Source organism: Thamnophis elegans, chromosome 9, assembly GCF_009769535.1.
Source record: "Thamnophis elegans isolate rThaEle1 chromosome 9, rThaEle1.pri, whole genome shotgun sequence".
Lineage (NCBI taxonomy): Eukaryota > Metazoa > Chordata > Lepidosauria > Squamata > Colubridae > Thamnophis > Thamnophis elegans.
The window spans coordinates 68,428,500-68,535,676 of NC_045549.1; the positions used below are offsets into that span (position 1 = coordinate 68,428,500).

The 107,177-nt window shown below is 43.3% G+C and overlaps 1 protein-coding gene across 2 annotated transcripts; it reads left to right on the forward strand.

Annotated features, from left to right (window-relative positions):
- Nucleotides 1-29,162: 29,162 nt before the first annotated feature.
- Nucleotides 29,163-100,960, forward strand: TBC1D19 (TBC1 domain family member 19). Of its 2 annotated transcripts, none has more exons than XM_032224398.1 (21): nucleotides 29,163-29,347; nucleotides 33,910-33,982; nucleotides 35,247-35,292; nucleotides 37,677-37,752; nucleotides 39,233-39,307; nucleotides 39,422-39,485; nucleotides 41,486-41,532; nucleotides 48,008-48,118; nucleotides 49,493-49,565; nucleotides 50,426-50,464; nucleotides 53,442-53,554; nucleotides 62,555-62,629; nucleotides 64,464-64,526; nucleotides 79,818-79,902; nucleotides 82,524-82,568; nucleotides 84,452-84,484; nucleotides 86,926-87,035; nucleotides 88,072-88,163; nucleotides 90,705-90,820; nucleotides 94,002-94,072; nucleotides 100,482-100,960. In XM_032224398.1, exons 1-21 carry the CDS (start codon nucleotides 29,246-29,248, stop codon nucleotides 100,557-100,559), a joined length of 1,587 nt encoding a protein of 528 aa, XP_032080289.1. In that variant the 5' UTR covers nucleotides 29,163-29,245; the 3' UTR covers nucleotides 100,560-100,960. The 2 variants fall into 2 exon arrangements, with proteins under 2 accessions (XP_032080289.1, XP_032080291.1); XM_032224400.1 differs by having other exon boundaries at nucleotides 29,261-29,347; nucleotides 33,915-33,982; nucleotides 35,247-35,288.
- Nucleotides 100,961-107,177: the final 6,217 nt, after the last annotated feature.

Here is a 107,177-nt window from a genome sequence, read left to right on the forward strand (position 1 = left end):
GCTGTTAAGAAGAACAGTTCCAGAAATTATAACCATTTTGAAGCATTAGTTGTAAGGGCCCCCCAATTACACTTTGGATTTTGACAGAAAATGAACTTTGAGCAATTTTAAGGCAAGGATCTTTCTAATGCGACTGAAATCATTGGATCTGTGATCTAAGTAGAAATTGACAAGGTGAGGGAGGTTCTCAGTGGAAGCAAGGAAATGAGATGTGTGATGCATCTTTTTAACTTCCTGCCATTTTCTTCTCAAGTTCCTTGTATCTTCTTGGTGGTGGTGAGTGGGAGCATTCTTTCCTCACTATCAGTCTACCCTCTCTTCTGCACTTCAGGAGTGAAATCACACAAAGGAAGTGCTTCTTCTTCTTTTTTTTCTTGTTGTTGTTCTTCTTTTTCCTCCTCCTCCTCCTCCTCCTCCTCCTCCTCCTCCTCAACTAATTCCCATAACACTGTCAACTAATTTACTAAGACTGTATTATTATTATTATTCTCTTCCTTCCTAGTATCTATCTCTTCCCACTTATGACTATAACCACGCTGCTTGTATCTCTCAATTTATATTGTTTTATGTGTTTACTGGTATGATTTGATAGCTTATTAGTAATCTTGACTATCACTAAGTGTTGTATCTTATGATTCTTGATGAATGTATTTTATCCTCTTGAGAGCATATGCACCAAAGACAAATTCCTTGTGTGTCCAATCACACCTGGCCAATAATGAATTATCTCCTCCTCCTCCTCCTCCTCCTCCTCCTCCTCCTCCTCCTCCTCCTCCTCCTCCTCCTCCTCCTCCTCCTCCTCCTATAAGAGCCAAGGTGGCGCAGTGGTTAGAGTGCAGTACTGCAGCCATTTCAGCTGACTGCTAGTTGCAGTTCGGCGGTTCAAATCTCACTGGCTCAAAGGTTGACTCAGCCTTCCATCCTTCCGAGGTGGGTGAAATGAGGACCCAGACTGTGGGGGCGATATGCTGACTCTGTAAACCGCTTAGAGAGGGCTGAAAGCCCTATGAAGCGGTATGTAAGTCTAACTGCTTTTGCTATTGCTAATTTATTCCTTGGAGATGCTCTTCACAGTTCATACAGACCATGAAGCTAGGCAAGGAGGAAAATTAAATTTTTATAGACATCTTTTTTTCTGTAGAAAGTTCTTTGCCTGTGAAAAACTGAGCCAGGTGCTTATTTTCTCACAAACTGACTACGTTTCATTTCTTGAATAGGGTTCTTCTTGGGAACCCTTGAAGATATGATCTTCACTTTCCATCGGATTCTGGGATTCTGGAAGCTCCATTGATCTGATTTAGAGCCAGCCTTTCCTTCGGGAATCCAAAGAAGTGGTTAGATAGCGTTCCATCCATTTCTCCCCATGACCATTCTCTGAGGTAATTTGGACTGAGAAAGAGCAACTGGCCTTCTCACAAACGTCTCTAGCTGAGAGGTGGGGGAACCTAGAATTTGGTTGCTCTTGTCTGACTCTTAGAATCATTAAATAGTCTAGTAGTAGTAACAGTTTTTTATTATGGTCTCAGGCGAGAATTCAGCAAGTCAACAAAACAATTGAACAATTTCTGTTTCAGGTAATATAAAATACAAATAGATCACTGAGGTAATCAAAGTGGACTGAATTTTATGAATAATACAACGAAACTTTGCCACATTGAAGTAACAAATCACACCGGCTTGGCAAGAATAGCCAAGTGTACAATAAGTGAGAATGTATTATATATGAATAAACTCCTTTATCTTGTTCTGTTTTACATCCATCTAAATTTACAAGAGCTTGCATCGAATGCAGATCCCTCCCACAGTTACTAGTGGGTAAAGGGAAATCTTTTCCTTCAAATTTTTCTTGATTCCTGGTGATTTTACAGATACATCATTGGAAACTGTATGGAATTGATTTGGTGCTGTTGCGTTCGGAAATTTGTTGTTAGTTGCGAAGTTGTATATGACCCATCACGACCCCATGGACAACGTTCCTCCAGGCCTTCCTGTCCTCTACCATCCACCGGAGTCCATTTAAGCTCATGCTGACTGCTTTAGTGACTCCATCCAGACACCTCATTCTCTGTTATCCCCTTCTTCTTTTGCCCTCAATATTTTCCTGCATTAGGCTCTTCTCCAGGGAGTCCTTCCTTCTCATTAGGTGGCCAAAGTCTTTGAGTTTCATCTTCAGGATCTGCCCTTCTAAAGAGCAGTCAAGGTTGATCTCTAGGACTGACCGGTTTGATTTCCTTGCAGTCCAAGGGACTCGCAGGAGTCTTCTCCAGCACCAGAGTTCAAAGGCCTCCATTCTTTAGCACTCAGCCTTCCTTATGGTCCAACAAATACATTGCAACTGGGAAAACCATAAATTTTCCTACAGCCATGGAATTTCTTAGGTGTCTCAGTTCCTTTCAAGCAAATCTGGCTCTGCTTAACTTCTGACCCCCAATAGGAACAAGCAGCAAATTGTTGATTTAGTCTTCTTGGAGAACTAGGGATAGGTTTACCCCATCATTCAGGGCCACAAACCAGCTATAGTCTTCTCCCAACTCCCCTTTCTCATTGTTGGATAAGAGAAAGAAGAAGGAAAACAAACAAGGCAATTTGCAATCAGCAGCCTACCTTCACTTGAGTGGTTGAGGAATCTATGGTGAGTGATGGTGCGAGGAGAACTTCTTGAGAAGGTACAGGTAGTCCATGGTTTATACATCTACAGTTGAGCCCAACTTTTCTGTGGTTGTGAGACATGTTGTGATCTTTCTCGCCACCATTGTTAAGTGAATCACTGTGGTTGATAAGTTAGTACAGGTACAGTATAGGTGGTACTTTGCTCAATAGCAAAGAGAAGAGCCGAGGTGGCACAGTGGTTAAATGCAGCACTGCAGGCTACTTCAGCTGACTGCAGTTCTGCAGTTCAGCTGTTCAAATCTCACCGGCTCAGGGTTGACTCAGCCTTCCATCCTTCCGAGGTGGGTAAAATGAGGACCCGGATTGTTGTTGGGGGCAATATGCTGACTCTGTAAACCGCTTAGAGAGGGCTGAAAGCCTTATGAAGCGGTATATAAGTCTAACTGCTATTGCTATTGCTATTGCTAATAGTAGTAACTGTGAGAGGAATCTTGGAATCCTAGTGGACAACCATTTAAATAGGAGCCAGCAGTCTGCAGCAGCTGCCAAAAAAGCCAACACAGTTCTAAGCTGCATAAACAGAGGGATAGAATGAAGATCACGTGAAGTGTTAGCACCACTTTATAAGGCCTTGGTAAGGCCACACTTGGAATTCTGCATTCAGTTTTGGTTGCCACAATGTAGAAAAGATGTGGAGACTCTAGAAAGAGTGCAGAGAAGAGCAACAAAGAGGATTAGGGGACTGGAGGCTAAGACATATGAAGAACGGTTGCAGGAACTGGGTATGTCTAGTTGAATGAAAAGAAGGACTAGGGGAGACATGATAGCAGTCTTCCAATATCTCAGGGGCTGCCACAAAGAAGAGGGAGTCAAGCTATTCTCCAAAGCACCTGAGGGCAGAACAAGAAGCAATGGGTGGAAACTAATCAAGGAGAGAAGCAACTTAGAACTGAAGAGAAATTTCCTGACAGTTAGAACAATTAATCAGTGAGACAGCTTCCCTCCAGAACTTGTGAATGCCCCAACACTGGAAGTCTTTAAGAAGATGTTGGATAACCATTTGTCTGAAGTGGTATAGGGTTTCCTGCCTGGGCAGGAGGTTGGACTAGAAGACCTCCAAGGTACCTTCCAACTCTGCTATTGTATTGTATTGTATTGTATTGTATTGTATTGTATTGTATCGTATCGTATCGTATCGTATTGTATTGTATTGTATTGACCTGCGTTGTTAAACGAATCTAGCTTCCCCATTGACATTGCTTGTCAGAAAGTCACAAAAGGGGATGACATGACCTTGGGGCATGGCAACCCGTCATAAATATGAGTCAGTTGTGCCAAGCAACTGGGGATGCTGGTTGTAATGGTCGTAGCATCACATTTTTTCAGTGCCATTGTAACTGTCAGCATTCCAAATAGCATCCAGAAGTAAATCAGAGTCCGAGGCAAAGCATTCCTCAAAGTTCCAATTTATTAAGAGAGCCATGTTGGCACATCTGGGAAAACCTGAATCTGAAAGCTTCCCGTGTTTCCCCCACCTAGTTGAAAATTCAAGATCTTGCCCCCACACCCACCAGTCCATCCCATGGTCCAATCTCCCACTGCCATGCTGGCAGTTCCACCCATCCAGTTCCGGTCAGGTGCAGAGGTACAGAGACAAAGGATGACCTTGGCTTTCTAGAAAGAATGTTGTTATGGCTACAGAGTGTGTAACTCCTTGCAATCCCCCCTCCCTTTTTCCCACAATAGAAAATGCATAGTAGAATAATAGATCTACTACAGGCTGCAGGCCTGACAGTAACTTTGAACGGTCACTAAGTAAACAAACTGTTGTAAGTTGAGGACTACCTTTAATTTGTTCCAGGCCCATAAGTGACAGCAAATTTTTCATTTATATAGCAATGTTACGGTTCATTCTCATAACGCCCTAACCAGGCACAAATATGGCCTGGAAATCACGATGTGTGATAGGCTCTCGTAATGTCTTCCTCTGATGTCCCAAGGGTGCTTTTAATTTCAAGAGGCAACTGGGCTTTCTGGTTTTTCTCTGAAGGCATTTCGCTTCTCATCCAAGAAGCTTCTTCTGCTCTAACTGGCTGGTGGGGAAGAGCCTTCAGCAGAGCTGAAGAAGCTTCTTGGATGAGAAGCGAAACATCTTCAAAGGAAAACCAGAAAGTCCAGTTGCCTCTTGAAAAATGCACCTTTGGGACAACCGTGAACCTGGATGGCTGAGAATCTTCATAGATGTCTTCCTCTAATCCCAACTCAAGCGCTAAGGTAGTTTAAAGATGTCTTTACCTGTTCACGTTTTTTGTTTTTTTTTAGAAAAACCTTTTTTCTCTTTTCTGCTTCCTTTGTGCTGTGGTCATAATCTAATATGCTTCATTGCCAGAATAGAATAGAATAGAATAGGATGGGAATAGAATAGGATGGGAATAGAATAGAATGAAGGAGAATAGAATAGAATAGAATAGAATGGAGGAAAATAGAATAGAATAGAATAGAGAAAAATAGAATGGAGGAAAATAGAATAGAATAGAATAGAATAGAACAGAATGGAGGAAAATAGAATAGAGGAAAATAGAATAGAATAGAATAAAATAGAATAGAGTAGAGTAGAATAGAATGGAGGAAAATAGAATGGAGGAAAATAGAATAGAATAGAACAGAATAGAATGGAGGAAAATAGAATAGAATAAAATAGAATAGGATAGAACAGAATGGAGGAAAATAGAATAGAGGAAAATAGAATAGAATAAAATAGAATAGAGTAGAGTAGAGTAGAATAGAATGGAGGAAAATAGAATAGAATGGAGGAAAATAGAATAGAATAGAACAGAATAGAATGGAGGAAAATAGAATAGAATAGAACAGAATGGAGGAAAATAGAATAGAGGAAAATAGAATAGAATAGAATAAAATAGAATAGAATAGAGTAGAGTAGAATAGAATGGAGGAAAATAGAATAGAATGGAGGAAAATAGAATAGAATAGAACAGAATAGAATGGAGGAAAATAGAATAGAATAAAATAGAATAGAATAGAACAGAATGGAGGAAAATAGAATAGAATAGAATGGAATGGGATGGAATAGAATTCTTTATTGGTCAAATGTGATTGGACACACAAGGAATTTGCCTTTGGTGCCGATGCTCTCAGTGTACATAAAGGAAAAGATACATTCGTCATGAATCATAAAGTACAACACTTAAAGCAATCAAATCATACCAGGAAACAATCAATATAAATTGTAAGGATACAAGCAACGTTACATCCATGCAGTCATTAAGTGGGAGGGGACGGGTGAGAGGAACGATGAGAAGATTAATAGTAGGAGTAATGCAGACTTTGTAAATAGTTTGACAGTGTTGTGGGGATTAGTTGTTTAGCAAAGTGATGGCATTCAGGAAAAAGCTGTCCTTGTGTCTAGTTGTTCTGGTGTGCAGTACTCTGTAGCGTCATTTTGAGGGTAGGAGTTGAAACAATTTACGTCCAAGATGTGAGGAGTTTGTAGATATTTTCACAGCCCTCTTTTTGACTCGTGCAGTATACAGGTCCTCTTAAATGTAAGTGCCATCTTATTGGCACTCAAAGAATCCTGAGGTAAATCTTTGTATTTTCGGTTGCTGGATGTTTTGCCTTGGCTACAGAAAAGTAGGGATTTCTAGCTTCCTCCGTGGCTCACCATGTGCCTATTTCAGTGATCCAGGGCCGTCAAATTAGCAGTTTCTTAAACATGGATTTAGCACCCTTGTGAAAAAAGTTATCTTGCAATGCAAAAACAAACCGACAAATCATAAACTGAGAAAAAAGTGAGATTTGCCGACTCTGCTGCGGATTTGGTTTCTAAAGACCGCAGTACTGTTTTTCCAATACTGAAGTGGTTTGATGGTGTAATTGGTTGTAATTTGTACCCATTATTAGAGAAGTTAGGCACCATTTCATTTGTTTGCTTTCCACTTTTTATTTTAATTATCAGATTTAGATATTTGGCAGAGTCTGGTGCCTTCAACAAGGAAAATACAGGACAATTTTTTTTTCTTTTTAAAAAAGAGGAGATATATAATATTCCCAGCTGTAATTCTAAATTAAACCAATGGTCATTCACAGTCTTGCTATTGACCAGAGGTTAATTGAATTTAAAATTGGTTTCTGGGCCTGCTGGAACTGCAGGAAAGCTGTACATCTGAAGAAGAGTTTCTTCCTTCCACTTTACTTGGTGCAAGGGGAATGATGGCTCAGTGGTTAGGACGCTGAGCTTGTCAGCTGGAAAGCCGACAGCCCAGGTTTAACCTGAGCACCGTGCGATGGAGTGAGTTCCCATCACTTGCCTCAGCTCCTGCCCACTTAGCAGTTTGAGAGCTTGCAAATGCGAGTAGATCAATAGATACCATTTCCGTGGGACTTTGTGTTTTGCCACACACTCTGCAGTGCAGCATGATGTCTTGCTGGCCACATGTCTGTGGAAATGTCTTTGGACAACATTGGCTTAGCGGCTTAAAGCAGGTGTGCCAAACTCAAGGCCCAGGGCCACATTCAGCCCTTGGGGTGCTTAGATCTGGCCTGTGAGGCCATCTTGGAAACAGTGAAGGGCCAGTTCGCGGTGCCTTTGCCAATGAAAACGGAGCTCGGAAGGGCCGCCCGCAGCCCTCCCGAGCTTAGTGTTGGTTTTGGTGGGAGTGTTCTCGGTAGTGACGAAGAGAAAGATTATTGGTGACAAGATAGCAGTCTTCCAATATTTCAGGAGCTGTCACAGAGACAAGAAGGGTCAATCTATTCTCCATAGCACTAGAGGGCAGGATAAAAAGTAGTGAATGGAAACTTATAAAGGAGTGATCCAAGCTGGAACTAAGGAGAAATTTTGTAACAATCAGAACAGTTAATTAATCAGCGGCCCAACTTGCTTCCACTGGAGATTTTCAAAGAAGAGCAGCCATTTGTCTGGAGTGGTGTAAGATCTCCTGTTTGAGCAGGGGGTTGGACTAGAAGACCACCAAGGTCCTTTCCAACCTGTTTATTCTAAATTTGGCTATTTCCCCCATTTTTATCCATTTCCTGGACATCTTGTTAGTTCTAAGCTTGCATGTTTCTATGATTAGGAATAAAACAAAAATGAAATTAGTCTAAATTATTTCCACATAACTTCATCAAGGAGGCTTATCCGCCAGCTGTCGAAAATAAAAGTTTCCAGTCTCACTAAGGATGAATATTGTAGATTAGGCTATCAGATTTCTCCGCAACGCTTTGTCTACATTATCCTTAAGAAAATGCATTTTGGAGGGGAATGGCGCAAAGTAATCTGGACAATCTCCTCTGTTTATAGAGCACTATATCCTGCAGATAATAAACGGGACTGGAAAGATACACATGTTATATTCCTTCTCGTTTGTCATATTTCCTTTATATTTAGACAGTTTTCCTCAAACTACGACCCCTGGATCGGATACGTGCAATGAACGTTTGTGTTGCTGCAGAGATTCTCCCCCTTGGGGTCTTTTTTTGTATGGGTCAGAGGGGTGGGGGAGAAATTCCAACTTGGGGTCTGCTTCAGACTCCTGGTGGGGGGCTTTGGGCGAAGGTTGGAGGGAAGTGCCGCTGGTGGCAAAAAGCTGGAGGGCCTCGTTCCAGTGGGACTGCATCATGGCCTGGAACTGGCTGACCATCTCAGCCCACTGAGCCTCCAGGCACCAGTACCTGGCCTTACACTCCCACAGGTCTCCCTTCTGCTTGGACTCCTCAGTGAGGTGCTTTTGCTGAGCCTCCTTCTCGGTCAGATCCAATTTGAGTTGTTTTGCCAACTCTTTCTCATGGTGGCTGCTTAGCTCCAGCAACTGCTTCCTGTTGGGGCCCTAAGGAGCCCGGGTGGGGAGGCGAGTGGCTGGGAGGGGAGGGGTGAGTAGAGGCTGGCGAGGCACCCCTCAATGTGAGTGACATCGAGTTGGCCACACCCACCCAGTCACATGACCACCTAGCCACACACCCCTACTCGGTCGTTAGGCAGATCATATTAGTGGTCCGCGGGATTTAAAATTATGAATTTAGTGGTCCCTGAGGTCCAAAAAGATTGGTGACCCCTGCTTTACAAAATGGTTATTAGCACTAGTAGTAGCCCTTAGACTTATATACCACTTCACAGTGCTTTACAACCCTCTCTAAGCAGTTTACAGAGTCAGCTTATTGCCCTCAACAATCTGGGTCCTCATTTTATCCAACTCGGAAGGATGGAAGGCTGAGTCAACCTTGAACTGGTGAGGATCGAACTCCTGGCAGTGGGCAGGGTCAGCCTGAAACACTGCATTCTAACCACTGCGACACCATGGCTCCTATAAGATGCAAAGGTTTTGTTCTTCGCCTGTTCATCAAAGATGTCTTGGCTTTAGAGAATCCGGATCAAATCCTAATAAGAGAGTTTCCAGTAATATTAGCAAAATAGAGTAGAGTGCCTACCACAAGATTAAAAAGTCAAGCAAAAAGTCAAATAACAATGGAGGAAGGCAATACAGTCCTGAGCTGCATTAAGAGAGGGACAGAATCAAGATCACATGAAATTTAGTACCGCCAAAAACTGCCTTGGTAAGACCAAACTTGGAATACTGGATCCAGTTTTGGTCACCAAGATATTGAGATTTTAGAAAGAATCCAGAGAAGAGCAATGAAGACGATTAGAGGGCTGGGGGCTAAAACATACGAAGAAGGATTTCAGGAATTGGATATGTCTAGTTGAGTGAAAAGAAGGACTAGAGGTGACATAAAAACAGTGTTCTAATAGTTGAGAGGCTGCCACAGAGAAGAGGAGATCAACCTATTCTCCAAAGCACCAGAAGGCCACACAAGAAGCAGTGGAGAAAAAGTAATCAAGAGGTTGTGGGAGCTTCATCACTGGAACCTTTCAAGAAGAGACTGGACTGCCATCTGTCAAAAATGGTGTAGGGCCTGCTTGAGCTGGACTAGATGACCTAGAAGGTCCCTTCCAATTCTGTTAATCTGTAAGGAGAGAAGCAACCTTGAACCAAGGAGAAATTTCCTAATGGTGAGAACAATCAACCAGCGAATGGCTTGCCTCCAGAAGTTGTGAATGCTCCAACAATGGAGATTTTCAAGAAGAAATCAGATAGCCATCTGTCTGAAATTATATAGGGTCTCCTGCTTGAGCAGGGGAGGGGGATGGACTAGAAGACCTCAAAGATCCCCTTCCAACTCTGTTATTCTGCATTCTGAATGTGCTATGTCATGCTGATTGGAGCAAGGATGGAGGCTGAAGACTCTCCAGAGAGTTAGAGAGATAATATTTATTGCAAGTCTGAAAAGGAAGATTTTTATAACTCACGGACAGCCTCTGAGTAGGCATGAGAGATGGGACTGAACTGACCTGTAATGCTGATTGAAAACTTCCATAAATGTTTCTACAACTTTCCCCTGTGTCAAAACGCCCGTTTTCCCAGGTTCTTGCCAAACATCTGATGGAGCCAATGGAGTATTTACATTCTCGTCTCTGCTGTTCACCTAACCCTGATAAATATGGGGAGAAAGGGCAAGAAGAGAGGGCCCAGTTTGTAAGCAGAAATGTACAGGGGGCAGAAGATCTATTCAATGTCATCCCTTACAATTGGAATTCGTAATTTTCTTTAAAAGAAAAACTAGCAATATGGAAAACATTCCCCCCCCCCACCGCTTCTTTCATTGGGAATATAATTATCAATTCCATTGATAATGGGATTTGATAAAAGGTGGAAATACACCACGTAAAAGAGAAAATGGAAGGGAGATAAAGAAAGGGAAAGAGGAAGAAAGAAGACAGGAGAGAGAGAAGTAGAAGGGAGGGAAAGAGCAGGAGAGTGGGAAGGTGTGGAAAGAGAGAGGAGAGGGAGAGAGCAAGGGAAAGTAGAGAAGAGAGAGAGGGTAGAGGGAAGAAGGTAGGGAGAAGAAGAAGGTGAGGAGGAGAGCTGAAGGCAAAATACACTACAATATGGTGTATGGAAAGCAGAAGAGCAAATAAAAATTGAAGAGGCTTAAGGGCAAAAAGAATTGATGCACTATTGAATACTCAAAAATGTTTGTTAAGATGTATAGGTATGTTTTTTTTATTTTATATATATGTTAAAAAATAAACTTTTCTCTGGAAAAAAAGTCATCCCTGATTCACTTAGGGTACGGATGTCAAACTCAAGGTCAGATCTGGCTCTCGGGGCGCTTAGATCTGGCCCGGGAGCCACCCTGGAAAGAGTGAAGAACCAGTCCGTGGTGCCCCTGCCAGTGAAAATGGAGCTTGGGAAGGCCGCACACAGCCCTCCTGAGCTCTGTTTTCGCTGGCCGAGGGTTGCAGGAGGCTGGTGCAGCCGAAAATGGAGCTTGGGAGCGCATTTTTGCTTGGCAGATCACCAACATGAGTGACATCAAGCTGGCTATGGCCACCCAAGCCTCCCCCACCCAGGTCAAACACAATTAAGGATGCAGCCCTCAATGAAATCGAGTTTGACACTCCTGACTTAGGGAATGCCCTGCTGCCTCTGGGAAAGATAATAGCAATAACAATAGTACTTCGACTTAGGTACCGCTTCACAGTGCTTTTACAGCCCTCTCTAAGAGGTTCACAGAATCAGCATATTTGCCCCTAACAATCTGGCTCCTCATTTTACCCACCTTGGAAGGATGGAAGGCTGAGTCAACCTTGAGCCTGGTGAGATTTGATGTGCCGAACTGCAGCTAGCAGTCAGGTGAAGTAGCCTGCTGTTTCCATATTCTAACCGCATCCATATCTCTCAGACATTTGCAGGAGAATCAAAGTCTCGAAAGCAGGGATGAATACAATTATTGTTGGTATTGAAATTTATTCTTGAGAAGTCTCGGAGAGTCATGAGCCAATTAAGTGAACAAATTGTCTCCTGCAAACTCCACGCCCCTTTCACTCCTCTTTTATTTCCTCTGGGAGGGGCCATTCATCGTCCACCTGTGACCTTACTCCAGGGGTGGGTTTCTCACCCCGTTCCAACCGGTTCGGTTGGAACGAGGCCGGCGGCGTCCTCGCGCACGTGTGCAGCGCACGCATGCGTACTAGCTTCTGTGTGATGCTCCAGCTGCTCCTGGAGGATCGCGCAGGTGCTGTATGCGTCCTGCGCATGCGTGGAAGCACAGAATTCGTCAAAACCGGGTAAGGAGCGGGCGTGCGGGTGCGCGGGCGCGCGCGGGCCCTTCACCTTTCCCGGAAGTTACTTACTTCCGGGTTCGGCTACCAACCAGTTCGCAGGGACCGCCGCGAACCGGTTGAAACCCACCCCTGCCTTACTCCCAAGTTGACCCCTATTCTTTAGCTGTTCCCTTCGTCTGGGAACACTGCGCATGCGCACACTGGGAACAGGCTCCAGCTGTTCGTCTGCCTCACTGATGTTTGACTCTGAAGGCAGCTGATAACTGGCATACGGCTCTGGCCCCCTCTCTGCCTCCGACACAGAGCCCTCATCAGAGCCTTCCCCAGACTCCAGGACTGGCCCATCTTCCTCCCCAACTTCCTCACTGCCCAAATCTGCTGCCAGCTCTGCTGGCTACTGGTGGACCACAACACCTTTCTTCCTCTCTCCCTCCCTTCTCTCCCACTGCAGTCTGTAAGTCTTCCTTGACCGGAGGGAAAAGCAGAAATCCAAATTAGAAAGTTCCTCAGAAGCCTTTCGATCAGTCTGACTGGCTTCTACTTTGTGCCACATTCAATTCTTCCCATATTTCATACGGTAAGCCACCTCGGGGGGCCTTGGCAGAACATGGATCTTAAAATAAATGTTAAATAAACAAAACAGAGACGGCTGAACCAATGGATCCAGAAGCATTTCCAAGAGATGCGTGCATTGCAGGAAAATGTCACCAGGCTACAGTAAATGCTTATTAGAAGGTACGGCTTGAATGGGCAGTAAAAAAAAAAAAGAAGAAGAAGTAGGATTCCAATTTGGGAATTAAACTTTTAAGGTTCTTTGAGCAGCAAAGCTTCTCTTTTTTTTCCCTGACTAATTATAGCTCAGCCATGAAGAGGACAGAATGCAATCAAGTTTGTCCCGTACTAAAGAGAACAGAATAGAGAATAACAGAGTTGGAAGGAATCTTAGAGGTCTTTAGGTCTAACTCACTCCTATATCTATACCCTATACCAGTGATGGTACTACTATACCAGTGATGGTACTACTATACCAGTGATGGTGAACCTTTTCAGCACAGAGGTGCACACACATGCGCCTTGGCCAGCTGGTATTCGTGCACGCTGGAGCACCGGAAAACCAAAGATCAGCTGGCCGGTGCACACTGTCAGGCCTACAGTGGTTCCTTTAAGAATCTTTGGCCTGCCACACCCTCATTAAGGGGAGGGGGGGATAGCAAGGGGTAGAATGTGTTGTTTTCAAAATAAACAATTCCTTTCTAGAAGCTCAAGGTCATCTTTTGTCTCCCAAACCTTTGCACCTGACCGGAAGCAGTTGGGCGTAAGTGCTAGCGTGGAAGAAGAAGAAGATTGGACCATGTGATGGATTGTGGGTGTGGGCACAAGATCATGAACTTTTAACCGGTTGGAATTCTGATGTGTTTTCCAGAATTGGGATTCCATAGCAATGTGCTAAGATGTCTGCTTTATTAAATTGGAACTTTAAGGAAAGTTTGGCCTTGGACTCTGATTTAATTCTACATGAAACTTGGAACGCTGACACCTGCATGTGCACGTCAGAAACCCAAAGGCCATTTGGCACATGCTGGTCTTCAGATTTCTGGTGCTCCGGCGCAAATGCACATGCTGGAAACAAGAAGAGCAATGGTGCATGTGTCCACAGAGAGGGCTCTGCATGCCACCTTTGGCACACATGCCATAGATTTGCCATTGCAGCCCTAGACCGTTCCAGACAAAAGGTGGTTCAATCTCTTCTTGAAGACCTTCAGGGATGGAGCACCCACAGCTTCTAGATGCAAGCTGTTCCAAGGGTTATGTCAGGCGTGCCTCCTTCTGTATCCAAGAAAGAAAAACCTCAACTCCATTTGAATAGAGATAAAGTACTTTTACTAACTATGAATTGAAAGCAGCGAAAAGGAAAGCAAGATCTGAGCCAAAAAGGCACAAACAAGTACATATTAAATGATTGTCCAACCCACTCCCTCCAATTACCTCAGCCCAGTGTCCAATCTGCAACTCCCTAAGGTGTCATGTGGGGTGCATCTTCAAAAGGCTCATCAGGTTGTTATGCGAGAGGGTTGGCCTTGACCAAGACCAACCATCGGCCCTCAGCATGCGCAGAAGATGGTGAGAACAATACATACATACTCCTCCAGTACCATATAATTCCCTTCCCAAATACCATGCTCCCACCCTCCCCGTTTCTATGGCAGCCGATAGCAAGCAAGCGAAGCAGAGGCTGACAGGTTAATTCTTCTCGCTGACAGGAAAGTTCTCCTCAGTTCTAGGCTGGATCTCTCCTTGATTAAGTTCCATCCATTACTTTTTGTGCTGCTCTCAGGTCTTTGGAGAATAAATCAACTCCCTCTTCTCTGTAACATCCCTTCAAATATTGGAAGATCATTATCATGACACCCCGAGTCCTTCTCTTTGTTAGACTAGACCAGGGGTGTCAAACTCAAGGCCCGTGGGTCAGACCTGGCCCACAGAGTGCTTAGATCTGGCCCACAGGGCCGCCTTGGGAACAGCAAAAGACCAACCCGTGGTCCATCTGCCATCAAAAAAGGAGTTCAGGAGGGCCGCACGCAGCCCTACCAACCTCAGTTTTCACTAGCAGAGGGCGGCAGGAAACTGTCGCGGCCAAAAAGCTTGGGAGACTGTTTTCGCTGGCAGAGCACTCAGGCCGCCACAGGTGCCCCCGACACAAGTGACGTTGAGCTGGCCACACCCACCCTGGCCACATCCATCCCATCCTCCTGAGGTCAAGCACAACCCTGATGTGGCCGTCAACGAAATCAAGTTTGATACCCGTGGACCAGAGGTGGTATTCAGCCAGTTCTGACAGGTTCTGGAGAACCGGTAGCGGAAATTTTGAGTAGTTTGGAGAACTGGCAAATAGGCTGGCCCCGCCCCTGCTGCCTCCTAGCCTCCCAGCTGATCTTCTTTTGTTGCCCTGAACAGGAGAATGGAGGTGGAAAGCAGATTAGTGGGGTGGGGAGGGAATGGGGATTTTGCAGTATGCTTCCCCTGCCATGCCCACAAAGCCATGCCCATAAAGCCACACCATGTCCATAAAGCCACGCCCACAGAACCAGTAGTAAAAATTTTTGAATCCCACCACTGGGTCAAACACAATCTTGATACGTCCGTCCAAGGGCGGGTTCTGGCTGCTGCTACTGCCGGTTTGCTCAGGGACGCGCTGCACATGCACATTTGATGCATGCTACATGCACATGCACAGTGCTAAAATGCTTCTGCACATGTGCAGAAGCAAAAAACAAGAGAACTGGTTTGGGGGCGTGGCAGGCCAAACCGGTCCCAACTGGTAGGAACCCACCTCTGCGCCCATCAATGAAATTGAGTTTGACATACCTGGACTAGACATTCGCAGTGGCGCAAAACAGAACAGAGCAGGGTTGGTTAGTTTCTTACCCCATTTTGGGCTCCAAGCTATGAAGAGTTTTAAAACAAAAGTGTGCAAGGACCAAATTTGCACAGCGATAGTCAAACAAAGACTCAGATGTCTGTGGGAGCTCAATCAGAGTCCCACCGCTACACTGCGGAAATTGAGAAAAGCTCATTATGACGCCACGATGCTCTGGATAGCAATCTTCCCAAGAAGGGAACTTCTCCAGCTCTGTTTAGTTCAATCTTGTGCTTCAAGTGTTTCTATTTCTGAATTTACCTTTCAGCTGCTTCTAATTCCCCCTTAAATGTCAGGTTGAGTGTTAGATTTATGGCAGGGGGGATGTCTGGCAAATCTTGGTTACAGGAATAAATATTTTTCTTGATTATGGTGTTTGACTTCTATGACATTTGTGGAAGACCAAGTGTTCTTACATAGCAAGCAGTTTGCAGCAGCTGCCAACAGAGTTCAAGGCTACATAAACAGAGGGATAGAATCAAGACCCCGTGAAGTCTTAATACCACTTTATAATGCCTTGGTAAGGCCACACTTGGAATACTGCATCCAGTTTTGGTCACTGCGATGTAGAAAAGATGCGGAGACTCTAGAAAGAGTGCAGAGAAGAGCAACAAAGATGATTAGGGGACTGGAGACTAAAACATATGAAGAACGGTTGCAGGAACTGGGTAAGTCTAGTTTGATGAAGGACTAGGGGAGACATGATAGCAGTCTTCCAATATCTCAGGGGTTGCCGCAAAGAAGAGGGAGTCAAACTATTCTCCAAGGCACCTGAGTGTAGCACAAGAAGCAATGGGTGGAAACTAATCAAGGAGAGAAGCAATCTAGAACTAAGGAGAAAATTCCTGACAGTTAGAACAATTAATCAGTAGAACAACTTGCCTCCAGAGGTTGTGAATGCCCCAACATTGGAAGTCTTTAAGAAGATGTTGGCTAGCCATTTTTCTGAAACGGTATAGGGTTTCCTGCCTAGGCAGGGTGTTGGACTAGAAGACCTCCAAGGTCCCTTCCAATTCTGCAATCGGGGGGAGGGGAGAGGGAGGAACCTGATTATGATGTCATGGTGCCATAAAACAAACGGTAACATACACAGTCTATAGGCAGAATGACAATTTATTTGTCTGTAAAGAAAGAAACATAAAAAAGAATTGAGTAGCTGAAAGGTCCTGCAGCTGTAAACCTCCATTAATGGCAATTAAGGATTCTGAAATCGTGACTTGGCTACTCAGAAACGTGGCACCTTGCTTTTGAAAAGGGCTGAGGGATCTTTAAACAAAACTCTTCACCGTTGTCTAGCGTTTAATAAACCATGGAATTAGGTGTTAGGCCTTAGTGTTTTCGAAGAAAGGGAGGTTTTCACAGTGGTTTCACAGTGAAAGTTTTGTGGTGGGCAAAAACACCCCCTAGTTATGAAGACCCCTTCAGTTAATCATGAAGACCTTTCAATGAGCCACACCACCTTGTGAAAAGTGAACCTAGACCATAGAATATAGAATTGTGGGGTTGGGAGGACCTGGGAGGTCTTCTACTCCAACCTCACGTGCCAGGGGTGGCACACAGCGCCCTCTCTGATGGCACGCGAGCCGACACCTCAGCTCAGCTCCACTACGCAAGTGCGCGTGCCTCCTGCTGGCCAGCTGATTGTCAGGCCTCAGATGGGGAGTCAACAGCCCCCAGGTCTGATGAGGAAGAGCAGGAAGAGCTGGGTCCAGTGCCTGATGTGCAGATGCACAGAAGGCAGAGGAGAGGAGAGCAGTGGAAATCTATGGGCCGGTCCTTGGGACAGAAGAGCCACCACTGCTAGTGAAGCTCTGCCCTATATCTGGGGATAAAAAGCAGGGGGCAGAGATAAATAGGTGTGACAGACAACAATTCATCTCCCTGCTGGACAGACGTGCTAGACTGCTGAGAGGGAGGGAGGGAGGGAGAAAGAGAGAGAGAGAGAGAGAGAGAGACTTTTTGCTGGGGCTGCTGGCGTTCCTAATAAAGGAATCATTGATTTAACTACAGAGGTTTTGTCATGTTTGGGAGCCGGGTCAGAACAGAATTGCTGGCAGTCGGCAGAGCCAGCCTGCAATACCGCATTCTAACCACTGCGCCACTATGGCTCAGTGCTGTAATCACGCATGTCCATAAGAGAGTCAGAGGAAGCAGGGGAGAAAGAAGAGACTCTGTGTGCAACATGACGTCAGTGCAAATGCACACGCAGGTGTAAGGACGCCATAAAAGCAGGGTCATTTAGCTATTATTACAGCTTCTGTCAGACATCTATGGTAACAACATTCCAAGCTACCTTAAAAAATATATATAACAGTTTTCTGAACAAAAACCTTTCTGGCTTCATCTACAAATTCTATAGACAAATTGAAATGGATTTTTAAACATAAGACGAAAGTAAACAAATGGAGGGGCGTGGTGACTCAGTGGCTAAGAGCCAAGGTGGCGCAGTGGTTAAATGCAGCACTGCAGGCTACTGCTAGATCAGCAGGTCAGCGGTTCAAATCTCACCGGCTCACAGTTGACTCAGCCTTCCATCCTTCCGAGGTGGGTAAAATGAGGACCCAGATTGTTGGGGGCAATATGCTGACTCTCTGTAAACCGCTTAGAGAGGCCTGGAAGGCCTATGAAGCGGTATATAATCTACTGCTATTGCTATTGCTAAGGCGCTGAGCTTGTCAATCAGAAAGGTCGGCTGTTTGGCGGTTCGAATCCCTAGCGTTGCGTAATGGAGTGAGCTCCCGTTACTTGTCCCAGCTTCTGCCAACCTAGTTCAAAAGCACGTAAAAATGCAAGTAGAAAAATAGGAACCACCTTTGGTGGGAAGGTAACAGCTTTCCGTGCGCCTTCGGCGTTTAGTCATGCCAGCCACATGACTAAAGAGACGTCTTCGGGCAGTGCTGGCTTTTTGGCTTTGAAACGGAGATGAGCACCGCCCCCTAGAGTCAGGAACAACTAGCACATATGTGCAAGGGGAACCTTTACCTTTACCTTAAACAAATGGCACATGCCTTCTATTTCAGTTTTGAATGAAATAATCCCAAAATCCTCATTGGCATTTATTGTAATAACCATATAGATGTTTCCATCCTATGTATTTGATGAAGTTGTTTTTTTCCCCTGAATGTTCCAAAGTAAAAACTGATAGACAGGGTTTAGAACTATGACTTTAGGATCTGCTTCTAGTTTTTGGTTCTTCACTGGCTCGAGGCTGTTGTGTTTGTATTAATGCCTAGAGACAGATGGGACTGAAGTGGTTTATAATGGTCATAAACAAAACATTAAATAAAGAAGATAAATGCTCAAAACATAAATACTGGCTTCAAGTCAATGGAACCGTAAAATTATGCAACACTTTTATTTGTGTGACATTGCTTAAAGTCTAAACTTGCAGAAATTAATAGGAGGCTTGAAGCCATCCATGTGCAGTATATTAATAAATGGGCCTTACTTAACTTGAAACTCAACATTAAGAGAGCTAAGATCATAGCATCCGGCCCTCTCAATTCCTGGCAAATAGATGGGGAAGAAATGGATGTAGTGATAGATTTTATTTGTCCTGGGTTCCAAGATCACCGCAGATGGGGACTGCAGCCAAGAAATTAAAAGACGCTTCTGGGGAGGAAAGCTATGATAAATCTAGACAACAGACTAAAAAGCAGAGACATCACCCTACCAACAAAAGTGCGTATAGTCAAGGGTATGCTTTCCCCAGTTGCAATGGATGGCTGTGAAAGTTGGACTAAAGAATGGAGGCCTTTGAACTCTGGTGCTGGAGAAGACTCCTGTGAGTCCCTTGGACTGCAAGGTGATCAAATTGGTCAGTCCTAGAGGAGATCAACCCTGGCTGCTCTTTAGAAGGCCAGATCCTGAAGAGGAAACTCAAATACTTTGGCCACCTAATGAGAAGGAGGAAGGACTCACTGGAGAAGAGCCTAATGCAGGGAAAGATGGAGGGCAAAAGAAGAAGGGGATGACAGAGAATGAGGTGGCTGGATGGAGTCACTGAAGCAGTCGGTGTGAGCTTCAATGGACTCCAGAGGATGGTAGAGGACAGGAAGGCCTGGAGGAACGTTGTCCATGGGGTCGCAATGGGTCGGACACGACTTCGCAATTAATGACAACAGCTTAGCAAAAACTCATCTTACCCACACTGACAAAATGCAAGGATTTAATGTCAATTTGGCAAAGTAATTTTTTTAAATAAAAAAGTCATATATATATTTTCATATATGGGTCTACTAAAATAAATTTTGCTGTGTTACACTTGGGCTATCTCAGCCAGTGTGAGATAATTTACGTTCCTATGGTTTCCTTTGAAAACTATTGCTGGCCATCTGTATTTTGGGTTTCTTTTTATTAGTTTCAGAGTTGTTATTAAGTGGTTGGATATGTTTATTTTGTGGCTAAAACCAATGAAAGTAACAATAGCCCTGTCTTTGATCCATGACCAATTGGGTCACCAGACATATTTAACTGTGAGAAAAGCTGAGGAACTGCTTCCCAAAGACTTTAATTCCTGCTATTCTAAACAGATTCCTTCAGTAATATTCCTTTGGTGACATTGTTTGTGGTCTTATAGACCTCCCTTGAAATGTAAGCATTCCTTAATTGGCTTAGCTTGCAAATTAAAACTATGGAAAAAAAGCAAAAAAGCAACAACCCACCATTCAGGACATGGTATCATGAAGCTTATTTTTTTTTTCTCTGTAAATGTGTTTTTATTTTCCATTTTCATTTTCGTACAGTCACGTATATACTGTGCATAACCGGGGCCATATAACATTAAACAATAAACACAGCCATTCCTCTTATCAGCAATACCCCCAAAAGTAAAAACCCAATGTACCTCTTCGACCCTCCATACGCCCTTTCTTTCGCCCCCCCTCCAACTTTCCATCTTCCCTCCATCATTCCCCTCTACCCTACTTCACCTCCCCCTCTAACCACTCCTCTCTCCCGATACACTCCCTCCCTTCCTTCTCCCCCTCCTCCAGTCCTCTCTCCCACCCTCTCTCCCCCTCTTTCTTCTGTCCCTCTACTCCTCCCTTCGGTGTATTTCTACAATCTATTAATATATTCAGCTTGTCCTATTTTTACAGTGGAATTAAAGAGCAACAGTATACAAGTGCAGTCGCGTTACCTTAAAATCTAACACATACTATGTATCCCCCCTCCCCCCTCCCCCCTAACACCCCACCTCCCTTCCCCCCGACTTCCCAGAGCCCGTAAACGGTATAGATTTTTAACAAACACAGTCTACAATATATTAAGACAAAGGAAATAAAAAAAAGAAGTTAATAACATCTCTGCATTGAACTCAGCTTCTTCCTGTTGCACTAGCTATGAACAGTTTAGATTATTCCTAATCTTAAGCATAAGCTATCTGTAATTTCTTAGTCCCATATTTGTTTTGTATATAGTCAATCCATTTTTTCCAGTCTCGTTTATATCTCTCATTTGAATGGTCTTTAAGATATGCCGATATTTTCGCCATCTCGGCTAGGTTTGTGACTTTCAATGTCCATTCTTGAGTTGTAGGCAAGTCTTCCTTCTTCCAGTATGAAGCTTATATTTTTTGAGGAAGATGCCTACAAAGAACATAGAACATAGAAGGACAGAGTTGGAAGGGACTTTGGAGGTCTTCTAGTCCAACCCCCTGCTCAAGAAGGAGACTCAATACCAGGGGTGTCAAATGCGATTTCATGGAGGGCTGCATCAGGGTTGTGTTTGACCTTAGGGGGGGCAATGTGTGCTTGGCCAGAATGGGCGTGGCCAGCTTGACATGACTCATATCAGGGGCGCATGTGGTGGCCCAAGGGCCCTGCCAGTGAAATCAGGCTACCGAACTCCGTTTTCAGCTGCGGCAGCTTCTTGCAACTGTTCTATCCTCCAGGCCCTGACACCCCTGCTCTATACCATTCCAGACAAATGGCTGTGTAATCTCTTCTTAAAAACCTCCAGTGATGGAGCACCCCACAAATTCTGCAGCCTATTGTTCCCCCGATTAATTGTTTTCACCAACTGAAAATTTATCCTTAAATCTAGTGCTGGGGAATTTAGGAGAGCTAGGCAGTTTAAATAAAGATTCGCTGCAAGTTTAAAGTCTCTACAAGAATCTGAGCTACTAGCAGTCAAGGAAATGAGTAGGAATTAAGAAAGAATTCAAGATGGGCTGGACTTATATCTCTTGTGAGCATGCAGGCACTCATGACTGATGATGTGTTTGACACAGGGGTGAAATCCAGCAGGTTCTGGCAGGTTCTGGAGAAATGGTAGCGGAAATTTTGAGTAGTTTGGAGAACCGGTAGCGGAAATTTTGAGTCGTTCGGAGAACTGGCAAATGCCACCTCTGGCTGGCCCCAGAGTAGGGTGGGAATGGAGATTTTGCCATATCCTTCCTCAAAGTTCACCGACAAATGTGTGCTCGACAAAAGCGTGCCGACAAAACCGCGAGTTCGAAATCGCGGCGATGAATGAGCGCAGAAGCACACCGACAACAGCGTGCCGACAGAAGCGCGCTCTAACCCTAACCCTAAAGCTAACCCTAACCCTAACCCTAACCTTAACCCTAAACCTAACCCTTACCTTAACCGTAATCGTGCTTCTGTCAGCGGTCTTTTGTCGATGCGCCTTTGTGGGCGCGCTGTCGACCTCATGGTTTTATCTGCACAGTTTTGTCGGGCAGCTGTTGTCGGGTGCTCATTTGTCGGGTCACGCTTCCCCAAGCCATGCCCGCAGAACTGGTAGTAAAAAAAAAAATGAATTTCACTACTGGTTTGACTCCTCCCTCAGCTTGGTCATCTCCTATAGGTTCTTTTTTATTTCCAATTCTAGGGAAAATTAAGTTATGTGAGTACTATATCCAACCAAATCTGTATTAGTCATAGACTAGCATACATATGAATATGTACTTACTACTGACCCAACCTTCTTGACCTTCCTAAGGCTAATTTGGTTCAAAAATTGTATTTATATTTGAAGTATCCAGAAGAGGAAGCTGAAAACAGATGAAATATCTGAAATCCATTTAAAAAAACCTTTTTGATAGCGGTTCTGATTTGTTAAGTTTTTTGAGTAACTAGAATGGATTCTATTTTTTTTACTGCATATAAACTGCAGCGTCAACTTGATTCGCTGATCTAGCTTATTATATTTAAATAGATTTGCATAATGCCAAAAGGACTTGATGGAATTGCTGTGAGTAACACCAAAAAATTACCGTATTTTTTGGAGTATAGGATGCACTCCTCCCCGCCCCCAAAAAGAGGCTAAAAATTTGGGTGTGTCTTATACTCCGAATGTAGTTTTTTTGAAGCTTTTTTCAGTCCTAATGAGTGAAGCAATCTTACATGCTTCCCTTGCTTTTCTCATTGCTTCTCTCTCCGATGATCAGCTGTGCTTTAGAAGCTATTTTTTCAGTCCTAACGAGGCGCTAGCGAGTGAAGCGATCTTCCATGCTTCCCTTGGTTTTCTTATTGCTTCTCTCTCCAACGATCAGCTGTGCTTTGGAAACTGTTTTTTTATCCCCAACCAGGGGATAAAAAGTGTGCGCGCACACACACACACTCAAAACCAGCAAACCTATGTGCTGAAGCTGACCAAACTAAGGGTGCTAGTAGCTAGATGAATACCTGGTAGGCAGAATTTATCCCCCACCCCTATTTTCCTCTCCCAAAACTAAGGTGCATCTTATACTCCAGTGCATCTTATGCTCTGAAAAATACGGTAAAAGATAATGCAGGAAAGGCACTATATAATTAGGAGAAAATGACTTAATTTTTAATTATGCTTTTCTATAGCTTAACAGTAATCAATGTTTTTTTTTTTAAAATGTAAATAGGAACACGTGTTTATGGAGATTCTCCATCATCCAGCTCATGGTTGTCCTAAAGGTGCTTTATCAAAAGGCAACTGGACTTTGTTTTTCCTTGAAGATGTTTCGCTTCTTATGCAAGGGGATTCTTTAGTTCTCAGAAGCTTCTTCAGAACGGAAGAAGCTTCTTGGATGAGAAACGAAACGTCTTCAAGGAAAAACAAAATCCAGTTGCCTTTTGATAAAGCGTCTCTGGGTGACTACAAGCATTTAACTGAAATACCAGCGGTGAACAAAAACTATTGTTATTTTTATCAGATTAAAAACTGCAGGGCTACTTTCTCATCCCCCCCCCCACCCTTGTTATTAAGCAGGCCAAAAGAGGGATGATATGATGTAACCAAGCAGTTATTAGTGACCTAATGCAAAATGCCGAAGAAAAATAAATAAGTACGCTGTATGATCAGACAAAGCCACAGCAACTCAGGGCAAAATTTAAGATGTCTGCTTCCAACCACACAACTTCTCTGCGTCTTGCCCATGATTTACAAAGAAAGATCCATAAATCTATCCAGTCTTTAGAGGGCAGTTCTTGAAAAATATGTTTCTAGAGGAAATGTTCCAAGCCCTTGGCTCTTTTGACATCACTCAGCTTGTTCTCAGCCTGACATCTACTGCTCTTTTGCTAAGGACCACAAGGAATGTGACATGGGGACTGTGTTGATTTCCCAGAGGGTTCTATTTTTTGTGTTCTTCACTCAAAAACCAAGGTTGGGGGGTGGCTTTTTTCCCCTCCCCAAAGAATTATTTATTTATTTTTATTCTCTTACATACCATTTTAAGTATACATTCACCTAATCGTTATTCTTCTTTACATTTATCATTCTTATACATTTATTATTTCATTTAATAGGTTATAATGTACATTTTGGGTTGCTTTATTTACCATCCCTTCCTCCTTTTGTAGCACTCCTTTCTTTTCCCCCTCCCTCCTTCTCTATTTTGCTCCTTCCTCCTCTCCTTCCCCTTCCTTCTTCCCTTCCCTTTTTCCTACTCCTGCTCTTCCTCTTCCCCTTCCTCCCCGCTCTCCTTCCCTTTCTCTCCCTTCCATCCTCCCCTCCTTACCTCTTTCTTCTTTCCGTTGGGAGGTTGCATTAACACACTACTAGTGTGAATCAGGGGTGGGTTCCGGCTGCCGCCACTGCCGGTTCACTCAGGGACATCACACACATGCTTGATTTGTGCTGTGCGCGCATGCACAGTGCAACACAAATTGTCCTGCGCTTGCGCAGGAGGCAAAAACAAGATGACGCCACCTATGGTGCCGCCAAGAGAACTGGTTTGGAAACATCAGTAAGGCAGAAGAACAGCTGGAGCCTGTTCCCGGTGTGCGCATGCACAGAATTTCCAGATGAAGGGAACAGGGGTTGACTTGGGAGTAAGACCACAGGTGGAGGATGAATGGCCCCTCCCAGAGGAGATAAAAGAGGAGCGAAAGGGGAGTGGAGTTTGCAGGAGACCATTAGTTCGCTTAATTGGTTCGTGACTCTCCGGGACTCCTTGCCAAGTTCTGCAGATATTGGCCTGGCAGCTCTCCAAGCCAGATAAGGTCTGTGACCGTAAATCCTCCTTTGAAAGACTTTGCTGGATGTGAATGAGCAGAATTCACAGTCAATTAATAAAAGGTTCCCCCTCCCCCCAAAACAAGGAGTTTGCTTCAGGGTCTTGGGAAGCCTTGGTCACAACAACAACCGGACTAATGTTTAATTCAAAAAGATCATAGCAAAAATTGATATTTCAAAGTTTTTTGAGGCTGTGGTAGCTGAGATTTAACATCAGATGACATCATCAACAGATGATTCACTGTGATAAATAAGGCTGAGAAATCAATTTAAAAAGTGAAGGAAACGTCTTAAATTGATTTTATAATTTTTGAGGGCAATGTCAAATGTAATATGACTTTTCTTATAACAAAATCACAGTTAATTTCTTTAGAAATGCAAAGAACAAAGGAAAGGACATGTGGATAAGTTACATAAATGATGTCAAGATGGAAATACTTGGATTTCATAATATTAGAACTGGAGGCAGTTTAGGACATTAAAAGGAAATGCATCTTCAGAAAATGTATGAAATGAACACCAAAGAACAATTGTGGATGACATCGATCTATTTAACTTTTAATGGAAATTATGAAAACAATTCACAGTGGATTTAATGACTGTTAGTCATTTTTTTAAAAAAATCATTTTTAAAATAGACTTAATTCTGTTTTAGAGCTTGATATTGGAAAAACAGTTGCAAGGAAAGTAGTTCAATTTCCTTTATTGAAAACTCATATAAAATTTGGTGAATAAACCACATTTGAATGATACAGTCCAATAAAAAACAATAACATAAATAAATAATATATATTTTTTTTATAAAAAAAATTAAGCCACTGTCAACTCTCCTGGAGACTTGTCTAATCTTTTCCAGGCAAAAATAAACAAATACAAATTAATTAATAGAATTTGGTCTGACACACAAAAACTAAACCTGATCTCTGGAGATTTTCTGGGCAGAGTGCAGGGTTGGTTTGAAAACGGCTTTATAATACTGAATTGTTCAAGAGAAAAAGACAATCATTTAAAAATAAATGGCACTTATTGCCAACTGTTTTGATCTGTTGCCTACCTTGATTTAAGAAGAAAGCTTTTGGAGAGCGGAATGATTTAGCCTTTGACATAGAACTGATGAAAACAAGGAATACTCTTGGTATTCTTCAATATACCGTATTCTACTAAGAGGGACCATTCCTTCACATTGCCAGCGCTAGTGATTAATCTAGAACTCCAGGTTTTATTCTCTCCGCTATAATGTGAATTATTTTTCTATGCAGTTTGTTTTTCTACACGGAGTGAAAATACAGATAGTCTTCAAGTTATGACCACAATTAGGATAGGATAAGATAAGATAGAATAACAGAGTTGGAAGGGACCTTGGAGGTCTTCTAGTCCAACCCTCTACTCAGGCAGGAAACCCTATACCAGTGATGGCTAACTTTTTCTGGACCGAATGCCCAAAGCATGAACCCCCAAAATGCAGGTTGCTTCTCTCCTTGATAAGTTTCCACCCATTGCTTCTTGTCCTGCCCTCAGGTGCTTTGGAGAGTAGCTTGACTCCCTCTTCTTTGTGGCAACCCCTGAGATATTGGAAGACTGCTATCATGTCACCCCTAGTCTTTCTTTTCATTAAACTAGACATAGTTAATTCCTGCAACTCTTCTTTGTATGTTTTAGCCTCTTGTCCCCTAATCATCTTTGTTGCTCTTCTCTGCACTCTTTCTAGAGTCTCCACATCTTTTTTACACCATGGTGCCTAAAACTGGACGCAGTATTCCAAGTGTGGCCTTACCAAGGCAATACAAAGTAAGTATTAACACTTCATGTGATCCCGATTCTATTCCTCTGTTAATGCTGTTGAGCTCAAGTTTTATGTTGCTAAGCGAGGCAGTTGTTAAATGATTTTTGCCTCACTTTATGACCTTTCTTACCATTGTTGTTAATTTAGTAACATGTTTGTTAGGTGAATCTGGCTTCTGCATTGACTTTGCTTGCCAGAAGGCTGCAGAAGTTGATCACATGATCCGGGACACTGAACCATTGTGGGGAGTTATCATCCAGCCCTCTCCCAGAAAAATGAAATAGCCTAGGAAATATTGAAAAGGCAGAATGTTTCTCTGGATGTGAAAAGAAGCATGCTTTAAAAGACAGAATAGTTGCCTGTAGCTTCCTGCCTACCCCTACCTTGTCAATAGGCCCATTAAGACTAGGCAGGCTAGCCCACTTTACATAATAAAGACTTCAGCAGCAGCTACAGAAAGACATGATAATATTGGCCTTTTACTCAGGTCTCCACATGGCATCTGAGAACTCATACCTGGATTCAAAACAGCCTAGAGAGTAGCCCCCTGCATGGCACCATGGGAGTCTGACAACCAATCAGAATACATTTCTTACACAGGAACAGGAAACAGAGAGGTGGGAGTAAACAGGGTATAAAAAGCCTAGCAAGCCCCTCCTTCAGCCCTTCTCTTCTTCTCCACCAACATTGAAGCATGTGATCACCTTTTCTGTTCAGGGCTCAAGCCATGTGGTCCTGTCCACCAATAAACCATCTTTCCAAGCAGCCTCCATGTCTCCAGTGTCTTCTTCCCCACTTGGAGCTGAACCCAGAAGGACATTTCTTTCAACACCATGATGTATTATATACTATGAGGCATTTGCCAAGCATCTGAATTTTAATCACAAAAACGGTCATAAATCATTTTTTTCAGTCCTGTTGTAACTTTGCAGGATCACTAATGAACTGTTGTATGTCCTCAAAGACCACTTGAGAAAAGATTTGAGGAATACTAAAATACTAAAGGCAAAAAGCATTTTAGTCTATTTCCTGAACAACAGGGGTCTTAGAGGGTACTACAACAATAGGAAATGTATATTATTATTAGGTTTATGTATCAAATGTAATGCCATTTCTTTCAAGGAAGAGTTATGGCAACAGATTGCATCTGCATGATTGTATTTAATCATGAAATTCCACCTTAGAACACAGGAGCCCGGAGTTCAGAGGTAATATGCACAGAAATTCATTTTCTTCTTTAAGGAAAACAGATTAACCTTTAAAATACTCCATTTAAAGTGTCTGACTAATGCATTTTTCCAGTTACTTGACTTTTATGTCGAAGATAAACCAAAGTAGCAAAAGCTATTTATCTAACATGAAAACTCTAATGTTATCAGCTGCTTCATCCATACATAGCTAAAAGATCTTAGTAAGGTTTTAGGTTTTTCAGGTTCAAAACAATCAAAGTAGTTATTTCTGAAAATATTATTAGGAATCTAATAATATCCTATCCTATCCTATCCTATCCTATCCTATCCTATCCTATCTTATCCTATCCTATCCTATCCTATCCTATCCCCTTTTCTCCCTCAGGCTTGCCCCACAGAAGCATCTCCTATCCCCTCAATAGTTTAAGTAATTAAACTCAGTTCAACAGGAAAAATTACTGTAACTGAGTGTGCCTGACATCAAGTTGGCCGTGCCTATTCAATCACATGTTCCCATCTAGCCTCGGCCACCAAACCAGTAGTAAAAAATTTTGAAACCTACCCCTGGCATGGGATCTTAGCTAACTTCTAGGCTGTCCTGAAACTCAAGCTTGTTTGCCTTGCTGGCTGATGTAATTTTCCCAGGTGACTTGTGTTGAGTTTCTGTTTGCTAAATGGGTTTGCCTGAAGGGGATAGATCTTTGTTATGTAGAACAGACTGGCCCAGGCCTTAATGACCCATTGACAAAGGTGGGGGAGCTGAGTTTTTGTGTCCCTTTTAGAGGAAATATTCTGCCCTTTTAATGTTTCCAAAATATTTCAATTTCTAGTAGAGGGGTGGGGTTTTAACTTCCCACAAGTTCCTGCAAGATATGGAGTATATAAGTACAATCTTTATTGTCATTGTACTTAGCAGGGGGGTTGAAGTAGAAGACCTCCAGGGTCCTCTCCAACTTTGTTATTCTGAAAATATAGAATTCTTTATTTATTGCCCAAGTGTGCTTGGACGCACAAGGAATTTCTCTTTGGTGCATAGGCTCTCACTGTACATAAATTTTAAAAGACATGAAAATATACATTCGTGAAGAATCGTAAGGTGCAACACTTAATGATAGCCATAGGGTACAAATAAGCAATCAGGAAAATCAGTACCAATATAGATCGTAAGGATACAAGCAACCAAGTTACAGTCCTACATGTATGCATGCATACAGACATACATATTCCAAAAACGCTGGCACGAACCTATTTTGCATGCATGCATACAGACATACATATTCCAAAAAGGCTGGCACGAACTTATTTACAAAGCCCTTTATTTGGGATTGATTTTTACATGCACTCTTTTAACAGAGACGAGAACGCGCTTGTGAGCCTGCGTGAAATGATTTTTAACAGTCTGTCCCCTCTACAAAGGGATTCCACGCTCGGTCGCTTTGCTGGCTAGGGCGCTGCAAGCGGCCGGAACGTGGCTTTCCCGGGCGGCGTTTCCTGGGGAAACCTCCTCTCCGCGGCACCCGCCTCGCGCCGTTGCCCGGCAACGCCAGTCAACTCGCTGGGGTTTTGAGCTCTGGGCTGGCCTGGGCGGGAGCGTTGCTGAAATCGGTCCCCCGTGCCGCAAAGGCCGAAAAGAAAGAGCCCTTTTTTCGTACGCCGCCGCCGCCGCCATGCTAGCCGGCACGGAGGACGGCCTCTCCCTGACCATCGCCCAGATCGTGGAGAGGCTGAAGGGCTCCGGACTTCACGCCCAGCTGGAGCGACAGGCTCGGGTGAGGCGGCTTGAGCCGCGCTTTGGGTTCCTCCTCCCCGCCGCAGCCTTTTTCCTGCCTTGCCCCGCCTCCCCTCCTTGCTTCTTGCTCAGCTCTGCGCTCGGGAGGCTCTTTCTCAGCTCCCTTCTTAAGAATTACAAACGGAGATTTTTTTTTGTTACTGGTTGCCGGTGCATGCATGCAATTGCAGCATCTTTCTAAAGTCTCGGAAAACCTTGCAAAAATAATAGCGACCACAGTGTCATTTCCTCCCAAGCCATTGCAATAATAATCAGAATACTAAATACGTTTTTTCGTCCTAAAGCATTCATAATCTGTTCCCTGTAAATTCACTGCAGTAGCAAAATAATAATAATAATAATAATAATAATAATAAATTGATTATAAATTGCGGCACAATTCAGTAGCGCAAATGATCCTTTGGAATTTGTGCAAAAAATTTAATATTAAAACAGCAACAAACTGGTGGGAACATCAGCCTGAAAAAGTCACCGAAAATCAGATGGTCAAGATCTTGTGGGATTTCCGTATACAAACGGACAAAATACTGGCGCATAATACACCAGACATCACACTGGTTGAGAAAAACAAGGTTACAATCATAGATATTGCAATACCAGGTGATAGCAGGGTCGCCGAGAAGGAACATGAAAAAATCGCAAAATACCCTTAAAAATCGAAATTCAACGACTATGGCACAAACCAGCAGTGGTAATTCCAGTGGTAATTGGCACACTGGGTGCTATTCCAAAAGCACTGGAATTACATTTAAAACAGTTAAAAATTGACAAAATCACCATCAGTCAAATGCAAAAAGCCGCACTGCTTGGATCTGCACGCATATTACGAAAATACGTTACGACGTCCTAGGCCCCTGGGTGGGGCCCGACTAGTAACCAATGCCAAATCCGGCGAAACAACTGACCGCTGTGATACAATTGTAGTATAATAATAATAATAATAATAATAATAATAATAATAATAATAATAATAATGAAGCAAACAGTTGAAGAAGAAAAACATGCACTGGCTGATTATTTAAAAGAAAGTCAAGAACATCTATTAATCGAAGTAAAGAACAAAAATCTACTGAAGGCCCAACAGACGAAACAAGAATACAGAAAAGATGTGATAAAATCAAGAATGGAGAGTTGGCAGAACAAAGCACTGCATGGCCAATTTCTGGAAAAAATAAAAGATAAAGTGGACAGTGAACAAACTTGGTTATGGTTAACAACAGGTACATTAAAGAAAGAAACAGAGTCACTAATCCTGGCTGCGCAAGAACAAGCTACCCGCACAAATGCCATTAAGGCCAAAATCGAAAAATCCTCTGATGATGCCAAATGCAGACTTTGCAAAGAAGCTGATGAAACTGTTGATCACATACTCAGCTGCTGTAAAAAAATTGCGCAGACTGATTATAAATTGCGGCACAATTCAGTAGCACAAATGATCCATTGGAATTTGTGCAAAAATTATAATATTAAAACAGCAACAAACTGGTGGGAACATCAGCCTGAAAAAGTCACCGAAAATCAGATGGTCAAGATCTTGTGGGATTTCCGTATACAAACCGACAAAATACTGGCGCATAATACACCAGACATCACACTGGTTGAGAAAAATAAGGTCACAATCATAGACATCGCAATACCAGGTGATAGCAGGGTCGCCGAGAAGGAACATGAAAAAATCGCAAGATACCAGGACTTAAAAATCGAAATTCAACGACTATGGCACAAACCAGCAGTGGTAATTCCAGTGGTAATTGGCACACTGGGTGCTATTCCAAAAGCACTGGAATTACATTTAAAACAGTTAAAAATTGACAAAATCACCATCAGTCAAATGCAAAAAGCCGCACTGCTTGGATCTGCACGCATATTAAGAAAATACGTTACGACGTCCTAGGCCCCTGGGTGGGGCCCGACTAGTAACCAATGCCAAATCCGGTGAAACAACTGGCCGCTGTGATACAATTGTATAGTAATAATGATAATAATAATAATAATAATAATAATAATAATACGTTACGACGTCCTAGGCCCCTGGGTGGGGCCCGACTAGTAACCAATGCCAAATCCGGCGAAACAACTGGCCACTGTGATACAATTGTATAATAATAATAATAATAATAATGATGATGATGATGATGATGATGATGATGATGATGTACTTGGTTGATGCCTAGGACTCTGGCAGCAAACCGTATCAACCATTAGCACCAGTCAGTGGTATTTGTGATGCATTTTTGAATGTTCAATTGGCTGAGTTTTGAATAAAGTATATAATAATAATGATAATGATAGTAATAATTGTAACAGTGATACCCATTGTCATCGCATGGCACTTGGTACCATGTCCAACAATTTAATAAAACACATCGAGAAATTGCAGCTTCCTGCAATAACACCAGCGGAACTGCAAAAATCTGCACTACTTGGAACATCTTATATTTTAAGAAGGTACTTGGTTGATACCTAGGATGCTGGCAGCAAACCATATCAACCATTAGCACCAGGCACTGGTATTTGTAATGCATTTTTGAATGTTCAGTTGGCTGAGTTTCATGTTTGATGAATAAAGTAAACAACAACAACAACAACAACTGGACCCCTTGGAGCAATACCTAAAGGGTTACCTCGCTATTTGGAAATTCTAAATTTACTTGAACATTCTGATTCTACAAAAAAACCTTGGAACGGTTTATTTCCTCTGACGTTGGTTAGGACTTGAGCTGTTGAGTTGCTAACCAGCCATTCATTTATTAATGAATAAAGTATATAATAATAATAATGATAATGATTGTTACACCCATTGTCATCGGGGCACTTGGAACCATGTCCAAGAATTTAATAAAACGCATCAAGAAATAAAAGATAACAATAAAATTTTATCATGTTCCATTTTTAAGATGTGTAAAATACACCAGTCTATTTGAAGTTGATAATAATACTTTTAATATATTGAGTTAATTAGATTTTTAAAGACCAGCATAAGAAGAGTGGGGTACAATCATTAAAAAAGCATAAAAGATCTAAAAACATACAAACTCTATTTATATACATACAAATACACACACACACACACACACACACAGAGAGAGAGAGAGAGAGAGAGAGAGAGAGAGAGAGAGAGGAAGTACCTGGCAAGGAAGTATTTTCTTACTGTTATGACATAAATTGTATTTCTGCAATTTCTATTTTAAATTATAGAGAATATTTACAAATAGAGAACATTCAGGCACATTTATTCAGACTGGTGCCTCTAATAAAAAGTATATCTTTTTATGCTATTTGTTTTTTGAGGAGGGATAAATTGTGGAATTATACTGCATGTTTATTATAGGATACTTAATTTTAATTATTAACAATTTTTGAACTATTAGAAATTAGAATCTGGTAATATTTAAAATAATCTACATATCTGTTAAACAATTGAGGATTTTCTTTAAAAAGCTAGATTTTTTTTTTCATTTGAACCATGAGTTATTTCCCCCCCCCCCAAAAAAAAAAAAGGACTTGGTGCATTTCTATCTTCTAATCTGGAATTGTTAGGTGAAATAAGATACATGATTTCATCAGAAAAATCAAAGTTGATCCGTTAATGTTTTATAACTTCTCATGTAGATATACTTACAATTTACTCAGTCATAATTTAGCACTAGCCAACCTTTAGAAGCAAGGAAATTAACTTTGAGAAATTGTATCCCTGAAAGATGAAACTCCAAAGCCATTTTTTTGTAATGTCTGTATTGTTTTATGAGCTTTCCATTGCTGTTTTTCTTTTACAAATCTCCTCTGATAAAAGTCAGAATATTCTTTTTGGCTTCCTAATACTGACAAGTGGTATGCGATGGCTCAGTGGCTAAGACGCCGAATTGGTCGATCAGAAAGGTCGGCAGTTTGGTGGTTCGAATCCCTAGCGCCACGTAACAGAGTGAGCTCCTGTTACTTGTCCCAGCTTCTGCCATCCTAGCAGTTCGAAAGCATGTAAAAATGCAAGTAGAAAAATGGGGACCACCTTTGGTGGGAAGGTAACAGATGAGCACCACCCCCTAGAGTTGGAGAACAATTAGGACATATGTGCAAAGGGAACCTTCACCTTTAACTGACATGCACACATACCTAGTACAGGTAATCCTTCACTTGCAATTCATTCATTTATTTAGTGACTGCTAGGAGTTACACCCTGAAAAGAGAGACTTATGACTGTTTTCACATCGTTGCAGTATCCCCGTGGTCATGATCAAAATTCAGACGCTTGGCAATTGACTCATATTTACGATGGTTTCAGTGTCCCAGGGTCATGTGATGCCCTTTAACGATCTTCTGACAAGCAATTTGGCATTTGTCAAACCAAGCTAATTTTAAAGGGGGTAACGGTAATCCCTAAAACATCATGTTTGTTAGTTTGTGCACCTGATTGATATACCCCAAGAACATTTAAAACAGTATCTTGGTTTTCAATTTAGTTTTTGCACTTTTTCTAACTAAATGTTGACTCTCGTGATTTTTGAAGAATTTTGACACTTCTGTCATATTTATCTTTCTTGTTAGCTCAGTTTACACAATCCAGAGATTAAGCTACAATCCCTAAAGGAAGATATTAAAGAATATCTGAAGACATCAGGTTGGTGTTTTTTTATTCGTTGCATTTTAAGATTTTTGGTTTGAGTAAGTGCTGAATATTAGATATGGTCCATTACTTCAGGTTAATTTTCAACCGACTAATAAATGCATTAATTGTAGCAGCTTATAAAGATGTATCTTTACTCTCTGCTAACAACCATGGGGACCAAGCTGTTATTGCGCCCACTTCTGTGCAACCTTTTTGAAATCTTGCTTTAATGCCAGAGGTCACCAACTGCTGGTCCGAGAGAAAAATTATTTGCATTTTTAAAATTGCACTAAATTAGGGGTCCTTAAACTACGGCCGCTGGACCAGATATGTGCAATGAATGTTTGGGTTGCTGCAGAGAGTCTCCCCCTTCAGAGTCCTTTTGTGCCAGTCGGAGGGTGGCAGAGATTCCAATTTGGAATTCAGCCTCCTAGTGAAGGGCTTTGCGAAGGCTGGAGGGAAGTGACGAAGAGCTGGAGGGCCTTGTTCCAGAGGGACTGCATCATGGCCTGGAACTGGCTGACCATCTCAGCCTGTTGAGCCTCCAGGCACCTGCGGTGGCCTTGCACTCCCACAGGTCTTGCCTCTGTTTGGAAAGCCTATGCTCGTAGTCCTCAGTGAGGTGCTTCTTTTCAGCCTCCTCCTCGGTCAGATCCAACTTGAACTGAGCCAGCTGTTTTGCCAGCTCTTTCTCATGGTGGCTGTTTAGCTCCAGCAACTGCTTCCTGTTGGGGCCCTAAAGAGCCCAGACAGTCAGGCGAGGAATGGCTGGGAAGGGAGGGAAGAGGTCTGTTTGGCGCCCCTCGACGTGAGTGACATCAAGTTGGCCATGCCCACCCAGTCACATGACCATCTAGCCACACCAACCCAACCCACCAACCCACGTAAAAATGCAAGTAGAAAAAATAGGTACCACCTTTGGTGGGAAGGTAACAGCGTTCCATGCACCTTAGGCATTTAGTCATGCCAGCCACATGACCACGGAGACGTCTTCGGGCAGCGCTGGCTCTTCGGCTTTGAAATGGAGATGAGCACAGCCCCCTAGAGTCGGGAACGACTAGCACACATGTGCAAGGGGAACCTTTACCTTACATAAGATTCATAAATGTTGTAAACAAAATTAGGAAGGTATGAATTATGTTCTGTGCTTTTGTGTGCTTTTAAGACTAAAAAATCTCTTTCCTATCCCATCCTGTTATTCTCAAATGTTTAAACATCGGAAGAATGAGTTTTTCTAATCTTCAGGGTTTTTTTTTTTTAACTCTTATTTTGCCAGGTTGGGAAAAGAAGCTGCACAATGCTGTTTACAGAGAAATCAGTATGTGAGTTTTGTTTTTGTCTCGGTGTTGGTATAACTTTTGCTTCGTGTTTGCATGCCATGTGGCTTAACTCAGAGGCCCCTAAAATGTTGCCATCACACTTTCCTGTAGCGTAATCTTACTGTTGCAACCTTCCCTACAAACCCAAACACCAAAATGAAGACAATAGAAAAAAAATGCAGTAAAGTCGTGGGAATGATGGATTTCTTGTAACAAAGTGTAACTATAATGTTCTTCATTTCTCCCCTGGATTCTGTCTGCACATCTTCAAGCGACATATAGCAATAGCTGTTCGACTTATATACCGCTTCATAGGGCTTCCAGCCCTCTCTAAGCGGTTTACAGAGTCAGCATATTGCCCCCCAACAATCCGGGTCCTCATTTTACCCACCTTGGAAGGATGGAAGGCTGAGTCAACCCTGAGCCGGTGAGATTTGAACAGCCGAACTGCAGAACTGCAGTCAGCTGAAGTAGCCTCCAGTGCTGCATTTAACCACTGCGCCACCTCGGCTCTCTAAATATACTGTTTCACAGCTTGGGAAAGCCTTGACTTAATGTGTACAGGTAGTCCTCAACAACCACAATTGACCCACAAATTCCCATTGTTAAGGGAATTGTTTGTTTGAATTTATATTGCCGCCTATTTGCCCATGGAGACTCAAGACGGCTTACATAATATAAAACCACATTTAAAACAATAAAAACTAACAAAAAGAATCAAATAAATTAATATAGTACAATGTAACAAAATCACCTCCCGCCCCAGTGACAAAAGATCACACGAGCCATTTAATGGGCTCCATCCCGCTTTGCGTTCCCCAGGCCCGCTGGCAGAGCCAAGTCTTCAGCGCCTTCCGGAAGAGTGCTAGAACGGGGGCCATTCGAATCTCTGGGGGAATGATGTTCCAGAGAGAGGGAGCCACCACAGAGAAGGCCCTTCTTCTGGGTCCCACTAGGTGTATCTCCCTCGGGGAAGGGACCCACAACATTCCCTGCCTCCCCACTCTGATGGTCAGGTAGATGTGACCGGCAAGAGACGGTCCCTCAGATAACCTTTTTAATGACCTTTTATGCCACGGTTGTTAAGCAAACCACTGCAGTTGCTAAGTGAATCTGGCTTCCCCATTTATTTTGCTTGTCGGAAGCCAGCCAGGAATATTGCAGGTGGTGCTCACATGACCCCTGGAACAGTGCAACTGTCATAAAGTACATGCCAGTTGCCAAGAGCCCAAATTTTGATCATGAGACTAAAGGGATATTGCAATGGCCGTAAGCCTGAAAACTAGCCATAAGTTACTTTAATCAGTGCCGTCATTAAGTGAATTGTTGTATACGAAGGGACTACCTGTATGACATTTGTTTCCAATTTAACTCATTCTGGGTTGAACCCATTAGTGCCTCCTCTAACCGGATCATTTGGGTCATTAAGCGAGGAGGGCTGTTAATATGGCTATTGTCATGTTGTTGCAGAAACCCCATCCAGAAAGCCCACATAGATAACCGATTCCGCAGGATTCATTAACTTCTCTTTATATACATAATAACACATGAAGTAATATATACAATACCAACAGTGGTTCTTTCAATGTGGCAAAAAGTTACAGACGAAAACAGCCAGAGCAGAAAACAGCAGAGAACAGTTTCAGGTTTGATTCAGAGTTGCAGACTGCACAGACTCAGAGCTACATAGGTAAGCCACACCCAGGCTCTGAGCCCTCTGGCATAGCTCTCAGTTGCCAAATAATTCCCATTGGTGGGCCTTGTTTCCTTGTCCTATTCCAGCCAGTCCCCCAATGGCTGACCTGTGGCTATGTCCTATTCCAGTTCATGAATATTCTGACAGTTGTGATTTCTGACTTCTTGCAGGCTTCCCCTTTGGCCTTGCTTGTGGGAAGTTAGCAGGGAACAAAAATGAATTATCTGATGTTAACTTTTTGAAGTGATTATCGGCTCTCAATATTTCTCTTCAATTTTATCGTGCCTTATTGCCACCAGGATAAACAGTGAAACATAAGCGCCTCTAGCAATATTTCACAAAGCCATAGATTAACACCATGTATTAAGAGGCATGGTGGCGCAGTGGTTAGAATGCAGTATTGCAAGCTAATTCTGCTGACTGCCAGCAGTTCGATTCTTAATGGCTCCAGGTTGACTCAGCCCTACATCCTTCTGAGGTCAGTAAGAGAAAGAACCAAATTGTTGGGGGCAATATGCTGACGCTATAAACTGCTTAGGGAGGGCTATAAAGCATTGTGAAGCGGCATATAAGTGCTAGTGCCTGAAAATTTACATATCTCTAAAAAAAGTATGATCTATAAAGATTTATTTAGTAATGTGGGTCTAAATAATACTGGCACTAAAATAATACTTATTTTTTTTCCTTTTAGGTTTCCTTTACCTTGTTCTCCATCAGTGCCTCCCGAACACATCAAGGAACCTTTGGCTTACATGAGAAAAGCTCAGGTTTGACGTGATTAAATTTTACTGCACATGCTCAAATATGGAGATATGTTAAGTATTTGACCTGACTCTGCCAATTGGCTTGGGTCCCCAATGGGGGACTATCACACTGGAGGTGGTTGATGAATTTAAGAGAAAATTCTACATCTTGCTACCTCCCTCTCTCCACATCTGTTAATTGCAACTTCGCCTGGATTGTAATTCTGTTTGTATTGTTTTTAGAAATTTATTGTTCCGACCTAGGCTTCCCCAGCAGCACGAAGCCGAGTCCTGGTCCTGATAAACCCCTTTTATTTAATTGCCAGTGAATTCCTCTCCAGCAAAGTCTTTCCTCTCCCACTGTTTTTCAAGATAGTTCGCAATTACCGGCCTTTATCAGGCTTGGAGAGCGGCCAGGCCGATATCTTTCAGACGCCGCAATGCTTGGCAAGAATGCAGGAATGAACTAATTGTCTCCTGCAAACTCCCCTCCCCTTTCGCTTCTGTTTTATTTTCTATGGGAGGGGTCATTCACTGTCCACCTGTGGCCTTATTCCTAAGTCGACCCTTGTACTTTAGCTGTTCCCTTTGTCTGGCAACTCTGTGCATGCGTACACTGGGAACAGGCTCCAGATGTTCTTCTCTGTGTGTGTGTGTGTGTGTGTGTGTGAGTGTGTGTGTGTGTGTGTATGTGTGTGTGTTGCTCAGTGCTTGCTGGCTGTGGATATTGAAACAATAATGTGCCACCAATTGTCCTGCTCTGTTACTGAACAAGAGAACATTGGTAGGGCTTCTCTGCAAGTACTTAAAAACTACTTCTGCAGCTGGGCATAGTAAATACAACTGGGAATTGAGGACTTGTCATTGCCCTGCTTGGAAAAGGTAGGTTAGATGGAAATGTACGTGGCACGACAAAACTGCGCTCGACTAAAGTGCGCCCGATTAAAGCGCGTCGCTGACGTCATCAACAGGGCGACAACAGCGAGCGCGGAGAAAGAAGGGCGCTTTAAATAGCGCTTTGAAAGCAAGCCGATTCAAGTTAAGGTAAGGGTTAGGTTTAGGGTTAGGTTTAGGGTTAGGTTAAGGGTTAGGGTTAGGTTTAGGGTTAGGTTAAGGGTTAGGATTAGATTTAGCGTTAGGTTAAGGGTTAGGTATAGGGTTAGGTTTAGGGTTAGGTTAAGGGTTAGCCTTAGGGTTAGGTTTAGGGTTAGGTTTGGGGGGGTTAGGTTTAGATTTACGCATTAATTTTAAGTTTACCGATCACAGCGTGCTGTTTTCGTCGCGCTGTGATGACGTCAGCTACGCGGTTTCGTCGAGCGCCCTTTAGTCGAACGCAGTTTTGTGGTGGAACCGGAAATGTATGTATATACATATAATGTATACCAGTATGTTAAATTTAAATGGAAAGAGAAAATGAGAAAAAAATACCTTCCTGTTGATAATTATAATTAGGAGGATGATAAACTACATAAATCAAACTATTCATTTATGTTTTTTTCTCCAGGCAAACTGGGAAAAACGTATTTTGAAGAGCCTAAACAGCATGTGTATAGAACTTGGAATCCCGTTATCGCAGAAGGTACATTTAACTAGCCGCTTTTCCTGTAAATGTAAAGTTTATCTATAATCTCATGTATATTTAGGTGTCTGTCAATATTAGAGTTGGTTGCATCCTGTTTCTTTTGTTCTATAGAGACCGCTGAGTGAGCAAAAGGAACTTTTGAATAAATGGAATGAAATGGGGACCGATGAACCAGGTATTGCATGCCTTCATTATGAAAATTAAAATCATACTCCGTGTGTGCACATTCACAAACTTCCTATAAAAAGCGAATATGAAGATAGCATAGGGACGCAGTGGCTGAGTGGCTAAGACGCTGAGCTTGTCGATTAGAATGGTCGACAATTCAGCGGTTCGAATCCCTAGCGCTGCGTAACAGAGGGAGCTCCCGTTACTTGTCCCAGCTTCTGCCAACCTAGCAGTTCAAAAACACGTAAAAAATGCAAGTAGAAAAATGGGAACCACCCTTGGTGGGAAGGTAACAACATTCCAGGCGCCTTCGGTGTTTAGTCATGCCAGCCACATGACCACAGAGACGTCTTCAGACAGCGCTGGATCTTCGGCTTTGAAAGGGAGATGAGCACCGCCCGCTAGAGTCGGGACCGACTAGCACACATGTGTGAGGGGAACCTTTACCTTTATGAAGATAGCAAAAGCTGCCCAGAAATCTAAGCTGCTTTTCTTGTCAATCTCCTGTTAATAAGCTGTAGGAGCTGATAAACGTGGAATTGAAAGCAAAATAAAAAATAAAATAATGAATAATAAGCTGTAGGAGAAAATTCTCATCCATTTTCCTTACAAATCAACCGTCCCTTAAATTACAAATTGCTCATTAGGGTACTGCAGGCAACAAAAAAACCCTGAAAAGAATGAGGTTATAACCCCTCTATACAAAGTTAACAACTTAGGTTCTATGTATGATTGAATATTTAGCTTTCTACAGTGCTTTATGGCTGAATTGACAGGACTAGAGGTGGTATTCTGCCAGTTCACACCAGTTTGGGCAAACCAGTAGTGGCGGTGGCAGGAGGCTCCGCCCACCCACCCAGACATCATCGTAGACCTTCGAATGCTGTCGTGTACGCTACTGCTACCGAAGAAAAGAGGATACCATTACTGGACAGGACTTAGATTGTGTCTCAAGTCCCTGAGGGTGTATTTAGGGAGGAAGGTTTTGTACTGGTCTTCACGGATGACATATGTGCATTAAATATTTCACTGGGTTTATTCATTTAAAAGAGTGGTATGGCCACTCATCTTAAAACAACTCTGGGTGACTCGCAACAGCTATAAAACTATAACAACCCTAAGAACTATATAATTGTAGGGCAGAGGTGTCTACCTCAAGGTCTGCAGGTGAGATCCGACCCACGGGGTGCTTAAATCTGGCTCATGGGGCCGGCCTGGAAATGTCAAAAGAACTAGAATTTGATGGCCCTCCTGTAGAAGGCGTGACAGAACCTGAGAGTGGAGTTTAAAAGAAGGATCAGCCTAGAGTCCCTCTATAGGCGCAAGTGGAATAAACCCAACTCTTCTTGAATTCCCTTGTCCCTTATCGAACTCCCAATAGAGACTAACCATTCATTGAGAAGATTGTGTATGTAGCAATAAGTCAATTTGAATTGGATTTTCATATGTGAATCTGGTCTTTCATGTCTGACAATGATAAAAACTTAAAATCAACCTCTCAGGGCGCTTCAATCATTCTTTGCGGGATCTACCACTGTATTTCAGGGCCGAATAAGGATTTAATGGCCTTCTGGAAGATTTAATGATCTGCAGATGCCATTTCTATCTTGTTCCATAGTCCACATATCAATAACTTTTTTCTGGTTCTGGACAAGTATTCTGAAATATTGTGGGTGTTAACTCATCTCTCAAAAGAGTGCACAGATATTTTGATTATTATCCTTTAATTTTAAATGAGTTAAAATAGACCAGCTCAATTATTTATTGATAATTTTGTTTATTCTTAGTTTTTCCCACGAAAGAAAATTTTCTAAGAGTTCTCAATTATCAACCTTAGTATTTTCAGTTATTCTGCATGAGATTTACTCCTCTGGAAATAATCCTGGATGTTGTTTTGAACAGATATTAGAATGAGGCTGAAATAATAAAATTTGATAATTATTATTGCTGGAATGTATTGTCCAAACAGCTACAAAATATTTAAGGTTGAATAACTTTATATTTCAGATCTAAGTCTCTTCAGGCCAGTTTATGCACCTAAAGATTTTCTTGAGGTAAGTTTTTGCCAAAAAAATGGATCAGGTTTTAGTTTTGGATATATGCATTTTTATAATCCAGCAATCTTATTGTTCCTGAGAATGGATCTTTTGAGTCATTTGATTCACAAATGAGCTTTATTTTATTTTATTTTAAATTTTAAATTTTATTTATAAACATGTAAAACACACACATACAAAACTTAGACGTACACCACATTTACACAATATAATACGAACAGGAGCTTCCTGTTCTTTCTAATAGCAATTGGCAATCGATATCGCTCACCTTATATTGTTTCCCTTTCTATTGTATTTCATTTGTATTTCACCATTCTTAACCCTCTTATCTTACTCCTCTGTCTGCTATATTGGCTGATTACCTCTAGTAACTTTAAACCACTTGGATACATATCCTTAACTACTATTTTCGGGTTTTGTTGTCTTCCTTCATTGATCCTTGTTTCTTTCCTCCATCCACCTGTACCATTTATCCCATATCTGGTAGTATTCTGATTTTTCTTTTCCCTGGATTTCTTTTGTTAATTTGTCCATTTCAGCACAACACATTTCTTATTATTTCATCTTCGCTTGGAATTAATTTGTTTTTCCATTTCTGGGCAAAGGCAATCCTTGCCTCCTTAATTATAAGTAATATTAAATACTGAATCACAAATGAGCTTTAACGCGATCTTTGGTATACTGTGATTTACTATATGCGGCAAAGTTCGGAATTCTCTATAGATAGTTCTTGACTTAACGTCCACATTTGAGCCGAAGATTTTTGTTGCTAAGCAAGACAGTTAAGTGAGTTTTGCCCCATTTTACGACCTTTTTTAGTAAATTGTTAAGTGAAACACTGCCGTTATTAAATTAGTAACACGGTTGTTAAGTGAATCTGGCCTTCCCATTGACTTAGTTTGTCAGAAGGTCACAAGAGGGGATCACATGACCCCGGGAAGCTGTGACCGTCATAAATATGAACCAGTGGCCAAGCGTCTGAATTTTGATCCCGTGACCATGGGGATGCTGCCACGGTCGTAAGTGCGAATAATGCTCACAAGACGCTATCTTTTTCAATGCTGTCGTAACTTTGATTAGTCGCTAAATGAAAGCTTGTAAGTCGAGGACTAACTTTAAAAGGCAAAAATATTTATGATCTGAGAGAAGGGCAAAACAGCATATTTTACATTTGTAAAGATGTGTCCTGCCTAGCTAGCTTAATATCTGATTTTGTTCACCGTGTTTTGAAATAAGATTTCTCCGTAATAATAGTTCCTGTTGCTGGTAATGTAGACTACAGCTACCAGGTTTAAGCTGCAAAAATTTGGAGAACTTTGACTCTTGTTATTGCCATTAATAGCTATCTGTTGTTCTGACTGAGGCTTCCCAAGAATATGAAGCAAACTCCTTTTCCCATCAAAAATCCCTTGTATTAATTGACTGTGAATTCCTCTCATTCACATCCAGCAAAGTCTTTCAAAGGAGGATTTATGGTCACAGACCTTATCTGGCTTGGAGAGCTGCCTGGCCGATATTTGCAAAACTTGGCAAGGAATCTCAGAGAGTCACGAACCAATTAAGTGAACTAATTGTCTCCTGCAAGCTCCCCTCCCCTTTCGCTCCTCTTCTATATCCTCTGGGAGGGGCCATTCATCGTCCTCCTGTGGCCTTACTCCCAAGTTGATCCCTGTTCTTTAGCTGTTCCCTTTGGAAACACTGTGCATGCGCGCACTGGGAACAGGCTCCAGCTGTTTGTCTGCCTCACTGACGTCTGACTCTAGCAACAGCTGATAAATTTCAGATGGCTCTGGCCCCCTCTCTGCCTCCAACACAGAGCCCTCATTAGAACCTTCCCCAGCCTCCAGGACTGGCCCATCTTCCTCCCCAACCTCCTCACTGTCCGAATCTATTGCCAATTCTATCTATTACAGGCGGTCCCTCATCTCCCAGGAGACCCTGTGTGCATCACATTAGTCCCTGGAGAGGATGGGCTTGCTAAAAATACCCCCAGAAACTGTGGCATGAGAAGATAAAATGGTTCGGTTTAGGGAAAAATAACAATGTTAGGTGCCCTTCCTTCTTTTTTTTTTTTTTTTTTTTTTTTTTTTTTTTTTTTTCTTTGGGAAATATATTTTATTCAATTTTCACATTCCATTTGCAATCATTTATATACAGGGTATTTACTATAAGAAAAGAAAAAAAAAAAAAAGAAAAAGGGAATAAAACGAACAAGTAAAAAAGAAACACAACTCATCATTCACAACCCCACCTAACCCTTGCGTCCTCCATACACCCCATCTACCCCCTCCAACTTTCCTTTCTCCCTCTAACACTCCCCTCCTACTTCCCTTTCCCCTCAAGCCTTCCTTCTCCCCTTACTCCCCAGACACCCTCCTTACATTCCCCTTACTCCTTACATTCCCCTTACTCCTTCCTTACTCCTCCCTCTTCCTTCCCTCTACCTCCCTCCTTGGTGTATGCCTTTATTCGAGTGTTGTTTGATCTAATAAAAGTAAAGTAAACCAAGGAAAATAATAATAATAATAATAATAAGAAAAAAAAAAGAACCACCGTATATAAATACATTCTTGTTCTTATTAAAACTATATTAACACCCCCCACCCCACCCCCCACAATCCCCATCCCTAATCCTCCCGACTTCCCAGGGTCCACACCTGGCACTACCTTCTATCTAAGATATCTTGTATACATATGGATTAAAAAATAAAAGTAATATATCAAAAAAAAAAAAAAAAAGAAAAGCAGAGAAAGAAAAAAAAAAAGGAAAAAAAGAAACCACTCTTTGTGTTGATCTCAGCCCCCCATCTTTATCTATACTTAAATAGTATAAATCATTCTATCTATATTTTATTCTCATCTCTTACTTCTTTGCTATTTACCCCAACCTTCTGTAGACTCTCCCGTTCCCTTCCTAAACCTCATGATCCCTTCCAGTAAGATTTAAGCAGCGTAGTTTATGCCATATATTCAAATATAACTTTACAGACAAGTAATCAAACTTTCCCATCTAGTAAAATTTAAACAACGTAAATGATCTTTCTTTACCCCTTTTTCAAACAGTAATTCAAAATAATCTAACCCGATTTCCCCTTCTTAGTAAAGTTAAGCAGCGTAGATCAGATATTACTTTACACAGGAATCAATTTCTGAAATTCCAACCGACTTCCCCTTCTAATAGAATTTAAATAACTTAGTTCATTCCACATGTATTTTACCCTCATCCCCCACTTGTCTGATATTTACCACTATCAAATTTATACTACCATTTGTTTAAAATATAACTCAGAGCGATTTGTAGCATGAATCCTTCCACATATTCCAATAATACTTTCAGCAAAATTCAGTTAACCTTCTATTTTAAGGTAGTCGCTTCTAACAAAATTTAAACAACATAAATCATTCCACATTCTTTTTACAGTTATCTTAAGATAATCCCAAGCGGCTTCCTGTTCTAATAAGCTTTAAACAACGTAAATTTTGCCCTCATCCCTTGCTTGTCTAATATTTATCACAAATAACGTAGTACTACCATTTGTTTAAAATATAACTCAGAGCGATTTGTAGCATGAATCATTCCACATATTCCAATAATACTTTCAGCAAGATTCAGTTAACCTTCTATTTTAAGGTAGTCGCTTCTAACAAAGTTTAAACAACATAAATCATTCCACATTCTTTTTACAGTTATCTTAAGATAATCCCAAGCGGCTTCCTGTTCTAATAAGCTTTAAACAACGTAAATTTTGCCCTCATCCCTTGCTTGTCTGATATTTACCACAAATAACGTAGTTCATTCCACATGCATTTTACCCTCATCTCTTGCTTGTCTAATATTTACCACTATCAAATTTATACTAGCGTTTATTTGAAAAATAACTCAGAACTATTACAACCAACTTTCCCTTCAAATAAAAGTTAAATAGCATGGATCATATTCAAATAATGCTTTCAGCAAGAGTCAGTTAACCTTCTATTTTAAAATAGTCCCATCTAACAAAGTTTAAACAACATAAATCATTCCGCATTCTTTTAACCACTATCAGATTTATGCTAACGTTACTTTAGAATCTAGCTCAAAGTAGTTTCACCCAGCTTTCCCTTCTGATAAAAATTAGTCCACTTTTTCTACCGGAGAGAGGTCTCAAACCCCCATTCAGTCCTCAACTTTAGGAAGTCTTTTGAAGTATCTAAATTCTCAATCTGCGTTCTTCTGCTTCTCCGAGGGAGGAGGGGCTACCCCCTCCATCTTGCAGCCGCATGGCCAGCCGTTTGCTTTCTCCTTCCGCTTGTCTCTCCTCTCTTCCAAGCGCGTCAGGAAGTCCCGCCTTCAGAATCCTACAATAGAAATCTTGAGCCTCCGAAACAGAGTTAAGACGAAATCTTTGATTCTCAAATGTAACCGTGATGCCGGCAGGGGCCTCCCATCTGTATCGAATCTGTTGACTCCTAAGCTCTTTAGTTAAAAAGGCGTAATCCCTTCTTGCTCTCAACATTTGGAAAGGTATATCTTTGAAGACAATCACGTCCTGGTCATCAACTCGGAGACTGTTATTATGAAACTTTTGCACAATCGCGTTTCTAGATTCTTTTGTAAAGAAATGTATAATTATGTCCCTCGGGAGCTGTCGCTGTTCCGCTATCAATGAGTTCTGGCGATAGATTTTCCGAATCTGCCAATCAAGGTTAAGTCCCGGGCTTCCCAGCGCATGGCTGAAGGCTTCAGCAAATGTCTGTTTCAAATTCTCTTGCTCCTTTTCACGGAATCCTCTGACTCTTATTGAAAATGCCTTCCTATCAAAATTTAGCGTCATAAGCTGTTCTTCGTTATTTCTAATTTTTTCTTGTAAAATTTGAATATTGGTAGTCAAATCAAAATTAGCCTTCTCCAGACTTTCCAATCTGTTCTCTATTTCAGCAGAGTAATCTGACAGGGCAGACACGGCTGCAAACGTATTCGCCTTCATTTGATTAACTTTAGATTTTAGATCCTCATAAAGTTGCAATACAAATTCCTTAAGTTCTTGCTTAAGGGCATTAAATATTTTAAAGAGATATTCCTGTGTTAAAACTTCTCCAGTAGAGGGCGTAGGAGACAAAGGCTGTGTTTCCAAAAAAGATTGTTTAAATTCTTTAGACACATTTGTAGCAAGACGTTTCTTTGATCTGGGTGCCATAATAGATAAACAAGTAAGCAGTGCTTCGCTCCCCTCTATTTCCAAAGAAAAAGAGTTTATTTTGTTAAGGAGCGGTCTGCAGGAAGATAAGCCCGGCTAAGTACATCCAGTAATCATCCACGGAGAGAAATCGCCATTTTAAAGTCTATTTAAACAAAGAAGTCTTTAAGGCAAATGGTGCTGGTATTTAAGATAGTAATAAAAGCATAAATCTCACAGGGGTGGTACCCTCCCGTATCAACTCTAGCTTGAAAAAAACTTTGTTTTGTCCTGGGGGGGGCTAGCCTGTCTGGGGCTGCCAAAAAAAAAAAAGGCAGCTGAGAAGGAACTGGCCGGAGATAAAGGCTCCGCTTCGGCTGGATCTAATCTCTTCCACAGCCAAAAAAAAAAAAGGCTGTGGCTTACGAATAGACCCTAACCTACGGAGCTACCCTCCCTGCCCCTTTCTTAGCCAAAAAGGGGTGCTATCTATGATCTTATTTAGATATACAGACCAGATCTCTGAGGAGCTCGGTGGAGCCCTCCTCGGCAACAGGCCACGCCCACAGGAAGTCCAGGTGCCCTTCCTTCTTAAATGTGCAAGGAAACCTGGATTCAGGGGACAGTGGATTTTACAATTCTCAGTTGGGGGGAAAATATATGACATGGACCAAATCTGAGGAGAGCATCCCCTCCCTGGTGTAGGGTTTAAGCACCAAGGGCACTTAACAATTTTATTTTTCCCAAACAGAACCATTTTAGCTTCTCCCACCACACAGTCTTTGTTTTTATTTTTATTTTAGCAAGCCCTTCCTCTCCAGGAACTAATGAGACGCATGTGGGGTCTCCGGGAAAGGGGGGGCGGCCTGCGTGCATTCTTCCCGCGAGGCTGGCAAGGCTGTGTTGCAGCATCTCCTGAGCAGGATTCAGGGCATTGAATATCGGTAAAGTGGAGCCCCCCCCCCCCTCGATTGGGATTTGGCTGCAAATGTGGCCGCGGCGGGAGTGATCACTGGCTAGGGTCCCACCACTGCTGGTAGAGGGGGGATGTGCCAGGCTTCCACCCCACCCGGCCACCGGGAGGTGAGTTTAAGTATCTGGTACAGTGAAACACTCAGGGATAAGCGTTCCAGCGGACTATTGCCTTGGAAGAAGTGCGGTGAAGGTCCCGCCTAGCGTAAACGCCGGTGATAGGTTAGACGAGGGGGCCCCGTGGAGAAGTGGGGACGATTGTGCCGTTCCGTTAAGGTAGCTATTTTAAAATAATTTATTTAGTTCTTACGCACACATAGTCACTTCTAGTCTTCTTGTTAAAGGTGCTGATGAACCTGCGCAACCCAAATTACGACACCAGCGAGGTGCCTAATTTCAGAAACCACTTGGGACTAATTCAGGTCCCACTGAATGTGAAAGATATACCTGAACTGGTAAGCATCCATTGTAGCTTCTTTAAAAATAGAGAATAACCATTTAATTTAACAGTACAGCCCAAACTCAGTGGACCTAAGTCCTGAATCGATATGTATAAAAAAAATAAATAGTGGTGTCTAAGACACCACTGGGATACTCAGGGTTGCAGATCCATTCAGGTCTGTGTTGTGACCTGTCGGCCACCGGCCCTTACAGAAGCCAAAACAGAGGAGGAGGAGCATAGGAATCAGGGCTAACTTCAGGGGAACCTGGGAGCTCCGAGGGGGAAGAGGGAATGATGATCCTTGACTATCTATATTGAGGCTTTAACTAAGCTGCTGGGATTTTGGTCTTACATAATGTGGGTCCCATGAGCCTTAAGCTTCGTGTTTACACAGCGGTGAAATCCACTTACCTTTGCTACTGGTTTGGTAGCAATATGAGCATGCTCTTCGCTCACATGTTACACCCCTTTTAGGCGGCTTGCACTGGTTGCCGGTTGTCTTCCGGGTGCGATTCAAGGTATTAATTATGACCTTTAAAGCACTCCATGGCTTAGGCCCAGGATACCTGCGAGACCACCTACTGCCATCAGTAGCATCCCACTGTCCAGTGCGATCCCACAGAGTTCGCCTCCTCAGGATGCCGTCGGCCAGACAGTGTCGGCTAGCGACCCCCAGGGGGAGAGCCTTCTCTGTGGGAGCGCCTTCCCTCTGGAATGAGCTGCCCCCGGAACTTTGCATAATCCCCAACCTCCGGTCCTTCTGACGCGCCCTAAAAAGTTGGCTTTTCCAGCAAGCCGGCCTGGCCTGAATAGAATAAAATATAGGATTAATTTGGTTGTTAATTTTAATTCAATTTTTAAATTTTTATTGTAAATATCAATTGAGATTTTTTTTGATACTTTATTTAATGTCCCTTTTAATTTTTGTAATATGTGTTTTCTTTTATGTTGTACGCCGCCCTAGTCCTTGGGAGAAGGGCGGCATATAAATCCAATAAACCTAAACCTAAACCACACGCGCCACCTCTGTGCATGCGCAGTAACTTCCGTGCATGCGCAGAGCATCAAAAGGGTACGGTAAGCAAACAGCGAAGGGGAGGGGGAATCCGCTGTGCCACATGACTTATTTTAACTAGAAAGCAGGAAATCCTGCTTTCTAGCTAATATAAATTACGCATTACAGCTGATTGTCGGTTTCATTTATTTTACTACTGGTTCGGGCAAACTGGTAGCATTTCACCCCTGTGTTTACAGCTTGCCAATTAAAGCAACGTATTGATATTTAATATCGATTTCATATATGGCGTACAGTGGCACATCTTGTTCTAATAAATGAATGAATGAATGAATAAATGAATGAATGTCTTTATTTTTTTTTCCTCTCAAGAAGGATTATTTTAGCGAATTGGACCTAAACACTGGTCAGATGGATATTGATGATTCTGCACATGTGCCTTCAGGTGGGTTTTTAATTTTCAGTAAATATAGTTTTTGCTTCGGAAAAAGATTCTTGTAAGATATATTTATAAAAGAATGGATCCAACTAAGATTCCTTTTTTTTGGTCATTATTTATAATGGTGGGAGTGACCAAGTTTAAATAAATTAAGTGGATTCTGCTGGGCTTTTTTTTGCTAGAAATTTAGCACATTTTAAACATCGTTTAAATTCTTTTTTTTCAAAGTTTGTATATATTTATTTATTTACTTAGCAGGCCATTATAGAACAGTTTTCAAACATAGTATACTTTCTTCTTTTCCATGGTGCTGGATTTTTCCAATAAATCCTTCAGGACTGCTGCCTGGTTACCAGGCCATCATTCCTGAATTCTGCGGCCCACTTGTCCCAAAAATGCTTTTCAAAAGGCAACTGGTCTTTCTTTGTTTTTTTTCTTTCTTTAAAAACATTTCACTTCATCCAAGAGATCCCAAATGGTGCTTTTTTTTGAGATACAACTGGACTTTCTGTATAGGTTTATACATCTTTCTTTCCCCTGTTTTGTGCATTTTATAGGAAGAGCTCGTTGCTGGCAATACAATTAGAATACAATACAAAGGTTGCTTTTCAGACCAACTTTGGTAACATAATCAACAAAATTAAAATATCATAACTTTTGGCCTGCAGGGACTTCTTAACTATTGCTGTAAAATGGCACACTTTTAATCTCTTAAATAGAAATTACACCTTTTTCCTCATGAATGTGATTATGCATGTTCATTTGAATCTTCGCACATGTCTGTAACATGTTAAAATAAGCAATGCTGATATATAAAATATTCTTCTAGAACTAATAGTTTTATTTTGTTCTTATTTACATTTTAGAGCTTTATGAAAATGAACACGTACGGTTGGGTCAAAAAGGTAAGAGATGGATACTGTAATCGCTTTTAATATACTTTAAAAAAAAAACATACGATTGCCGTTTGTTTTTATTTTAAGTTATATAAGGAGCAGTCATGTTGTAATCACGCTGCCCTAGAGATAAGCCTGTTAAAGATTTCCAAATAAGCAAGTTTAGGATTATGCTGCAGTTATAGGCAATGTGAAGTGCCCTGGGCCTTTAAAAAAAGGCAAAATTAGCCAGGCCATTGCAATCGCCTTTAGCTACAGAAAGAACTTAACAGGCAGCTAATTTAAAGCAATGTGTCCCTACCTATAGCTCTTTGTCTGAGCTGAATCCCTATTTAAAATTTCACTTGAAAATCATCAGAGACTCTCTTCTGTTCCATGCCCAAAATATCCTTACTGGTAATTAAGACAGCTATGCCCAATGCATCGGAAAAGAAAAATAATCTTAATTCTGATGGAAGGTTAGTCACTACTGCAGACTGTTTTGACCCAGTTTCCCAAACACAATAAACCCTCTGATGTGAACTCAAAAGCTTCCTTTATTAAGAGTGCCGGCAGCCCTGGCAAAAATTTCTCTCGCAGGCTAACAAGTCCGTCTGGCTGGAAGATGAATAGTTGTCTGCCACATCTCCACCCCCTGCTTTTTATCCCCAGAGCGGATTGGGTGGGGCTTCACTAGCAGTGGTGGCTCTTCTGTCCCAAGGATCAGCCCATGGATTTCCATTGCTCTCCTCTCCTCTGCCTTCTGCACATGCGTGCGCCAGGCACTGGACCCAGCTGTTCTTCCTCTTCCTCATCAGCCACCTCCAGATCTGTTGACTCTCCACCTGAGGGCTGACGGATGGCTCAGGCTTTGCCTCTGTCTCTCTCTGTCTCTGTCTCCCTCTCTCTGTCTGTCTGTCTCTCTCTGTCTCTGTCTGTCTCTCTGTCTCTCTGTCTCTCTCTCTCTCTCTCTCTCTCTCTCTGCCTCTCTGTCTCTCCCTCTCTGTCTCCCTCTCTCTGTCTCCCTCTCTGTCTCTCTGTCTCTCTGTCTCTGTCTCTCTCTCTGTCTGTTTCTCTCTCTGTCTCTCTCTCTCTCTCTCTCTGACTGCCAGCTCCATTCCTTCTTCCTTCTTGGAGCTTTTCCTTTCTCCTTTCCTTTCCTTTTCCTTTCCTTCTTTTCCATTTGCTTTCCTTTCCTTATTTCCCTTTCCCTTCTTTTTTTCTTTTCCCTTCCCTTCTCTTTCCCTCCCTTCTTCATCCTTTCCTTTCTACTTTCCTATTTCCTTTCCTTTTTCCTTTTCTTCTTTTCCATTTCCTTTTTCCTTTCCTTCTTTTCCATTTCCTTTTTTCCTTTCTTCTTTCCCATTTCCTTTCCTTTTTCCTTTCCTTCTTTTCCATTTCCTTTCCTTTTTCCTTTCCTTTCTCTTTTCCTTTTTTTCCTTTCCTTCTTTTCCATTTCCTTTCCTTTTTCCTTTCCTTCTTTTCCATTTCCTTTCCTTTTTCCTTTCCTTTCTCTTTTCTTTTCCTTTTCCTTTTTCCTTTCCTTTTTCCTTTCCTTTCTCTTTTCCTTTCCTTCTTTCCCATTTCCTTTCCCCCCCCCTTCCTTCCCTTCTTTCCTTCCTGGGGGTCTGGGGGAGAGGGAGGGGGCCCTTTTCCTCCTTGCCCCCCTCCCCAACATCTGCTCTGATGGCAATTATGGCTAAAAAAAATTCTGGTGCTCAGGCATGAAAATGTGCTGCTCAAATACTTTTCCGCACACACTGAAAAAAAATTAGAGGGAATATTGGTGAGCATCCCCCCCCCTAAAAAAAAAGGAAATAGATCATCTATACATCATCTTCTAACCAAATGGACATCTACGCAACTTCGTTAAGTGGGCCTGATCATTCAACCCAATATAGCACAACCAACATAAATGATAAAAAAGATAACATACATCAAAAAAGTAAATCTCACAAACCACCAGTTACAACCACATGGCCTCACTATATAACACACCAATCAACTAAATCCCCCCCAAACATCCTAAGTAACCCAAAAGACCCAGCAGCCCCATAAGAAGACAAAGAGGAGCCATCTGCAACATACAGCATAAGCCTTGCAACAGTCAGTATGTAGGAAATACAGGCCGAAAACCTAACAGATCCATGAACACCAACTAGCAATCAGAAGACATGATGAAAACTCCTATACTATTATGTATTTTTACACAGTAGTATAACTAGCCATTTCTACAACAACAGATCTATTTAATCAATAAAACCCAAAATCAAAAGTTTGGTTTTCCCCCCACCTCAAGCACAAAGTTCCACAAGCGGTTTCCAGATAGAAATAAAAGCATTTGTATTTTTTCCCCCTTGATCAAAGCAGTCGATTTGGCCATCTCTGCTAACTCCCATCAGTTTTCACAGCCATCCCTCCATCGTGCGGATCAAGGTGATTTTCCGTTTCGTTGCGTAAAGTAATCTTGCTGCCTTCCATTAAACCCGAAAGAAAAGTCTTAGACTTAGCCATGGTTTCAACTGGGAAACTCTGAGTATCTTACACCAAGCCAAGTTCAAAAACGCTTCCTGGGATTTCTGGAAGCCTTGCACTCTTGATAGATCAGCCATCAACACAATTGTTGTTTTCGTATTTGTATTTGAATTACATGTTTGTCCCACTGTAAATGCCTGGGGGTTACAAGTAGCAGTAGCAGTCGCACATAAACACATTAAAATAAGAAGAAATACCCCAGCTGGGAGACAAGAGGAATTTTTATTTTTATTTTTGCTTTCTCTCAACTACCTTGTTACTAACTTAACAATGGTAGTGATTCACTTAACAACGCTGGCAAGAAATGTCATAAAAAGTGGCAAAATTCACTTAGTAACTGTTTTGCTTAGCCACAGAAGTTTGGGTCTCAATTAAGGTCCAGTTACAGTCCTGTAATTGATATTAGCTATCTCGCTTTAATACTGTGAAGCTTAGGTATTTCGCTAATTATCTTTTATATAATGTCTTGCAGTTCTTATGGAGCAGGACAGCGCAGCCGCTCAACAGTACGTGCGGCAAGGCTCCCCCAATTCGTTAAGAGCAGAGCTGTGGGCACTGATTCTCAATATTTCAACTCAACCAGAGGTAAGTCAGAAAAGTAGATTGGAAGGACAGGGGTCTGCTTGCTATTCATGTGACAGCTAAGTGTATGTTTTGGTTCTAGAATTGAGCATTCTAGGAGTCTTCCTTTGCGAGATCCTACGGGGGCATCTACATTTATTTAACACTTTTCAAACTTCTGACTTTCTAGCATAATGTGTTTTTTTTTAATTAGTGGGCTCTCCTTTTATCAATAAACTACTGATGACCCGGCATTGCCTGGGTATTTATAGATGTCGAAGTGTTTGTCTGACAGGGAGCCATTGAGCGGGGCCTTTCTTCCCCCTACTCCCATGCCCATTATCCCTGCCCTTTCCCTTCCCCTTCCCATGCGCTCCTCTTTCACGCCCTGCCTACGATCCTGGCACTTTGCCCCCAAACCATCAGACCCATTGGCCCACTGGAAGGTGAACATCACAGCTGTCTTTCCAGAGGAAGTTGCAAAGGAACTGATATCACAAACAATTGTTGTGCTAGAACACTGCACTCACTCTCCTTAACGGGTCAGGTGTTATTCTGGAATGCATACGCACATACACACACACACACACACACCAGGGGTATTCCCCTCCCCCCCCGTATGCTGGAACATACATATATACCTACATACAGCCTTTTTTAAATAAATAAAATTATTTAAAATCTACATACATATATACGTACATACATATGTACATACATACATATGTTGCATTTGTGCTGATAAATAAACAAAGGGAGACTAGTATTGCTCTATTTCAAGCTATTTAGCTCTCATCAGCTAGCCATACCCTTAGTGGGATTAGAACCTGGGCTGTTTTTACATGTTAGGCAGTTGTATTAGCCTCTAAGCCACAAGCTCTCCTACCTTATCAGCTGAGCCAAGGAAATAATTAAGTGTTATCAAAGCACCTGGTATGCCCAAATATGGGAGGGAGCATACTGCTTCCCTTTTGCCTTTCAGCTCCACCCTTTCAGCAGTATGTTCCCTCCCATCTTTCGACACACCAGCTGTTTGATGTAACACTTAATTATTTCTTTGGCTCAGCTGATAAGGGAGGAGGATGAGAGCTAAATAGCTTGAAATAGAGCAATACTAGTCTCCCTTTTTTTAATTTATCAGCACAAATGCAAGGTTTGTATGAGGTAGGTAGGTAGGTAGGTAGATGATAGATAGATAGATAGATAGATTGATTGATTCTGCTGAAGTTGCAGCATATTCCCAGTTCTCAGAACTGTCTGATCTTGTTCCCCTCACTGAGTGCTTTCCTTTTTGCAGGAATGCCTATGGCAACATCACCAACCCTTCTTCCCAATGCAAGATGAACTGAATGACCTAGAGAAAAGCAATTGTCTCATAGGTATAGTGTAGGTTAAGGTGGCTCCTCCCTTGAAAGGCATTCAGTTTAATCCTGTCCAAAAGAATAGTTGAATAGGTTTATCAAAAACCTGTAACTAAAACTTGGTTTTTGCCTGGCTTGGGGCCACAAAGGGAGTGCCCCCCACTCGGAGGTGGTTGGCGGGAGTAGGAAGACCCCATCCCCCTGCCATCCATCTCTTAGTTCTGTTTTTTTCCTCCTATAGGTTTAAATTGTTGTTGTTGTGAAGTTGTGTCTAACCCATCGTGACCCCATGGACAATGTTCCTCCAGGCCTTCCTGTTCTCTACCATCCTCTGGAGTCTATTTAAGCTCACGCCTGCTGCTTCTGTGACTCCATCCAGCCACCTCATTCTCTGCCGTCCCCTTCTTCTTCTTTTGCCCTCCATCTTTCCCAGCATGAGGCTCTTCTCCAGGGAGTCCTTCCTTCTCATTAGGTGGCCAAAGCATTTGAGTTTCCTTTTCAGGATCTGGCCTTCTAAAGAGCAGTCAGGGTTGATCTCCTCTAGGACTCACCGGTTTGATCACCTTGCCGTCCAAGGGACTCGCAGGGGTCTTCTCCAGCACCATAGTTCAAAGGCCTCCATTCTTTGGCCCTCGGCCTTCCTTATGATCCAACTTTCACAACCATCCATTGCAACTGGGAAAACAATTTAAAATATTAAATTGCATAATTTTAATTAGTTCTCTTATCTTTTTGTAATCTGTGAGTTACCTTACAGGGGAGATGGGCCTCATGGCAATTTAATAACTGAAAAAATACTTTTCTTCCCTGCAGAATTTTATCTCTTTTGCTAATAATATGCCTCAGTGGGTCCTAGTCAATAATTCACAAGGGTGGTTTTTTTTTTATGTATCTTATACTCCTCAATAGTCCTCGATTTATTCAGCCCAAAATTTCCATTGTCAAGCAGGACAGTTATGAAGTGAGGTTTACCCCTTTTTATGACCTTTCTTGCCACAGTTGTTAAGTGAATCACTGCAGCTAAGTTAATGACATAATTAAGTGAATCTGGTTTCCCCATTGATTTTGCTTGTCAGAAGATCGCAAGAGGTGATTGCATGATCCCTGGATACTGCAACTGTGATAAATACATGCCAGTTGCCAAGCGTTTACATTTTGATCACGCAACCCTGGAGATGCTGCAGTGGTCATAAGTGTGAAAAACTGTCATAAGTTACTTTTTTCAGTGCTATTGTGGTTTGGAACGGTCACTAAATGAATGATTGTCTGAGTGGTGCGGTGGCCTAGAGGTGGAGCGGGTCTCACCTCACTGTGAGTTCTATCCTAGCTCAGATATTTCTCTTTCTGGACACAATGAGAATGTATCTACTGAACAAAACTCCTCATTGGTGACAGGAAGGGCATCGGGCCAGTAAACACTCAGCTCCATTCAGTTGTCCAGACTCCACCCTGCTAGGGATTATGGGGTGGTTAAAAGAAGAAGATGATGATGATGATGATGATGATGATTTAAACGAATGATTGTCATTCAAGGACTGCATGTACATTGTGAGCATTTTCTTTTCTTTTTTATTTTAAGAATTTTTATTTATTTATTCTCTTATATACCCATTTAAGTATACATTCACATAATTGTTATTCTTCTTTACATTTATCATTCTAATACATTAATTATTTCATTTAATAGGTTATAATATACAGTTTGGGTTGCTATATTTACCATCCCTTCCTCCTTTTGTAACACCACCTTGTTTTCCCTTTCTTTTTTCCCTCCTTTCTCTCCTTCCTTCCTTCCTCCTCTCCTTCCCCTTCCTTCTTCCCTTCCCTTTCTCCTACTCCTACTCTTCTTCTTCCTATCCTCTCTCCTTCTCTTCCTCTCCCTTCCATCCTCCTCTCCTTACCTCTTTCTTCTTTCCCCCGTCTTCCTTTCATTCTCTCCTCCTCTCCCTTTCTTTTTCTATTATTGTTGGTGTATATTTCAAAACTCATTATGAGCATTTTCCACTGCAAAATGCGAACACCCGCATTATATGGTTATAAAGTCAGGGTGAACATTATAAAAGCCATAATTTTTCTAGGCTCTCTGACTATATTCATAGTGCTAGTCTATTTTTCCTCCTTATTTAATCCTACAGTTATTCTGACAGTGCTTCTAAAGTAATGGGAGAACTCGAACAAGCTAATCTACAGATTTATTACTGCGATGCCTTTAGCCTATAAATCAGTTGTGCATAGATATCTGTAAACGATACGGATTCATGGGATATTTAATTATAGTACATGTCCACATGTGCTTAACTTGATGATTTGCAGTATGCTGAGTCTTAAACTTGGGAAAAAAATAACTGATTAGTGATCAAATCTGTTCTCAAATCTCAACTCTATCACCCATCTCCTCCCACTTATGACTGTAACTTTGTTGCTTGTATTCTTACAGTTTATATTGTTTCCTAGTATGATTTGATTGTTGAATTGTACCTTATGACTATCATTAAGTGTTGTACTTTATGATTCGTGACGAATGTATCTTGTCCTTTATGTACACAGAGAGCATTTGTACCAAAGGCAAATTCCTTGTGTGTCCAATCACACTTGGCCAATAAAGAATTCTATTCTATTCCATTCTATTCTATTCTCCTCCATTCTATTGTTCTATCCTATTTTCCTCTATTCTATTCTATTTTCCTCCATTCTGTTCTATGCGATTCTATTTTCCTCCATTCTATTCTATTCTATTCTATTCTATTCTATTCTATTTTCCTCTATTCTATTTTCCTCCATTCTATTCTGTTCTGTTCTATTCTATTCTATTCTATTCTATTTTCCTCTATTCTATTTTCCTCCATTCTGTTCTGTTCTATTCTATTCTGTTCTATTCTGTTCTATTCTATTCTATTCTATTTTCCTCTATTCTATTCTATTTTCCTCCATTCTGTTTTGTTCTATTCTATTCTATTCTGTTTTCCTCCATTCTATTCTATTCTATTCTATTCTATTTTCCTCCATTCTATTCTGTTCTATTCTATTCTATTTTCCTCCATTCTATTCTATTTTCCTCCATTCTATTCTACTCTACTCTATTCTATTCTATTCTATTTTTCTCTATTCTATTTTCCTCCATTCTATTGTTCTATCCTATTTTCCTCTATTCTATTTTCCTCCATTCTGTTCTATTCTATTCTATTTTCCTCCATTCTATTCTATTCTACTCTACTCTACTCTATTCTATTCTATTTTCCTCTATTCTATTCTATTTTCCTCCATTCTGTTTTGTTCTATTCTATTTTCCTCCATTCTATTCTATTCTATTCTATTCTATTCTATTCTATTCTCCATTCTATTCTGTTCTATTCTATTCTATTTTCCTCCATTCTATTCTATTTTCCTCCATTCTATTCTACTCTATTCTATTCTATTCTATTTTTCTCTATTCTATTTTCCTCCATTCTGTTCTATTCTATTCTATTTTCCTCCATTCTATTTTTCTCTATTCTATTCTATTTTCCTCCATTCTATTTTCCTCTATTCTATTCTATTCTATTATATTATATTTTCCTCCATTCTATTCTATTCTATTCTATTCTATATGGTCTCTAAATCCTGATTGAGAGACTAAAGAAAATTTAAATAAATAACTGTATATGTGATGGTATTCAGGTCTGTTTGAAAAACAGGGAACGACTAGCACGCATGTGCGGGGAAACCTTTACCGTTACATAAGGAATGAAAATCTCTCTGGTTCTGCTATGATCACCATAATATATCTTTTAAATGGGGTATTTATGTAGAAGTACTAACAGGAATCGAACTCAGTGTGACTCTCGCTATAGGAATTCCCATTTCTTCAACTCTTTAGAATCCTTTGGAATGTGGCATATCTCAGCCTGGCCATACACAATTGCGGGCTTTCAAAAACGTGATCAGAAGCCATTTCATTTCTTGACTAAATGGGGGGTGGGGAAGCCCTCTTAAGTTTGGGCTGCTAACTAGTTAAATAATAATCAGCAGGAATAAATGGAGATTTGAGAAATAACAATTGTTGGATCCTCGGGTTAGTAACAGTTCAAAGTCACAGAAAAAGGCCCCGCCTGCAGGCCCGTGCATGGGCACCGCCCCCCCCCCCCACAGTGCATGTGCCCCCCATTTTGGTGCCTCTGATCTTGGAACCAAAAACGGGGTGCAGGGGTGCCCTGCATGACACCCCCCCCGCCTTCCACAGTGCCGCATGACCCATCCCCACCCCCGCGCATGCACACAGGTCTCCCAGCAGAGACCTGAGAATCAGATGGCCGGCGGGAGGCGTGCACACGCATGCGCAATGGAGCTGACCTGGGCGACAGCTCGTGTGCCCGCAAAGATGCCATAGGTTCTCCATCATGGATATAGGGTTTCCTGCCTGAGCATGGGGTTGGACTAGAAGACCTCCAAGGTCCTTTCCAACTCTGTTATTCTATTCAATTCTAAACTGTCAATTGACCAAGATGAGCTAGTGGATTTGCTTCTTTTCCATCTATTCTCTGATGTAAGTCACCCACCTGTTTCCTATCCTCAATGAGCCAGACGCCCCAAGGAAACGGCTCTCGATGTCCTGTCTAGCCTAAGAATGTCTGGGATGTAACGCAATCAAGCAAATAATTAACTTATCTTCTGAAATTGTTGACTCCTGATGCAATGTTTTCAGAAGACAGAGAAATTCAATTTGTAAACCTCGGAGGAACTTCATTATTCATTATTGTTCTGATACGAAGAAATGGATTTGGTCCATTCTGCATAAAAGCTGTGAAAATAAATTGAAGTAATATGTGCTTTAGGTTCGAGACAAAAATTGAATGAATTATGCCCATGGGTTTTTTAAAAAGTTCTTTGCCCCCCCCTCTTCTGCTGCATTTAGTGTTTTAATCACTATAATATAAATACTTTTTAAAAAATTTATAATTCCTATTGTATTTCTTTGTCATTGTATTCGTTTTTAAAAAATGAAATTCTACCCTACAAATGTCCCTTAATCATCTGTCAAGTCCACTTTTGATAACAGTTTCTGTTTGAATAATAGAATATAAAAGCTTATGGAAATGAATCTGATAGTTCCTTGTTTTAAAATATTTATTATTCCTTGTTTGGATATAAAACATGTTTCATTTGTTTTGATGATGAATATGTTTCTGAGATTATATTCGGATATCCTGAATGAATTTTTTCCCTGTTCCATTTTTTTATTTTTTATTTTTGGAACTCATTTATTTACGTAAGAAATTCACTTCTGCCTTTCCACTATAATCAGAGCTGGTTATATAAGAACTTTAGAACAATAATATTTTAAAACACTGAGGTCATTATTACTGCCGAAAACCCTAATATATACCCTATCAAACAGGCAATAAATTAAATTTGTTCACAGCAAAGGTAAATATAAAACATTTTTATTAAGGCAGTTTCACAACTAAGTAAAACTAGCAGATTTTTAAATTGTGTGGTTTCCAGTCACATTTGCTGATTTTAGTATTGTCTATTCACAGTTGTGTGAAATCCAAGGTGGCAGTTCTTTAGCTGGTACAGATCTTCATACGCATCAAATTCTTGATGTTTTTATGTATTTGATGTATACGTGTGGATCCAAATAGCGTAGTCTTTTGCAATTAACAAGTAGAAATTAGATAGTTAGGGTTAGATAGGATAGATCTATCTTATATTATCTATCTATCTATCTATCTATCTATCTACCTACCTACCTACCTACCTACCTATAACATCTATATCTATCTACCTACCTACCTACCTACCCACCCACCTATAACATCTATCTGTCTGTCTGTCTGCCTGTCTGTCTGTCTGCCTACCTACCTACCTAACCCACCCACCCACCCACCCACCTACCTACCTATAACGTCTGTCTGCCTGCCTGCCTGCCTGCCTGCCTGCCTGCCTGCCTGCCTGCCTGCCTGCCTGCCTGCCTGCCTCCCTCCCTCCCTACCTACCTACCTACCTACCTACCTACCTATCTATCAAATACCATCCAATATTTTTTGGTGTGGCACTACTATGGCTGGTTTATAACATAATCTTTCTATTTCAATGTTCAGATCTTGGTAGTTTGTCATCTTTGTCAATTTTTCGTCCTCTACTATCCTCTGATATTGCCGCATCAATTATCTATACTTTTCCCCCTTTTCAACCATCGTTAAATCTTATTTATTGTAAACCAAGACTTTTATTGGATTTATTGCTCTGATATCCCACAATTTTTTAAGCTGCTCGTTTTCCACTACTTTTTCAATTCTGTGTTCCCATCAGTTTCTCATTACCGGCACCCAATCGTTTCTACAGGGGCTCCAATGAATCGTTTTGGTGACTGTGTTGTGTTCTTGTGTTTGTGCAGTTTGTGCAGTTTTCTTGCATGAGCAGAGTAGGCAGGTCGTCTTTGACTTATGACCACAATTGAACCCCAAATTTATGTTGTTAAGTGAGACATTTGTTGTGAGTTTTGGCCCATTTTATGAGCTTTCTTGCCCCAGTTATTAAGTAAATCACTGCGGTTGATAAGTTGGTAGCAAGGTTGTTAAGTGAATCCAGGTTCCCCATTGACTTTGTTTGTCGGAAGGTGGCAAAAGAAATCACATCAGTGGTGGGATTCAGGCAGTTCGCACCTATTCGGGAGAACCGGTTGTTAACTTTCTTAGCAGTTCTGCGAACCGGTTGTTGGAAGAAATCTCATTTTTGGTTTTTTTTTCCACGTTACAGGGCTAATCCTGTAAGGAAGGCAGGAAGGAAACATTCTGGTGGTGTTTTTAGCCTCATCTTTATTGCCCTGCTTACAGAAACTGCCTCTCCGGTTAACCCTCATTACATTGTAACAGCTAAGGCGAAGCACCCATCAAAGTGAGTGATGTTGAGTTGGCCACACCCACCCAGTCACATGACTACTGGTCCATGCCTACCCAGCTGGTCATTAGGGCAGAGAACCGGTTGCTAAATTATTTGACTCCCACCACTGAATCACATGACCTGCATTCGCCAGTTGCCAAGCGTCTGAATTTTGATCACATGATCACAGGGATCCTGCAAAGGTTGTAACCGTGAAAAATGGTCATAAGTCACATTTATCAATAGCCGTAACTTTGAACAGTCACTAAACGAACTGTTGTAAATAGGGGACTGCCTTTATAATCTTCTGTTTCTTCCGTCTCTTTGTACAATCTGCACTTCGAAACATTTGATTTTTATTTTCAATCCTGGCTTTGATTGCAATAGTTCAATTGTAATTATTATTACTATTATTATTATCTCTTTTATTCATTAAACATGAAACTCAGTCAACTGAGCATTTAAAAATGTATCACAAATATCATTGACTGGTGCTGATGGTTGATACGGGTTGCTGCCAGCATCCTAGGTATCAGCCAAGTATCTTCTTAAAATGTATGATGTTCCGAGTAGCACAGGTTTTTTGCAGTTCTGCTGGTGTTAATTTCTTGATGTGTTTTGTAAAAATTCTTGGACATAGTGCCAATTGCCCTGATGACAATGGGTATCACTGTCACATGTTTAATCCATAATAGCGTAGTTTCCATTGGACAGGTCGCGATATTTTGTGATTTTCCCCCCCCCCAGTTCTTCTTCTTCGACTCTTTAATATTAATATTATATTATTATTACTTCATTTTAGGATATCTTGTACTATGAACAACTGAAGTCTAACGTGATCCAGTACAATCTTTTGGTGGACAGTCTGATTTATAAAGTGAGTAATTTTTGAATTGCGTATTTCTATGGTCAGTAATTAATGTGTTACTCAGCCGCTACGCTTTATGTAGTGAAAAAGAATGTTTGCTTTGACTGTGGTTCATGTCTTTTATCATGGCTAACCTTATTAATTGTGTTCTGCTTGCAAGATAGCTGGCAGCAAACTAATCTAAGGGCCTTGAATTTCTGGCTAGTAAGGAGTGAAAATAGGTACGCGGTGGCTCAATGGCTAAGACGCTGAGCTTGTCGACCAGACGTTCGGCAGTTCAGCGGTTCAAATCCCTAGCGCCGCGTAACAGAGTGAGCTCCCGTTACTTGTCCCAGCTTCTGCCAATCTAGCAGTTCGAAAGCATGTAAAAATGCAAGTAGAAAAATAGGGACCACTTTGGTGGGAAGGTAACAGCACTCAATGTTGAGTCATGCTGGTCACATGACCACGGAGACGTCTTCGGGCAATGCTGGCTCTTCAGCTTAGAAACTGAGATGAGCACTGCCCCCTAGAGATGGGAATGACTAGCACGCATGTGTGGGGGAACCTTTACCGTTACCTAAGGAATGAAAATCTCTATGGTTCTGCTATGATCACCATAATATATCTTTTGAATGGGGGTTTATGTAGAAATACTAACAGGAATCGAACTCAGTGTGACTCTCGCTATAGGAATTCCCATTTCTTCAACTCTTTAGAATCCTTTGGAATGTGGCATATCTCAACCTGGCCATACACGATTGCGGATTTTCAAAAACGTGATCAGAAGCCATTTCATTTCCTGACTAAATGGATAAAAAAGCCCTCTTAAGTTTGGGCTGCTAACTAGTTAAATAATAATCAGCAGGAATAAATGGAGATTTGAGAAATAACAATTGTTGGATCCCACAATGTTTTGTTAGCCCCAGTATCTCAGGGGCTGCCACAAAGAAGAGGGAATCAATCCATTCTCCAAAGCACCTGAGGGCAGGACAAAGAGCAATGGGTGGAAACTAATCAAGGAGAGAAGCAACTTAGAACTAAGGAGAAATTTCCTGACAGTTAGAACAATTAACCAGTGGAACAACTTGCCTCCAGAAGTTGTGAAAGCCCCAACACTGGAAGTTTTAAAGAAGAGATTGGACAACCACTTGTCTGAAATTGTATAGGGCAGTTATGGCTAACTTTTTTCTTGTTGTGTGCCAAAAGCGTGTCTGCACCCATAACACAATGCGCACGTGAACCCCCCCACTTGGCGCTCCCCTCCATGCCTACGCCCGTCCCCCCCCTGCCTATTTTTGGCTTCCAGGTTGGTGCAGGAGGCTTTCCAATGCCAAAACGGGGCTCAGGGGCGCTGTGCAAGGCCCCAAAATGCAATGCGAGCACCGCCTCCATGCACTCCACCCACTTTGCATGCGTACACTTCCCCCATGCACCCCTACCCTTGCGCATACGCGGCAGAGATCTAAGACCAGCTGGCGGGCGGGAGGTGCACCACATGTGCAGTGGAGCTGGGTTGGGGGGACAGTTGACGTGCCCGCAGAGAGGGCGTGCCAGAAGTTTGCCATCGCGGGTATAGGGTTTCTTGCTTGAGCAGGGGGTTGGAATAGAACAGCTCCAAGCTCTCTTCCAACTCTGTTATTCTGCCTCTTTCATTACAGACCAAAGATTCTAATGGAACTTTTCATTTGAAAATTAGAAGTTGACGAAAGGCTGAGCTTGATATATGATTAGCGCCGTAACTGTTGTTAACGCCATCAGATTACGATAGTGCCTGCGTCTTGTTATATTGTGTACAGGGTGAGAAAAGACGTGGCTCAGCTTCAGAAAGTTATGTTTGTTTGTTTGTTTTTTATAATTTCAGGATGTGAAATTGACAGCCAGCAATGATGACTACTACTTCGTGTTTGAGGATTATTTATATCAGGTAAGTATTTACGTGGAGCAAATGGCAAATCATACGTCACTGGAAGAAGGACATTTGGGCCAGAGTAAAGTTTGTTCTGTTTGCTTTGTAGATCAAATAAAACTTGTAATGCAACAGCTGCTCTGAAGTAGAGCTGCAGTGCGTTGCTATGTGTCTGTACACAAGAGTAAATTCCATTTATGTTTTGTGGGGCACGTGCGCTCGCCTACCACTTCCAACGGCCCCGTTCCGAACGGGCTACGGGCCAATAGTGGGACTGGGATTGGGGACCCTTGTTGTAGAACATAAGATTGGCCCCTACTTGCTCATGTCCCCGAAGACCAGTGGTGGGATACTACCGGTACACCCCGGTACAGGTGTACCGGTGCCTGCTGGGAGCACCAGGTACTGTTACCGTAAAGTGCTCTGGAGGGCCCACCTGCCGCCCTTAACCTATATTTGAGCCGATCGGTGCTTTCGCACATGGGCATGGAGTGTACGGCGCCTGTGCAATGCTCCTCGGAGCAGCTGGAGGGTTGCGGGTGGTAAGTACGCATGTGCACGCTGTGCGCGTGCTGCGCGCATGCATGTGGTGGACTCCTGGCCCCGTTGCACCGTCCTGTTGAAGACCTAGTTTTGCCAATGGTACCCCAGTTTGGAATGGACCCAGGAATGGGCTACTACAGGTTCGGGAGCTAACATAATGGCCAGTTCGGAGAACCTCCAAATCCTCCCCCTGGTTGGCCCTGGCCCTCCCACTCCTCCTACTCCTCACCTCCCAGGAGTCTCCACGTGGCCCGTTTTGAATGTGAGGTAAGTGCAGGGCCCATGCGGAGGCTCGGGAAGGGGGAAAAACAGGCCTCCTGGAAGTTCAGGAAGTCTGGAAACGGGCCCATTTCTGGCCTCTGGAGCTCGGGGGAGGCAGCTTTCACCCTCCCAGAGTCTCAAGGAAAGCCGCTGGAGCCTGGGAAAGGCAAAAACACCCCCCCCCCCATGGTGCCCACCTTGGCCACGCCCACCCAGCCACCGGGCAGAGAGCCCGTTGCTGAAATTTTTGAAGCCCACCCCTGGGAGTGTCCTGTTTTTTTTCTGCGTAGCTGCATCAAACAAGCATTCTTTAACTTAGCTGACAAGAGAATTCTGTACATTCGGAGAGTAAAGTATAGGCAAAAATCTAATGCTCTCTAAAAAAATTATTAAGATGTTTCTCCAATTGCCTTGCTACTAATAAAGCTTGCAGAATAGAAGCTTGTGATATTGAAGATGCCATCTAACTAAAACTACAGCCTTGAGAGCAATAAACTAAGACATCTATTTATTTAAATGGAAGAAAGCTGCATTACCCAAGCTGTAAAAAAAACAACCCAGGATCACATACTGAACGCATGCCAAACTAGGCATGCTACAGAGATGAAGTCAGTTTTCTCTTCGGCTGAGTTTCTAGCCAGCATTTTATGTCTGTAGGTAGGGGACCAATTTGTTTTCCAAAGCACCCGAGGGCAGAACAAGAAGCAATGGGTGGAAACTAATCAAGGAGAGAAGCAACTTGGAATTAAGGAGAAATTTCCTAAGGAGATTCAAGATCACGTGAAGTGTTAATACCAATTTATAAAGCCTTGGTAAGGCCACACTTGGAATACCGCATCCAGTTTTGGTCACCATGATGAAAAAAAGGATGTGGAGACTCTAGAAAGAGTGCAGAGAAGAGCAACAAAGATGATTAGGGGACTGGAGGCTAAAACATACAAAGAACAGTTGCAGGAACTGGGTATGTCTAGTTTAATGAAAAGAAGGACTAGGGGAGACATGATAGCAGTGTTCCAATATCTCAGAGGTTGCCATAAAGAAGAGGGAGCCAAGCTATTCTCCAAAGCACCTGAGGGCAGAACAAGAAGCAATGGGTGGAAACCAATCAAGGAGAGAAGCCACATAGGAGAAATTTCCTGGCAGAACAATGCTGTAAAGCAGTGGACCGGTTTGCCTCATTAAGTTGTGGGTGCCTCATCACTTGAGGTTTTTAAGAAGACATTGGGCAGTCCACTTGAATGGTACAGGATCTCCTACTCGCGCAAGAGGGCTGGACTAGAAGACCTCCAAAGCTCCCTTTTTGTGAATTCGCCGTAATTTTCTACCGCCAGGAGGCTTGGAGGTTGGATTTAATACAGTTCTCATTATCACAGAGTTAATAGCCGTGCAGTTCAGGCAGGATTGAAGGCGGAACATTGTTTTCCTGTGTTCTACTTTATTATTATTATTTTTTCCCCAATCTCCGACAAAAAGCTATTTCATCCATTTCTGAAAAGACTTGTCTGGTCAAACAGAGTTACTTCGAGGAGACACAAATCCTCAGGTTACCTGCCTAATTGCCAAATTCTGCTTCCGAGTGATAAGGATATGCCGTCAGATGTTGATTTCTTTGGGACTCTTTATAATGACTAATTTGGATATATCAATAACTGTTGGATAAGCACGAAGAGGACAGAATGTTTCCATTTGTGTATAATTTCATGAAGTCTGTTCTGTGTCTGCGTGTCAGGCTCAAGGCCAAAGACACACTAAAAAGCAATGGACTCCAGTCATTTATTTGCTTACGCTTAGTGGATAGGATCTTATCCAAACCAAGGCTAATCCAGGTGGTCCTCGACTTATGGCCAGAATTTGTGTTTCTAAGTGAGAAATTTATTAAGTGGGTTTTGTCGGATTTTACAACTTTTCTTGCCACATTTGTTACGTGGATCACTGCAGTTGTTAAAGTGGACTTAACACGGGAAGGAAGGAAGGAAAAGGAAGGAGGATAGGGAAGGAGAAAAGGAAGGAAGAGGGAGGAAGGGGGAAAGGAAGGAAGATAGGGAGGAAAGGAAGCAAGAGGGGGAGGGAAGGAAGGAAAAGAAAGGGAGAAGGAGAAAAGGAAGCAAGAGGGTGGGAGGAAGGAAAGGAAGATAGGAAGGAAAGGAAGCAAAGGGGAAGGAAGGAAGGAAAAGAAAGGAAGATGGGGAAGGAGAAAAGGAAGGAAGAGTGGGAGGAAGGAAAGGAGGGAGGAAAGAAAGCAAGAGGGGGAAGGAAGGAAGGAAAAGAGAGGAAGAAGAAAAGGAAGCAAGAAGGTGGGAGGAAGGATAGGAAGGAAAGGAAGAAAGGAAGATAGGAAGGAAAGGAAGCAACGGGGAAGGAAAAGAAAGATGGGGAAGGAGAAAAGGAAGGAAGAGGGAGGAAGAGGGGAAGGAAGGAAGATAGGGAGGGAGGAAAGGAAGCAAGACGGGGAGGGAAGGAAGGAAAAGAGAGGAAGAAAGAGAAAAGGAAGCAGGAGGGTGGGAGGAAGGAGAGGAAGGAAGGAAGATAGGAAGGAGAGGAAGGAAGGAAAAGAAAGAAAGATGGGGAAGGAGAAAAGGAAGGAAGAGTGGGAGGAAGGAAAGGAGGCAGGAAAGAAAGCAAGAGGGGGAAGGAAAGGAAGGAAGCTAGGGAGGAAAGGAAGGAAGGAAAAGAAAGAAAGATAGGGAAGGAGAAAAGGAAGGAAGAGAGTGGGAGGAAGGAAAATAGGGAGGAAGGAAAGGAAGCAAGATGGGGAGGGAAGGAAGGAAAAGAAAGGAAGAAGGAGAAAAGGAAGCAAGAGGGTGGGAGGAAGGATAGGAAGGAAAGGAAGCAAGGGGGAAGGAAGGAAAAGAAAGAAAGAAAGATGGGGAAGGAGAAAAGGAAGGAAGAGTGTGGGAGGAAGGAAAGGGAGGGAGGAAAGGAAGCAAGAGGGGGAAGGAAAGGAAGGAAGCTATTGAGGAAAGGAAGGAAGGAAAAGAAAGGAAGATGGGGAAGGAGAAAGGGAAGGAAGAGGGTGGGAGGAAGGAAAACAGGGAGGAAGGAAAGGAAGCAAGAAGGGGAAGGAAGCAAAATTGGGAGAGGGGGAGAGAAGGAAGATCTGTCTTTTAAAAAAAACATAGCTAGAATTTTGAATAGAAAATTTTTACACTGCCAATTTGTCGACAGTCTTCATTATTACTTTGCATAACCGTTAAATTATTGTTCCTGTGTGAGACATCAGAATGAAAATGGAAACATAAAAAGATGGGAGAGGGCATGGAGGCATGGCAAGCTTCTCTGGGTTGGAGGAAATAATCGAATACAGTTCAGAATTCTGAAGGTGGAGAGGTTATGATAGAGAAAACAACCTGTCAACCTGGAATTTAGAAGGCTATCGCAATCATTCCCTGTGCATTTCTGGAAGATTATACCTCTGGAAACTTGAAAGAAAATTATAAAGAAGAATATTCAAAACCACGCAGAGTAGTTCTCAGGATTTAGGAAGGTGAATTTGCCTGTGTTAATTTTTTTCAAGTGTGTAAGGTAAAGGCAAAGGTCCTCCTTGCACATATGTGCTAGGCGTTTCCAACTCTAGGGGGCGGTGCTCATCTCCATTTCAAAGCAAAAGAGCCAGCACTGAGATATCTCCATGGTCATGTGGCTGGCATGACTCAACGCCGAAGGCGCACGGAACGCTGTTACCTTCCCACCAAAGGTGGTTCCTATTTTTCTACTTGCATTTTTTTTACATGCATTCGAACTGACCAGCATGGCTGGCTGAGGAATTCTGGGACTTGAAGTCCACAAGTCTTAAAGTTGAGAAGGTTGGAGACTCCTGACCAGCATGGCTGGCTGAGGAATTCTGGGACTTGAAGTCCACAAGTCTTAAAGTTGCCAAGGTTGGAGACTCCTGACCAGCATGGCTGGCTGAGGAATTCTGGGACTTGAAGTCCACAAGTCTTAAAGTTGCCAAGATTGGAGACTCCTGACCAGCATGGCTGGCTGAGGAATTCTGGGACTTGAAGTCCACAAGTCTTAAAGTTGCCAAGATTGGAGACTCCTGACCAGCATGGCTGGCTGAGGAATTCTGGGACTTGAAGTCCACAAGTCTTAAAGTTGCCAAGATTGGAGACTCCTGACCAGCATGGCTGGCTGAGGAATTCTGGGACTTGAAGTCCACAAGTCTTAAAGTTGCCAAGATTGGAGACTCCTGACCAGCATGGCTGGCTGAGGAATTCTGGGACTTGAAGTCCACAAGTCTTAAAGTTGCCAAGGTTGGAGACTCCTGACCTGCATGGCTGGCTGAGGAATTCTGGGACTTGAAGTCCACAAGTCTTAAAGTTGCCAAGATTGGAGACTCCTGACCAGCATGGCTGGCTGAGGAATTCTGGGACTTGAAGTCCACAAGTGTCACGCCCCACTCCATTCCATAATTAGGAAAGAAGACCAAGAGACTCCATGGGTTGGAAATCCAAAGTACTTTTACTAATTATAAATGGTAAGCGAGCAGTAGTGAAGCAAGATCTGAATAATATGGCGTGAAAGCAATTGATATATGGCAAAGCCCGTTCCCCCCCCTTAGGATCAAAGCTCCAGTCCAATCATAAGTCCTTCAAATGTCAGGTGTGAGATAACTTCAAAAAGACAGGCCAAGATGGAATGTGAAGGCCGTTGATGCAGGCGGGAAACACGTACGCATGCGTAAACCCCAACGACTGGAACATCCTAGAACATTCCTTCAGCAGACCTCCAGCACATCAATTAAAACCCTCCCACATACACGCCCCCCCCTTCCCGTTTCATGGCAGCTGAAGCAGCAGCAAAGCAGAAGCTGACATCCGGCCGTCCCCCGGAAAAAGGCTGTCAGGCCTGGAAGAAAAAACAAACAAAACAGACAAAACAGAACAAAACAGACAAACAACAAACAAACAAGAGAGGGAAAGGAGAAAAGTCAAGGCTTGTCGGGATAAGCAGCATAAAATTTTCGGAGTAAGCGGGGAGCACGAACGTGGGACTTATCAACCCATTCCGTGTGGGAGGGGGGAAAATGTTTCCAAGCCACAAGGTATTGGATGCGATTGCGGTGCCTGCGGGAATCCAGAATGTCCCGGACCTCAAAATGACGTTCCCCATCAATAAGCAACGGAGCAGGTGGAGGGTCATCTGCGGGCCGTAGGTCAGACATCCGAACGGGCTTGATGAGGTTGATATGGAATACCGGATGGATCCGGTTAAGATGTTTGGGCAATTGCAAACGAACAGAAACAGGATTGATAACTTTCAAAATCGGGAAAGGGCCAACATACTTGGGACCCAATTTCTTAGACTTTTGTGTGGTATGCAAGAATTTCGTGGACAAATACACTAAATCACCAACGTGGTACTCATCAGGCTGAGAGCGTTTCTTATCAGCCTGCTTCTTATGAGCCTTGTGGGCGGCGTCCAAGGTGGAACGAGTGAGGGGCCAAAGGCGACTGAGACGTTCACTCCAGTCCGCCACGGAAGGAACCTGAGGCTGGGCCGTAGGCAGTTCGGGGATAGGAACAAAATCCTGGCCGGAAACGACCCGGAAAGGGGTGAACCCAGTGCTGGAGTGAATCGAATTGTTATAGGCCACTTCAGCGTGTGGTAACAAGTCCACCCAATCGTCCTGTTGATAATTGATGAAACAACGTAAATATTGTTCAAGGACGGAATTAGTACGTTCACAGCCGCCATTAGTCTGAGGATGGTAGGCGGAGCTAAGGCCCTGGGCGGAGCCAATACGTGTGAGGAACTCCTTCCAAAACTTGGATGTGAATTGGACCCCACGATCGGAGATAATACGGTCGGGAACGCCATGCAAGCGGTATATGTGGGAAAGGAAGAGCTTAGCCAAGGCCTTGGCGGAAGGAATCTTGTGGCACGGCACGAAATGAACTTGCTTGGAGAACAAATCAGTAACCACCCAGATAACCGTGTGCCCCTGGCTCTCGGGAAGGTCCACAATAAAGTCCATAGAAATCTCCTTCCACGGGGCAATGGGGCGGGCGACGGACTGTAGAAGTCCGTGTGGTTTCCCCGGAGGTTTTTTGGCGGTAGCGCAAACCGGGCAACTGGATACATAAAGTTCAATGTCCTTTTTTAAAGAGGGCCACCAGAATTGTCTCTTCACGAGGTGCAAAGTTTTCACGAATCCAAAATGACCCGCCATCCTGGAGTCATGAGCGCGACGAAGGACCACAAGACGTAGGGAAGCGGGGATGTATAATTTAGCTCCAATCCACGGTAGATCGTCCCTCATGGTGCACTCGTCCCGATGGTTCAGGAACCAGTCGTCTTGAGGAAGAGCTGCTTTGAGGTCAGAAAGCAGGTCGTGAGGCACGTCCTTTTGGGCCTTGGTCTGGTGACGTGTGAGCACCGGAGCCGCCAAGAGCGGTTGGACGATACTCAGCTTGGAACAATTATACTGAGGTAACCGGGACAAAGCATCGGCCATGAAATTCTTTCCGCCCGGGATATACTTTAGAGTGAAATTGAAACGGTTAAAATATTGGGCCCAACGCATCTGCTTTGGGGAGAGACGGCGAGGCGTGCGCAACGCCTCCAAATTTTTGTGGTCAGTCCACACCTCAAAAGGGTGTTTAGAGCCTTCAAGGAAGTGGCGCCAAGTAGCGAGGGCCCAACGAACTGCAAACGCCTCTTTCTCCCAGACCGCCCAGCGTCGTTCCGTATCAGTGAGTTTACGTGAGGTGTACGCGCAAGGCTGTAAGGTACCCTGGTCATTGGCTTGTAGCAGAACAGCCCCAACTGCGACATCACTGGCATCAGCTTGGACAACGAAGGGTTGGTTGAGGTCAGGATGTTTAAGAACTGGTTCAGCGGCAAAAAGGCGTTTAAGCTTTTCGAACGCCGCCTGGCATTCCATGGTCCAGTCCAAAGGCTTACTGGGTTTAGGTTTCGGGTCGCCTTTAGTTTTGAGCAAATTAGTAATAGGGAGAGCAATGTCGGCAAAAGAGGGAATAAATTGACGGTAGAAATTAGCGAAACCCAAAAATTGTTGCAGTTGTTTACGAGTTTTGGGAGCGTCCCATTCAGTGACCGCCTTTACCTTCTCAGGGTCCATTTCAACGCCATGAGGGGAGATACGGTAGCCCAGATAGTCAATAGTAGTTTGGTGAAACTCACACTTAGACAATTTGGCATACAAGTTGGCAGCACGGAGTTTTTTCAAAACAGTGCGCACCAGATTGACGTGGTGGTCGTAAGAGCGGGTATAAATGAGGATATCGTCCAGATATACGATAACGCCCTTATAGAGATGATCGTGCAGGATCTCATTAATAAATTGCATGAATACAGCAGGAGCCCCCTGTAGGCCAAAAGGCATAACCCGGAACTGGAAACAACCAAGAGGGCAGTTAAAGGCGGTCTTCCATTCGTCCCCCTCCTTAATGCGAACCCTATAGTACGCTTCACGCAGGTCCAATTTTGTGAAGATGCGGCCCTTCCCCAGTTGCGCCAATAAGTCCTTCATCAATGGGAGTGGGTAGAGGTTTTGAGAACAGATGGCGTTAAGATTTCTAAAGTCACAACATAAACGAAGAGACCCATCTTTTTTCTCACGAAACAGCACAGGGGCCGCCACCTTGGGTCGGGCCGGTTCAATGAAACCACGTTTCAAATTTTTGTCAATGAAAGAACGCATCTCCTCCATTTCCCTGGGTGACATGGAGTAAATGCGGGGTTTTGGGAGTTTGACCCCGGGCAAAATGTCAATGGAGCAATCAGTAGGCCTGTGGGGGGGCAGAATGTCCGAAGATTGCTCGCTGAAGACTTCCTTAAGATCCAAATATTCTTTCGGAATTTTCTCCTCTCCTGCAATCCTCTCCTGCCCCCTAGCGGCTACTTCAGGAACGTTAGTGACGTCAGGTTGGTTTGGAGAGCCCTCCCCCACTGGAGGTACTTTGGAGCGAATACGCAAGCGACCTGTCCGCCAATTTATGTGAGGGTTCCACTTCCGGAGCCACGGGATGCCCAAAATAAGTGGTCTGTCCATGCCAGGTGCGACCACAAAAGAGATTAATTCAGTGTGGGTACCCATTTTCATTTCCAAAGGCTCAGTAAAAAAATGGGCGGGCCCCCCCCCCGCAACCGATCCGTCTATCTGGCAAAAAACAATAGGGGTTTTCAAAGTGCGCAATTTGAGGCCTAATTTCTCAACCATGGCTGGGTTGATCATGGACCGGGAACAGCCGGAATCCAGTAATGCCAGGAGGGTGGCAGGTGTCCCCTCAGGAGGAACTTTTAATTCAATAGGGAGTAGAAGGGGCCCCTTGTTTGAACTCACCCAGTGAGGTGAAGTGTCGTCATCTGAGTCATCAGAAGAAGAGGAGTTAGCATCCGCGTCATCCTTCAATGGTTGGGGAAGAGGAGGGGGGTTGGTTTCCCCAGCGAAAGCCGTTTCCCTCTTTTTCTTTTCAGAGCCTCTTGCAGGTTTCTCCTCACGTCTGGGAGGGGGTTGGGCAGAGAGGGGTGATTTCGCCCGACAGAGGGGGGCGGTATGCCCAAGCTTCCCACAGCGAAAACATGTTAAAGGTCTGGAGGAGCCAGAAGGGGGCTCCCTCGCGTCGCCTCGGCGTTTGGAAAGCGCTTGAGTAGCAGGAGGGGGGAGGGACTTGGCAGCTCTTTCTTTTCGCTTCCTTCTTTCTTCAGTGGCATAACGCAGACGAATTAAGTCAAGCTCAGCGTCAGCAGCATGCTCAAACCAAGTGATTAAACGCCTCGGCAGGTTACGATTGACACATTGTTGATAAATGTCAGCGTTTAAGCCTTCAGCAAATCTGTCCAGAAGCGCATCCTCCCCCCAGCCTCTCATGTACTGAGACAGACATTGAAATTCCTGGATGTATTGGGCGACCGGTCTATCGTCTTGGTCAAAGGTTAAAAACTTTAATTTGTTCCGCTTCTCAGTTAACGGGTCATCAAAACGTTGGCGGAAAGCCGCCATAAAACGGTTGAAATTCCCCAAGAGGGGAGAACCAGACATATGCAAAGCAGTGGACCACGTAGCCGCTTCACCATCCAAAGATAAAAGAACCATTCTGACCCTTAAAGTGTCAGATTCAAAGTCCCGCCCATAAATTTCCATGTAGTTAAAGACTTGCATAAGAAAGGAGGGAAGGTTGGCTGAAGCACCATTAAAACGCACAGGTAAGGGAGGAATTTTAGCCATCCGATGTCTTCGAGGGGGGGCCTGGGGGGGAGGTCCCCTTTGATCAGCAAAACCTCTAGCCGCAGGGGGTGATACAGGCCGAGGGGGGGGTGGGGGAGAATCCTGGCGTGGGTGACGTTGCCAACTTCTCCAGTCTCTTTCCTCCTCCCCCCTCCTGTCCTCCAAAAATGTTTGACCCCAATAATCAGGTAACTCACTCCGCTGTGGTTTTCTCACGGGGCCCTGGTGCTGATAATTTCTCCATTCTGCTTCATCGCCTCTTTGGCTCCAATAGTCAGGGAAATCACCCGCCTGAGGTTTTCTCACGGCCCCTGGCTCCAGCGAAGTTTGTTGAGGTGGTCTCTGGGTGAGTCCAGCATTCCAGCTTGTCTCTATTTCTCTTTGCCCCACTGAAGTTGACCAACGGGGTGGGGGGGAAGGCTCAGGCTGACTGGAAATTTGCAGTTGAAATAAATCTTCGTGCAGAGGTCGGTCAGACGGGCTGGGCTGGTGTAAAGAAAGGTCGGGAGGTCCCAGTTCACTGGAATCCGTCCCAACGGCGCCTTCCTCCTCTCTGGTTGGAGAAGACATTATGTCCCTTCTCGGTAGACGTAAATCTCCTGGAAAGGGATATTATTCAGATCTTGCTTCTTGTCACGCCCCACTCCATTCCATAATTAGGAAAGAAGACCAAGAGACTCCATGGGTTGGAAATCCAAAGTACTTTTACTAATTATAAATGGTAAGCGAGCAGTAGTGAAGCAAGATCTGAATAATATGGCGCGAAAGCAATTGATATATGGCAAAGCCCGTTCCCCCCCCTTAGGATCAAAGCTCCAGTCCAATCATAAGTCCTTCAAATGTCAGGTGTGAGATAACTTCAAAAAGACAGGCCAAGATGGAATGTGAAGGCCGTTGATGCAGGCGGGAAACACGTACGCATGCGTAAACCCCAACGACTGGAACATCCTAGAACATTCCTTCAGCAGACCTCCAGCACATCAATTAAAACCCTCCCACATACACGCCCCCCCCTTCCCGTTTCATGGCAGCTGAAGCAGCAGCAAAGCAGAAGCTGACAACAAGTCTTAAAGTTGCCAAGGTTGGAGACTCCTGACCAGCATGGCTGGCTGAGGAATTCTGGGACTTAAAGTCCACAATTCTGGGACTTGAAGTCCACAAGTCTTAAAGTTGCCAAGGTTGGAAATCCATGGCCAAGGGCATAGCTTTTTCTTGGTGAAGATACCTAATAATGAAATTGATGGCAACTATCTGTGTGTCAAAACTGTCCTTGTATCTAATTGTTGTTCTGGTGTGCAGTCTCTATAACATCGTTTTGAGGGTAGAAGTTGAAACAATTTATGTCCAGGATGTGATGGGGTCTGTAGATATTTTTTATAGCTTTTGCAGATTAGTTCAGTTCAGTTCAGTTCAGTTTATTAAATTTCTATGCCGCCCTTTCCCCCCGAAGGGGACTCAGGGTGGCTCACAACTCGAACCGGGGAGGGGGATACAGACAAAAGATTTAAAAACAACAACATAACAATATATAATTTAAAACTCACAACAGTCATACCATTCGAGATGGGGGCAACAGCTCTTTAGCCCCAGGCCTGTCGGAACAACCAGGTTTTGAGGGCTTTGCGGAAGGCCTGGAGGGTGGTGAGGGTTCGAATCTCCACGGGGAGTTCGTCCCAGAGGGTCAGAGCAGCCACAGAGAAGGCTCTCCTCCGGGTAGTCGCCAGTCGACACTGGCCGGCGGATGGGATTCGGAGGAGGCCTAATCTGTGGGATCTAATCGGTCTAGTGGAGGATTAATTTTCTCATACCAAAGAAAATGAAGGCAAAATACCATTCCCAGGTTTCCAACGTCACGAGCCAACTCTGTTCACTGCTAAAAAGACAAGTCGGTATTGAGTTGTGGAACGATACCTACCCGAGTAGGTATGTTTAATTTATGACTATAGTCCTCCACTTAATGAGGACAACGGAGCCCCAAATTTCTAAACAAGGGGGTTGTTAAGTGAATCACCGCAGTTATTAAGTGAATCCTGCAGTCATTAAGTGAATCTATATTCCCCCATTGACTTTGCTGGTCAGAATTTGGCTGGAAAGCTTACAAATAGTGACCATGTGATCCCAGGATGGTGTAGCCGTCATAAATACTTGCCGATTGCTAACACCTGCATTTTAGTCACATGGCGATGGGGATGCTACAATAGATGTAAGTGGGGAAACCAGTCATAAGTCCTCTTTTTCCCCACTGCCATTGCAACTTCGGACTGCCATTAAATGAATGGTTGTAAGTTGAGGCCTACCTGTAGTAGGAAATTGGGAGAACCAGGTTGGTATGTGGTGGTTACAGTTAGAAACCAGGAGACCACAAGTTCTAGTCCTGCCTTTGAGCCCAAAGCCTGTGGGTAACTATGAGCCAATCCCTTTCTCTCATCCCTAGGAAGCATGTGTCCTGACCTAGGCTTCCCCAAAAAGCCCGAGGCAGATTCCTGGTCCCGACAAAAACCCTTTTCTTAAACGAATGTGAATTCCTCTCATTCACATTCAGCAAAGGCCTGGCAAACGGTCTTCCAAAGGAATATTTACGACTACAGACCTTATCTGTCTTGGAAAGCAGCCATGTAAATATTTTCCAAACGAAGTGCTATGCAAGGAAAAACTGGGCACAGAGTCTCTGAGATTCACGGACAGATCTTCACACTCCTGAAATGAATCTAACAACCGGACGAAGAATTGTTTCCTGAATTGTTTCACTCTTTTATTTCCGATGGGAGGGGCCATTCACCATTCACCTGCGGTTTACGACCCTGATTTCTCAGCTGTTCTTTTCTTCTGGCAGCTCTGCACATGCACACACTGGGAACAGGCTCCAGCTGTTCCTCTGCCTCACTGCTGTCTAGCTCCGTAGGCTCCTGATCACTGCCCAGACGGCCTTGGCCCCATCTCTGCCACCTACGCAGAGCCCTTGTCCGAGCCTTCCCCAGCCTCCAGGACTGGCCCATGCTCCTCACCAACCTCCTCACTGTCCAACTCTGTTGCCAGCTCTGCTGGTGGGCCACAGCAGCATTTCTGAAAAAAAACTTGCCAAGAACACCTTGTGGAGATATTTCCAGGCAGTCTCCTAGGGTTGAACTCAATTGGATGGGAATAAAAAAATAATACCAATAAATAAGAAATTATTTCTACCTTCAGCCCCAATCTGTATGGCAGTCAGGAGAAGGCTTGCCTAAATCCATAATTTTCTCTCCTCTTTCTGCTGACGTGGGTCTTTATAAACTAGTTTTTAATTTTTCCTGTTTATTACTACTTTGCTGGCTGTGGTATATTTTAGAGAGTTTGGATAGGAGCACGGGGGCTGATAAGTAGTGCTGAAAGTGTGTGTATTTAAGATAAAGTTACTTTGTCCTTTGAAAAAAATGTTAACCCTCAAAATAGTAAGTTGTTGAAGAAGGTGAGCCCATATCTCTGGCAGAAAATTATTCTGTCCTCTATCAGAAGACCAGACGGATTTTCAAGACGTTTCTGCTTTTCTTTGACAAATACAATTTTCAGAAGATTTTGTTTATACAAGTATTAAACAGAAAAGTACCCTCCGCACAGGCCCTACATTGGGAAACATTGTCATGGCGTTGGAAAAATTCTGTTTAAAATAAAAAGATAAGCTGCAGCCAGTCCCACGTTAGAATTATCACTCACGGAAATGAATTTACTGTAGGCAGAATAAAAGATACAGGCATGTGTGTATAGGTTTCTGAGTTTATACGTAGAAAAATTGTCTGGGAGATAACCACTTGCCAGCGATCCAGTTTTGAGTTTTCTCTACCGCGGCCTTAAAAAAAAACTAGGAAACCGGAGGTTATTTTTACAATACTCCTTGAAAGTCCAAATAGGAAGAATTACTGGACAAAAATACATACATGGCTAGAAAAAATGTTGAAGCAGCATATAGGTTATAAGCCAGGTACGATAAAGGGAACATATCAGAAGTGGCATTCAGCCGGTTCGGACCGGTTCATCTGAACCGGTAGTAGAAATTGCGGGTGGGCCCGCCCCGGGCTCGCCCCTGCCCACCCACCTCAGCTCTATGCCATCCTATGAGCCGAGGTGGCACAGTGGTTAGGGTGCAGTACTGCAGGCCACTTCAGCTGACTGTTATCTGCAGTTTCAGCGGTTCGAATCTCACTGGCTCAAGGTTGACTCAGCCTTCCATCCTTCCGAGGTGGGTGAAATGAGGACCCAGACTGTGGGGGCGATATGCTGACTCTGTAAACCGCTTAGAGAGGGCTAAAAGCCCTATGAAGCGGTATATAAATCTAACTGCTATTGCTATTTAGGCATGTTTGCAAGCCAAAGTGCATTCACACTCACATTTGCGAACTGGTAGAGAAAGTAAGTGAACAGCACCCTTGGAACATATATTAAATACAACATGTTTTGACAGAAGCAAGGATTGTATTTGCACAGCACTGGAAAAATGAGAATACACCTAGAGAAGAAGATGTAATTTTTTTAAAAAAATTAGATTGTGCAGAAATGGACAGATTGACATTAAAGATAAAAGAAAGGGGAGGTACAGAGTACTTTCAAACACGGGGTTTGTTTTATAAATGGTTGGATGACAGAGGTAGAGATTAGGAGTTAGAAAAGTATTGCTGCGTTAGCATATTAACCCAAACAATGCGCTGTTCACCAAGCACTTTTGTATGTAAATTGAAAATGTATAAATAAGCTAATTTTTAAAAAGTTCAAATACGATGAAGCGTACCTGTTGCTTTTCCAGGAACACATAAGCCATCATTCAGTTGGAGGGGGTTAATCAGTGGTGGGATTCAACCAGTCCATACCTATTCAGGAGAACCGGTTGTTAACTTTCTAAGCAGTTTTGGAGAACCAGTTGTTGGAAGAAATCTCATATTTTTTCCCCACTTTACAGGGCTAATTCTGTAAGGAAGGTAGGAAGGAAACATTCTGGTGTTGTTTCTAGCCTCATCTTTCTTGCCCTGCTTACAGAAACTGCCTCTCCGGTTAACCCTCATTACATTGTAACAGCTAAGGCGAAGCGCCCATCAAAGTGAGTGATGTTGAGTTGGCCACACCCACACAGTCACATGACCACCAAGCCACACCTACACAGCTGGTCATTAGAGCAGAAAACCCGTTGTTAAATTATTCGAATCCCACCATTGGGGTTGATCTAAACATTTTGCTTGTCCTTAACGTATAGTAAAACTTTTACCTTTGCAGGAAATGTCTATTTTGATATTCATTTAAAAATGAGCTTCAAAGTGAACTTTCTGATAAGTTTGTGTTTCCCGCAGGTGTTGCTTTGCTTCTCCCGAGACACTTCAGTGTTGGAACACTTTGAGTACAATAGTGCTACCCCACCCAGATCATTCATTCGAGGTAAAGACAGGTTTATTTGATATGCCCGAGCCGTACAGAGACCCTGAAGAGACAGAATATTTTATCAATGTTACTTGATGGTCTTAAGCGAACAAGGATTGGGAAATGGTTCAAACCTTGACTTCTCTGGTTCATGACACCCAATGCATTTAATTACCTCTTTCTTTGCATCTCATGAATATCTTTGGCAGGGTGGATTATGTAAGTCCTATAGAGGGAAAATGTTTGGGCCTTTTTTTGGCCTTCTATGTCAGGGGTGTCAAACTTGATTTCATTGAGGGCTTTGTTTGACCTTGGCGGGGGGGCGGGGGCGGTGTGTGTGTGTGCCTGGCCAGGGGGGGCGTGGCCAGCCTGACATCACTCATGTCGGGGGGTGCCTCCCGAGCTCTGTTTTTGGAGATGGCCTCCTGCAACCCTCTGTCAGTAAAAACAGAGGCCCTTGCGAGCTCCCTTTTCGCTGGCAGAGGCATCGCGGGCTGGTCCTTCGTTGTTCCCAGGACGTGCCTGCAGGCCAGATCTAGGCTGGATCCGGCCTTCTGGCCTTGAGTTTGACACCCCTATTCTATGTACCATATTTTTCGGACTATAAAACGCACCGGAGTATAAGACGCACCATGATTTTGAAGAGGTAAATTTTTTTTTAAAAAGTTTTTGCACTCTGTAGGACTCCCAAACCCTCTGCACGCCTCGTTTTTTGCAAAAAAAAAAAAAAAAAAAGGCCATGCAGAACTTTGAGAAACTTGTAGAGTGCTCCTGGGGCCGGGGGGGAGGGGGAAGCAAAAACGAGCAAAAACCAGGCAATTTTTCACAAAAATGGGCTGTTTTTTTTGCAAAAAAAAAAAAAAAGCATACAGAGGCTTTGGGAGGCTTGTAGAATGCTCCTGGGAATTCGGGGGGGGGGGGCAAAAACAGCCATTTTTGCTCATTTTTGCCCTCTCCAGCCCCCAGGAGCACTTTGCAAGCCTCCCAAACCCTCTGCATGTCCATTTTTGCAAAGGTGTCAAAGGGCTTCCATAGGCCAAAAATGCTGTATTCAATGTATAAGACACATCCAGATTTTCACCCTCTTTTTTTGGGAGAAAAAGGTGCATCTTATACTCCGAAAAATATGGTAATTCAGCTGCTGAAACAACAGTCAAAGAAAAAGATTGACGGGTACATTGAGTAAGCCTTGTGTTTGCTTGTATTCCATTTTTTAAAAATGAAAACAGATGAAAATCATTGCCTTACTGAATTATTTCTGTTGAGGAAAAGTTGTCTGCAGGCAGTTCTCGACTTACGAGCACAACCAACCCCCCCAAAAGAGCCTTTTTACCTATCTGTAATATTTAGTACCGTTTCTCTCATTTTAAAATTTAAGAGAATGTGCAGATTCACATTTCTTTCAAAACAGAGTAGAAAAAATAAGACCAAAAAATGTGTTTCTGATGAACTTTGCAATAGATGTGGTCCTTTAAAATTTACCTGTATGCAGGATAATAAATTTAATACATCCCAATATTCTTCTGGAAAAATCATTGCTTGAAATAAACTTTTAACCTGTGATAATGGTTGCTATTAAAGTATATCACATGTTGCATAATAGCTGGAAGAAAGTTAATCCAGTACTGGTTCTCATTCTAGATCGGGGTCGGCAACCTTAAACACTCAGAGCCATTTGGACCCGTTTCCCACAGAAAAGAATACCAGGAGCCACAAAACTCTTTTGACATCTAAAATTAAGATAACACTGCATATATCGGCCTGCCAAGGGTCGAAAAGCTCAATAAACTGCATGCAAGCACATGTCACACATTGGCGGTTGTTATGCATATTTTGAGCAACAGGGAGCTGCAGCAGAGGGATGAAAGAGCCACATGCGGCTCTGGAGCCGCAGGTTGCCAACCCCTGTTCTAGATCATTACTTTAAGCATAGTTTTACAGATAGTTCTCCATTTACAACGGCTCGTTTAGTGGCTGTCCAATGTCACAACAACATTTTAAAAAACGATGATCGTTTTTCACACTTATGACCGTTTAAGCATCCCCATGGTCTCACGATTTACATTTGGATTGCTTGACTCACATTTATGACAGTTGCAGTATCCTGGGGGGGGGGGGTCATGTAATCTCCTTTTGCGACCTCCTGGACAAGCAAAGTCAACCGGGAAACCGGATTCACTTAGCTAATTTAACAACTGCAGTGATGTACTTAACAAACGTGGAGAGAAATGGGGCCAAACTCACTTAACAAATTTCTCACTTAACACATAAATTTTGGGCTCAATTGTCATACGTTGAGGACTGCCAGTGATTTACAGCTCTGGGTGGATTGTTATGTTTGTTATTGTTTTCCTGTCCTCTGAATTTCATTCTAGTTCGGGGGTGTCAAACTCTCATCGTCACAGCGGCGTCACATGATGTATCGGGACTTTTCCCCCCTTCGCTAAACCGGGCGTGGGTGTGGCCAGTGCGTGACGCATCTGGCCCACGGGCCGGGAGTTTGACAGCCCTGCTCTAGTTTGTCCCTCTTGTTATTGTGACAGGTCTACATTTTTCAGATGGAAAACCTTGCGTTCTCTAGCTGCTTATTTGATTCTTGCTGTTTTATTTCTGGTGTTTTTTTTCTCTCCTGTGTATAGGGAAGCTTGGAATGGAACAATATGCTGTGTTTTATCCGCCAAACGGTAAAGATGTTATACCGTTGCCCCCTCTAGTGGGAACAGGGGGAACTACACCCGGTTTTAAGAATGGATTCTTTTGAATGGTGTTTCGTCCTTTGGGTGAAAAGAAATAACAACTGTTCAAAAAATTGGCAGACACTTTCTTTTCTTTTTTTTTTGCTTTCAAGCATTCCAAGTTTTTTTTTTCACGGCTACAGAGAAGTAGGCACAGAAGATTAAGGAACCGGTGCTACTGGATTTATTTGATTTTTCTTCCCCATCAGCCTTTTCTAGTAGGTCACAAAGGAGCAACGGCCTTTAAAAAAAAAAAAACATTTATTATCATTATTATGTAAGCTGTTCTAAACCAGGCTTCAAGCCAAGCTGAAATAGATCTAGATAATCCCTTTCATCCAAAAATTCCTGGTGCCTAGGATGACTGCACGTCGAAGTAATTTTGCTGAGAAATAGCAAACCTGACACTGGTTATGGTGGGGATCTTAAGAAAGAAAGTTCTCACTACACTTCGGCCTCCTAAAGGTTGACTAGAAATAGATCTTCCTCAAGAGCAGCACATGATGCTCCTTTCAGTCTGTTGACAAAGTATTTCTCATTAAGGCAGTTTGTGGCTGCTTTAATTAGCCAAGGAAGAGCAAGGATCAAATGCACACGTTCTCGAATGGGTTCAGGTCTTTAGGCTGCGTGCAGTGAATCCACTCTAATCCACCCAGAGAAAGGGATACCTTGCTACCCACAGAATTCACAATAAATGCCCCAACGTTATCCCATCATGTGTAGCCGAAGGGTCGCTGTTTATGGATTTCTCAGCTACAAAATGTCAGTTACTAATAAGAACACGGCTCAGGTAACATGGCTAACGGGGGATTTCTGGGAGCTGAAGATCACAAGTCTTGTAAAAACCCTAGTAAGACCACACCTGCAATACCGCAACCGATTTTGGTCACCATACTACAAAAAAGTATGTTGAGACTTGGGAAAAAGTTCAGAGAAGATTGACTAAGATAATCAAAGACCTGGAGACTAAAACATAGGAAGAATGGCTGCAGGATTTGGGCTTGGCTAGTCTTAAAAAAAAAAGGATTAGGGGTGACATGATAGCAGTATTCCAGTATTTGAGGGGCTGCCACAAAGAACAGAGGTGGCGAGAGCCGAGGTGGCGCAGTGGTTAGGGTGCAGTACTGCAGGCCACTTTAGCTGACTGTGATCTGCAGTTCAGCGGTTCAAATCTCACCGGCTCAAGGTCGACTCAGCCTTCCATCCTTCCGAGGTGGGTGAAATGAGGACCCGGACTGTGGGGGCAAGTTGCTGACTCAATTTGCTAAAAAAAATAAATTGTAAACCGCTTAGAGAGGGCTGAAAGCCCTATGAAGCGGTATATAAGTCAAATAAATAAATAAAACAAATTATTCTGCTTGAGCAGGGGGCTGGACTAGAAGACCTCCAAGGTCCCTTCCAGCTCATTCATTCTTTTCGAAAATGGCATCTAAGCCTGATTCTAACTCTTACCGCCGCAGAATTGTATGCTGCGAGTAAGGTGTTTTGCTCAAAATTATGGAATTTTTGTTTTCAAGTTTCCCAAAAGTGCTTTTTTTTTTTTTTCAAGAGGCAACTGGACTCTCTGGTTTTACTTTGAAGATGTTTTGCTTCTCATCCAAGAAGTTGCTTCAGCTCTTCTGAAGCTTATTGAATGAGAAGTGAAACGTTGTTTTTTTTAAAAAAAAAAACCCAGAAAGTCCAGTTGCCTCTTGAAAAAAAAACGTATCTTTGGGACAACCATGAGCTGAATGACAGAGAATCTCCATAGATTTTTTTTTAAAGTTTCCTATTTCTGAAAACACATACTCTTTGGACAGTAAGTGGAATATTTTTTCTCTCTCTCTCTTTAGGTGTCATTCCTTTCCATGGCTTTTCAATGTATGGTAAGTTGCTTTCACTAAAATTAAAAACTATGCATGACACTTGTATGGGCAGTCACTAGAGTAGGTCAACTCCATAGAAACTTGATGTTTATTTAGTACCCTGATGGTTTCAGAATCACCACCTTCTCTTAAGGACCTCATAATCCCTTGCGGGGTGGAGTCTGACCCTTCCTGTCACCATTCAGAATATGAGCCCCCTGGTGTTAAACTGTCCAATTGATGGTTGTGTAGAGGCTGCGAGTTGCCACAGTTGTTAAAACAGATCCCCCTCTATATGATCTCTCGCAACTTAATAACCTGGAGACCTCAGACAAACCTTAGATTTGTCAGGAGAACAATAAGGGATGAAATATTGAAGGGAGGTGAGCGAAGAACCGTTGCAATACAGGGGGAAAAAAAGGAAATCATGGTGTTGAAACAGATCCCCTGGAAGATAAAGAGATCTAAGGAGACAATTGAATTTTTGACAACAAAGCTGAATGAAAAAGGAATAAATTTTAGATGGCTGGTTCCGGAGGGGATCCTAATTAACTGGAACTCTAGAAGATATCGACTAGATTCTACCTTTTAAGGCAGCGGATTTCTATGAGAGACATGCAAGCATTTTTGAAGGGAGAAAACAAGGTGCACAAGAAGATAAGGAACCCGAAAGAAAACAGGGAGAAAAAAACAACAGAAGGTAGAGAGATGCAAAATGAAGAGGAAGACAAAGAGAAAGAAAACACTGACCAAGATGAAGAGGGACTAAGGACAGAGACAGAGAAGAATCACTAGGAAACCAAACCCCAAATATAACCGAGTAAATTGGAGAAAAGGATCCTTTCACTGAATACAAATGCATTAAATTCTCCTCCTAAAGGAAGGATTTTTTTGTTTTGTTTTACACAGTTACGGAAATTGGACACAGAAATAATTTGCCTACAAGAAACGCAAATCAAGAAACAACACTGTAAATTTTTAGAATGCAAATTGGGAAAGTATATTTTACATCAGCACAGCAAAAATAAAAAAGAGGAATAGCCTTATGTATGAAAGAATCATTGGATTCTAAAATTCTAAACTCAGATGGATGGCTTTTTCTGAGCTTGGGAAAAAAAAGTCAGAATTTGCATGGAGGTGCTATTCTTAGCAGCGTTTATGCACCTGCCACTTTTTAAGTAGTTGCCAGCGCACAAAAACAACACAGCTGCTTCTGAAAGTAGTGTGATCTACACAACCGATGTGGTGATCTTCATTCACCCAAATTATGGCTTTCCAGCAATCCTTTGACATTGGTCACTGGTAATACACAATGGCTTTATATGTGGTGCTATTTAATTCTTCCCAGTGTCGGTAAGCAGCATCTGAATGAATATTAAGGGGAAAAGAGACATTGTTGTTCCACAACTATAGTTTATTTCAGCATCTCTGAGCCGCGCAGTGGTTAGAATGCAATACTGCAGTACTTCCGCTGACTGCTGGCTGCCAGCAATTTGGCAGTTCGAATCCCACTGGCTCAAGGTTGACTCTACTTTTCAACCTTCTGAGGTGGGTAAAATGAGGACCCAGATTGTTGACGGCAATATGTGTTCTGACCTAGGCTTCCCTAGCAGCACAAAGCCGAGTCCTCGTCCCGATAAACCCCTTTTATTTAATTTACAGTGAATTCCTCTCCAGCAAAGTCTTTCCTCTCCCACAGTCTCTCAAGACAGTTCACAATTACCGACCTTTATGAGGCTTGTAGAGTGGCCAGGCTGATATCTTTCAGACATTGGAATACTTGGGAAGAATGCATGCTCATTCACATCCAGCAAAGTCTTTGAAGGGAGGATTTACAGTCACAGACCTTATCTGGCTTGGAGAGCTGACAGACTGATATCTGCAACACTTGGCAAGGAACCTCGGAGAGTCACGAACCAATTAAGCGAACTAAGTGTCTCCTGCAAACCCCACTCCTCTTTCGCTCCTCTTTTATTCTTTATGGGAGGGGCCGTTCACCGTCCACCTGTGGCCTTACTCCCAATTCGACCCTTGTTCCTTAGCTGTTCCCTTCATCTGGCAACTCTGTGCATGCGCACACTGGGAACAGGCTCCAGCTGTTTGTCTGCCTCACTGATCTGTGACTCCAAAGCCAGTTGATAACTGTCAGACTGTCTTGGCCCCCTCTCTGCCTCCGACACAGAGCCCTCATCAGGGCCTTCCCCAAACTCCAGGACTGACCCAGGTTCCTCCCCAACCTCCTCATTGTCCAAATCTGTTGCCAGATTCACTGGCTGCTGGCGGGCCACAACACTATGCTGCCTCTGTAAACTGCTTAGAGAGGGCTGTAAAAGCACTGTAAAAATATATAGGTCTACGTGCTATCACGATTGAAATTCATCTTCCTGAATGTTTAAAATTATTATACAGAACAGGTTATTATTTTTCCATTGCTAACAAGTGTTTCCTTTTTACGTTTTTAGTTGCTCCTCTTTGTTTTCTATACAATGAGCCCTCTAAGCTGTATCAGATATTTCGTGAAATATACGTGCGTTACTTCTTCAGACTTCACTCCATTTCTTCTCACTCTTCTGTAAGTTGGCTTCAGTGGTGGGATTCAATTTTTTTTTACTACCGGTTCTGTCGGTGTGGCTTTGTGGGTGTGGCTTTGTGGGTGTAGCTTTGTGGGCATGACAAGGGAAAGATACTGCAAAATCCCCATTTCCTCCCCACCCCACTAACCTGCTTTCCAGCTCCGTTCTCCTGTGCAGGGCAACAAAAGAAGACCCAGCCGATCAGCTGGGACTCAAGAGGCAGCAAATAGATCAGGGGCGGGGCCAGCCAGCTGGTATTTGCCGGTTCTCCGAACTACTCAAAATTTCTGCTGATGGTTCTCCAGAGCCAGTCAAAACCGGCTGAATACCATCTCTAGTTGGCTTGTAATGCATAATTTCAATGCTCTGAATAACACCCCATAATTTAAAAAAGAAAAAAGAAATCGCTTCATGGCCATCCGTGGTCCATCCAGGCCAACTGAAGCTGTTAACCCACCCAAAATTCCCTCATGGAGAATCTTCATTTAATCCTCCTTTGGAGTGAATAGAATAGAACTAAACTGAATTCTTTGTTGGCCAAGTGTGATTGGACACACAAGGAATTTGTCTTTGGTGCCAATGCTCTCACTGTACATAAAAATAAAGATACATTCATCACCAATCATAAGGTTCAACACTTAATGATAATCCTAGGGTGCAAATAAGCAATCAAATCATACTAGGAAACAATCAATATAAATCGTAAGGATACAAGCAACAAAGTTACAGTCATAAGTGGGAGGGGATGGGTGATAGGAACAATGAGAAGATTAATAATAATAGTAATGTAGACTTTGCAAATAGTTTGACAGTGTTGAGGGAATTATTTGCAAATAATAGAAAATAATACCAAAACTGCTATTGTCACAGGCTTGCAAATGATTTCTTGCAACATGCAAATGCAATCTTTGCTTATCGCTTTAAAAATGTAACAAGCTGTTATCTATATTGAATATTTCTAGTGTTTTAAAACCAGCGTAAGAGATGTAATATGGGGATGTCTGTTTTTTCTTTTAATGCTTCCTTATTTAAAAGGGGATTGTATCACTATGTCTGCTGTTTGAGAATCTCCTTCAAAGCCACCTCCCACAGCTGTTCTATCATCTTCGAGAAATCGGAGCACAACCGTAAGTATTGTCCTTCAAAGTGAAACATAAATGCATTAATTTGAGGCACATAGATTTGGCTTGACTTCTTTTCCTTCTTTTAATCTTCAAAAAGATCCTTGTCTGTTTGCACCAGTGCAGGAGACGACCTCGTCAGAGTTCGTTGCATAAATTCAAATCCAGAAAGCACACACAGATACCAACAGGTGGTTCCTCCAAGTAAACACTAGGCAGGGCAACTAGTTTCATTTCAGCAGACAAGCCCAGAAAGACTGCTAGTTTACTTCTCAGAGCAGCAGACTGCTTTCTTAAGTTTCTGTTTCAATTCTCTGCACAGACTCAGATATCTACGCTCCCATTGGCTGACTTAGTTGTTATGCCTATTCATTGGCTGACCTTGTTCTCATGTCTCTCCCAGTCATGAATATTTTAACAGACCTGAATTCTATTTTGTAAGACACGTTAGCCAACTTTCACCATGCCATGTCACACAACGATATCATTTCCTTTTTTAAAAAATTAGCTAACACCCCAAAAGTGTACATTTTGCCCCCTTAGGAGCACCTTTCTGGAGCATGAAAATCATAACCTTTGATTTAATTTTTTAAAAAAGTGTAGTCTCTGTCAAGCATACCCTCTTTTTCCAAGTGATGATTTTACTGGTCCCAATACTGGATTATTCAACACAAAATGTCTAAACTTCTAAAGGTGATGTGTAAGCAGAGTTATCCTGTTCAAAAACAATACAGCTTTTGTGTGTTTAACATCTTTAAGCTGATAGACCAAATTCCCTGTCTAAGGATAAGTTGCAAGAAAAAGGTAGGGGCATATTGCTTAAAAAAAGGGGGGCCCTTAAAATGCACCTTTGAATGCCAGGTAGGACATTCTGAAAAAGCTGAAGATTTCTGCTTTAAGGCATCTCTCCAAAGGTATAAAGTAAGGCTTATCTAAATACAAGAAATGTGGCTAAGACGCTGAGCTTGTCAATCAGAAAGTTCGGCAGTTTGAATCCCTACTGCCACGTGACGGAGTGAGCTCCTGTTACTTGTCCCAGCTTCTGCCAACCTAGCAGTTCAAAAGCATGTAAAAATGCAAGTAGAAAAAATAGGGACCGCCTTTGGTGGGAAGGTAACAGCATTCCGTCCTTTGGCATTTAGTCATGCCAGCCACATGACCACGGAGACATCTTCGGACAGCACTGGCTCTTTGGCTTTGAAACGGAGATGAGCACCGCCCTCTAGAGTCTGAATGACTAGCACATATGTGCAAGGGGAACCTTTACCTTTAAATACAAGAAGCAATGGGTGGAAGATCATTAAAGAGAGATCCAACCTAGAACTAAAGAGAATTTTTTTTGACATTGAGAACAATTAATTTGTAGAACGAGTTAGTTGCAGAAGTTGTGAGTGCTCCAACAATGAAGGTTTTTCAGAAGAGATTGGGCAACAATTTGGGAGGAATGGTATAGGGCAGGGGTGTCAAATTCAAGGCCTAGGGCACAGATCCAGCCCACGGAGTGCTAATATCTGGCCTGCGGGACGGCCTGGAAACAGCAAAGGACCAGCCCATGATGCCTCTGCCAGTGAAAACGGAGCTCGGGAGGGGCGTGTGCAGTTCCCAAGCTCCGTTTTAGTTGACAGAGGGTTGCAGGAGGCTGTCGCGGCTGAAAATGGGGCTTGGGTGGGGGCCGGTACGCATCTCCAGAGTTCTGTTTTTGCTGGCAGAGGGCTAGCAAAAGAAACTAAAACAAAAGAAGAAATGCTTCCCCCTTTGCATTTGAGCATCCAAGAAAGGACAGGAAAGGAGAAAGAGAGAGAGGAAAGACAAAGAAAAAGAAGGGAAGATGGGAAGAGAGCAAGGAAGGAGAAATAAGGAAAGAGGGGAAGGAAGAAGAAAGGAGAATGAAGGGGAGGAAAAAGAAGAAAGGGGAAGAAGGAAAGAAGACAGGAAGGAAGGAAGGAAGGAAGGAAGGAAGGAGATTATAATGAGAGGGAGGGATGGTCTGAGGGAAGTCCTGCCTTAGGACTTGGCCACCACATGCGCCCCCGACATGAGTGATGTCACTGCCTCCTGCCCCCCCCCCCCAAGGTCAAATACAACCCTGATACGGCTCTCAATGAAATCGAGTTTGACACCCCTGGTGTAGGGTTTCCTGTTTGATCTGGCGGTTGATCTAGAAGATCTTCCAATCCTCTGATTCTTTATTCTGTGATGTTTCAAATACCCACAGATACGTTTACTCTTATTTCTAGCACGTGTTCTACCTTTGGAAGCGATTTTTTGTTTTGTTTAGAATTCTTTAGTTTGAGATAATCCAGTCAGTTTTAAGAAGCTGGGAGGAAGTACACCTTGAATCCAGCCAGCTGGGGCTCAAATACATCAAGTTAACTCTCGCATTCGAAGAAAGAGCTTTTTATAACAAATAGGAGAGAATTAAAAGTTTCAATGTAGGGTGGAGGAATCTATATAAAAGTATGCAAGCCGAAGAGCCAAGCTACAGAAGCAGTGGGTCTCTTAAGTAGAGTAAAAAATAATAATTGTGTGTTTTTCACTGTTTTTCAGGCTAAGAATATCATTTAAATGGATGGTCCGAGCATTTTCTGGATACCTGGCTACTGATCAACTGCTGTTTTTGTGGGACAGAATTTTGGGATACAACACTCTGGAAATTCTGGCTGGTAATGTTTATGGGACAGGAGTTTAGTTTAGTTTAGTTTATTGATAGGATTACCTAATCTGACCCTCTGTGAGCGGCCAGACAGGAAATCCATAATCCAAAGGCAGATTGAATAAGAAAGCCCAAGATCCATAGGTTTAGACACTAGTCTTTGTGGAATTATTGTGTTAAATGCAGAGCTAAAACCTACAAAAAGCATCTGCACACAGCCTCCACCCTCACCCCCAGTCTTCAGTGGTGAAATTCAAATTTTTTTACTATGGGTTCTGTGGGCATGGCTTGGTGGGAGTGGAAGGGGAAAGAAACTGCAAAATCTCCATTCCCTTCTTACTCCAGGGAAGGATACTGCAAATCTCCATTTTCTCCCCAATCCAGGGGAAGGATACTGCAAAATTTCCATTCCTTTCTCACTCCGGGGGAAGGATACTGTAAAATCCCCATTTCCTCCTCACTCCAGGGGAAAGATACTGTAAAATCTCCATTCCCTCCTTACTCCAGGGGAAGGATACTGCAAAATCTCCATTCCCTCCTTACTCCAGGGGAGGGATACTGCAAAATCTCCATTCCCTCCTTACTCCAGGGGAAGGATACTGTAAAATCCCCATTTCCTCCTCACTCCAGGGGAAAGATACTGTAAAATCTCCATTCCCTCCTTACTCCAGGGGAAGGATACTGCAAAATCTCCATTCCCTCCTTACTCCAGGGGAAGGATACTGTAAATCTCCATTTCCCCCCAACTCCAGGGGAAGGATACTGCAAAATCTCCATTCCCTCCCCACTCCAGGGGAAGGATATTGCAAAATCTCCATTCCAACCCCACTCATATGTGCGAGGGGAACCTTTACACCCTCTTTTTATCAGTGGTGAAATTCTTTTTTTTTTACTACTGGTTCTGTGGGCATGGCTTGGTGGGCATGGCAGGGGAAGGATATTGCAAAATCTCCATTCCCACCCCATTCTGGGGCCAGCCAGAGGTGGCATTTGCCCTGCCATTTCCATCAGAGAAAAAGGCAAAAAAGACTCTTCTCATGTGAGAAATGGATTTCTTGAGCGGGTGGATTTTCTTCAGTCCCTGCAGAAATCTGGAAATTGCGGCTTAGTTGAATCGGGGAGTCTATCACTGTGATTAAGCAGACTTTCTGCCATTAAAACCACAATGGCTTGGTTTGCAAGTACTCTGTAATTGCAGCAGAGTCAAAATGAGACGTTTGTTGATTACCTCCTACTTCTACTATCTCAGCTGCTTTTGCCAAAAGATAAAATTATTGCACAGCTTCATATCAAATTAGCATTAATGAACCACTGATTTCTCCTCCCTCCCTCCCTTTTTCCTTCCTCCCTCCCTCCTTCGTTCCTCCCTCGTCCCTCCCTCCCCCTTTTTCCTTCTTTCCTTCCTCCCTCCCACTCTTCTTTCTTTCTTTTTTCTTTCCTTCGTTCCTTCCTTCCCTCCTTCCTTTCCTTCCTTCTTTCCTCCCACCTTCATTTCTCCCTCCCTCCCACCTTCCTTCCCTTCCTTCCTCCCTCCCCTTCCTTCCTCCCTCCCTTCCCTTCCCCTTTTTCCTCCCCCCCAACTTCCCTCTCCCCTCCCTCCCTCCCTCCCTCCCTCTTTTTCCTTTCTTCCTCTCCTTTCCTTCCTCCATCCCCACAGTCAGTGGTACATTTTTGCTAATTTTGTGTGTGTGTTGTGTGTGTGTTTGTATGTGTGTGTAGATAGATAGATAGATAGATAGATAGATAGATAGATAGATAGATAGATAGATAGATAGATAGATAGATAGATAGATAGATAGATATGGTACTTTTCGGAGTATAAAATGCACCATGACTTTGAAGAGGCAATTTTTTAAAAAAATGTTTTTGCACTTTGCAGACCTCCCAAAAACAGGCCCATTCCCCCCCCCCCAAAAAAGGGCATGAATAGCCTTTAGGAGGCTTGTAGAGTGCTCCTGCGGGGGTGGGGAGGGGAGTATAAGACGCACCCAAATTTTCAGCCTCTTTTTTGAAAGAAAAAGGTACGTGTTATACTCCGAAAAATACGGTAGGTAGGTAGGTAGGTAGATGATAGATAGATAGATAGATAGATAGATAGATAGATAGATAGATGATAGATGATAGATAGATAGATAGATAGATAGATAGATAGATAGATAGATGATAGATGGATAGATAGAAATATAGATAGATAGATAGATAGATAGATAGATAGATGATAGATGATAGATGATAGATGGATAGATAGAAATATAGATAGATAGATAGATAGATAGATAGATAGATAGATAGATAGATAGATAGATAGATATTCATTCTGCATAAACAATTGAGATGAGCGTTATTGCTTTGGCCATTTTATTTGTTTTATTCTTAGTTTAGAGCAGTGGGTCTCAACCTTCCTAATTCTGCGACCTTTTAATACAGTTCCTCATGTTGTGGTGACCCCCAACCATAAAATTATTTTATGTTTTCCATATTTTTTTGAAAATATGTGTTTTCCTATGGTCTTAAGCGACCCCTGTGAAAGGGTCGTTCGACCCCCCCAAAGGGGTCCCGACCCACAGGTTGAGAACCATTGGTTTAGAGAGAGAGGAAACAATCCAATCGGGAATTTATTCATATTAATGTTTCGTTCTCTTATTCTTCAGTAGGAAAGCTAAGCACTCGCTTCTTCTCAGCCCTGTGGATGTTATTCCGGGCAAATCATACCTAACATTAATTGTGAGCCAATCAATCCTTCCGTTCCAAGTTCCTTTGTATATCGAAGAGTGGGACTGCAGCTGCTATCCGCCCCCTCCCCCTCTTTGTCCCCCTTCCCCCCCCTTCTCTTTTGCCTCAAAATAGGGGCAGTGAGATAACAGGTATCAAGGAAATCCGCGGGAGTGGCCCTTAACAAATTAAAATAACAGGCCAATGCGTGGGTAGAACTTGTAAGCCAAACGCTGTAATGTGCTTTAGAGAAAATTTGGGCTATACATGTACCCAGTGGATGTTGAAGCTCTCTTTAAATATTGCTTTTGTTTCGCTCTCTCAAATTGGCAATCCCTTTTCAAGCCAGGAGAATATTGAACGGCGCTCAAGAATAACTAGACCAAAAGTATCGTTAACAACTAATTAGTATGGCCGCCAGTCTAAATGCTGCGCATTCTTTTTTCTTCCCCCCCCCCCCCCCCCCCCCCCCCCCCCAGTGCTGGCAGCTGCTGTGTTTGCTTTCCGAGCGGGGAATCTGATGGAGGTGACATCACTAGCCGCAGCTGAAGTAAGGATAAGTTTCAGTTGTAGAAATATGGAAATAATGTTTGACGTCTCGCCAGCCAGGGTAATTCGAGCTTCACGGGGCACATAGCTTTGCGGTGTCAGGCTCTCGGCTGAAATTTTTTTACCCTGGAAGAAGTTCAGGAGATGTTTTGAAAATGCAGATTGCAATTCATTAAAAAACAAAAACAAAAAACCAACCTCAACTGTTGAAAGGGGAAAAAATAATTAATTTGGATTGTAAACCTTCGACATGGGTTCCCCCCTCCCCTTTTCAGTTCTGCTCTGAGTTTTCATCTGATTGCTCTCCCCTTTAATAACATCCGCAGAGTTCTGCAAAGAATAGTCAAAACATGGCTAAGAGAGTGCCACAAATAAGCTTACTGTAGCTATTTTTGGTTTTCGGTAATATTTTGTTCTGCCTTGTTTCTGAAAATGCCTTATCACTTTCCATGTAAAGCAGTGGTGTCAAACTCGATTTCATTGAGGGCTGCATCAGGGTTGTGTTCAGGGATGGGATTGAAAATTTTTAGTAACTGGTTCTCTGCCCGGTGGCTGGGTGGGTGTGGGCATGGGGGCGTGGATTACTCAGCCTCCTGCACCATGGCGGAAGGGGGGGCGTTTTCCCTCTCCCCAGGCTGTAGGAGCTTTCCTCGAGGCTCTGGGAGGGCGAAAACGTTTTCCCCCAGGTTCTGGAGGCTGGAAACAGGCCCGTTTCTGGACTTCCAGAACTTCCGGGAGACCCATTTTTCACCCTCCCCAGGCTCTGTGTGGACCCTGCGCTTACCTGGCATGATAAACAGCCGCCTGGAGACTCCTGGGAGGGGTGGGGCGGGGCCAGCCAGTCCTTCCAACTACTGGTTCGGCGAACCAGATGCAAAATTAGCAATTGGTTCACCTGAACTGGTCCGAACCAGTTGAATCCCACCCCTGGTTGTGCTTGATCTTGGGGAGCCAGGGTGGGTGCGACCAGCTTGACGTCACTCATGTCAGGGGTGCCTGTGGCGACCCGAATGCTCTGCCAGCAAAAATGGGCTCTTGACACCCCTGATATAAAGCATTCGAGGATTCAGTGAGTTTTCTTCCCAGCTAAGTTATGCTTGGAATTGTGACTTTATTATAAGTTACAGTTATTTTATATTTCTTCCACATCCATCCTTAACATGAATTTTCTTTCCCCTTTCCCTCCAGCCTTTGTTTTCCTCTTCTTACATAACTATTCAGAAACTCTACTTGAGTAAACAGAACTCCTGACAAATTACCCATTTGTAACTGGGACGAGTCAGTTTGAGTTTAAAACCAAAGCATAACGAAAACAGCTGGCCACAGTGCGGTGACCAGCATTTGGTTTTGATAGCTATTCTATTATTTTTCCATTATTTACTTTGAGTAGCCTCTTGGTGGGGTGGGTGGGGGTGGAACCATGAGAGAAACCAAATAAATGAAATAATAAATAGCATTTACCTCTTTAGAAGCAGCACTAGAAAATTAGTTTTGCATTGGAAGGTTAACCCCAAAAGAATCCATAGCTGTTTACTCAGGAATACTGTAAAACAAAACAAATTCGTTGAAAACAATCCAAATAACGATAAAAGAGAACAGAAATGTTAGAGCGGGTGTAGTGCAGGGTGTGAAATTCAAGGCCCATGGGCCGGATCTGGCCTGTGGAGTGCTTAGATCCGTGACCCGTCAAAAGGGTGAACGACAAAACCGCGCCCGACTAAACCGCGTCGCTGATGTCATCAACGTGGCGACAACAGCCAGCGCGGAGAAAGAAGGGCGCTTTAAATAGCGCGTTGAAAGAAAGCCGATTCAACTTAAGGTAAGGGTTAGCTTTAGGGTTAGCTTTAGGGTTAGCTTTAGGGTTAGGTTAAGGGTTAGGGTTAGGGTTAGGTTAAGGGTTAGGGTTAGGTTTAGGTTTAGGTTTAGGGTTAGGTTAAGGGTTAGGATTAGGGTTAGGTTTAGGTTTAGGGTTAGGTTTAGGGTTAGGTTAAGGGTTAGGTTTAGGATTAGGTTTAGGGGGGTTAGGTTTAGGGGTTAAGTTTAGGGTTAGGGTTTACAGCGTGCTTCTGTCTCCACGCTGTTGTCGCCCTGTTGATGACGTCAGCGACGCGGTTTAGTCGGGCGCGGTTTTATCCTTTGCCCTTTTGTCGGTGAACCCTTAGATCTGGCTGGCCTGGAAACAGCAAAGGACTCTGTCCACAGTGCTTCTGCTAGCGAAAATAGAGGGTGGGGGGCAAGCCCCGTTTTTGGCCACAACGGCCTCCTGTAACCCTCTGCCAGTGAAAATAGAGCTCGGAGAAGGGGGTCATTCGCTGGCAATCAAAACAAACTAAAAACAAAACAAACGGAGAAATGTTTCCCCTTTGGCATTTGAGCGTCTAAGAAGGGACAGGAAAGGGAAAGAGGAAAGACAAAAGAAAGATGGAAAGAGAGCAAGGAAGGAAAAAGAAGGAAAGAGGCGAAGGAGGAAGAAGGGAGAATGAAGAGGGAAGGAAAAAGAAGAAAAGGAAAGAGATTATAATAAGAGTGAGGGAGGTTCTCAGGGAAGCCCTGCCTTAGCACCGCCATCACTGGTGCCCCCGACATGAGTCCTATGTCACGCCCATCATGGCCACGCCCCTTGGCTACACACTAGTGGTGGGATTCAATTTTTTTATACCAGTTCTGTGGGCGTGGCTTGGTGGGTGTGGCAGGGGAAGGATACTGTAAAATCTCCATTTCCTCCTGATCAGCTGGGACTCAGGAGGCAGAGAATAGATGGGGGCGGGGCCAGCCAGAGGTAGTGTTTACCGGTTCTCCGAAGTACTGAAAATGTCCACTACCGATTCTCCAGAAGTGGTCAGAACTTGCTGAATACCACCTCTGCCCCACGGCCTTCAACCCAGCTCCCCGAGGTCAAACACAACCCTGATGTGGCCCTCAATGAAATCGAGTTTGACACCTCTGGTCTAGTGGGTAAGGCACCACACTAGGCAGCGGAAGACTGTAAGTTCAAAGCCCTAAAAAGTCAGCTAGGTGACTTTGGGCCATCTCTCAGCTCAGCCCACCTCACAGGATTGTGGTGCAGAAAATAGGAGCAGGAAGGAGTATTAGGTATGTGTGCTGCCTTGAGTTATTTGCAAAAATAGCCAAGGCAAGATATAAATAAAATAATAATAGCAAATCAGACTCGCCTTTATTGATCTCTTTATTGTTAGCGTAAAGAAATGCTTCGTTTGGAAGCTTCTAGCCATTAGTTCTATTTTGTGATTATAAATATTATAATATTAATAAGAATTAATATTATAATATTAAAAAGAATTTCATGTTTTATGTTCCCATCTGGTTTATAATCCGGATCTTCAAGGTTCTGGAAAAGTATTTGGTTCTGCATATGTTTTATGTACAGTAATTAGCTGCACGTTAAGCATTCTTTAATATATAATGAAGTTTAATGTCCTCTCACATTAAATCCAGTTCGCCTTTGATTCATTTTTTCAAAGCCAAATGTTTAATGAACATTAACAATTTTTCAGACGGGCATCCAGAACAGTGGTGGGATTCAATTTTTTTTTACTACCAGTTCTGTGGGCATGGCTTAGCAGGTGTGGCATGGCTTGGTGGGCGTGGCAGGGGAAGGATACTGTAAAATCTTCATTCCCTCCCCCACTCCAGGGGAAGGATGCTGCAAAATCCCCATTTCCAGTCAGAGGTGGTATTTATCAGTTCTCCGAACTAATCAAAATTTCCGCTACCAGTTCTCCGAACTAATCAAAATTTCCGCTACCGGTTCTCCAGAACTGGTCAGAACCTGCTGAATGCCACCTCTGATCCAGAATAGTATTGAGTTTGGTGGCATCAACTGTCATTTCCTATTTTTATTACAGAAAGTTGTAACCAAGTGAATGGTAACCTATCACTAGCATAGCATTTTCTGTTCTTTTAAGAAATCATCATTTTCCATGTGAGAAATACAGAACAATGCATCCTGTACCTTATACATTATCTATCTATCTATCTATCTATCTATCTATCTATCTATCTATCTATCTATCTATCTATCTATCAATCATCTATCTATCTATCTATCTATCTATCTATCTATCTATCTATCTATCTATCTATCTATCTATCTATCTAGAGCCAAGGTGGCGCAGTGGTTAAATGCAGCACTGCAGGCTACTGCTAGATCAGCAGTTCAGCGGTTCAAATCTCACCGGCTCAGGGTTGACTCAGCCTTCCATCCTTCCGAGGTGGGTAAAATGAGGACCCAGATTGTTGGGGGCAATATGCTGACTCTCTGTAAACCGCTTAGAGAGGGCTGAAAGCCCTATGAAGCGGTATATAAGTCTACTGCTATTGCTATTGCTATTGCTATTGCTATTGCTATTGCTATCTATCTATCTATCTATCTATCTATCTATCTATCTATCTATCTATCTATCTATCATACACTATATGATACAATGTACTATTACAGAATCTAGTTCTGCTTTGGATACCACAAAGCCTCCTCCCAGAAGGTAAAAAAGAAAACCAGTCATAGAGAGTATGTCCTAGACCAGTGATGGTGAACCTTTTCGGCACCGAGTGCCCAAAGTGGAATGTGCATGCCTGCCTGTTTTTTGGGGCATTTTTTGGCCATTTTGGGGGTGTTTTCAGGCCTTTTTTCCACTGTGTTCAGGCCGTTTTCCAGTCTGTTTTTGCCCCCCAAACGCCCCCAAAACATCCTGAAAATGGTTTGGAAAATGGCCGTTTCAGGCTGTTTCCTGGCGCTCCAGTGCCTACAAAGACCTGCTGGGCAGCATGCAGAGAGGGCTTTGTGTGCCACCTCTGGAACATGTGCCATAGGTTCGCCATCACTGACCTAGACAATTTTGCAGACCTTCAAGATCACTGATATGCCATGTCCTGAATTAGAAGTGAACTTCCAATAATCTTTTTTGCTGTCCTCACCACTCTGTGCCCAGCCTTCCTGTCCGAACCGGTAATACTTCGAACAGCATTCTCTTAAGTTGGTAACGTCAAGCCACGGCATAAAGTGTTACTTTCAAGTAAAAAAAAGTAATAAAAATGCTACTTTGAAAATGAAAGGGCATGAGGTTGAAGCCCAATTAAAACCACAGCTTTATAAGACTTATAATTTAACCCAAGCCGGATAAGGATTCTTAACGCACAATTATTTTTAGATACAAGGTGAAATTTTAGACTCCCTTCAGCATCAGTGAGGCATATTAGAACGAGGTCTAAATCCCAAAATAAAATTAAAAAAAAAACTGTTTACTTGCTCACGCTGTGTGCTTTCATTCAGCCTCTTTTTCAATGAACTTGGAAGTTTAACCTTGATCAAAGTTGAAAGGCTTTTCAATAGACCCAACCTGTTGTTTTCAAAAGTCAGTTGGATTTGAAGACGTTTTGCTTCTCATCCAAGAAGCTGCTTCCGTTCTGATTGAATCGTGGCGGATGGAAGGATTTATATTCCTTGCAGACATCTGAGAGTCGTTGAGGCCACTTGGACCTTTATCTGCGCCTTCATTTGCACCCAAATAGTGCAAATGGGTGTGGCTGCTCAGGTGACCCCAAAGGCACAGATAAACTTCCAAGTGGCCTCAATGACTCTCAGAAAGAGTGCTAACGACCAGCTGGCTACAAGGAATATACTGTATTTTTCGGAGTATAAGACACACCTTTTTCCCCTCAAAAAAGAGGCTGAAATTCTGGGTGCATCTTATACACTGAATACAGCATTTTTGCATCCCAAAACCCCACCCCATTCACCAAAATGGCCATGCAGATCCTCTAGGAAGCTTTTAGACAGCTCCTAGGGGCTTGGGAGGGCAGAAAGGAGTGAAAAATGGCCCATTTTCCCCACAATTTTACCCCCCCCAACCCCCAGGAGCACTCTGTAAGCTTCCTAAAAGCTATCCATGCCCCCCCTCTTTATGAAAAATGGGCTTGTTTTCGCAAAAAATGGGCCGTTTTTTGCTGTCCCCCCCCCCCAACAGCGTCTAAAGGCTGTTCATGCCTTTTTGGGGGGGAAAACAGGCCCGTTTTTATGAAAAACGGGTCATTTTCGTGAGGTTTGCAGAGTGCAAAAACTTTTTTTTTTAATTTGCCTCTTCAAAACCTTGGTGCATCTTATACTCCAGTGCGTCTTATAGTCCGAAAAATATGATAAGTCCTTCCATCCTCCTTCTGTCACACCTGAAGAAGCTTCTTGGATGAGAAGTGAAACGACTTCAAGGAAAAGCAAAAGCCAGTTGCCTTTTGAAAAAGCACCTTTGGGACAACCACGACCTGGATGACTGAGATTCTCCACGGGTGCTTGTCAAAGTCAACGCAGAAAACGTCCCTGTGCATTGATCAATGAAGAAGTTACTTGCTGATCTTTCCTTTTATGAAATAATATAGTTTTCTCCTTTTCTTTCCAGGCTGTTCTCGCTGATCTTTCAACTCTGAAAGTTATGCCTCTTCTTCAGATTTTTCTCTTCGCCACTGGCTCTTCGTAACCCTCCAAAGTGATGGAGCTGCTCTGCTAGATTTTCAATCAATACTGATAATAATAATAATAATAATAATAATAATAATAATTATTAGAAGAAGAAGAAGCCATGCAACCATTTTGCCCAAATTAACAATTTAACAATTATGGTTTTGCAAGGAATTGAGTATGCAGCTCTTACCCTGGTAATCTTGCCAAAGGCTGTTGTGCACCACCTTTTCACGGCTGCTTGCTGTTGTATTTTAGTCAAGCTGTGATACCTGGAGGTAGCGCAAATCAAAAAGGGAATCTTTTTCTTGAATGCATGTAGTATTAAGTGCAGGACGAAAGGGGGAAATCGATTAACTCTAGATCACAGTGCTGTCTTGGTGCCATAATAGGTGGAAAGGAATCCCCCCCCCCCCCCCCCCCCCCGTAAATTATAATCTGTCATCGAGTCAAAGAATGGAGTGGTATCGTATCCTCACAATCAAGAGGCTGTGAGTTCCATCCTAGGTAGAGGCAGATATTTCTCTCTATGGGCACAATGAGACTATATCTGCTGAACAAAACTCCGCATTGGTGACAGGAAGGGCATCGGGCCATTCAACACTCTAGCTAGCTCTATTCAGTTGCCCAGACTCCTCTCCACAAGGGATTATGGGGTCGTTAAAAGATGATGACTATTTCACCTTATAGTTTTGTCCGCAATACTTGAAGAAAAAAAGCATTTGCAATATTTAATTTTTCCAAATTGAATGATCGCGACAAATGGTAGCCATGCTTCCCTCTAATGCCCTTTGGGTTATTTCTGGTGAACTGAGCTGTTGGTTTTAGTCAACTGGAGGCTCCTAAATATTGTAGAAAAGTGCAAACGAGGCAATGAAGGCGCATGCACTCGCCCGCACACACACACGACATGCACACAGTTAAGATCAAGCACCAAGATGTTTAGCGGTCGTTTGGTTTCTTTTGCAAGCTTAAAAATCAGCAAAACTATTCCATTTTGGGGAAATGAAATGAGCACACAAAAAGACTTGGGGGAAATGTCTCATTCCGAGGGGTGGGATTCAGCTGGTTCGGACCGGTTCGGACGAACCAGTAGCTCCGACGATCAGCTGAGCCCGCCTGCCTTTGCGCTTTGCTTACTATATCCTCTCAGCTGATTCACGCGGTAGAGCAGATTGCCGTGACACAGCTATATTGCTCCCCAGAAGTAACGTGGAAGGGAAGTTTTTGTTAAAACTGGGCACGCGCATGGAGCGCACGTCACCGAACCGGTTGTTGAGCCAGCAGGATCCTACCACTGCTCATCGCATATCCGCCGTTCCCAAAATGCAATTGACTAAATGCAATTTAGTCCTTGTCTCACACTTTCTCCCAACTCTGCCAGGAAAAGACACTTGTGTCCGGGCACCTGCTTTCTCCAGGATGTGTTGAAGCCTGTCTTAAGCAGGAGCCAAAACAGTTGCCTGCAGCAAACTCCCCACCCCTGCCCCCAACCTCAGCAGGTCTTGAGAAGCTGAATGTGCTGCCTCGGCCGGTTTCCGTGGGCATCTTGGTCCAAGATCCTGCGTATCAATTGGCCCTGTTTAAAGCTCATATTCCTGAGTGATGTGAGCCGTATTGCTTTTGGGGCAGATAGTCTTTCACTGGTGACTAGTCGTTCTTCCCCCTTTTCTCCGGGGATTCCTGTAAGCCTCCCTAAAAGCCAAACCGATTGCTAGATTATTCTGACTTAACCACATGCAGCTGTCGGTCCAGATTGGATATCTAGGCTTTGCTCACGGTAAAAGATGTGTCATTGTTTTGCATGTTACATTCAGCCAGTTTGTGTGTCCTTCGGTTCATCGAATGAAAACAGTTCGAAGGGCTTTAAAGATGGGAGGAGAATCGCCTTCCGCTCTCGTTTGTGTCGTACATAATATACGAATCATTTTTTTTTAAGTTAAATACTATTAAGATTAAATTGGATTTGATTACAGCTCTTCGATAGGGCCATTAAAATACACTGTTTTTACAGGCTTGCAGGGGCAGAGTGTGTAAATTACATTGTATTTAATTCCAACTCCTGATAGGATCCCTAAAATACACTGCGTATGTGGAATTGCAGTGACAGTTTGTGTAGGTGATCCTGTACATTCTTGGAGATCTGATGTCAGAAAGGCTTTTTTTAAAAAATGCTTTCAAATCCAAATGTCTACTACTTATTTATTCATTTGTTTATTTATTGTTTTCTCCAGGACACGGAAGATAGCGGGGGCTCTGGTCTTATGAGTAACTATTTTGTGAAAGTACGTTATCTCTAAAGATCAAATTGGAGAATTTAACAGGCTTTATTTATTGTATTGAAGGTGGCTTCTTTAAAGGAGTTTACATTTGCAACTCACACCGCAGTTGAATTCTTCCCGTGATCTAAAATAAAATAAAAATGTAAACATTCATCATTAATCTGTTGGCTATAAATCTGTTAAGGTCAGGCGGGGAAGATCAGGTCCACACATGAAGCTCCAATTAAACCGATTTACTTCTACTCATGCCTATGCACAGAATCTTCCCTAATAAGGGTATGATTTGCTAGGGCGGGGGTCGGCAACCTGCAGCTCTGGAGCCGCATGTGGCTCTTTCATCCTTCTGCTGTGGCTCTCCATAGCCGGTCGGCTCTGCAATTGATAGGGCTTTCAGTTAGGACAGGTAGAAGGAAAAGGATGCTGCATTAGGAGGAGACTCTATGGTGGGGGAACTGGACTTCCAGTCGGCTCCAGAATTTAACAGGGGGCTTCCAGTTAGGACCTTTGTGGCTTTTTGAGTGTTTAAGGTTGCTGACCCCTATTCTATGGATTAGAGAAGGGTCAATGGAATTCAAGGAAGGTTGAGTTTAGTTCACTTGCAGCCATATAGGGATTCTAGGCTGATCCCTCTTTTAAACACCGCCCCTGGGTTCTTCCTGCTCTTCTCTTACACTTAAATCATTTCCTATACCTACAATCCTTTCATGAACAATCTTATGGTTGAGAAACAAAACACCTTCCTTTTTATAAACTTTATATAGTAAACTTTAGTCCACAGAGTACATTCAAACAAAAGTATCAGATAGTCAAGAGAAGTCCTCTACCTGAACCGTTTCCTCATGCTTTTCCATATTAATTATCATGGACTGCTCTAGGTAGAAGCCTTTGACAAAGCAAAATAATTGAAGCTTGCTGTTTTCCCCCCCAGTCTGTCATTTAAGCCAGCCGCATCATTTCATTGTTCATTGGAGATCTAGAGCTACTAGGATGTGCAGAGATATCTCTAGCCAGACATCTGGCTGCCAGACATCTGAGGACGGAAGGACAACCACAGCACAAGAGAAGCGAGCCCTCCGCAAAGCCAGAGCTACAAACCCTGTAACAGTGGTGTCCATACAGATCTGCCCGACATGTGGCAGAACATTTTGTGCCCGTGTAGGCCTTACCAGCCACCTGCGGACTCACCCTGGACAGCCCACAACCTGTTAGATGTCAAGGTCCTCTTCGAAAAATGATGGACGAACATGAGGAGGAAAAAGACTTAACAATAATGGAAAGATGATAACGCAGGAAGTTATTGGAACAGACAATAAATTCGTGCTCTGGAGCTGAGCCGAGGGAGGCTGGGGGTGGTGTGAACTTCTTGCGGTCCGGGAGCTGGCAGTGGACCGGCAAATTTTTACTCCTCCAAGCTGCCAGCTCCGAAAGACGCCGGCACAGTTGAAGCCGCTGACGCCGCCCAACACCGCGGCCCAGCTGGTTTGAGAAGCCTGACCTCCCCCTTCGTGTTTGTTGCCTGACCGCCGCGATTGCAGCCTCCGCTGTGCCGCTGGCCTGCCGTCGCCGGCTTGAAAAACGTCGCGGCTCGGCTCAGCTGTTTTGGGACTTCGTGGCCGAGCTGCCTGGGGAGCTTTGATCTTCCCCCGACTATTGTTGGCTGCTGCGGCCCTCGTTGTCTGTTGGCTCGCTGGCTGTGGAAGCGTTGTGTCTCTTTCCATCTGAGCCGCCTAACATCGCGGCTCGAACGAACGAGCGTAGCGGACGGTGGAGATTGGAACTGACTTAAACAACAAACAACGAGAGAGCTGGTGAGAGAGGGGAGTTTGGGAAGCGTCAGGGACGCAGAGGGACGCTGCCTGTTGCTGGCCACCGACATTGCCGGCCGTGGTTACCATCTAATGCCGCCTAACATCGCGGCTTGAACAGAAGGAACTGGTGGAGACCGTGGAGATTAAAGGAGAACTAAGAGAGAGTTGGTGAGGGGGAAATTGACCCCTGGGACAGAGTTGAGGGAAGGCGGAGTGTCCTGTGATTCATAGCTGGCAGCGGACCGGCAAACTTTAATTTTCCGAGCTGCCAGCCTCCATAGACGCCAACATTGTTGGCTAATGAAATTGACCACCTTGGACTTGTTTTTGACGCGCTGGGCCCTAAGAACGTCGGGCCCGATTACTGAATGGAGCGCCCCCCCTCCCCTTCTACCAGAGATAGGCTTCCCTCCCTCCCTCTTTGGACTCTTTGGACTCCTTTGATCCTGGAAATGTCATCAAAAGAAGCTGTTGAAATGAACACACTTACCAGACTTCTTGCTACTATGGTTAACTCCCTGGTTCGTATCATTGCAGCTGACTCCCGAACTCACTTTACCCCCCAGCCCCTCCCCCCTCTGGACTATACTGAACTTTTCAGAAGAGCCCCCCCTCAAGGTAGGCCCTCCCTGAGGAGAGGGCAGAAGACACCTTTGGACTACCTTAAACTGAACATTGTGTCTATGAGCCCGTGCAATTTTTAAACTTTTAAATTTTAAATTTTATTTTAATACGGTATGTTGAGTGCATGGGACTGCTTGGGATGATATGAATGATCTCACTTTTATTACTATTACTGTTGTAACTTTGTGTTTTAATTATTTTGTGAGGATTGTTTGAGTGAGAGTTTGGGTATGACTGATTCGGAGGACCTGCCGGGGTATGCGGGGGTCATCGGGGTGGTTGGGGGGACCACAACCACGGGTGAGGGTCGGAGCATTGCGGTCATGACAGGGAGAGGCAGATATGGCGGGGACTTTAGGGCAGGCCATCATCGGGGAAGGAGGGCTCGCTGTGTCATAGAGATCCCTCCTTCCGGCCCTAGGAGTCCCACTCCAAGGTCAGATGGCGCGGGTGTTCAGGACCCTGGTCTCAGGCTGCTGTCGCTAAATGCCAGGTCTGTTGTTCATAAGGCCCCCCTCATCCGGGACTTGATAACTGATGAGGGCGCAGACCTGGCATGTATTACTGAAACATGGCTGGGCCCCGAGGGAGGAGTCCCCCTCGTCGAGATGTGCCCAGCCGGATTTCAGGTGCTACACCAGCCGAGAGCCCAGGGAAGGGGTGGCGGTGTGGCTATTGTAGTCCGGGAGTCTTTAGTACCTCGTAGGATCCCTGCTCCGGAGCTTGTCAGGTGTGAGTCCCTGCTAGTGAAGCTGGACCTCAAGGGTCAGGTGGGTTTGCTGCTTACGTACCTGCCTCCCAACTATGTTGCAGCAGCCCTCCCCTCGCTCCTCGAGTCAGTAGCCGAGCTAGCGGTTGAGTTCCCTAGACTTATAGTTCTGGGGGACTTTAACTTGCCTTCGCTCGGTGAACACTCTGATGGAGCGCAGGAGTTCATGGCTTCCATGACAGCCATGGGCTTGACTCAAGTAATTCGAGGCCCAACTCACTCAGCGGGTCACACGCTTGACCTTGTATTCCTCTCGGAGCAGTGGAGTTACGATCTTGGTCTGAGGGGTAATGAGATCATACCCCTGTCGTGGTCAGACCACTACCTACTGAGGCTAGACTTCCGGAGGCCAAACCTCCACCGTAGGGAGGAGGAACCGACCAGCTGGTTCCGCCCCAAGCGACTGATGGATCCCTGTTAGGTTCCAGACGGAGCTTGGGGTTATTCCTGATACCCTCGCCCACAGTTCGGCGGGAGACCCTCGTCGCTGCCTGGCACTCGGCAGCTTCGGAGTCTCTCGACCGGATTGCGCCGCTACGGCCCCTCCGGGTCAGCGGCCCCCGGAGGCCTCCTTGGTTTACTGAGGAGCTCCGGGAGGTAAAGCGCCGGAGGAGACGCCTAGAGCACTCGTGGAGGTCCGATAGGTCCGAGTCGAAACGGGCACTTTTGACAGCATGCACCAAGGAGTATATTCGGACCCTAAGAACAACAAAAAGAACATACATTGCCTCCTTGGTAGCGTCCGCCGAGTCCCGCCCAGCCGCCCTGTTTAGGATAACCCGCTCCCTCCTAAATAGGAGGGAGACGGGGGACTCCTTACAGGGTAAGGCTGAGGAGTATGTCCAGTTCTTGGCGGACAAAGTTGCCCGGTTCGAGCGGACCTGGACTCCACCCCAGTAGATCCAGCCGAGAACAAGGAGAAAACTTGGCAAACCATCTCTGGGTTGAGTTTCAGGAAGTTGCCTCTGGGGATGTGGACAAGGCTATGCGAGCTGTGAGTGCCTCCACCTGCATACTGGACCCGTGTCCCTCCTGGCTGGTTGCCAACAGCAGTGAGGTGACACGAGGCTGGATCCAGGCGGTTGTACCGCTTCTCTTCGGGAGGGGTACTTTCCCACCGCGCTTAAGACAGCGGTGGTGAGACCCCTCCTGAA

Excerpts from the sequence above, each read along its gene's own strand:
- TBC1D19 (XM_032224398.1), top strand. The coding sequence starts at position 29,246 with ATGCTAGCCGGCACGGAGGACGGCCTCTCCCTGACCATCGCCCAGATC. Across the intron at positions 41,533-48,007 it reads CACCTAAAGATTTTCTTGAG|GTGCTGATGAACCTGCGCAA; the intron begins GTAAGTTTTTGC and ends TTCTTGTTAAAG. Across the intron at positions 82,569-84,451 it reads TGTGTTTTATCCGCCAAACG|GTGTCATTCCTTTCCATGGC; the intron begins GTAAAGATGTTA and ends CTCTCTCTTTAG.